This window comes from Littorina saxatilis, linkage group LG12, assembly GCF_037325665.1.
Source record: "Littorina saxatilis isolate snail1 linkage group LG12, US_GU_Lsax_2.0, whole genome shotgun sequence".
NCBI classification, from domain to species: domain Eukaryota; kingdom Metazoa; phylum Mollusca; class Gastropoda; order Littorinimorpha; family Littorinidae; genus Littorina; species Littorina saxatilis.
In genome coordinates, this window is record NC_090256.1 from 24,035,333 (window position 1) to 24,167,301 (window position 131,969).

Here is a 131,969-nt window from a genome sequence, read left to right on the forward strand (position 1 = left end):
AAATCGATTCAAAAATGATTTCATCTTATTCTTTATCATTTCCTGATTCCAAAAACAGATATAATATGTGGTATTCAGAACAAAATCAAAAAAGTCGCGTAAGGCGAAAATACAATATTTAGTCAAGTAGCTGCCATTTTTCAGCAAGACCGTATACTCGTAGCATCGTCAGTCCACCGCTCATGGCAAAGGTAGTGAAATTGACAAGAAGAGCGGGGTAGTAGTTGCGCTAAGAAGGATAGCACGCTTTTCTGTACCTCTCTTTGTTTTAACTTTCTGAGCGTGTTTTTAATCCAAACATATCATATCTATATGTTTTTGGAATCAGGAACCGACAAGGAATAAGATGAAAATGTTTTTAAATTGATTTGGACAATTTAAATTTGATAATAATTTTTATATATTTAATTTTCAGAGCTTGTTTTTAATCCAAATATAACATATTTATATGTTTTTGGAATCAGCAAATGATGGAGAATAAGATAAACGTAAATTTGGATCGTTTTATAAATTTTTATTTTTTTTTACAATTTTCAGATTTTTAATGACCAAAGTCATTAATTAATTTTTAAGCCACCAAGCTGAAATGCAATACCGAACCCCGGGCTTCGTCGAAGATTACTTGACCAAAATTTCAACCAATTTGGTTGAAAAATGAGGCCGTGACAGTGCCGCCTCAACTTTCACAAAAAGCCGGATATGACGTCATCAAAGACATTTATCAAAAAAATGAAAAAAACGTTCGGGAATTTCATACCCAGGAACTCTCATGTCAAATTTCATAAAGATCGGTCCAGTAGTTTAGTCTGAATCGCTCTACACACACACACGCACACACGCACACACGCACGCACACACGCACATACACCACGACCCTCGTTTCGATTCCCCCTCGATGTTAAAATATTTAGTCAAAACTTGACTAAATATAAAAAGTAACAAGTCGCGTAAGGCGAAAATACAATATTTAGTCAAGTAGCTGCCATTTTTCAGCAAGACCGTAACTATACTCGTAGCATCGTCAGTCCACCGCTCATGGCAAAGGCAGTGAAATTGACAAGAAGAGCGGGGTAGTAGTTGCGCTAAGAAGGATAGCACGCTTTTCTGTACCTCTCTTTGTTTTAACTTTCTGAGCGTGTTTTTAATCCAAACATATCATATCTATATGTTTTTGGAATCAGGAAACGACAAGGAATAAGATGAAAGTGTTTTTAAATTGATTTGGACAATTTAATTTTGATAATAATTTTTATATATTTAATTTTCAGAGCTTGTTTTTAATCCGAATATAACATATTTATATGTTTTTGGAATCAGCAAATGATGGAGAATAAGATAAACGTAAATTTGGATCGTTTCATAAATTTTTATTTTTTTTTACAATTTTCAGATTTTTAATGACCAAAGTCATTAATTAATTTTTAAGCCACCAAGCTGAAATGCAATACCGAAGTCCGGGCTTCGTCGAAGATTACTTGACCAAAATTTCAACCAATTTGGTTGAAAAATGAGGGCGTGACAGTGCCGCCTCAACTTTCACGAAAAGCCGGATATGACGTCATCAAAGACATGTATCAAAAAAATGAAAAAAACGTATGGGGATTTCATACCCAGGAACTCTCATGTCAAATTTCAGAAAGATCGGTCCAGTAGTTTAGTCTGAATCGCTCTACACACACACACACACACACAGACACACACACGCACACACGCACATACACCACGACCCTCGTTTCGATTCCCCCTCGATGTTAAAATATTTAGTCAAAACTTGACTAAATATAAAAAGAATACAGAAAAGCGCAATACGCTACCGCGCTGTACTGGCTAGTCAATTTCATTTCGTTCTGCACGTGACAAAGTGAGCAATATCCTTGTCGCGGGGATTGACGAAGCTGTATTGTCTTGGTGAAAAAAATGTAGTGTGGCAAGAATCAGACAGCATAGCACATCCTGCAGGCTTGTCCATACCACAGTGCTCTGAGGGACACCACCTGGCCAGAGGAGACAGCGCTACAAAAGAAGCTATACGGCCCCAAAGAGGACTTGGAGAGGACAGCACGTTTCGCCCTGCAGTCCGGACTGACGATCTAACAGCGAACGACAAGAAGAAGATTCCGTGAGTTCGACAGCTTGACTAAATAAGTGTCTCAGACTGACACTGACGGGTGCCTGGACTTAATGATTACATGTATTTAAGATAACATACCTATGATTGTACTGAATTGCAATCTTTTAAACTGCATTTTGTACATGCGTGCGTGGGTATGTGTCTGTGTTTGTTCGCCGCGTGCGTGCGTAAGTGTGCGTGTGTGTGTGTGTGTGTGTGTCCAACACACAACCCGTCCTTATCCTGGCTGACAAGCAACACACGACATAAACTCGACCAATACTCGTGTCCAATATTTTGACACAGGCCGAATACTTACAGATCCCACTATATATCATGCTTATATGAAGAAAAGCTACTTCAGCCGCGTGATGACAAATGCATGTAACGTGTTTAGGCTGACACGCTTGAACAGTCATGCATGGTCCCGGCACCCGTCAGTGTCAGTGTGAGACACTCTGGGGATATTTCTGTGCCAATAAGGAATCCAGGACAATGCTAACATAACCCACGTTACTTCCTTATATTAATACACTCTGACAGCATACGAGAAGAAAATATGTATGTCCACACAAGGTTTCTGTATGCACGGAATATACGGAAAAGCTGAGACAACCAAAGTTACTTTCTAATAGTTATACCAACTGACAGCATGCGAGAAGAACATACGTATCAACACGCAATATGTGACAGCAGACAGTCTGCGTGTGAAAAACATATTTATGGTGTCCAGATGATGAGCCCTAAGGCAAAATTACCAGAGATTCCAATGTTGCATCTCAGGCTCTCTCTCTCTCTCACTCTCTCTCTCTCTTCTCTGCCCCCAATCCCCCCTCTCTCTCTCTCTCTCTCTCGTTTTGTTTCCAATTACACGATTTTGAAACACATAACAGTGACCTGGTTTCACTCCGTGACTGACGTGACTCCGAGTGTACCTCGGCGTGAAGGGCTAAAAACTGCGCTCTTGGGTATATAAACTGGATACTTATACATTTATAAAAGACATACATGAGTGGCCTCTTGTCGGGTTAAAGAGGACAACGTGGAGAATTGTCGGGAGTGAAATAGAATGCTGCTATTTGCGAACTCAGAAAAATGTTGGAACCAGAGACCAAACCGCGCCAGGCGTCTCGAAGCCCAAGCACGGCTGTCATCACACAGCAAGCCGCAAAGAATAGCTGGGCTGAAAGACACACTCGCAGAACGGTTCCGATGACAGACAAACAATCTTGCCTCCTCTAGCAGCCATTGGAGATGCTAATGCACTAAACACACGCACACCTTCGTCTCTTCTTTTCCCCTTAATTTGCATTTCCTCGTTTTCTTCGTGAAACATGCTGTCGTGCTAATTGCAAAACATGTCAGCGTGTTCAACGTCTTACAATACACAGCAATAACGCTAACGATGACACGGCACAGACGGACAATAAGCATGCACTTGAACTTCTTCTTCTTCTTCTTCGTTCATGGGCTTAGACTCCCACGTTCACTCATGTTTTTAGCACGAGTGGATTTTTACGTGTATGACCGTTTTTACACCGCCATTCAGGCAGCATACGCCGATTTCGGAGGAGGCATGCTGGGTATTTTCGTGTGTCTATAACCCACCGAACTCTGACATGGATTACAAGATATTTTCCGTGCGCACTTGGTCTTGTGCTTGCGTGTACACACGAAGGGGGTTAAGTCACTAGCAGGTCTGCACATAACTTTGACCTTGGAGATCGGAAAAATCTCCACTCTTAACCCACCAGGCGGCAGCGACCGGGATTCGAATTCACGACCTCCCGATTAGGAGGCCGACGTCTTACCACCACGCCACTGCGCCCGTCGCACTAACTGAATCTCAACACTGCAAAAACAGCAAAAGTACAGGCAAAATACATAACGAGGAATCCCCCGAGGAGTCTTAGTTCACCGCAACGTTTTGATGGTCTGGACAGAAAGAGATACATCATGGATGCGGCTGGGAGGGGGGGGGGGGGTGTGACTGTTCCCTGATAGCGCTATGCATTACAATACTTGGATTTTTTGGCATCAGTGCGTGCACGAGTGCGACAAGCACTTTGTAATTGAACGGAGGCTCTGACCCTGACCTAGGATAGTAAAATATTAATTTGATCTATGCCAAACCCTTTTCCCGACATCACCAGAAAGTCAATTAAGTGCTTTAAAAGTGCTGAAGGATAAAAAACCAAATGTGCCTTTAATTTTCAACGTAAATGTTGCAACATGTCAGTCTGTGACCACTTGTGATTTGCGCCCACTTAACTGTTAGCAAATGCTTATTCTAAACATCTGGAACTGAATTGTTGATCATAGCAGATATAATTGTTTGGTTTTACATGACTAATATCACCATTTTGTTTCCGTTGTATGACATTTACATACATTTCTGTCCACCCTCGATGGGGTAATGTTGAACTTTAGCGTGTTTAATTCATAGCTCAGAATCCAGTGGCATTCTTTACTTATTTTTGATATAAGTCCCTGTAATCAAGCCAAAGAATATTTGCCGTGAAATTAATTGACGGATTGGGCTCAAAACTTAAGCATAATTATTTATTTTGGTTGTTTGATCGGCGGAAATGACGCGAAAATGCATACGTTGTCAACCAAGGGACATCACTTACACGACAGAGTTGCCTCCCCTGTCGGCTTACACGGCTAATTGCTTCTTTGACGCATGTAAACGAAATGCATTCCAACAGTTCATTCCGCGACTTCAAAGGTATCTAAAATGACTTGTTACGCTTACAAGTGCAGATTCTGCAAATTTGGAGGCTTAAATGCCTCTGAATAATGAGTTATGAATAAGAGCTATTCAGGTAATAATAGCATTTGTGTAAGTTGTTTTCATGATATAAGCTGGTCAATATTTTTATTTTTTATAATCATATTGGTGAGCCAAGACCATTTGCCGGCCGATTATTCTTACACAGCACAATCCTACTGAAACAAGCACTCAAGTCATTGTTGTGGCTAGTGACTCCTGCGGGACACAAGGACGCATTAAGGGAAATGACGAAATGTTACGAGTTTGAGGCAAAAACTGTCTCCATCACCTCATCAAAGATGCATCCCTCGTGCGACCTCATGTGACGGAATCAAATCCCATCTGTGTTCCCATCCTCTCAGAGTAGATCGGCTTCCCGTGTACTGTGGCCTTAGCCGCTTTACCCTGGCTTGTCATCTTGGTTGGAGCTTTGAAATATTTTGGAAAAATGCGAAAAACACAGGCTGCTAACGCACTAAAATAAAATGTTAAAAAACGAGACTAGTAAGTACATGTATTTGGAACGTTCGAAAGCACCGAAAACAGCTCGGCTCACTATTTCAAAGCTGCCAAGGCTTTTACATTGGACAGGATAATTCCTCCAATTGGACACGTAACGAAATTCAACATCCTCACTACTTCTACTGTTTCATTTCATTTCATTTATGCCTTTGACCCCGTCCGGGGCATAGGCCGCCAACAAGAGCTCGCCAGGCACTCCGATCCTGGGCCAATCTCTCCAGTTGTCTCCAGGTGTAGCCAATGTGTTTCACCTCTGCCTCCAAGTCACGACGCCAGGCGTTTACTGTAGAGTAGGAATTTTGTTATGAATTGATTTTGCAGATACTGACACAAGTTTCCGTTAAGAGAGTATGAGATCCCACAACAATTCTATTCTGCACAGAAAGCACCTAAGCTGTTGACTTTTGGCGAGTGTTCGCGCGGAGGAATGGTCTTCAAAGGCCAGGCATTGCAAGTGAAATAATTTAATCACAGTGGGTAAAGTTACTTTAAAGTGATTTTTTTAAGAATTGCTCACGATAAGGACTCAATTCAGAGTTAGAAAAATCAATAAATAAAAACTTTTTGTGTCAAATAATTTTGCATTCGGGTTCTGTTTGCGTAAACCCGCCCATGAACTACGGTGGGTACCATCAGGAATCTACTCGGATGGAAAAGGTCTGCTCTTGGAATTCTTGTTGATAAATCGGAAGACTTAGCAAGTCAGAAAAAAAGACAAATTGCAAAGGACCACCACCGTACAAATTGTTGGCTGGATAATATGGGCTGAGAAGGAGCTTTTCGTTTAATCAAGGACAAAGCAAAAGGTGGCATAGAAAGTGGACTTTTGCAAGACCATTGACACTACATGTATGCCTGACAAGAAAAACTTGGTCTGGAAAGAACTAGGGCTTCTAGAGACGTCTTGTAGCACTGTGGACACGACGGCATGGCAAGACCTGGGATCTCTTCTGATTAGTCCAAGACATTCCGAGGGACCTTGGCAGCTCAGGCCAAAGGAGAAGACGAGTGTCCAGGGAAAGTCCACGTTTTCCATTCTAATCGCACGTATTGCGGAGGATTTACCCTTGTCTCTTTCACTTGATTGGAAAGGGGCTGATGTGTCCGGAGAGTCTGGCTTTAATTAGGAAATGGACTTTTTGCAAATTGAGCTTTGCTGCTGGATACGTCTGTGGTGATTACTAGTGTGTCTGTGTGTGTATATACAAACCTGTACGTAATATGTTTATGTAGATGGTCAGATAATGCAAAAATAATTCATTTTATACCGCGATTTCAGATATTCTCCTGCACAGTTGGTGGTTTCTTTCTACCAGACTTGTCAATTTGAGTAAAATGTAGACAGTTTTTCTTGATACTCTGAGTGGTTTGAGCATATTGCTTTACCAGTGATCTCTAAATCTTTGCAAATATGTCCATGGACGGAGCTCATTTGAAGGATAATACACACATACTTCAAGTCTAACTTGAAAGTTTCACTCACGGGGATATGGATTCTTCAAGACTTTTTCAAGACTTCTTCCGGCAGACTTGAACCCATTATTATGGCTGATATTGAAACGCAGGTTTCCCAACACTCTTGCTGAGCTGGGGGAGTGACTGGCCCAGTACCGCCCATCACTTCCAGCTGATTTGAGTAAAAGGGTGTTGGCCCAGCGGGAAGAGCCTGGACGGTGCTCAAGGATCAGCTGTGATCCCTCAGTCTCACCGGCACGTGAAGCACAATGTAACTACCGGCTCTACGCGTGACTGGCGTGTCTCTCCTTGTGTTTGGACAAGCATGAATAATACTGGACTGGCTTAAAGCCACAGTCATGCCCGTGTGAACCATTCCGCTCACCATTTCAGATCTGCCCATGGGGTGAGGTCATCCCTCTACTTGGACATATCGCAAAAATCAACATCCTGGTTGCTTTCTGTACAGGGTGTTGTTGTTGTTGTTGTTGTCCGTTGTTGTTGTTGTTGTTGTCCGTTGTTGTTGTTCGTTGTTGTTCGTTGTTGTTGTTGTTGTTGTTGTTGTTGTCCGTTGTTGTTGTTCGTTGTTGTTCGTTGTTGTTGTTGTTGTCCGCTGTTGTTGTTGTTGTTGTTGTTGTTGTCCGTTGTTGTTGCTGTTGTTGTTGTTGTTGCTGTTGTTGTTGTTGTTGTTTCAAATAATGTTGTAACTGACACGAGTGTCAATCTACGAAATTAGTCTAGCACAAAATTGCCACTTTGTAGATGTTGAGCTGAGTGGTTCACGGGTAAAGGAATGTACCAATTAATTGCTGCGTATAATGAAGTGCCTTTCCGCATGGTCTGCCCCAGAAAACGAATGTGCTGGTCGCTCCATTGGCTTCACTAGAATTAATCGAACCAAAATATATAAAGCATTGGCCATATTTTATTCAAGCTGTTTCGGACGGTCTTCTCCGTCGAGCGAGTAAAAATGGGCACTATCTCTCGTGTGGAGAATTAAAAATGCATTACGATCCCAATACAAGATGTAGAGAGATAGCATGAGCTGCTTTATTCTTCTTCTTCGTTCATGGGCTGAAACTCCCACGTACATTCTTGTTTTTTGCACGAGTGGGTTTTTATGACCGTTTTTATCCGCCGATTTCGGGGGAAGCTGCCCTCTATATCCACGTTCATAATAGCCGAATTTAGTACACTAGTCAACTATTTTCCACGTTCATAATCACCGATTTTAGAACAACAGTCAACAATTTGACATCATTGTCCACTAGGTAATTCCTGCCCAACACTTAGAAGAATGTTAACTGACAATCCCCAAACCTTCGACATGGATTGTATGATTTGTCGACGAGATTGAAAGGAATTAATCGTCGCCAGTGTTGCTGGGACCCTACACACACGCACCCACACCCTCACACACACACACACACACACACACACACACACACACACACACACACACACACACACACATTATCATAGCCAACAACAGTCACTTCAGTCACGCCTGGAATAAAAATTACATTATGTCATTTCAAGTAATTAACAAGAAATAAGCATTATACGTATGCATGAATGTGTGTGTGGAGTAGGAGGAGGAGACTGTGGTGACATAAAACCCTCTCAGATATTTAAATTTCACTATCACCAGGCAACAACAACTAATAAAAGCGAGGCACTGAAAACCCAGCGTTTGCATTACTAAAGCATATTGTCATCGTATTTTGATGGGGAAAAAAACTAATTTTAAAAGTGCATCTGTTTTTCCCGTTTTCCTGTCGAGATTTACGGCCTCATAGTTTCGACAAAAAAGATGCACATTTTAATAATTGTTTTGTATTAAATTGCAGTGCTAATGAGAAGAAATTTAAACAAACACACATTTCAATAACCATTATTGGTTCGGTTTCTTTTTTTTCTATTCGCCTGCAACAGAATTTCCACACGCTATTTTTAAAGTAAAAGTCAGCAAAAACAGACAAGAAGAGTTGTGTGACATGCGACAAAAACGGAAACATGGCCGCTTGCAATCTGTACGTCAGGAATCAGTTACATCCCTTGAGAGGTAATCGCCCTGAAACTCTCTCGGGGTCAACACGACATCTGCTAGCTGACAAATGTCGCCAGCTTAATGCACAAATCGATTTCGGTTGAAACGGCCAAACATGGATTATTTATTTGTTTTGTCAAGTTTGGTAAAAGATTTCTTTTCGCATCGCGTTTTGCCCTCAGATTTAAAGCACGGGCAGGCTAATTGTCCTGTCCGTTTGTATTTGCTCTGACCGGTTCCTGTCCTTACCCATCCCCATCAGGGTGACACAAAACAGGGATTATTCTCCCCTCTACTTCTTTCCATCTGTAAACTTGAAGGAGGGTTTGTAGAGGTTACACTCCGAGTCTCAGTGGATATTAAAAACAATGGTGGAAGTTTGCGGATCATAACAAATGCGAGTTTCGTGTTTAACCTATTTTTTCCCCCTTTCCTCAGTTTTTTCAAAGAATAAAAGGTGTTTTTGTGCCACAGTTTGATCGAATCCTAATAACTCTGTCAGTCTACCTTCTCTCTCGACTCCTATTTCACTTTTGAAGATGTCATTTTTCTGGCAAGAATTCGAACCACCCTGAAAACCAACCAATGCAAAGAACCTCCGCGCTACCGGCACGGTTGGCCTAGTGGTAAGGCGTCCGCCCCGTGATCGGGAGGTCGTGGGTTCGAACCCCGGCCGGGTCATACCTAAGACTTTAAAATTGGCAATCTAGTGGCTGCGCTCCGCCTGGCGTCTGGCATTATGGGGTTAGTGCTAGGACTGGTTGGTCCGGTGTCAGAATAATGTGACTGGGTGAGACATGAAGCCTGTGCTGCGACTTCTGTCTTGTGTGTGGCGCACGTTATATGTCAAAGCAGCACCGCCCTGATATGGCCCTTCGTGGTCGGCTGGGCGTTAAGCAAACAAACAAACAAACCTCCGCGCTCATGCTGGCTCGCGTTGTTCCTGTGTTGATTGGTTGGATGGACAACACCAAAGAAATAGGATATATATTTCTTCTGGTCCGTAACAAACACACCAAGAACAAAGAGTTATGATGTAAGAGTCATGTGCCACACAGTCTTCCTTGTAATCGCTGATTGTGTTGGGTTTTTGTTTTTGCTGTGAAGTCCTTGTCTGGGCGTCGAAGACCTAAGTCACTGCTTTTACCAACAAAGTACATTAAATAAACACATTCACACACTTCCACACACACACACACACACGAGCCAGAGGAAGGAAGGCTTGGCAAGGTCAGGAGAAGACGGGGTGGGTTTGAGAGATTGTGGAGGAGGAAGGGGGGGGGGCGCAGGAGGTCGTGCAGCACAGACCCAAAACGTGATGGTGTGACCCTGTCAGGGGACCTGGCAGTTGACGGGGGAGCCGGCCGTGAAGCAAAGCGCACAGTAATGAGTGTAACGCGGCCTTTAAATCTCGAGTTTCACGTGCACTCACCACTGGTAATTGCTGCAGGTCACGAAGATGGCGAGTTGCTCATAAAGGGGAACACGAAATAGCGCGGTGACACTGTGAATTGGAGTCCTCAAAATATGTTAAGGACGTGGTAAAATCACGAATAAAGCACAAAGAAACTGGAATCAAAAACTAAACTGTGAAACATTTTGATCATTATATTTAGTCAAGTTTTGACTAATTATTTTAACATCGAGGGGGAATCGAAACGAGGGTCGTGGTGTATGTGCGTGTGTGTGTGTGTGTGTGCGTGTGTGTGTGCGTGTGTGTGTGTGTCTGTGTGTGTGTAGAGCGATTCAGACTAAACTACTGGACCGATCTTTATGAAATTTGACATGAGAGTTCCTGGATATGAAATCCCCGAACGTTTTTTTCATTTTTTTGATAAAGGTCTTTGATGACGTCATATCCGGCTTTTCGTGAAAGTTGAGGCGGCACTGTCACGCCCTCATTTTTCAACCAAATTGGTTGAAATTTTGGTCAAGTAATCTTCGACGAAGCCCGGGGTTCGGTATTGCATTTCAGCTTGGTGGCTTAAAAATTAATTAATGACTTTGGTCATTAAAAATCTGAAAATTGTAAAAAAAAATAAAAATTTATAAAACGATCCAAATTTACGTTTATCTTATTCTCCATCATTTGCTGATTCCAAAAACATATAAATATGTTATATTCGGATTAAAAACAAGCTCTGAAAATTAAATATATAAAAATTATTATCAAAATTAAATTGTCGAAATCAATTTAAAAACACTTTCATCTTATTCCTTGTCGGTTCCTGATTCCAAAAACATATAGATATGATATGTTTGGATTAAAAACACGCTCAGAAAGTTAAAACAAAGAGAGGTACAGAAAAGCGTGCTATCCTTCTTAGCGCAACTACTACCCCGCTCTTCTTGTCAATTTCACTGCCTTTGCCATGAGCGGTGGACTGACGATGCTACGAGTATACGGTCTTGCTGAAAAATGGCAGCTACTTGACTAAATATTGTATTTTCGCCTTACGCGACTTGTTCTTCCTGCTGACGAGAGGCAACGTCCGAAGGTGAATGATCATTTCGTTATCATTTGTCTGTTGTGAATTTTTTTCGTCCGAATTAAAAATCGATAGATCGAGGTTCAAGTGAAAGTTACATTTTCTCTCAAATTAAACGTGTGGTGTGTGTGTGTGTGTGTGTGTGTGTGGTAGTGTGTGTGTGTGTGTGTGTGTGTGTGTGTGGTAGTGTGTGTGTGTGTGCGTGCGTGTGTGTGTGGGTGTGTGTGTGTGTAGTGGGCGTGCGTGTGTGTGTGTGTCAGTCTGGTTGTGTGTGTGTACGCGCGTGAGTGGCAGTACGTGCGTGCGTGCGTGGGTACGCGCGTAATTGCGTGTGTGCGTGCGTGCGTGCGTGCGTGCGTGCATGGTGTTTCTGATATTGCATGCGTCTCTGTGTCTGTGTGACTTTTTTAAGTGCACGAGTTGAGTGTCTGACTTGGCTGAGTAATGAAGGGATCACCTCCAAGCTTTGCCACAAAACCCGTAATTGATGTCACGGCTCAGTGTCACTCTGTGAAAAAGTACTGATCCAAAACATTTGCTATTAGTTCGACTTTGCACCTTATTTGGCATTCATGTGGTAAGCAGATATGTCTTTTTTACACACAGAAAAATCCCTTGGTTTTTTTTTTAAACAATGTTTAATCCAATATTTGTTCAAAATGATGAAAGCTTCCAGCAGTTCACGTCAGAATTGTGATCGAGGGACAATACATTTCATGACGCGCTGCCAACATTATTATTTGTTAAAAAGCAGCTGAACACACGATGAAAGTGGACCTTAAGTCGTCAGACGCAATGAATGTCAACAGGCTGAGTCATGGGGTGGGGGGGGGGGAGAGAGAGAGTGTGGGGGGATGGGGGGGAGGAGGTGGGAGCGAGATTCTTTGAGCACGGATGGAGGGGAGCCTATAGATTCTATGGGGTGTTGGAAAGTGGCAAATTCTGGGAGTTACAGGGAAGCCAATTTTGCTGACGATAATTTGACTCCAATTTGCCACGGACATCAGTGGTCATTAGGGGCTCGGACTTCAGGCGTCAAATTATCACCGCGGCTTCGGCCATTTACCGTCTTTTTAACACTTTGGTGGCCGCAGAACTAAGGCGGTATTCCCTCGCCTGAAATAGTGGGGTGTCGGCTTTAGCTGGACAGTACCTGGTGTCATCAATATGCTGACCTTCACAACGCCAACTCAGTGGTACACAACGTACAGGGCCATGGTCTTTGAACATATTTTCGCTGACGACTAAGATTTAGATGAGCATGCATGGTATTTTCTAAGTTCTGCCCTAGGATTTCCGAGACGTACTGTCATAATTGTGTCACGGTTGTTTTGTCTTTGGTTTTGTTTTACGTACTCGTAGTTTGTTCTAAGTTTCATCAGAGACATACAGTCATATGTCTCTGGTTTCACTATGGTCACTTGGTCTGGAATGGCCGGACAGGTGGTAGAAGATGTTGTAGTGGGGTTGTTTTTGGATCCACCGTCTCTGCTGTCTCTCTTTGACCATTGTTTTTGCCTCTTTGTGGCAGACTTTATCCGTCGCGATATAACCTTCGTGGTTGAAAACGACGTTAAACACAAAATAAAGAAAGAAAAGAAAGAAGGTAAAGCAGACTTTATGGTCATTTTGTGTCACTGTCGCCTCAGGCACCACATGTTCACCAAATTCTGCAGTGGAGAATCCTCTGCATGCGAGCGTGGTGCCCTAATGATGATAGTTAAGCATTTCCATCCACCAAAAACCGAAAGCAGAATTCTGGCCTGGCTGCTGACACACCAGTGAGGGACAAGCTCTACGACCCTGTGCACACCCTTCGACGGACAGCAGCATGTGTCAGTAAGACCGGTGTGCCTGTTTGGGCGAAAGAAGAAGAAGAAGAAGGAGAAAAAGAAGTTTTGGTTTGGTTTAGTCAGGTTTATTTTGTGTGGCGGACGGTTTTTGTGTTCGCGTGAAGCAGTAATTCTTCTTTCTCCCCTGTGTAGCAAGAGACTATAGTACGGACGACTTAAAGCGTTGGCCCGTGGGGCGATCGTCCGTTCATCCTTGCCAAAAAATATGTTTCTACATGTGGCAACGCCAGATCACTTCCGTTCCCAAATCTGCACCACACGTTTATTGCGGAAGTGTCCATCTGTTGCGGGAGGCATGCGCAGATCGTTTGCACTGGGACATCGCCAGGCACTTCCGGCGCGGAGCGAGCCTCGGTGTGCCTCATTTCCGTTGCCCCGCATTAGCGAGCCCCCTAGCGGCAGGTGCAGATAACTCTGATCGATGCCTCCTGTCTCTTCGCACGGATTGTCTTCCCATGCCCGTGAAACCATAGTAACGTGTGTCCAGCAGAGTTGGCAATAGGCCTACTTTAGTGTCGTCAATCGACCTGGGTTGTGTCGTCCTAGCTTGTCTCCACAAAGGGTAGCTATTAAATCCGTGACCCTTTTTGTTTTCCTCTGGGAAACACGAAACCAAAAACACTGCAGGTTGCTTTCAGTGACTTTCATACATTTAGTTCGTGGTGGGAAAGATGCAAAATGATGTTGTCAAACTGTTCTTGCACCGATTCAATGCATTCGTTATAACAAAAAACACCAGCTGAATGTTTAAGCGCTTTTGTCATAAAGAATTGATACTAAACTCCGGACTGAGCTAGTAGAGCAAATTGATACAAGGCGCTTAAAGTGATTTCAAAACATTTAGTCAATATGTCGACCTTACAGAATGAAACAAAACACACTGTTGATTTTTCACCAAGACCACTAGTAAGTATGTGGCTAGCTGAAACCCTTCGACCGATACAGCAGGGACACACACACACACACACACACACACACACACACATACACACACACACACACACACACACACACTCAGTCACGCACACACATATCGACAGACTTCATAGGCACGACAGCAACATTCAACTGCGCAGATTGATCGTACAGTTTGGTTAGGTTTACTGACACACTCGCATTAATAAAATAATAAAAAGATAATGCCGCGCAAACACACGAAGAGAGAGAGAGAGAGAGAGAGAGAGAGAGAGAGAGAGAGAGAGAGAGAGAGAGAGAGAGAGAGAGAGAAACTGAAACTGAAACTGAACTTTATTACCAAAGGATAGAGGTTTTAGGCAAAACCTAATCTTACAACCTGTCCCTCATACAAACACTTAATACAGACGCACATAATATAGATCTATAGTAAAATTGACAAGGTTATTGTTTCTTACAGACGTACATAATGTAAATAGTAATAAGAAAAGGGTTATGGTTTTGTATACACACTCAAAAATGGGAAAAACAATATAGTGTGGAAATTGCAGCATAGTTGCAATAATGCATTGCATATAAACATCCAAAACAACAAATAACAAAAGGGAGAAAACAAATGTGGGGAGGAATTGTCCCAATCAATCGCATGTATATCATTATCAATGCATACACATAAAGAACAAATCAAAATACAAACATAACTTGACTAAATGTAAAAAGCACTAAAATATCAGACATGAAAAGTGTTCTATTTACCCATTAAGCGGGAATGAAACTGGCGCCTAAACGTTTTCACAGAAGAGGCATTTCGGAGGGGTAGGGGTATGGAATTCCAGAGAGAGAGAGAGAGAGAGAGAGAGAGTTAGTTAGTTAACTGTTGCTTAATGGGTCCAGCGGACCATTTAGGCCAAATCAGGACCCCACAAGTTCAACATTGCACAACTTTAAATTAAAACAATTTTAAAAAACAAAGTAGAGAGAGAGAGAGAGAGAGAGAGAGAGAGAGAGAGAGAGAGAGAGAGAGAGAGAGAGAGAGAGAGAGAGAGAGCAATTGTTAGTGGAACATTATTCCGTGAACGAACGATCCCAGGGAGACTATCACAAATATAAACTCTTTCTGTTGTAAGTCTCCATTACACCCCTTGCAACGTACGCTATCATCGTCGGCTATCGGAGAGGCACAACTTCCACAAGTGTAATAATAGTTTGCTGTCTCAACATTCAAGGTCACTTGCCCGAGGTATGTTATTTTAAGATCACGAACACACACACACACACACACACTTATTTTCTTATTGTGGAATAAATTAAATGATTATGCAATAGTGCTTGATGTTGACTTTTTGTGTGTTACGACTTACCAACTGTAGTTCGATGATCCCGTCTAACACCGCAATACGGATTGCCCCGTCTGTCCCTCTTTACCTGGTGTTCCGCAAAATAGAACCGAGGTAACTCATCTGCAGTCTCTTCTAAGAATTCCATGAACCTGTTATCCTCCGCCGGGTTTCAGATCGCGTTTCTCAGAATCTTATCACACTACTTCAGATCAAAATTGATGACGACAAAGAAGAAGTATTTAGGGATGAACGTGCAGGGCGGCGATGGTGCCGATTGCAGTAGTAAAGATGTGTAGCAACAAAGGTTGTTGTCGTTATTGTTGTCGTCGTTGTTGTGTTGTTTGCTTGTTTGTTTGGGCTGTGATTTTGGTTTTGATTTTTGCATTTAGTTATTTATTTGATGAGCTGTTGTTTGTTAGTTGCTTTTTTTCTTCATCTTTTTTCTTGTTAGTTTTTAGTTTGTTGTTTTGTTGTTGTTATTGTGTTCTTGGTTTTCTTGTCTTTCTTGTTTTCTTTCTTATTTGTTGGGGGGGGGGGGGGGGGGGGGGGAGGGAGTGTAAATGTGTGCTTTTGCTTTTCTACTTTCTTCTTTTTCTATTTTTTTTCCTTTTATGTGTGTGTGTGTGTGTGTTGGGGGGGGGGGGGGGTGGGGGAGCTTCTGGACGAATACTACACTACGAATAAAGAGCCACGATACTTAAAAAATAAGCGATGGCGGACGCAAGAACGTGATCAGCACAGTTTCTCGGCGAACGTACGAGCTTTGGGCTCAACGAAACTCAAAACGTAACAAACAATAAACTTCTATTTTGCTTTTTTTTTTCTCTCAAAGCAAAATCAAACTCAGACGTTCATGCCACTGACCGTCAGACTGTGTTTCGATTCATCTGCAATGATCATGTTGTTCCCTTTACGGACTTGTCATTTGAACACTAACTCATCCCACCAACTTCCCCGGCGTGGTCCACAAAGTAGAAGGGAAGTAATTCATACGAGGATCTCAAACTGCGGTTGTTTCCCGTAGACCGCTGTTTCTTCTAATCATAGTTAGGACGTTTCCAAGCCGCGTCGTGCTGATAAAAAAACCATGAGTTCTGAGAGATGGTACATTATTTTACGCACACACACACACACACACACACACACACACACACATTATTTTTGTGTGGATAGATTTGATCACAGTCCTGAAAGTGTGTAAAGTTTAATGGATCTCATTTTAAAAAATTTCAGTTTGGAAAGGAGCCTTAATTAACCTCGCTGTGACCTTGAATGTGTATGTGACTTGAACCATACATGGGAGTCATCAAACTTTGGTAGTGTGCCAAGTTTTAAAGCCTTGCTTCATAGACAACCTCAATGCTACGATTCTGTGCCCACTAATGTTTGTTGAATGATATAACGAACAAAATTCTCGTTATTTGTAAAATATTTGGGTAATGTTGCTTTTTGTTTTCATAATTGGGTTCCAGCATCTGATGTCTTAACAAAAATCTTAATATCAGTCTTATTTGTCAACTTTTATGTTTTAGCCCCTTTGTCCGCTTTTTGTGCGTACCTTTACTGCTTTAGGTAAACTTTCACCATTGACGCAAGGGAAAGAACCTGTTTCTGTCAATGATTCAAGTTCAATTACTGTCGCTCTCCTATCAAGAAGATAATTCTCGTGGTGTCAAAGTGCAGACGACATAATCAATACAGCATTGGTCACGGTGCAACATTTGTTAAACAATCAAATCGTAGACATAAAGATCCATTTTGATTTTTGTCTGTCCAGATCTAGCGTGCGTTGGCGTTTGACCTTATTCTCATCCGCATGATTCTAGTTTGAGTTTACATCTTCGTCGTTTTCTACTTTCAAGATGGAAACACGAGGGCGTTGCTGGAGACCTGCACGGCGACCTCCAATACTGACAGAAATGAGTCTCAGTTCAGAGGAAGATCTTTCGGTTCTCAGACGTCTACGTGAGAAGTATAATTACCGTAAGTTCCCGGGTAAACTTCATTCAGCTCTTCACATTTTGCTTTCGACGTACTCTTGTTGTTGATGTTTGTCACAGTGGTCTTCAGACGCTTACTTTTGATCAGCATCACAAACACAAACACAGACAGATTACCCACACTGCACGATTGTTTACATTTTCTAAGAGAGGCAGATCTAGAGCACTAATCGAAAAGAAGAAACAAAGGAAAATATAAGATTTAAGATACAATTATATTATAAGATGTAAGACATCAACAGTATGATAGTTTTATGCTGAACCAGTTTTTTCCTTTCACCTGAGAGAATAACAAGTCGCGTTAAGCGAAATTACTACATTTAGTCAACCCGTCGAACTCACACAATGAAATTAACGCACTCAATTTCCCATAAAAGCTCTTGCCACATTCACGAAAAAAGCGTACAGAAAGTGACAAGCCAGTGTAGCGCAATAGCGTATGGGCTGCTCGCAGCAGATTAAAGGACTTCACAGGAAAGCTCGGTTTTCTCTATTCTGTTTTACTTTCTGAGCTTGTTTTTAATCCAAACATAACAGATCGGTATGTTTTCGGAATCAGGAAATGATAAAGAATAAGATGAGAATTGAGATTACTTTTAATTCGATTTGCGATATTTTGATTTTAATTAGAATTTTTAGATTTTTAAATTTTATGAGCATGTTTTCAATCCAAATATAGCCTAAATTATCTACCGTTATATGTTTTTGGAATCAGGAAATACAAAAGAATAAGATTAAATTATTTTTAAATAAATTTCTAAAAATCTACTTTTAATCAGACTTTTTAGATTTTGAATGACCAAACTCATGAATTAATTTTAGCGTGATATGAAGTCACCAAAGACATTTATCCAAAAAATGAGAAAAAAAAGTCTTAGGATACCATACTCAGGAACTCTCATGTAAAGCTTTATGAAGATCGGTCCAGTAGTTTTCTCTGAATCGCTCTACACACACACACACACACACAAACACACACACATACACACACATACACACAGACAGACAGACACACATTCACCACGACCCTCGTCTCAATTCCCCGTCTATGTTAAAACATTTAGTCAAAACTTGGCTGAATAAAAAAAAAGCATTGAAATGGACTACTTGTATCCTCATTTAATCAATTTATTTGAGCTTTCTATAAGATATGACTCATTATGAGCTTTGGTTATGTCTTGACCAAAGGATTTTGGTAGGCCTACATGTTTGTCTTGATATTATGTCCACGTAGGGAAATGCTGTATGTCCTAAGGTGGGAGTAGGTGGATGGTTGGGGACGATGGTCACTCTTTAAAATACACTGCCAATATGATATTTCTCCTAGATGAGCGACCATCCAAGGTTAACGAGCCCCATCTGCCCGAAGCAGCTGGTTTTAAGGCGCCAGTGACCCGCCTGCATCCCTTCTGCTGTTAGTCGAAGACAGGGCCCGCCACGTGAAGGCCAGGAGCTGGATTTGACTGTCAGAGGTGTTTGGAGACACGAAGCCATATGGAGCATTTCTTGGGAAGTAGGCGCTTATCTCTACTTCCACCCCGGCATAACAGTCCTTGGGCCCCATAGCCTTAGTATATTCATAGAGTACCACTGTGGGCGTATGCATACTGTATAATCCAGGGCCGGACCCAGGGGGGGGGGGGTTCCAGGGGTTCCGGAACCCCACCCCTGGAAAAAGCATGTACCTTGCTTTGAGTGTTGTTGTTTTTTGGTTTTTTTTAAAAATAAATTTTGTGTGTGTCTCTAACAAATTTTATTCAATGTGAAATCCGATGAGAAAAAGGTACCCCCCCCCCCCCCCCCCCCCCACCCACAATGCTGCTCTTAACCCTCAAAACAAGGCCCAGAATGCACCAAATTGCACAGATTTTAACCGTTTTTCAAAATTTTCCAGGGGAGCATGCCCCCGGACCCCCCTAGTTCGAAGCAGGCGCGCGCTTGTGGCTTCGCCACTTCGCTGATTTTCCCCCCCAAAAAAGGAGGAACCCCCCCCTTACAACTCATTTGGTCCGGCCCTGTAATCTGTGTTATTGGTAAATGGAATAGGGAAAATCACAAAATCTTTGTAAAATATCAATAAAATCTTCACACGGTATCAATGAAAAAAGTGTGTATATAAACACCAATCCCTACAAATTTACCATAATCATTATTTACACTAGCTTTATACTTTTCATTAAGAAGTCTTTGTTTGACAATTTTTCATACAAAAACATTCAATGTTGGGACTTTGCTTTTACGTTTGTTTACTTTTTATAATGCGTTTGAAACATGGCAGCTTCTGCAGTGAGTTGTATGTGAGATACACCTTTTAAAAGGAGGAGTCCTGTTTATATGACTGCATACAGGGATCAAACTTCGCATCCGAAATGCCGTACTCAAAAAATGGTGTTCGGATGAGTTTCCGGATTTTGTAACAAACAGTCAAGTGGGCTCTTTAATGGGCCATCCCTGTGGCTTCGTGCTCGGGTTTTCTTGTCGTTTGTTCGATCTTTCAGTCGTTCTTTTATCTGTCTTACTTTCATGAGATCCCAATTTAGCTAAAACGAGTGGCGGTTAACCTGTAACAATCCTATCCCAGGTATACCAGACAACAGAAATGCTGCTGGACCAACCTCGTCGCTGAGAGCAGCGCCTGTTGTTACCGACTTCCAAGTGAAGCAAGAGCCAGTGACACCGTGTGAAAGCCCCTTTTTAATCTACAGACAAAATGTCCAGACTGGTCACATCGACGAACAAGATAATTGGACAAATATCCACGCATTAGATCAGTTAGTACAGGACAAAATAAAGAAAGAAGATTCCCTGCACAGTTTCACTCACCAGAAAGAGCACCAACAGCCAAGTACAAATGATTTTCCGAGGGAAAAGGAGAATGATGAACGTATGACTGCACAGCTGCCTACGCAAACTTCCGGGTTAAGAACGAAAAGGCATTTTCCCCTTCACGATCCAGGAGATGGCGACTCAAGTGGATCATTGATGAACCGAACGGATTTCTTAAGCCAGGGAAACCCATCCATCATATCACAAACAAGAGGAGCTCATTGCACAATGCAGACTGCACCCGCTCTGACAATGTTTATGTCAAAGCAACGTGAAACCTATGGTCCAAGACCACATGATAAATCAAGATCTTCAGACCTTAGGAATACGCTGCCAGAATTTGGTAACTGCATTGAAGGTCCCGCAGGTTATATGACATCACAGTATCATGCAGAAAATACTGACAACATGAACGTATTTCATCCCGCAGCTTTGAACCCTGAGAACAAGAGGGAGTCCGCACAGAAACCCGAAAGGGGCAGAAAAGCAGAGACCGACACAAAAGTGTCACCCTCTGGATTTGGTGAAATGTCCAACTTCCTTGATGGTCATATGTTTTCACGTGCTTGCTTTGCAGTGCAACAGTCAAATTGCACATCAAATCAAAGAAAACATGACGAAATTTGGTCAGGGTCAGAATTATCGAAACCTGAGAAATCAGTGTTTGAAACTCAAAGTACACCACAGAGATCAGATGCATCTTGGAGTTCTGCATCAGCATCTGTGAACACACAAGCAACATCGTCAGCGACAGTACCAGTTTTTCTTACCCCAAATGAACCTATTTCAAAACGACAAAAGTCATTATTAGCCTCAGCACAGGTAGCAAAAGATGTTATTCTTCAACCTCTAGCTGAAAACGCACCCAAAAGTGTATCAGCAACCACATTTAGAACCCCAGAAATGATTTTACAAACCAGAAAAGCAGCAGCATCACCATTTCAAAGATTGGAGGAACGCTCTACTGAAGAACAGACGTCAAGAAAAGGCAAAGAACGTACATCAGTAAGGAGTCCTCTGGACTACAAAGCTGCGAGAGATGGTGACAGTGACAGGATGTCGACAGCATCCAGGGAAAGCAGACAGGGGATTTCTGAAGGGGTGGAAAGAAAACAGAAGGCAGAGGAAAAACGATCCAAAACCAGCCGGGACAGGATTAAGGAAAAGTTGAAAGCCTTCCCAGAAAGAGCAAAGGTTTGCAAGCTTTTTTTTCTCAGTTTTTTTCTCCGCTTTTTTCTGCTTTTTTTTTTATTTTTTTTTAATTTTTTTTTTTTAAGTGTATAGTAGCAGATGTCATGCTGACAAGTTACCAATGGGTCGCTTGATAAATACCAAACCATGAGGCATCAATAGGCTTCTTACTTGAAGAGTTTGATAAAACAGCGTCGACAGCATTTGTAAAAACTGCACAGAACCAATGCTCAGATTGGCATGATGATAGTCTTATTTATTAAATATCAGTATGATTTCTGCTGCATTGACCCTGGTGACAAAGTTAAACAAACCTTGCAGGAAGAAAGACAGACAAGTCTTATTCAAGTCCAATAAATCTTTATTTGTCCAAATATACCTGATCGCCTCATATAAAGAGAACAGGGTTTTTTTTGCACGAGAAAGTGGAAACCAAGCGCTGTGTCAGATTGGTTGAAGTTGAGATAAGTGTGAGATTTCAACAAATTCGAACCAGTGTTTGGGATCCACTCAGTTGGACACTTCCTCGTGCATACCACCCCTGGATTCCGTTCAACAGAGTAACAGCAGTGACAAAGCTCATGTCAAGGCGGACAGGGAGGTCTCAGGCACAGAATCTGATCCTCACCCACAACATGTTCAAGACATCAGTGCACTGACAGATGAGCAGAGACAGCTCCTGGCTTCATGGCTTACAACTTGCAGAGGTACTGTCAGCCTCTTGGTGTCCTACGAAGACACGTCTACCAACACTGACTCTTCTGTGCTGAGAAGACCGAAGGTAAACAGGTGCTTTTTACATCATTGCTTCCGTCCTTGGACTTTTTAGTGCCAGAGGTCTTACCTGAGGAGTTTTATCGAATATTTCAAGAAAGACTGTCTTGTTTACGGTCTGCCATAGAGTTAAAGAAGTACGGCATTCTCCTGTGAAGACAAATCTACTAATAGCGACTCATTTTGTACTGATAAAAAAGGTGTACAGGTTTTTCTTTATATTTGTGCACGAAGCCTTTTGTCGCGTTCACGCAATTTATTGTACACTTTCAGGAGAGGGGCATATTTTTGAAATGTGACAAGGGCACATATCTTTTACCTGCACCAGAGTGCTGTGATGCGAAAGTATTCCAGTCGGCCAGGTCAGTATAACATATTTTCTAATAAGCCTAAGTTTGCTGTTGTTAAAAAAAAAATCAACAGTATCTGTTTTGAAAAATAAAATCAAAACTTTTTTTTTTAATAGTAATAGTAAATTATGTACCCATTGTTTATAAAAACGTGTTATCACCTTCTATATCAAACATCGTGCTTGTGTGTTTTATTTGCTTTGTGATTCAGGTCTGTCGTGACAGGAATAGTGAACAACAGTATTACAAATCTACGACACAGATGCAAGACATGTTTAACAATGTTGTTGTTGAAATGGTTTGTTCGTTTTTTTATCAGTTCTGTCACTTGGTTGTAGGTCTATTATTAAGGCATTGTTGGCGAACGATCGACTTTTAAAGGTGGCTGTCAACTGCAAACATTTGGTGATCACTCTGCTGAAAGAGTTTTCCTTGGGAGACAACAGAGGTAAATTAACTGCACATCAGAACTGCATGAAGTAATTGTGGGTTTGTTTGTGTGTTTTTTTTAAACCAAATTTGACTCGAACATGAAAAGTAACGGTACGTGCGAGAAAGAGCGCATGTGTGTGTGTGTGTGTGTGTGTGTGTGTGTGTGTGTGTGTGTGTGTGTGTGTGTGTGTGTGTGTGTGTGTGTTAGGGTGGGGAAGGGGGGGGGGTGTTATGTGCTTGCCTATACCTGTATGTACTTGTCTGCATGTGTTTATGTGGTTACTTCTTGGTGAATATTAAAGCAACAGCCCTTCCCGTGACAAAAAGTCGGCTTACTATCTCAGATCCGCCCTGGCTTTAAGATGGGGTAGGGTCAACCTTCCATTTAGAAACATACCAAAAGTCATCATCCTGACTGCGGCATGTGCAGCATGGGAATTTGAATTCATTCATCGAACAAATCCCACTCAGCACAAACACACTCAGAGTGTTGATTGTATGTGTCTAAGTGGAGAGTAGATCTTATTTCATACATAAGCCTTGACAAATATACGATAGTGATCTGAATCAGTTACAAAGGAAGGACTTGATGTTGTTCATAATTTGAAATAGTTTAGAAGACCAAATAAACTGAGGGAGTTGGGGAAGAGCTTAAAAAGTCCAATTTATTTTCTCTGAGAGGTACATTGGATGGCCAGGGGGGGGGGTTCCGGAACCCAGGACACCCCCCCCCCCCCCCAGATCCGGCCCTGGCTTTAACTAACGTTGTCGTCTCTCCAGGAACACTTGGGTGGCGGTTTGAGGATCCCATTATAGCTGGCTGGCTGCTGAACCCCGACTGCCCCCCGAGCACACTGCATGCACTCTGCAAGATAGCTGGGATTAATCATGTACAGGTGAATCGTCTTTATATTTATTGATTGTTCGTACTTTTCAAGCAGAAAGGGCATTTGTTGAGCATATGAGATTAGTATATTGCTTTCTCTTCAATACTGTAGATTATAATGACATCTAAAACAGATAGGAATGATTTTTTTTTTTGCATTCAAGAGAAAAGGTTAGTCAAATTTGACACGATATACATGCGGCCAACTTTTCTAAACAAATGTGTTGATAAACAACGGAAAGTGTAGGAATAAATTACTGTAGATACATACATTTGTATGGAGTATAAAATCCCACACAAATCACAGAATGTCCGGCTTCCTCCTGAATAATTGCCAATATTAAAGCAGTTTTCGCCTGTGCATATTTAATGCCAATTGTCAATGATATGGTTATTCAGACTCAAGTTATTTTTTCCGTCACAACTTCAGAATGTTAGACACAGGAACAATGAACGACAATCCACAATTTTCCTTTTACCTTCAAACAAACAAAAGTAGGCTACAGCGCATGTACATATTAATGTACAATCAGTTATGAAGAAGGACATGAAAACTGCATCAGGAAAGTATATCCTGCCCTCCACCCCCTCCACACCTCCCACATCTACCTCAAACACAGACCTGTTCCGGTTTTAGCTGGTGTTTCTGCTGCCCTGGAACAGAACTGATTTACTCTTTTAAGGACACAGGAGCACACGATGACCTTGCTTTGGCAGCGACAGTCATGGAAAGACTGCGACCACGCCTGGTGTCAGAGGGTGTGTGGTCTTTGTTTCATCATGTGGAGATGCCCCTCACGCCTCTCTTGGCCGCCATGGAGCTACAGCCCATCAGGGTCAATTCTGAGGCGTTTGTCACTTTCTCTGCTGTTCTTAAGGTAGGTGTTTTCTGGCCAAACTGAACGTTTTCAAAGGAAACAGTCAGATGGTTCGCGACAGCTTGTTTGTTTGTTTGTGTGTATATTTGCTTGTTTTTTGTTTGATTTTTGTTCTTTTGTTGTTTGTTTGTTGGTTGGTTTGTTGGCTTGTTTATTTGTTTGTTTGGCAAAAATAATAACCAAGGAAAAGGATTGGAGAGACTAAACATTGGACAGCTCTGTGTTTTATTACTTCTTTGTGATGAGACAGAAAATGAATCTTCTTTAAAGCAAGAGCTTATCTAGTTCACAGCTGGGGACAGCAATTCTATGTTTCAGATTGTTGTCCTTTTTGTTCTTGGCCTGTTAGATTTCATTATTGCTGTTTAGATTTTACTTTTCTTACCAATCTACTGACTCTTCATGACTGCTCATATATTTGCTATACTTGTCATTTAATTTCATTTAGAAAAAGTTGGAGAAGGTAGAACGCAAGGCCTACGAATTAGCAGGACACACTTTCTGTATCAACAGCACCCAGCAGCTTAGACAGGTAAGTCCAAAAAGTGTGTAACTGAGACGTTGTTTTGGGCTTAACTGTGAGAACTATACTTTGTATGTCTGCACATTCTTGTGTATTTTGTTCAGTGTATGAATATGTGTACCAACACCTTACAGTTCATGTTTGGCTCACCTGAGAAATGATTGAGTCTTAGTAATGATCAGTGGTCGTCTGTATGGACAAAAAGCATAAAGGTTGGGGTTTTCTCAGATATTTTTGAAGCTACGGTTTTTAAATTGTACACACTTCTCGGATTTCATTACCTCCAGACATAACCTAAGACTGACCGATCCTCGTCAAATTTGGTTGGTTGTGTTAGATGATGTATTCACAGCCGGAGTACTCTCGCCCTTGAATATGGTGGCCATGAAAAGTGGTGTTTTGTTTGTGCTAAGCTGTTGTATGAAGAGCTGAAGTGGAATGTGTTTGCTATGTAAGGTAATATTTTATTTGTGCTAAGCTGTTGTATGAAGAGCTGAAGTGGAATGTGTTTGCTATGTAAGGTAATGTTTTGTTTGTGCTAAGCTGTTGTATGAAGAGCTGAAGTGGAATGTGTTTGCTATGTAAGGTAATGTTTTGTTTTGCGCTAAACTGTTGATAAAGAGCTGAAGTGGAATGTGTTTGCTATAAAAGGTGATCTCTTGTTGTTGCTTAGCTGTTGTATGAAGAGTTGAAGCTGGACCAGCAGCTGCCTGGCAGCAAGAAGGTTACACTGACGGCTGCTACTCACCACAAGTCCACCTCGGAACCCATGCTGCGACAGCTGACCTCTGTCCACCCACTGCCCTCTGTCGTTCTCGAGCACAGGCATGTAAGTGGAACAGTGAAAACCAAGGAACAGTACCAAAAAGCACACACACGGAAATTGTCCTCGGTTTGGAGGAACCTCTCTTGCCATTCAATTTGGTATAAATAGTTGAACAAGTTTCAGCCAGTACAGCCCCATAGCAACATCTTGATATTTTGTTACAGTTTTAAAAACTTGTAAACCTTTGTTTGCTTCTATTTGGCCATTTTCCATTCTCATGGTTGAAAGCCTATCATTTCTGTTGCTGATTTGGAGGATATCAAGTCACGGGAATTGGTGAATCATTCATTAGATGTTGCTCTTTATTGCTTCTTGGATGATGTTTAGTATGTTTCTATGTTATATTGTTAGTTTTCGTCTGTTCTACAATATACTGATGTTTACACAACAGAACGTAACTTTGAGTTAGAAATATAAACATGGATTTACAAATGCTGGGAATGTCAGTTTGAGTCCTTACAGTTTGTACACAGTGTTGGTACACTGCTTGCATTTAAACTTTGTTAGGGTTTATGGGGAAAAATGATTTAAATGAGAGAGTGACATGCTACATTACACGGTTTTACTTCAATCTCGGGCATTCTGGGGACATGGTGAAAACAGTTGCAAATAACAACACATACAAAATATCTTCACAAACAATCAAGGTCACACCATAATAAATCTCTAACTCTAATAGTAACAAAAAAATCAGGAACAAATATAATATTTGAATGAATAACCACAGTTGCTTGAACCTGAAGTCCACATAGAAGGCATGATGAAAATAGTTGCAAATCACAACACACACAAAATATTGTCACAGACAATCAAGGTCACACCATAATAAAACTCTAACTCTAATAATAATAAAATAATTAAATTATTAATTTAACCACAGCTGGTGAAGCTGAAGTCGACGTACGTTGACGGGATGCTGGAAGCGATGGAGGGGGGAGCGTTGCACACGCACTGGGACCAGACGGCTGCGGCCACTGGTCGCCTGGCTTCCTCCCAGCCCAACCTGCAGGCCATCCCTAAAACACCCACCACCATCACACACTTTGAGAACAACTTCATTGTTGGTACGAATATGATATGTAACTTTTGAATTGCTTGTCTGAAGCACAGGTTAAAGGGTGAGTTTAGATATTTTACTGTTTTTCTTCTTTCCAGTAATGCCCACGATCTTGAGGATGATCATTCATGCATGAAAAGGGGGTGTTTTAGAATCCATTTGTGTGCTCTGGTCATTGTTATTTTCATTGTCCGTAAAACATTGCCAAAAGTCTGTATCCGTAAGGGCCTAGTTTTGTCAGGAACTGTAACTTAATTTGCGGAGGCTCGTGACACAAAAGCGTCAACTGTTGCTGCCTCTACAGTTTCACTGGGAAGGTGGTTCCAGTCCCTAACAGTCCTCTGTAGGAATGATCCACCTCTGTACTGAGTTCTGGTGTTGATGAGGCAGAAGTTGAGAACTGCTGGTCATGGGTACGGCGCTGTCGTGGTGGGGGTGGGACTAGCTTGCTCTTGATGATTGGACACTGAATTAGTCCGTGATGGATCTTGTAAAGGACCCCCAGGCGCGTGGTTCTTCTACGCTGCTCGAGAGACGGCCAGCCCAGTTGGTCGATCATCCGGCTCACACTTGACGTGTTGTGGTAGCGGTTGAGTACGAAGCGGGCGGCACGTCTCTGGACAGCTTCCAACTTCTCAATGCTCTTCTGGTTGTATGGGTCCCATACTGATGATGCATACTCGAGAAGGGGTCTCACTGTTCTTGTTCTTGTTCTTGTTGTTTTTATATTTAGTCAAGTTTTGACTAAATATTTTAACATCGAGGGGGAATCGAAACGAGGGTCGTGGTGTATGTGCGTGTGTGTGTGTGTGCGTACGTGTGTGTGTGCGTGTGTGCGTGTGTGTGTGTGTGTAGAGCGATTCAGACTAAACTACTGGACCGATCTTTATGAAATTTGACATGAGAGTTCCTGGGTATGAAATCCCCGAACGTTTTTTTCATTTTTTTGATAAATGTCTTTGATGACGTCATATCCGGCTTTTCGTGAAAGTTGAGGCGGCACTGTCACGCCCTCATTTTTCAACCAAATTGGTTGAAATTTTGGTCAAGTAATCTTCGACGAAGCCCGGGGTTCGGTATTGCATTTCAGCTTGGTGGCTTAAAAATTAATTAATGACTTTGGTCATTAAAAATCTGAAAATTGTAAAAAAAAATAAAAATTTATAAAACGATCCAAATTTACGTTTATCTTATTCTCCATCATTTGCTGATTCCAAAAACATATAAATATGTTATATTTGGATTAAAAACAAGCTCTGAAAATTAAATATATAAAAATTATTATCAAAATTAAATTGTCGAAATCAATTTAAAAACACTTTCATCTTATTCCTTGTCGGTTCCTGATTCCAAAAACATATAGATATGATATGTTTGGATTAAAAACACGCTCAGAAAGTTAAAACAAAGAGAGGTACAGAAAAGCGTGCTATCCTTCTTAGCGCAACTACTACCCCGCTCTTCTTGTCAATTTCACTGCCTTTGCCATGAGCGGTGGACTGACGATGCTACGAGTATACGGTCTTGCTGAAAAATGGCAGCTACTTGACTAAATATTGTATTTTCGCCTTACGCGACTTGTTGTTGTTTGCTGTTGCTGCTGCTGTTGCTGCTGTTGCTGCTGCTGCTGCTGCTGCTGCTTTAAATTTGGGTGGCAGTCTCTCTCAAAAGCAAACCTACAATTAAAGCACATTGATGTTATTTCTTTTCCCTTATACTTAAATCAACAGTGTGTAATATATGATACCAGGCAACAGTCCCTAATTAGAGAAACAGAAAAGGAAATGAAAGAAAGAGGTGTTCCATTCAAAAACTGAATGCCATCAGTTTTCAGTTATAAAAAATGGAATTGTGTTTTCGCCACCACACAAACTGGCAACAACTTAAAGTCTGTGATAGAAAAAAACATTCTTGCAGGTCTACAGTATAGGCCAAACTGTCACTCTTTCTGACTAATGGAATGTAAACTATTTTAGCATTAACCACAATTCATTTGAGTTTTGCCTTTTATTTTCACCCTAATGCAGAGCCAAGGCGTTACAGCAAATTATTTACTGTCCTTAATTGATTTTATAGTGACTAATACCACTTGAACTAAGTTTCACAATTTTACCTCTGTAATAAAAGTAACATTTCGTTTCCTTCGTGTAACAGACTCGGAACCCAAGAGCTATGACATCTATGCCAGGGAACCTTTCATTTGCAACGAAGGGAATGTTTTCCTTGCAGCAGGTAATTGGCTTTGTGTTCACTCTTTGAAGCTTTGCATCACAATAGACACACAATGGATGAAGCAGGTCCCAAGTGATAGCGCAGTCATGTTAACTCTTATCTTGCTTGCTAGAATTGACCATGAGGATTGGATTACATGAGTACTAATGGTACAGCTGTTGATCGTGACCCATTTTAATTGCAGTGTTGGTAATCTTTGGACGTGCTTGTTTTTCGTTTGCAACATTTGTGTTCTGATAACCAAAGGGAAGGAAGCGCTTGAAATGCATGTGTAATTGAGTGAACGAGAGTCATCCGGAATCAATCTCCTGGCACCTGAGAGAATAACAAGCATTGAAATGAACAAGCGACTTTCATCCTCAAAATAGGATGATCGCCGCAAGCTCAGATGTTCATCATTCTACAAGGCACTCTAACTAACACTTACGTACAGCTTTTATTCCTGACCGGACATAGTCCTTAGATCAAGACCGGTTTTTTGAATTGCTTGTCATCAAACAAGCAAATGTATATGTATATCATCAAACAAACACACACATTGTTACAGGGTCGCCTCGAAAGTATCTGTGTTGTTGTAAAGCTTTCCCATAAGATAAAATTGGAGCTATAATTAGAAATATTCGTTTTATACATATACTTAAGGAATCATTTGAGTGATGAATAACGAATATTCCGTGTGACGTGTTGTATGCAAATGAAGTTAAATTTAATATATTTCAGACTTTCAGCAGATAGAACTGCGTCTGCTGGCCCACCTGACAAACGATGATGGTCTGAAAGACATGTTCCGCAGTGATGACAAGTCAGCCGATGTCTTCATCAAACTCACATCTCGGTGGTATGCTACGCTACCGTAATGTCTCCTTATTATTCTAAATTTGACTGAAGAATATTATTTGTCTCAGGCATCGTGTGATTGAGTGTTGAGGGTTGGGTGTATTTTGGGTCATAGTTAAAGCCTGGTTGATTATCCATGCTTTCTTGTTTGATGTATTCTGACCGAATTAGAATTTAACAAATCCTGCTGGTTCATTTTCCTGCCTCTTATGTTTCTGTGTGTCTGTGTGTCTGTCTGTGTGTGTGTGTGTGTGTGTGCGCGCGCGTGCGTGCGTCTGTCTGTCTGTCTGTCTGTCTGTCTGTTTATTACTTACAGGCTTTTAAAAGCAAGTGCTGACATCACACATGCTGAAAGAGAGCAGACAAAGAGAGTTGTCTACTCCATTCTATATGGCGTTGGTAAGCTTTAGACTGACAGTGTGAGTGGTGCCAAAACACAAACTCAAGCTGTGTAAATGGCACTGCCCGTTAATAAGACATCCATAATTACAGCGTTTGAGTTTCCCAATGTTTAAGGGCAGAGGTGGCACGGAATTTTGATCCAAAATAGTACCATGATGTGATTTGGGTTTTCAGCATATTTAGGTACTTTGAACACCCTAGAATAACTGTATGTTGTTTATTTTGTCAATTTCATCCTCTTTTTTTCAATAAAGTGACGATTTGCAAAGTGAGTGAATGCTAAAAATCGGCAAACTTTGTGAAAAATCGATTTTTTCACGGCAGAGCAGCAGCAACATATTGATGAGTTTGTCAGATTTATTGCGTGCACCGTACTCAGCGGGAATTTCCGTTTTTTTGACGATGTCACAGTCATAAAAATAAAGTCCGTTTATACCGCTCAACGAACACAATACAGAGCTAGCAAAGGATACTTTCACAGGCAAAATGTTCCATGTTTGGAAAAGTGACCTTCACCTTTTAAAATCTATTCGCTGATTGGTCATTACCAATAACTTTTAGCCGGGAAGTCGTTCTGCGCATGCGCGCACACCATAATCAGTATCCGCATAAACACGCGAACGTTATTTCGAATCGGTTCGACGTCTCAGACAGCAATGTTTCTCTCAACTCGGCCTCTAAAGGATAAATTCGGCAGGTATCCATCATGCAAGAGGCAGAGGAAGTTACAAATTGCGGCAGATCGAGCAGCGAAGAAGAAAAAGCTAGCGGTCGGTGTGAATGTTGAGTCCGCGATGTCTGAATAACAGGTAGGACGTCACATAAACTCCACCCTGACTGTCTCAGTTACACCCTTAAGTACTGCTAATCGAACTTCGGACCCATCTTCCACTCATGTATCTAATTCTTGGTGAGACAATGCTATTTTGACTTAGATATTTGCTTCGTTGCAAAATCCAACTTTTCTCATTCAAGGAACGCAACAACTGATCGGTGCATTTTCGAGTGACTCGAATATTGGGCTAAAATCTGTCGGATTTCATCCCGAATCTATTTTACTAATAAGAACTTGATATTCTTTTCTCCCTCTAGATCATTGAATCCCTTGAACTTGTCAGGGAAGCATTCTGTCTAGAGTTTATTTTGGCATGCATAACTGCATGAGTTTTGGAAAAAATAATGCTTACTTCGAAGCAATTTCCGATCAAAGCTCGACCAGTTTTTGTGTGATGGAAACAAGAATTAGCAGAAACCAGCCTGCTCCTGCGATAAAACTGAGAACATCGAGAGTTGCAAAGAAAATTCCAAACGTCTTATTTCCAGCTGATCATAATCACTGTACTTGATGTTTCATTGAGTGTATCATTAGTATCAGTCTGATGTCCATAAGTGCAACTTTGGACTGATAGGGGATTGTGAAGAGTACTTGGAGTATGGGAAAATGTCAGTGAAAAGCACCTGAATGCACACATACTCTTGGTTTGTCAATCTGTCTTCACTGTGCGCAGCAAAACACTTCACAAACTTTCAAATGCAATTTCCTCAGAACGATGATGGACCGGCACGGTTGGCCTAGTGGTAAGGCGTCCGCCCCTTGATCGGGAGGTCGTGGGTTCGAACCCCGGCCGGGTCATACCTAAGACTTTAAAATTGGCAATCTAGTGGCTGCTCCGCCTGGCGTCTGGCATTATGGGGTTAGTGCTAGGACTGGTTGGTCCGGTGTCAGAATAATGTGACTGGGTGAGACATGAAGCCTGTGCTGCGACTTCTGTCTTGTGTGTGGCGCACGTTATTTGTCAAAGCAGCACCGCCCTGATATGGCCCTTCGTGGTCGGATGGGCGTTAAGCAAACAAACAAACAAACAAACACACGATGATGGTCTTCACTTCCCATCTACTTGTGGTAGACTACTAATTTTTTTTCCCCAATAATTTTTCTAGACTTTTACAAGGCGTTTTTGTAAAAATCCATTTATTTTTTTTATTTTTTACAGAATATAATATAAGCCTGAATGGGTATTTTGGGGGCTAAAAATGTATATTTCTCAATTTTTGCTGCTGAATTTGAACTGGGGTAATTTGGTCAAAACGGCTCTGTATAAGTCTGATACTGATATCTGGGAGTAATTTGCAAAAACTTTGAAGCCTGTGGCTTCAAAAATGTCTTTCTAATTTCATGGAGCATCGGGTGTAATTTTTGTACTTTTTGGAAGAAATTTATTGGTCTTTTTTATGAAAATATTACTTGCTTGGTCAAAAACTGGGCATGCAGGTGCTTTTTCATGCTTTCTTTCTATAAAGTACCCCAAAACTTCAAAGAAAACTTACAAATATTCATATTTCATTTTTCGTGCCACCTCTCCCCTTAACGTCATGTTCTTTTAACATGAGTAGATAGGAGATTTAAACACTTGTAATAAATCGGTTTACATAAGAAAAATGCTTTGAAAAAGTATGCATATATGGCTGCTATCTTGTTCAAAGCAACAAATGCTCTTGAACTCAAAATACTGTTCGCATCTCTGTTTTCTTTTTGTTAATTTATTCATCAATTGCTCTTCTTGTTGTTTTTTTGTTTTTTTATGTTGGTGTTGTTGTGTGTGTGCTTTGTTCGTTGATTGTTTTGTGCTTCCTTTTTTTGTTTCTTCTTTTTCATTTTTAGCATGTTTGATGTGCTCAGGAGAGTATGTTCAAGAGGAAGAAGATGGTAGGATCGTGGTAATGTTTTTATTAACAGGGAAGGAACGACTCGCAGAATATCTGAAGGTGACTTCTAGCAGAGCTTCTGACATCATGGACAGCTTCTTAGGTAACATACAGTTTCATTCATTCTTTGATCAAAAAGTAAACGCTTATGTGGCAGAAAGACGACATGTGCAAACCATGTCTGGTTGTTGTCTTTTTCATCAGTGTCTTGGTAAAATGTTAGATGGAGAAATACGTGGATGAGTTGTGAACTGTTGAGGGCTAATTCTTATACATGTCACGTCAGACTAAAAACAAAACTTGACGACTATCTTCTTTCACCCTCAGATTAAATCTTTGAATCATTTCACCATTTCAGTTACATTTCCAGCCATCCAAGTTTTCACGAAGAAGTGCATAACCTACGCCAAACAGCATGGTAAGTTCTTAATGCAGATTGATTTAAACATTGTTTTATTCAGCAATTAATTGGTACAATACAATACAATACAATACAATACAATAACTTTATTAATCTCTAAAAGAGAAATTACATTGCTGAGCGTTTGTGTCCGTAATAATAACATACATAAAACATTCAAAATAAACATTTGTTCTTTGTCCTGAGAAAATATAGCACATTGGTTATCACATTAGAAAGTATATTAAAAATAAATTAACATGCATTCACCATCAACAATGCACAAAAGAAAGTCAGCACCTTGCCGGTTATCACATATTGTCTAAGATTAAGAGAGTAGAATGCAAAACAAAATCAACAATACTGAAACAATACAGAACACTGACCCCGTGCATCAGAGCGACAACACCAGCATCTACCGCCCCACCTGAGAATTGAAGATGTGAATTGCAGATGGAATGAACGAATTTCTGTAGCGTGTGGATCTTGCGGTTGGTTGTCTGAATCTGTTGCTCCTGTCTGTCCGTCTACTGTCAAATTCCGGTCTGAGTGGGTGCGAGTCGTCAGCCAAAATCTTCTGTACCTTGTCAGTCAGTCGTCGTTCATGTGTTGATGTGAAATTGTCCTGCTTCCTCCCAACCACCCCACTTGCTTTCCTGATGAATTTATCTAATCTATCCCTGTCTTGCTTGTTGATGTTGCCACCCCAACACACGGAGCCAAAGTACAACACACTATTGCACGTTGAAGTGTAAAACATCTGAAGGATTTCTTGTCTGATGTTAAAAGACCTGAGTTTTCTCAAAAAGTACAGGCGAGAGTGGAGTTTCTTCACAAGGGCATCAGAGTTTGGTTTCCATGTCAACTTATTGTCTATAATCACCCCCAAATACATAATGAACATATTTGAACCAACAACAAGCTATGAGCTTATAATGATGAATGCAGTTTAAATCCTGTATTATATTACTGCAGATGAGTAAACACTGTGTTTGTTGATGATGTGCAATAATCAAACGTTAACCTTTCATAATGGTGAATGTCTGTATGTGGAGGAGATGGGAGTGGTGGAGGCTGGTCAGGAATGGACCGTTTTGTATTATTGTGTTTACATGTGTGCTTGTATGTGTGTTGTCTGTACTTAACACTCAAGAAAGACATTTTCCCCTGTGATCACATCTTCCTCTCACCATCACAGTGTAGTGGCATGTGATGCAAGTAATACTAGCAACAACAATATTAAAACCTTGATTTGTACGTTTGCAAACTATCCTTTATGTGACCAAGGATACACGGAAACAGTGATGGGCCGAAGACGCTGGTTCCCCAACGTGCATCACAAAGCCGCACAAGCCAGAGCTCAGGCAGAACGCCAGGCTGTTAACTTCTGCGTGCAAGGTTGGTGTATCCCATATAAATCCATTCTGTTGACGCTTTTTCTGTCTCAGTTGTTTAAACCAAGTGAGCAAATTGCTGCAGGTTGTTGAGAGCACATTCCAAAGGATTCACCACAAGTGTTATTTGTCATTATTATTACACCCCCGGTATAGGGGTGTGTATAGGTTTCGGTCGATGTGTTTGTTTGTTTGTTTGTTTGTTTGTTTGTGTTCGCATATAGATCTCAAGAATGAACGGACCGATCGTCACCAAACTTGGTGAACAGGTTCTATACATTCCTGAGACGGTCCTTACAAAAATTGGGACCAGTCAAACACACGGTTAGGGAGTTATTGGTGGATTAAAATTATACAAGGACTTATAGAGGGACATATTCATGGTCAAAGGGAAATAACCATTCTCACTGCCACCAACTGAGAAGGTTATTTCCCTTTGACGGGGGTGTTTTTCCTACCTCGGAGGAATTTCTTGTTTCTGTCAAATTTACTTCTTTCACTTTTGTTTTCTTTTGTGTGCTAAAGTATCCATGGCCGTTACATCCCAGGTTCAGCAGCAGACCTGTGTAAGAGAGCGATGCTGAGGGTGGAAGAAGCTCTGAGAGACAAGCCTCACCTGTCTGCCAGGTCACACACACACACACACACACACACACACACACACACACACACACACACACACACACACATACACACACACAAACACATACACACACACACATACACACACACACACACAAACACACACACATACACACACACACATACACACACACACACACACACACACACACACACACACACACACTCACAGTTGAGCACCACATATACGTTTTAACGAATTCTGTAGATGGCCTCGTGCAATTAGAGTTAGTGAGCGAGGTGTCTTAACATATATTTTTAGTATTGGCATTCCTCATTTGTGTTAATATACTGCCTGGTGATGTAACCAATTATCGTCAATTTCTTGAATGGCACGGCAAAATCTAAATATTAAAAAAACGTCTGATATAAAAGACATTAAAACTTCAAATTAAGTTCCTTTGATCGCATATGATATTGTTACGTTGGCGACATTTCCAAATGGTATGTGGACACAGCTTTACATACTCTCATTATAGTTTGTGTGCAAGCAGAAAGCAAGCAGCAAAATTATCTGAAAACGCAGTGTGCAGCCTGCTTACTTTCATTCACGATGCTTGAGAAGACATTATTAAAACCATTTTTCTTGTGTATTATCTTGTTTGTATGCAGGTTGCTTATTCACATTCATGATGAACTTCTTTGGGAGCTGCCACAAGATCAGCTTAAGGAAACCCGTGGTAAGTCCAGTTATGTGTGTGTATGTGTTGTTGTTGTTGTTGTTGTTGTTGTTGTTGTTGTTGTTGTTGTTGTTGTTGTTGTTGTTGTTGTTGTTGTTGTTGTTGTTGTTGTTGTTGTTGTTAAGAATCCAAGTCTGATTGACCCTTATTAAATGTCCATGTCACAGCGGTGTCGAGTCGAGCGTTTGTTTTCCTTTACTTTTGTTGCTTTGAATTACTACAGTTTTATCTTATTACCCTTTGTTCCAGAGTTGATCAAGCAAGTGATGGAAGATGATGCCCTGCTGTGCCAACCGATGCTGTCTTCTCTCAGAGTGCATGTCACAGTTTCCATCAGCACAGGCACCTCTTGGGCACACCTGACCCCTTGTGTCTGACTGGTCACTGTTGCTCGCTACACATTTTATTGCAGTCTATCTTGCATTTGTCCCGGATAGCCATATATATCTGTTGTAAGGACGACAACACACAGTAACCAACCAACCAACCGACTTTTGCAGTTTATGTCCGGAGTGCCTGTTATATTGCCCATCAGCACAGACAGGCGCTTCCTCTGCACATCTGAAGCTTTCTGTTTGAATGTCACTGTTGCATGCTCAAACCCAGTCTGTTTCATGGGTGCCTGGCATAGTGTTTACCAGCTTGAGTACACGTGATTTATCATACACACTGAGGATCAAGTTGACAGTAGAAAGTTTGGTGCAGCCTATTCTTACATAGCTGGACCGTCGCGATATAACCTTGAACGGTTAAAAACGACGTTAAACACCAAATAAAGAAAGAAAGAACATAGCTGGAAATGCTGAGCATACTTTTGTTCTGTTAACTCAGCTGCACATTTATGTTATGCGGTTTGTTCAGTAGTTTGTCCATACTGTGCTTTTCACAGTTGCATGTCTTGCATGTTATACACACATGTACACGTTTCGGTGAACTTGCGACAGTTCATGTTGATGTCAGTACTTCTTCTTCTCCTGCTTCTTATTTTGAGTTCATTGGCTGCAACTCCCACGTACGCTCGTGTTTTGCATGTTTTGCTGGTACGTGTATGACTTTTTTTTTTTACACGCAATGTAGGCAGCCATACTTTCTCTTCGGAGGATGCGGGCTGAGTATTTTCGTGTTTCTGGGTTACAGGATCTTTTCGGTGCGTATTTGGTCTTGTGCTTGCGTTGTACACACAGGTCCTGTGAAATCGGACAAATCTCCACCCTTGACCAACCGGGCGCGGCCGTGATTCGAACCCCGAACCTTCACGGAACACGGAAGGTCAACGTCTATGTTAACCACTGCGCATGTCATGTCAGTACAAATTTTGTTGGTGTTGGTGTTGTCTTGTTGGTTTGCTTGGTGTTTGTTGTTCTTATTTGCTGTTGTTGTTTGCTGTTGTTTTCTCCCTTTGATTTCCAATTCTTTTCATATTAAAAGCCAAAGTACATTTGACAACAGGTAAACACACTTACTTGGTTTGGATCAATTTCAGTGCAAACATTCTTTAATTTTTCAAGAACACACTGGTTTATGACCTTTTCACATCTTCAAATGTGATTTTTGTTTGTTGAACAGCATTCGTGAATTAAAACGCGTTTAAAACTTATTAGCATTCTTCATTTGTTCTGTACTTGTCTGTGCTTGACCAATTACGGTTTGCTAAGTCTACCCTCCCTCCTCCCCTCCCCCCCCCCCCTCTCTCTCTCTCTCTCTCTCTCTCTCTCTCTCTCTCTCTCTCTCTCTCTCTCTCTCTCTTACTATCTCCCTCAATTTGGTCATTTCACAAACCTCACTCACTATCTCCCTCACACTTTCTCTCTCTCTCTCTCTCTCTCTCTCTCTCTCTCTCTCTCTCTCTCTCTCTCTCTCTCTCTCTCTCTCTCTCTCTCACACTAATTCTCTCCCTCACACTAATTCTCTCCCTCACACTAATTCTCTCTCTCTCTCTCTATCTCCCTCCCTCCCTCTCTCTTTCTCTCTCTCTCTCTCTCTTTCTCTCGCTCAGTCCCTCCCCACATTCACCCACCTACCCGCCAGGAGACTCGGAGAGAGAGAGAGAGAATCGCGCGCGGCACGTGACGCGGAAATATTTACATTTGTTGGATATTTATCATAGGCACAGTAACCTTATGAGAACTTTCACCTCGCGAACAGAGAGATCAAGCGGTAAATCAACATTTCTGTTAGTCGCACTGCACGCATAATTATGTCTATGTTTAACGATCAGTCATATTTTGTGACGTGTAAACACCACCTTAGTCCCCGTACAAACATACTGTCTCTTTATACACTATTTTGCAGTAAATCAGTACACCATAAACAGACCATGACAGCTCCGCCGCGTAGAGTTTTGATTCCCTTTTGTTGTACTTGGCCAACTGAACCAAAACCCACAGTAAACATCGCTGATCGATAGCGGACGATTTCCACATAGTTAGAGTTGACTCCCCTTGCTTTTCTCTGGTGTACCCGAACCCGAAGTAAAAGGGCTAGTACTCTTGGCTGGCCGAGACTACAACACAGGTTGTTTACTGTGTTGCCAAGCTGTGGAGCCAACGCACTCAAGTTATTCCGCTGCAATCAGCGATCAGCGCGGGTGAAGAAATACCTGTGGCGAAACACCAGGTGAGTGCTTTTGTCTGTTCTCTGCATTGATTTATTTACTAATTTAAACCACAAAATTAATTCAATCGTGAACATTGTCACTGACACTGTTCACAGTAATCCTACAGCAAAATCAATCAATATGAGGCTTATATCGCGCGTATTCCGTGGGTACAGTTCTAAGCGCAGGGATTTATTTTTTTTTATTTTATTTTTATTTTATGCAATTTATATCGCGCACATATTCAAGGCGCAGGGATTTATTTATGCCGTGTGATATGGAATTTTTTTACACAATACATCACGCATTCACATCGGCCAGCAGATCGCAGCCATTTCGGCGCATATCCTACTTTTCACGGCCTATTATTCCAAGTCACACGGGTATTTTGGTGGACAATTTTATCTATGCCTATACAATTTTGCCAGGAAAGACCCTGTTGTCAATCGTGGGATCTTAAACGTGCATACCCCAATGTAGTGTACACGAAGGGACCTCGGTTTTTCGTCTCACCCGAAAGACTAGCACTGCAGTCTTGAACCCACCACCTAGGTTAGGAAAGGGAGGAGAAAATTGCTAACGCCCTGACCCAGGGTCGAACTCGCAACCTCTCGCTTCCGAGCGCAAGTGCGTTACCACTCGGCCACCCAAAATGTGTAATGACACACACAAACATGCTCGTCACGTGGAGCTAATTTACGCATTGGGGCGCAATTAGTGCGAGGACTGAGAGAGTACTCTTGATTGGTGTGACCGATCGTTAACGCGGAAAGATACGATTCTTTTCATTGCTGGCTTACCAAGTGCGTCAGTGTTCAACTATTGTCGGTACCAAGTCTGGCATTTCGCCTGCTGTAACTTGGTGGAATACACGACGTTAATCATTCTCGTCAACTCATACAAGAAGACACCTGAACGCTGTCTTCGATTGCAGCACGGAGGTAAACAGACTGTGCGTGTGGCTTTTATCAGTACGATTGGTTTGGTGACTTGTGCCTGGTATAGATTTTCTTTGGTGTGTCTCAGTCTGCAATAGATGGAATTACTGGACTTGAAGAAACATAAAGGCTGCTGACTAACATTACTGAGTTGGCAATATGCTAAGTATGGCTGTGTATCTCTGTGTATGTATCTGTGTGTGTGTGCTTCTGATATTCACTAAATTTGACTGTGCGTATGTTTCAAGGCAGTGAATACCCTCTCTCTCTCTCTCTCTCTCTCTCTCTCTCTCTCTCTCTCTCTCTCTCTCTCTCTGTATGTATGTAGTAGTAGTTATTATAGTAGATTTAGTCCCTCTTTGAGGCGAGGGCCAAGATTTGTCATTGTCTCTCTCTCTCTCTCTCTCTCTCTCTCTCTCTCTCTCTCTCTCTCTCTCTCTCTCTCTCTCTCTCTCTCTCTCTCTCTCTCTCTCTCTCTCTCTCTCTCTCTCTCTGTATGTATGTAGTAGTAGTTATTATAGTAGATTAAGTCCCTCTTTGGGGCGAGGGCCAGATGCAAAAAAGTATACCAATGCTTATTCTGTTTCCCTCGTAAAATAAAGAATTGTCATTGTCATTGTCATTGTCTCTCTCACACACTCACTCACATGCTCACTAACCACAACCATCACACAAATGGTGGGTGGTGGGTTTTTTTGTAATTCGATTCCGACGGAGTATGGGTACGTGAATAATTCGAGTCATAATCAATGCAGAAACCCCCACTCTTTCAAGTTTAGGTTTTTTTTCCTGTCTGACCTCGGGCGAATGAGTTATGAATCAGTGAGTTCATATGCACGCTTTGGCGGCGAAAATGTGTTGGCGGTGTTTGTGATCGGGATAAAGCACATAATAATCATTGATCACGATCTCCGATTCCGTTGGCTGTCAGACATAAATTATTCACCGCCAAACAATATTTTTTACAGTTAACTGCAAAGAAATATGCCAAACATGAAACACGGACAAAACGGCAGCTTTTGGCAAACAAAACAAACCAAAAAAAACTGCTATTTTTTCTGTCTCAACATTCTTACAAACATTAACATGCTAACTTGCTAATCTTGGAGACCAAAAAATTTGAATATATGATTTCGTGAGAAGTACGCAGATATGTTAGCTGCTGTGGCAAAAGTATTTTTTGTCTTACGGCTATCATGGGGTTTTGTTCATTGTTGTTAATTGTGTGTGTTCTTCTGGTTTGTGAGTGTGTTGGTTTATGGTGGGAGGGGGTGGGTCTTTTTTCTTTTTCTTTTTTTGTCTGCTGTGTGTGTGTGTGTGTGTGTGTGTGTGTGTGTGTGTGTGTGTGTGTGTGTGTGTGTGTGTGTGTGTGCGCGATAATGCCCGTTCCTATGGTAACGGTTACATCTGTTGCCTCCCGCATCCTTTTTTGGATGTATATGCAGGCCGTTGCACTCACTTTATGAGTTTGTTTGGGGTGGGAGTGAGGATAATTATTAATAAAGAGAGAGAGTGAGAGAGAGAATGTGTGTGTTAGAAAAAAATGACTGACAGGGAGAGGATGGGGGCAAGATAGAGAGGGAGCTGTATTGAGTGAGCAGTGACAATCAACCGAAGCATAGACTTCGCGAGTCTACTTTGGCAACCATAGGATATTGTCGCTATCTGGTCTTTGGTGATACAGACACTATCTGACCTTGCAAGACTGATCCTGTATTGACCAAGACATTAGGCGTTAACACGGGAAGTCAGATCACAGTGGGCGCAGTACCTACCTGGGTAGGTATGCACGAGACAGTGCCCAACTGGGTTGGAACTAAGTGTTGGGTCGGACAAGTAGAAATGAAGACTTGTTTGAGAATTCAATCAATCCGACCCCGTGACGGCCCTACCTAGGAGGACACTTTATCGTGCCTAAAACCCCTGGACTCTTTCCGTTCAGTGTTATGATTATGAAATATGGAGTGGGTGAGCAAAGTCATAAACCTTCATTCAGAAGTCTGTGGTCCTTTGATGAAGCAGATTTTTACCTTTGGTGAGTGGAAAGCATGAGCATTGACACTGGTCCTCGCAATGGTGAGGGTGCTGTGATGGCACTCTGGCCGGTCGGGTGTCCCGGGCTAGCTGCTCTCCATACTTTTATAGCCCTGTTTTGCCGGGGCGTTGCCTTTTGTTTTATTTGTGACAGGCATTGTGGTATGCGAGTCACTAAGAAATGTATGAACGGCTGAAGCTGAAGAATATTTTTTTGACTTTCCACACGGGTGTAGTATTGTTATAGTTGTTTTTTTCTTCTTTTCTTCCGCCTTTTTTTGTTGTTTGTTTTTATTCGCATTCTTCTGTATGAGCGATAAAATTTACTTGAGATAATACCAATGCAAAAAAATCAAATCAAATCAAATCAAATCAAATCACACACACACACACACACACACACACACACACACACACACACACACACACACACACACGTTCGCGCGCGCAAGAAAAAGAAGGGAGAGGCAGACAGGTAACATCCTGTACACAATTAGTTTGAATCCAATGTTTAAAAGTTGAAATATGCAGACCTTATTATAAACGAATACGTTCTACCACTTTAAAAGAAAAAAGCCTCCATATGTTTTCTTCATCTTATTCAGGCACCAGGGAGGGGTGTTTTCCGAGCAAGTTAGTCTGGATTGAAGTTTTGAAGAACAAGTGAGAAAAAAATGTGACGAGTGTGTAACACTTTTACTCAACTGGATTGGCCTTTGACCTCAAGAAAACTTCCCACACAATGTTCACGGCTGCTGCATTCCAATTCCGTCAGTAAGCTAATCCCTGGGCCGCACTGGATTTTAAACTCACAGTACTTCGCTTGTAAGCTTACTACAGGCTAGCATGAGAATCAAACACAGTTTTAAAGTGAAGAAAGCACAGAGTGCCAAATTGTTTACAAGGAATCTAAATGGCATTTAGCCAAGTGAAACGGAAAAGCATTCAGCCGTTTTCGTTGTGCGCCCATTGGAGAGGTTAACGCCAATAGTAAGATTTAATAACGACGACTCTCTAGTCAAGCTTCAACGGTAGCAAAAATCAAATTACCGTTTGCTGTACCGTGTGACATTGTTGCGTGACGTCTGTACAATTGGGGTGCTTTGCTCTGATAAAGTGATAGAAGAAAAAATTTCCAAACTCTTCTTACACAACTGGAAAAACTCTGTAACTTCTTTATTGGGGTCATTAATAATTTATCACGCTTGATAAGGGCCGCGAGGGTTTTAAGGCGTGTATATTAAAACTTCCGCAATGAAGCGGTTTGTTCTCACTCCTGCTTTTCCTGTTCATGAAGAACATGTGATTTTCAGAAATCGGTGCACTCATCACTTGTGTGGTTCTTTCTTACTGTAATTTTTTTTTTTTTTTTAAACACGGACATTTTGATGTGGCTGGGTATTTGTCGGCTCAAACTGGGGATGATCTACTTCGCCTGAATTTCGTTTGGCTTAAAAAAAAACATTTTGCGTTACGGAGTTTCTGTTCTTTAGCCCCAAAGTTACTGTCGCGTCGCGTTCCTGTCACTTTAATACAGTGTGTGGGTGTTGTGTGGGTGTTGTGGGTGTGTGTGTGTCGTGTGTGTGTGTGTGTGTGTGTGTGTGTGTGTGTGTGTGTGCGTGTGTGTGTATGTGTATGTCTGTCAGTCTGTCTGTCTGTCTGTCTGTATATGTCTGTCTGTCAGTCTATGGATATTACTGTGTCTGTCTACATTTAAAGTTGCTGGATTTTCAACTTTTTCTCTTTTTTCTACAGCTACCTCAGTCTTCAACCACAGACCTGATCATCTCCACCGTCTGAAACGAAGACGTCATCATGGGGTGTGGCAATTCCTCCACAGCGGCTCCTCCTCCCACGCGGCAAGACAGAACCGACGGTAACAGGAACACCAACACAAACACAAATACAAATACAAACGCAGACACCAACACAAACTACAATACAAACACAAACACCACCTCAATCCAGTATCCGGATGACAACGCCATTTACGGCTACGACCTTTACGAAGATGACAACAAAAAGAAAACCGGCGACGGTGGTAGTGGTGGTGGTGGTGAGGACACTACTGACGGTACCACCACCACCAACACCAACATCAACGAAATGCAGTATGACGATGCGGGGTATTACGGCGAAACGGACAAAGAGAAGAACGAAATGGAGCTGTTCGACGAAGGTGAAAAGGAAGAAAAAGACAACGGAGCAGGCGTCGTAGAAAAACAAGAGGAAGAAACCAACGTGGAAGAGAAGGAAGAAGAAGGGATCAACGTCGAACAAAACAGAGAGGAAAGTCAACTTGAGCCCGAGCCGACAATGGAAGAAATTGACGTCACTCCCCCGGCGCCTGTCGATGACACAAACGTCACAGAGGACAAAGGAGAACCCGAGCCGACCGCTGAAGAAGCTGACGTCATCCCACCTCCTCCGGTTGATGATGTTGTTAACGAAGGTTCGTCTTACCTTACGACTGTACTGATTCTTGGGCGTGTATGGTGGTGAGGAGTGGAGTGTTCCCAAGTGATCGTCGATAGCATATAATACATACGTGTACGCAGTATTTGCGTGTCCATGCGTGTGCTATGGTTCTGTGAGAGAGAGAGAGAGAGGGGGGGGGGGGAGAGAGTGTGTGTGTGTGTGTGTGTGTGTGTGTGTGTGTGTGTGTGTGTGTGTGTGTGTGTGTGTGTGTGTGTGTGTGTGTGTGTGTGTGTGTTTTCATGGTTCGAATCTTACGCCATTCTTCTCTTTCACATCCTTCTCTACTCAGTTGTACTGATATGTTTCCAATGCGTACTCTACCGCCCTTCTCGTCTTGCTCCTCTTTCTTCCACCTTGTCGTCACCACCCCTGCCGCCCTTTCCTGCCTTAGTTTTTCCCTTCTTCATTCCCCTTTTCTGGTTCCCTCCATCTCTCACCCCTCAGCTATATATACGAACTACTCGTATCTATAGTTCAGTGTCGTCTTTTCATTCAATTCCCTTTCTATTCTTTTCTTGTGCCAGAATGAACAGAAAGTATTCAGAATATAATTATTTGGCTAGAGAGAATCAACTATTCATTTCTTGTTTCTCCTCATGGAACTTGACAGGGGCAAACTTGAACCTTCACTATAAGCCGTTGGGCTTGTTGTTTTCATAATTACAAATGTATGTAAACTTCATGAATATGTAAACAGTAATAGAACATTGTTTAAGGCGTAAGGGTCACCCAGAATTTGGAAAAAAATCGTTTTTCAGATATACTAAATTATGATGTTGCCAAAAGCTAGAACAATATCTCTATTTTCATGTGCAGTTTACATTTTGTCTCTAGCATACATAGTTTTCTTGCAATAAGTGGTCAAAGTAGGTTGGTGGGAATTAAAAATCCCTTTAATCAAGGCCTCTGTTGAATGAAATTATCGGTTCTGATGATGAATTTGATTCCAAAAACTGCTCAGAACAGTCAGACACAGATGATGAATCAGACAGTAGCTCAAGTGAAGATAGTTTTGATTCTAATCTCTTGATGACCCCCCCATAAAGGACATAAACTGATAGATGTTGAACTTTTTGCTGTTTTATGTGGTGAAAGTTCGCGCGAAATCACAGGCAGCTGCACTGTCTGAATGAAAAACTTTTTTAAATATTCACCTATTCCATTGAAACTTTGCACATCAAATGTTCACTTGACTGGCTATTGTTTGTTCTAGAATGAAGCTGATAATCAGAAAAATAGATTTTTTTTTATTGTGTGATATATCATAATAATATAGAATTATAGTATTCTTTTGCTAATGCTACTAAAAGCAACATTTCCAACAAAACAGAAAGCTTTTAGAGCATACAGTAGGTAATGATGCCGCTAAATATGAGTGCCAATTTATTTTTCAATTGGACACATAGTTTTTCCCCAAGAGAGCATTCAAAAATGCTAAAATTAGCATTTTTGCAGGTTTATTTTGCCCATTATTTTACGAATTAAATAATTTTGTCAGTTGTTCTACTTAATGTAGGTATTCAAACTTGATGTTTTCTGAAAATATAATGATTTTTGAAGAAAACTACCAAACATCAAGCCAATTCATTGATTACAAGTGACTGAATAAAAAAAATTACAGTTTTGGTCCGACAATCTGGGTGACCCTTACGCCTTAAACCAACTTGACAGGTGGCAATGACGTGGTAAGAGAAGACACAACCGATAGAGGCACCACTGGAGGCTTCGCGCAAACATCTACAGGCCTGATGTCTCAGTTCCATGACTTCAGGGTGAGCTCAGATGACGAGGCCGGTGAGAGACGTCCGTCGGTGTCGTCTGGTGAACTGTACACGGACCCCGAGTTCGGCCTGCATGACGCCATCACTGACGCCAGCACCACACAAAACTTGGCCTGGAAACGCCCCATTGTGAGTAAATCAGTTTCAGTCAACGGCTTTTTTGTTAACCCTAACTTTGCCTGTAGGACATCAGCTGACGTCCTGGGTAGCTTGCTTTGACGGGCAACAAACCGTTTTATAAGCAACAACAAAAAAGAACAACAAATAAACAACGTGTGCGTGTGTGATATATTCATTTATACATCTAGGTCACGTTGTAAGTTGTCAATTCATGTAAATACAGGTATGCTCTGTGTACAAATATCTACAGACAGCGAACTGGTTAAAGGCACACTACTTCCCGGGTACACAGTTCGACTGACCATCGTAGATCTGGTCAAGTTTTAACATTTTGATAAGACCATCTCTCCACTTGGATACACACCATTAATCAACACCCTCACTGCTTCCTCCAATGAGCAGGAATTTTTTGTATTAATACATTTCTCTAAAAAGCCACTAGCGGCTTTTACTTAATAACTCAACAGAAAAATCACACTCTGCACACAGAGCAGCCAGGGTGATGATATTTGACAAGTGTCCAAGTTTATTTGTTTTGTTTGTTTGTTTGTTTGCTTAACGCCCAGCCGACCACGAAGGGCCATATCAGGGCGGTGCTGCTTTGACATTTAACGTGCGCCACACACAAGACAGAAGTCGCAGCACAGGCTTCATGTCTCACCCAGTCACATTATTCTGACACCGGACCAACCAGTCCTAGCACTAACCCCATAATGCCAAACGCCAGGCGGAGCAACCACTAGATTGCCAATTTTAAAGTCTTAGGTTCGAACCCACGACCTCCCGATCACGGGGCGGACGCCTTACCACTAGGCCAACCGTGCCGGTTGGATGTTCTAATGATATCCCATGTAAAAGCCTGGCCAGATCATGGTCAGTCGAACTGTGTACATTGGAGGAAGTGTGCATTTAAATGCTGTCAAGTTTGTAGAATATGACGAATACGGCTCAGAAACACGCATTGTAAACAATTAGCTTCATATGTCAGTTTATTGTCATCATGTCATGGAGATGTGCGCTGGAAATACAGTGTGTGTGTGTGTGTGTGTGTGTGTGTGTGTGTGTGTGTGTGTGTGTGGGGGTGTGTGTGTGTGCGTACGGACGTGCGTTCGTGCGTACGTGCGTGCGTGCTTGAGTGCGTGCGTGCGTGTGTGCGTGCGTGCGTGCGTGCGTGTGTATGTGTTTATTTATCATTGAGCAGTTTGCTATTGCAGGAAATCAGTTCGAATCCCAAGCTGTTCAGCGATGGCACGACGCGCTATGACATCGGACAGGGCGGGGCCGGCACGTGCTGGTTCCTGTCTACCGTGGCCAACATCTCGGAGCACAAAGCTCTGCTCAACCAGGTCAGAGATTTCTTCATCCATGGTCTAAATGTATAATGTCACCTCACAGGACTATATGAAATCTTATCCTTATCAAAATGTTGTGAAGTGCTTTTCATTTTTTTCATCTGTACGTACAGTTATAATGTGTAAAGTTTGCTCTGATAGTTCTTTCATCATATTTTGTTTTCTGATCTAGTTGACCCTATCTAGGGCGAGGGATGGATGTTAAAAAGCAAATATCCTTGCTCATCTACTATCCTCGATAATAAAGACATGATGTTGTCTTGTCTTGTCTTGTCTCTATTTATCCTGCATAACGCCGTCATACTGCCCAAGTGGCAAGATTAAAACAATAGATAAATAAAAGTACAAATAAAAACCCGACGTGGCACGCAAAACTCTCACCATGAGGTGACACTAAGAGTAAAAAGTTCAGGAACTTTACAAAAGAATCGTTGGTGCTATCAATATCTACCAGATAGTTTGTCCATGAAGACGTGTGCCCATGTTTAGATGCAGCCTCGACGACTGTCCCGTTAGCGTGTGACGTTTGTCAGATCAGGTTCTGCAGAGAAAGCAAACGTTTTCGAGAAGCTCTTTTGTTGAGACCACTTTGCGTCAAAATTCCTTGACAAAAATTTAATAGCAAAGACTTTCTTACGAACCTTCCGGTTAAAACACCGTAATTGGAAAGCACAATGATAAAGGAGCTGTGTGAGAGGGTATCGTGGGCCAACAACATTAGATTTATCATGGGGGTGGGGGTGGGGGGGTGGGGGGGGGGGGGCATCTATTAATACAGTTGAGCAGTTGATGTTCAGATCAGATGTAATGTGCATTTCAAATAACATTTTCCGTCGTTAGTTCATCTACAGGATAAAAATCAGCACTCGTTCTCTGGGCTATATCAGTGATTCCAGGCGATGCTAACAGAATATAGAAGTAACTATAACTTCGGTTAATATCTTGGGACCATAATCTGTGCTGGCAGGTGATTCCTGAAGATGCTTACATGGTGGAAACGGAAGCATACGATGGAGTTTTCCACGCACGGTTCTGGCGTTTTGGCAAGTGGGAGGACGTGTACATCGACGACTTCTTGCCAATCATCCATGACACCAAACCCTGGGGGGCTCGCTCCGCCACGGACGACAACGAGTTCTGGGTGTGCCTTCTAGAGAAAGCCTTTGCCAGGTCAGCTACACTGAGTCCAGTTTTAGTAACGCTACTTGCTTCTCGTCGTCTGTACATCTTTTTAAAAATGTTAAATCCCGAAACATTTCCTGCTAAAACTCTCATTACGTTGCCAAAATTCCGGCTTCAGTCAGTCATAGCCGCATGTACTCGCAAGCATATATGCTACACATACAGTGACATACAGACAGACAAACAGACAGACAGAAAGACACGCACATACAGAAACACACACACACACACACACACACACATGTGCACGCACGCACACACACACTAACACACACACACACACACACACACACACACACACACACACACACACACACACACACACACACTACACGGAGTGTACGTACATGTACAGCCTCGGCGGCCAACACCTTTAAAAAATAGAGTTGTTACTGAAAAGATTTACACTTGTTGTTGTAGTTGTTGTTGTCTTCATCGTCGTCGTGTTGGTGTTGTTGTTGCTGAGAGATGTAAAACCGACCAACACATAATCATGTTGCAGGTACCACGGCAGCTACAACGCGGTGTACGGGGGTCAGCCTGGAGACGCCTACTTGGCACTGACAGGGGGCGTGGCAGAGCGCATTGACTTTGAGGACAGTGACGACAAGCCTCGCAAGATCTTCTCCCGTATCCGTAACGCCGTCAACTCGGGCGCCCATGTTACCTGTGTCGTCCCGGTTTGTACTTTTGTTTGTTTGTTGTTGCTGCTTTCTTTGCTGAAGGTTTCAGAGGTTTTAGGAGAAGGGTGGTAGCAGGGCGTGTGTGCACGAGAAAGTTACCAAATTGGTGGGAGCTTTGTGGTCGGTTTGGTTGAAACCACACCCAAAAAACTCAATTTCAACTGATCCGATTCCATAGCTGGCTCCCACCCATTTGGTACCTTTCTGGTGCACATCACTCCTTATGAACGGCGTGGGAATGAATCAGGAAAGATAAAGTACCTGTGAATAATAATCGCGCCAATATACTATTTTTTTCTGTGTGAGGGTATAGATTTCGATTTCTTTGTGTTTGTTTTTAACTGCCGTTATTTTTGTGTTTGTTTTTATGTTTCATTCTAATCCTTGGAATGTTTTCCTTTCCTTTCTTTAGTCCTGTGGCGTAAGCATCAGACTCGGAAAGAGAGAGACTGAGAGAGACTGAGTAAAAGAGAGAGAGAGAGAGAGAGAGAGAGAGAGAGAGAGAGAGAGAGAGAGAGAGAGAGAGAGAGAGAGAGAGAGTAAAAGAGAGAGAGAGAGGATTTCTGTGTATAAGTTCATATTTTAACTCCATTCCGCCTTTGCTCAACAATTGAAATGCCATTACGAGATATCTGATGCCTTGTGGGGAGTCAACATGTGTTTTGTATCACCCGGCTTGTTGTTAATCAAAATTCATGAAAATGATTACCATTGTTTTATTGCAGGATGAGTTTAACAAGGTCTACGGTCTAGTCGGGGGTCATGCCTACTCCCTCACTGGAGCTGCACAGGTACACAAAAGTCAATTTTCAATTTGAGCACACTGCAGATAATTCTAGTTAAAACAAAAGGTAGCTGTTGTAAAGGAGCATGCTATCCAATGTTGTTGGGCAGAATTTAATTGTAGGGTTTATTTTGAAACTAATACAGTAATAGTGTAATGACCTTGCACCGTATACTGATCTATACTGCACATGGCAGTATCTACACGTCTCTTCTAAAAACTGTCATGGGGGCACATACATATAGTTTCAAACTTGTGCAAAATGATGCATCAGTCAAACTAAATTACAAGTGATGGCTTTCTTGAACTAGCGAACGGAAAGGAGAAAGTCGACCTAGACTAAACAAGTCCTGTTTGTAATGAGAGTATGACTGCCTAAATGGGGGCGGGGGGGGGGGGGGATCATTGCCATTCACATAAAGACTGCATGCTCGCGCAAGAAAGGAGTGCACGATGGAGTTGCAGCCCAAGAACACAGAAGAAGATCACTGAGATAAGAAGCTTTGTAAGAGTTGATATATAGATTGCTTCTTTGTCCTCGATGGAAAAGCAAAGAAGTTTGAAGCTTGGTTGCCATCACTGAACAAGCAGAGAATTGTGACTGGGAGAAAATATGACAGAGAATAAGCAACACATTACGATTTCCAGCTCGAGTTATCAACCACTGATCAAGTGTTCTTTCATGACAATACACTGTACATCACGTGTAGTAATTCCTTATTTTTTACCATCCTGAACTGAAACGCAGCGACAAGCTGTCGAAATATTGATTAAGAATGCACCCAAACCTGGTTACTGTTGTGTTTCTTTTTGTCTAAGTGTTGTCTATTATCACAGACAAAGGGCGTGTCACTTCTCCGCATACGAAATCCCTGGGGTAACACGGAATGGACAGGAGACTGGAGTGATGGGTATGTTATGTACACATTGTACACCAATAGACTTAGCAACACTGTTATTGAGACACAAACCTCTAAACTGTAAACTAATATACTTTGATATATTTGAATTTGCCATGGTGTTCAGAATTGTGTATGTGTGTATGTATTTTGTGATGAGCGTAGAACTAATGATGTATTGTAGGATTTGCGTCTTAGAGATATCCTTACTATTATGATTATCAACCCTGATCAAATGTGTAGATCCTGTAAGGCTCTCATGACTGCAAATGACAAGAAACTATTTGGACAGTGGTACCTCCAATGAAAGGAGACCCTTAATAAAGACCAACCAAAAGTGTCCCTATGTTTGGTCACGATAATAGACACAGACTGAGACAACAGAAGGTGCTCTTTATTGTGAGGTGTCCTCTCATTGGAGGGGCCTGACATGACACTGATAGCATTGTATGTCACAATCAATATATGATGATTCAAAAGTAGCAAATCTAGCCTTAGAAGACAACTGAAGACTATTCAAGCGTCACCTTAACTAACTTAGTGAACCACTGATGGACTTTTACTGCTATAGCTGAATTCTTTCTGAACTGTTTTCCACCTCTTCCCTTCTCCAGGGACCTAATATAGGTCTATGCCTTCTCTAACTCCTCTCTTTACACGGTTCAAATCTCTATTGCAGGAGCTCACAGTGGGATGGAGTGTCTAACGACGAGGTGCCGAGGGCTGTCATTGACGATGGTGAATTCTGGATTTGTCTTGATGACTTCATGACTTACTTCAGTCAGACCACGATCTGTGCACTCACTCCTGACTTCGACATGGACGGCAGCAGTGACTCTCTCAGTATGATGTGTTTTCATCCTCCACTTATTTTCTCCCTGCCTTCTGTCTTTGTCTGCCGACCCCACGCCTCATATCAGTAGATTTAGTCAAGTCAGGGACCTATCTATATATATATACGACTTGTGTCTGTGTGTCTGTGTGTGTGTCTGTGTGTCTGTGTGTGAGTTCGCGATGCACGGCCAAAGTTCTCGATGGATCTGCTTCAAATTTGGTGGGCATATTCAGGTAGACCCGGTACAGGACACAACCTGGTCGATATTTCAACACGTGCTCTCAGCGCGCAGCGCTGAACCGATTTTGGTTCCACCTCAGCTATTTTGGTTCCACCTCAGCTACCCGGGCCCCCATACCGACACACCAAAGCCAAAGTTCTCGGTGGATCTTTTTCAAATTTGGACACCGTATTCAGCTACACCCCGGACACAATATCATCGATGAGATATTTCAACACGTGCTCTCAGCGCGCAGCGCTGAACCGAATTTGGTTTTTGTGTTCATTTCACCATTATAAGTAACTCTTCCTTATCTTCTCATCTTCTCCATGTTTTCAGCGTTTACCTCCCTTCCTTCGTATGGTGCACTATAGTATGAAGGGGGCATCTTCGGATATTCCCGGCGTTCTGTTACTATTTTTAGAAGGTCACCGCAGTGTCCAGAACGTAAATTGGACCCGTAAATTATCCTCACTGTAAAAGTGCAAAGGTCGAATCAATTTATAGCCACGCGAAAAATACACTGTCATCTATCTCTCTATAGATACGGCTTCTCTGTGTTTGTGTGTGTGTGTGTGTGTGTGTGTGTGTGTGTGTGTGTCTCTATGTGAGCAACACCTGTGCATTGTTCAGTTCTGTTTGTGATGTGGTCTGGCGGCTTTTGTGTAATTTTATGTACTGGCCTTCCTTTGAGAAGCCATAACAGTTCAAAAGGGCTTAGAGATAAGCTCTAACTTGCTCAGTCCTGTTTGAGTGGAGTTCGCCTCCAAAGGTGATTAACACGGTTACATTCGTTGATAAGGATGGAACTCGATATGGTCAGGAATGGCATTATGGCCACTGAATCATTTTCGTGCTGTTCCCATTCCACGAATCTGGGAGGGACCTAAGCTTGGCGGGTCCATTGTTCGGACCCGGCGAAGCCGGCGTACGGCTCTAAGTACTTCTTCCCGGCGAAGCCGGCTACCCGGCGAAGCGGGTATTCATTCTAGTATCTAATATAGGTCTATGGTCAAGTTTAAAGGAGGTTAGTCTCGGTATGGTTCGTAAAATGTGCCAAAAGTGGATTTTTTTTGATAAATGGAAAAAAAGTTGTAGGGTCCGCGGGATAAAATAGTGTCAGTTGGGTTACCCTAAACCAACTTTTTTTTGTTGGCCTAAGATAAGGATACTTTTTTACTGGTATAGCACAAATGTTAAACAGCAGTGTTTTGGTCAGAAACATATATGTTTTTTTAAGATCTGCCTTACGTCTGCTAAAAAAAAATGGGTTAATTAGATTTGAGCAATATTTGGGTATGACATCACAGGTCCTTGACCACTACTACCTGCAAAAATGGCGTTTTCTTGACAGCAGGTTTAATTCTGAACCGTCTAAACGGCAACTAAACCTGAACGATATTTCACATTTTTACATCCGTGAGTTTCTTTAGACTTTAGGGTATACCAATTCCGTTTAAATCTGCCGCGATGTCAGGCTGATATAACATGGGAAAGAGTGCGACTGCAAGTTTGGAAAACGGCAAGAAATCCTGGTCTTTGGTGGTGTTTTTGCTGGATAGCTACACTGCTGATATGAAATAAATCCAAAACTACACGGAGAAGCCTCTCAGTCCAAATTGACACAGGACAACGACAAAGACGCTCTTCTGTATGCGTATTATTATTTAGAGCAAACAGAAACTGAGAATGGACGTTGTAACGGTTTTCCGTTAACATTTTGTAAACGTATTGTTTTTGTTGTTTGTTGTCTTATAATTAGTCTAAAATCGTTAGAGGTGGAGCAGGCCTGATGGCATAGGTTGCAATAAAGTATCATACTGCTGTTTATGCTGTGTTGACAGACTATGTGACCAACATGTACGGGGAGTGGCAAGGGGAGACAGCAGCAGGCTACAAGAACAGGCTCCTCAACCCTCGCTACCTCTTCACTGTGCCAGACACAGGTGAGTGCCTCTTACGCTGTGAAGTCAATATGTATGACACCATAGCTATATATGATCTTATTTCATTAATGTAGTTCTGATGACACTGCAGCTACATTGATGGTTTCTCTTTATTTGTAAATGCAACGGTTTTTACATTTAGTCAAGTTTTGACTAAATGTTTTAACGTAGAGGGGGGAATCGAGACGAGGGTCGTGGTGTATGTGTGTGTGTCTGTGTGTGTGTGTGTAGAGCGATTCAGAGAAAACTACTGGACCGATCTTCATGAAACTTGACATGAGAGATCCTGAGTATGGTATCTCCAGACGTTTTTTTCATTTTTTTTTTATAAATGTCTTTGATGATGTCATGCTTTTCGTGAAAGTTGAGGCGGCACTGTCACGCTCTCATTTTTCAACCAAATTGGTTGAAATTTTGGTCAAGTAATCTTCGACGAAGCCCGGACTTTGGTATTGCATTTCAGCTTGGAGGCTTAAAATTTAATTAATGAGTTTGCTCATTAAAGTTGTCATTAAAATCGATTTTTCGCAAACAGATTTAAAATTGATTGCATCGTATTCTTCATCACATTCTGAATCTAAAAATATATACATATGTCATGTTTACTCTTAAAATGTGATCACAATTAACGAAAATAGATTAATTAGTCTTACGATTAAATTTTAAGAAATCGATCCAAAAATGATTTCATCTTATTCCATATCATTTCCTGATTCCAAAAACATATAGATATGATAGGTTGTATTCAAAACAAGCTCAGAAAGTTAACAAGAATACAGAAAAGCGCGCTTTCCTGCTTAGCACAATACGCCACCGCGCTAATCTGGCGTGTCAATATCACTACGTTTTGCACGTGGAAGGTGAGCGATTTCCTTCACGCGGGGATTGACGAAGCTGTACTGTCTTGGTGAAAAAATACAGTGCGTTCAGTTTCATTCCGTGTGTTCGACAGCTTGACTAAATGTAGTAATTTCGCCTTACGCGACTTGTTGGCTCACGTAAGTGTAGCCTATGCGATCGTAACTTTGTCTGTCTGTGCGTGCGTGCGTGCGTATGTGCGTGCGTGCGTGTGTATGTCTGTGGTAGAAACTTTAACATTTCGTCATTTGAAGACGTCACATTATGGCGTAAGAGGGTTAGACGTCACGCGAAGGAATTACTGAAAGTCTCGGTCATTGTTTTTTGAGCGGGCCGAGACTAGTTGGCAGTCGTGTCGTAGATTGTTGACACTCTCTCTCTCTCTCTCTCTCTCTTTCTTTCAACTTCAGGCCCTTCAAGCGTTATTATTCTGGTTTGTTTCGTTTTGGTTTCATTTTTCATTGCTCATTTTTCTTTTTGATTTATCTCCCTTTCCCCCTTCTTTTGCGCTTGGAGGACATCATCTTCTCTGATAAGTCGTTTTGATATTTGTATTGTTGTTTTCATTTTTTTTTAACCTGTTGAAGACCATTAGGTCGAAGCGTTGTTCATTGTCATTTGTTTGTATATTTCGTTGCGAGTCCAGAATATTCGGTATTACTCTTAGTCGTGTCCCTGTAAGTAGGCTACATGCAGACAGACAGATCTAGATCTAGTGTCTCGCTTTCTTGCACAGTGTCACCTATGCTTACTGTGTGTGTGTGTGTATGTGTGACGGAGTGATTGAGTTTGTGTTACTGTTTGTCTATTTCTTACGTGAGCCTTGAAGGCTTCGCCTCTTGTTTTTCTTTTTTTGATTTGTTGTTGTTGTGGTTGTTGTTGTTGGTGGTGGTGCTGCTGCTCTTCTTCTTCTTCACTGTTCTGGTTGTATTAATTTTGTTAGTCGTTGTTGTAAATTGTTGTTGTTATTGTTGTTGTTCTTCTTCTTCCTACTAATTTGTTCTGGTTGTATCATTGTGAAATGTGAAAATATTATTATTTCGCTCACCAACCTGTGCGTGCAGAGACAGAGGCAGCTGTGGTGGTGCAGCTGATCCAGAGAAGGGAGAACCGTCAAGTGGACAACTTCCAGGTCCGATGCGATCTCTACAAGGTAATTGAGCTTGATTCGAGATGAACAGTTTGACATATACTGTCATTCAGTATCTCTTGGGGATAGATACTGGTGGTGTCAACTACTCAAAAGAGAGAGAGAGAGAAAAGAAAAAAAAATAGCTGACTCCCTCCCGAAAGTTTGCACAGCTTTGGGCTGATGAGGTCGAATTCCGGATACACAAATCTTGAGTAAGCAGCCCATTTGCAATCCTTCTTTTTCTTCTTCTGCGTTTGTGGGCTGCAACTTCCAAGTTCACTAATGGGCACAAGTGGGCTGTTACATGTGGGAAGCGCCCCCCCCCCCCCCCCCCCACCCCATTTAGGCAGTCACACTCCCTTTTCTGGGAATGCATGTTGGATGTTTTCATCTTTTTATAACCCACCATACTCTGACATGGATAACATGATCTTTTTGTGTTTGTTCACACGAACGGGGATAAGTCACTAGCAGGTCTGACCTGGGCGATTGGAAAAATGTCAACCCTTAACCCACGCTGCTGGGATTCAAACCCCGAATCTTTAATAACCACTTGGCTATTGCGCCCATCTACCTGCAATCCAATACTGTATTCTGGATGTTCTGTTACCCGAGTTGGCTGCAATAAAGTCAAACACTGCGCGAAGAAATCGTCCATTGCAACAACATAGAGGTGAGGTGCTAAAGGAAATCGACCATCACGTGGAATAATCTGTGATCATTATTCCTGCCTGTATTGCAGGTGCTTGCTGACAGCGGGGAGTCAGCGGTGCTGGAGATGATGGGTGACCACACCAACAGCTACTGCCCTGAGGCACAGTGCTCGTTCCGTCACAAGGTCACTCCGGGCACCTACGCCATCGTGCCGTCCACTGTAGACGCTGGTCAGGAGAAACCTTTCCTCATTAGGGTCTTCTCCTCGTGCTCCGTCAGTACAGTGCGGTAAGTTGATGCACCTGCGCTGCAGCCATTAATTTTAAGGGACTCGTGCTATAGAAAAGATCATCGTCGTCGTCGTTGTGGTCATCGCCGTGGTCATCATCATCATCATCATCATCATCATCATCAATCATCATCATCATCATCATTATCATCAAATGTGTTATTATTATTATTAAGTTTTCGTGCAACAGTGCTACCTGCAATGTCATACCCTTCCGATGAGAGGACACCTCCCATGAGAGGGCACCTCCTGTTGTTCATCTGTGTATTAACTTTACCAAGATGTACATGTCATAAGAGAAGACCTGCTACTTTATACTTTTTTCTGACCCCAAAGGTTTCTTCGTTGCAGCTACCACTGCACGCTTTTTATCATGCAGAGCTTCTCTGTCGGGTAACGGAAAGCAATAGAGAAATTCAACGCTTCATTTACACACGAAGATTGCATCTTCTAACTGTAAAAACTTCGGAACGCATTGCAAAGCTGAGAAGACTGAAATAATGAATCTATGAAGAGAAAGAAAAATGCCCTTTTTGTCTTTTTTACCATTTTCCTTTTGTGAAATAAATGTCTCGCATATATTCCCCTTCGTTAAACAGCATGATTACTTTATTTCCAGGGAGCTTCCAAGAAGTCACAAAGTGATGGCCTGCGAGCAGGAGACTTCATTCACCCATGATGGAGAGAACTACCCACTGAGTGAGTAAACAATCCTAAACGTACTTGTTCCCGCACAGCTATCATTTCCATTTACAGTAAATACAATAGTTTTGTTTTCATCTTTTGTATTGTATGATAAGGGTATTGTTGTTCTTACCTGCCAAAGCTAGAAAGGAACAAGTTCCTGATGGACAGACATTTGATCTAAAATAATTATGCATCAGGTGATATGTATCCTGGGGTGATGTATACGAAAGCGACGTGCAGTAGCAGCAGTGAGGATATGTTAACAAAATCGCAAGCTCTTAAACTCTGGAGCTTGTACATTTAGGCTTTAAACTTCTGAAGATGGTGTTTCTAGAAAATTCGTAACATCAAGTTACCTTGTATCATGTACCTTCATATCTGCATAAAGTGGAAGACCCTTGTTTGAAGAACCGACTACACTCCCCACGCCCAACTTTGATACCCTAGTTTTCCAGATCTTTTGCTAATAACGTCTGTACATTTTCCTCGCCCCCACCCCCCCCCCCCCCCCCCTCTCTTTTTCCAAGCTTTTGACATTTTAAAAGAGTGGTTCCACTGTACCAGTCATTTCTACGCCTACTTCCAAACAGGTTACTGCCAGTCAGTGCACGGACAGTGGAAGGCAGGGGTCAACTCAGGAGGACAGATTTCCCACAGAGACAGCCACGCCTCTAACCCTCAGATTGTCATCTCGGTCACACAGCAAAGTGAGTATTTCTCAGTAAACGCAATATGAGACAAAAATGTGATCCTCCACCACGGAATGAGTCGCATGTCACCTTTGCATGATTTTCATATTTTTACATTTTCCTAAAGAGTTCTTTATGCTCTATCCAGTGGTGAAAACCGTTTTAGAAAAGAGCAAAAACTGTTTGAGTTGTAAGCCTGTGACTAAGGTGACCCTCACACTGTTACCAGACACTCCCCGGACTTATATTAAGCCTAGCGCAGAACCGCGCGAGGTGACATGCGACTCATTTCGTGGTGGAGGGTCACAAATATGTGCAAACACCCCGTAGTAAATATTGCATTTCCAAGCTTCAACAACATATAATTAAGATTCAAATTTAGATGTAGATGATTCATGAATTAGTGCTAAGAAACAAAGGTGAGACAAATTATTCATGGCCAGAACACATCATAAACCGTTGGTTTGTCCTTCTTTGTATCTGTTATTTCTGCTCCTGCTTCTTCTTTTTTCTTGTATTTTCTTATCATACAGCATAAAAATCTTATTATACGTTATTTGTATTTTTCACCAAAATATGACATTTTACACAGATCGAGATGGTCAGTGTTCCTCCGAGGTGAACAACGACTGTCTCGATCTGTGTAAAATGTCATATTTTGGTCAAAAACACAAATAACATTTATGTATCAATCGATTCTGGTTAGAATTCCTTTTAGTTTTTATGATTGAATGCACACAAACATGCACTATTTGGTAGTCACGGCTGGCCGCCTACATATGAATTTTACAGACTCTGACGTCACATGGCTCAAAGAAGGGAAATCCAATGTTCAATCGATACATTTATCTGTATTTATTTGTATCAATTTTCTTTCTTTGTTGCTTTGGACTTCAAAAATGAAAATGAAAAATACATTCTGTAGTAAAATCAACTTTCAGTAAATCTTTTTAAACACAATTTTTGTCTTGTCCACACAGCGCCAATAGTGCTGCACGTCGTACAGGAGCAGTGTGAACCTCGCATGCCGATTGGTCTCCGCTTGTATCCGGTGAGAACATTCATATTTTGAATCTCTCATGTAAAGCAGCACACAGCCCTTATTTATTCTGTCCTGCAATGCAAGCTATCCTTACTAAATATTTCCTTCCATCAAATTCATTTATAGATCAATGATACTTACTCCCCTCCCCCCATTTTTAGTGTTAGTATTTGGACAGCTATGTATGTACTCACAAGTGGAACTGAAATTGCTTCTGTTGTCGCAGACTTATCAGACAACTTTGTTAATTAATAAGACACAAATGCTTTGCTGACAGCAAATGCATCTGCAATGAGTAGCGCCTACAGGACTCGTCTGCATTGTTTGACTGACTGTTTGCAGACTGGCAACGCCCCTCTGGACATTGACGAGATCTACGACCTGTACGATGACGCAATAAAGGACACGGACGGAGCACAGTCCAAGTTTGTTCAGTCGTGGGACGTGGATGCCAGGTACATGCTGCAACCAGGAGAGTACAACCTCACACTTCACATGGATGCGCCCGATGCCGAGAAAACCTTTGCCCTCATCGTCAAGTCATCTGCTCCGGTGGATGTCAGGTAAAGTGCATTGGTTTGCCGTGTGCTGTATGTCTAAGTGAGGTCCAGGAAAACCCGCAGAGAATCTGACTTCAGTCTTGAAATAAAATTGATTTTTGTGTGTTTCATTTAAGGACAGGAGGTGATGATATGGGCTGGGAACAAAACGGGAATGGGAAAATAACTTTCAGACAGATGATGTATGGCAGTTGATCTGGATCTGGATCTGGATGTAGTACATTGCAGTAGCCAATAATGGCTGTCGTCGCAATGGGCGAGAGAGCGCAGCGTGACGGAGTTTAAAAACTTTCTATACATGCATGCCAACTGGTGGTGTCAACTGCTGGAATTTGGGCAGTGTTTAAAAGCAGGATAAAAACACCTGGCGGTGCGCCTATGGTGGTGGGGCCCTGCCAACACCTGATGTAAATGTGTTGGCAGTTGCTGAATGTACCACGGAGTCTTGTAGGCGGTTCCATTCAGTCGGCGTCCTGACAAAAAAAGAGTTTCTATACGGTTCAGATCGGCTATCCGGAATTTTGAAGGGTCTCGAGTTGTTGTAGACTCGCTTCTCAACGGGGTTTTCTGATGTGCACCCGTAAAACTTTGTTGATATAATTTTCCGCTTGGTCTTATCTGCGGGGGTGAGGAAACTTTCTGGGGGTATAGCTGGTACTTGTCCTCCCGTTATTTTATATAGCATTGTCAGGCGGAGTTGTTTGCGCCGATCTGCAAGTGTGGGTAGGTTTAGTCGCTGTAGCATTGCTGTGATGCAGCCAGGTTCTCTGGATCTGTAGTCTTTGCAGATGAATCTGGCTGCCTTGTGCTGTACCTTCTCGATTTTGTCGATGTCCTGTTTTAGATAAGGGTCCCACACAACTGCCCCATACTCAAGGGTCGATCGGACAAGAGTGACGTACGCCATGCGTCTGCACTCTTGCGGGCAGTTGTGCAGGTTTCTTCGTAGGAATCCGAGGACGGACCCTGCCTTGTTGCAGATGTTGCAGATGTGGGGTGACCATTTCAGGTCGGAGGATATTTGGATGCCGAGATAGGTACTCTGGCTGACGTGTTTAAGGATGGTATTGTCCAGTGTGTAGAAGTACTGGGATTTGGGTTTGGTGGATAAGATGTAGCATTTCTGCGCGTTGAATCTCATGCCCCATTGTTCTGCCCAGCACTCTAGGTTCTTAAGGTCTTTTTGAAGTTCGATGTGGTCCTGGAATGAGCGTATGTCACGGTAGAGTAGGCAGTCGTCTGCGAAGAGTCGTACGTTTGCCTTCACTTGATCGGGGAGGTCGTTTATGTGCACAAGGAAGAGAAGAGGTCCAAGGACCGTTCCCTGTGGGACTCCCGAAATGACTGGGACTTCGTCGCTTGCTTCTCCTTCCAGCACCACCTTCATCTTCCGCTTTGTCAGGAAATTGGAGAGCCAGGTGTGGATGGGTCCACGGACACCGTAGTGGTCCAGCTTGCCGAGCAGCTTGTGGTGGGGGACTGTGTCGAAGGCCTTACTGAAGTCCAAAATGGCAATGTCAGTTTGCCTTCCCTGGTCGTTTGAGTGGAGGAGGTCTTGCATAGTGGTAAGCAGTTGGGTCTCGCAGGAGTGTCCGGTTCTAAATCCATGGTTTCTGCTGGTAAGGATGTTGTGTTTCTCAAGGTGAGTGTGTAGGTGGCGGCAGATGATGTGTTCCAGCAACTTACAGGCTACCGAGGTTAGGGACACGGGGCGGTAGTTTTCTGCTTTGTTCTTGTCGCCTTTCTTGAACACGGAAGAGATGTTCGCTGAGCGCCAGTCAGATGGGACTTGGCCTGTGCTGACTGAAAGATTGAAGATCAGGGTGAGGGATGGGGCAATGGAATCTGCACATATCTTTAGTACTGTGTTGGGTATGTTGTCGGGGCCAGGGGCTTTGGAGGGGTTCAGGTTTCTTAAGAGTTTTGCCACTCCGTTTTCACTAATCAAGAGTTCATTTAGACTGGGATAGGGCTGGCCTTTCATCTGGGGGGGTGGTGAGCCGTCGTTTCGGGTAAAGACAGACTGGAACTGGTTTAGGAGGATCTTGGCTTTGGAGATGCTGTCACTGTATAGGGTGCTTCCGTTTTGTAGTGGTGCCACTCCTACGTTGTCCTGGCGACGGGCTTTCACATAGCGCCAAAAGGGTTTGGTGTTGTTTCCCTTCATCCCTTCAGTTATTACACTGTTCAAGTACTCCCATTTGGCGCGGCGTATTTCACGTCTACATTCTTTCTTGAAGAAGTTGTAGTTGTCCCAGTGTCTGGTCCGTTTGGCTTGTTTGTACAGTCTCCGTTTCTTCTTTAGGAGTTTCTTTATCTTCCTGTTGATCCAGGGTAGGCTGTTGTTTTTCCTTCGTAGGGTGGAGGGGACGTGCTTCTGCACAGCTGACGTGACTGAGTTCTTAAAAGTCATCCAGAGTGTTTCGATGTCAGCGTTGATTGGGTGCTAGATGGAGAGAAAAAAAGAAGATATGAGTTAGTGGAGAACCTCAGATGTCAAGAGGAAGAGAAGGCCGGGTGGCAGGGGGGGGGGGGGGGGGGGGAGATAAGTGGAGAGAACAGGCCTAGAAATGATGGCAAGGAGAGCTTACCACCAAAGATTACATAGATAATTAAGAACAAACTGATAAGAAACAGAATTTTGCATAATTTTCTTTTTTGCTGGGTTGCTGTTTTACAGTTTAATTGTCTTTTATTAGAGTCAATGCATTCCTTCAAACTGTATCTTGCCAAGAATGTATGGGCTACATTTGTAATGTTATATTTGTCTTGCCATTGCAGAGGGTACCAGACAGGACTCTGAAGGACAGAAAGCACAATTAAATGCACACAACACTACTTATGCATCCATCAACTTTTCTGTTTTTGCTGCAAAATATTGTTGATTGTATATTCTGGATTGTTTTAGATCTGCATGTTTACTTTTTGTGTTCAAAATCTCACCTTTGTGCATACTGCTGTTCCAGTAAACGTTGTTACCGGTGAACGTTGTTACTGGTAGTATTGAACCTGGAAGAATTCTGTGGAACTTATTTATGCTGGTCTTTTCCCCTTGAAAGCATACCTGCGATACCTTGTACACTAAAAATCAATGACAGTTCAGCATTAAATGGTTGCTTTCCTTGATCTACTGTGCCTTCCTTGAACTCTCAATCAATTTCACCAAACTGTGGTTTGGGTGAATACTCCTCATGTTGACTCTAAAATTGGTCATTGGGATAAGCTTTTATTGTGATGTAATGAGCTTTGGTAGTATATAGTGCTGTGCAATTTGTTTAACAACTTGGCAATACCTTGAAGTATACTTTTTGTCAAAACACTAAAACTACAAGAAAGCTTTAAACGTACTAAACTGAAACTAATACATTGCGGTTCAAGATGAAACTGTCGTTCAACTGTGACTTAGAATTTAGTGTGATCTTTTTGTTTTCAAAGAGCAACTTGACATTTGAAGAAAACAACTGTTGTTCAGTTTGGCTTGATTGCATGAATTTAATTTACATATTTGCAGATATGAGCATTCAGCACATGCTGAATTCATCAAATATCTCACATTAGTAACTGTACATTTCTTCTCAATGTTACACTGATGCAACTTCACTTTTTTTGCAATACATGTATAGAGATGCATGCTGTTTTCTGTTTTTAACAAGTTATACATTTTAGTTTGAAATATCCTCTGATTGAGGATTATATCTATTAAAACCTTTGTGTTTCTAATGATCTTCAAGTTTACTTCCACATTATCTTTTTGTGGATTTTTGCCACTCTAACTAAGGGGAACGACTGTACTGCACAACCGTTTTTTACATAGTCGTTTCAAGTTTTAAATAAGGTTACGTGTATGTTGTTTTGTTACAATATTTTAAAAAAAAGTTGTTTCTGTGATATGTATATACTGTACATGTATCATAAAGAATAAATGGCAGCAGAGTCAAACTGTGGTTCTTCCTGTCATACAGATCAGCTGTACTCTAAAACAGATGGATATCTGTGTCCAAAAAACTTGTACTCCTGTTTTCTCAAAGAAATGCTTGTACATGTATATTTGGTTGTGTGTGTGTACATGCATTTTTGCCATGGAATGGTGTCAACCTCCACACCCTCCACACTCTTGCCTTATTTTTTATGTGCAAACAGTCTGATTCTCACATGCTTGGTTTTTTTTTTGCAAACAAAGTCTTTTTTCTATTTCATGTTTTTACAGTTTATTGTGAATCATTAATCTAACAAGAAGTTAACTTATTGTACCAATGCACAGTAATGTTTTCCCCATTATTTAGTACCAATGCACTAACCCTTCTCGATGTACATACACAGACAATTTAGGGTGAAGTTCACTTCCACCATTGAGAAACATGCCTTCGTGAGCAAGTATAAAATCAAACATTCATATAATCTGGTTGTGTGTGTGTGTGTGTGTGTGTGTGAGAGAGAAAGAGAGAAATCCCAGACACTTACACTGCATTCAAACTTTTATAACCGACACACTAAATGCAGAGACACAAAACATTGGTGCAGTTATATCTTCTCTTAGTTTTGTGTTTGACAGTAATCTTTTATGAATTACAACAATGCCAAACAATCTTAACAGAAATATTCTGCATTATGTTATGTCAATGATAATATCAGTCCATATCTTCAAGTTATCCAACCACAGCATCTCATCACTCACTCTGCCTGTAAAGTCTAGCACTGTCTCACACATGAATATATGGTGCACACATGCACAAACATACCCCCACAAACAAACAAATGTCCAAGCCAAAAAATGTTCATCCTATCACATGCAAACACACATGTATGTGCTCTTACATGCACGACCATACCAACACAAAAACACACACACCAAAGAAAAGAAACGTTATCCTATCACACGCAAGCACCCATGTATATGCTCATACTTTCGCTAACACACCCACATGAAAACACACATACAGACACATACCAAAGACAAGAAATGTTATCCTATCAGTATCACATACATGCACACCCACAAGAAAACACACACACTGTGTGACACACCAAAGCCAAGAAATGAAATCCTATCACATGAGATCCGTGTAAAGCCGCCGAATCCCATGGCCGTTGAGGGAGGAACTCTGGAACTGGAAAGATCCAATCTGTTCCTCCAGCACAAAATACATGGGGACATAGGACACTCTGCCACTGGACCACACCTGCCAGACAAACAAAACGTCACCATTACAGTGGAACCCCCCTTTTAAGACCCCCCAAATTAAGACTTCCTCCTGTTTAAGGCCTTCATTCTTCACATTTACTGTTCATAACATGTTAATTTATCCCCATTTTAAGACTCCCTTCCTTTTTAAGACCTGATTTTTTTCAGATCTGTGTAGATGAAGATCTTAAAAGGGGTGTTCCACTGTAGTTGTACTCTTTATGTCACTTATAAATAGAAGGCTTATCGATCCGTTTGGATAGGACGATTGGATGAAAGAAAGATCACAAACACGGTGCAACCAGTCTGGAAGCATCCAATACGGACCATCCATATGCTTCAAACATGACAGTTTACCTCGCCTGGAGGTTTCTATATCCGTGAAAGAGAGAGAAAAAAATGTGACAGCCCTCAAAACATAACTTTCTTATTTCACTTTATTGTTTAACTGCAAAAGAAGAAAAAAACGAGAAGCGTGAACACTGACCGCTGTGAGCAAAGCCCCCTTGTCAAAGCTGGGTTGGAACGAGATGTGATGCGGTACTTCCCCAGCATGGCCCTTCACAAAACCACTGCAACACAACCAGCAACAGATAAGCAAAAGATGTCACTGCCATTACATGCTATAATCTTATCCTCAGATATATTTGTTTGTTTGTTGATAAATGATCCAAGATTATAAAAAAAGAGGTCAGCCGTTAGTACATGACTCAAAAAGGTTGATTGGAACCAATCTCCTTACATTCTGGAAACATTGGGTTGAAAACTCTACAGCGAATTGCTGATGTAACAACCTAAAATGTATCTCCCTTGAGATTCATTGTACTTGGACTCCACTGTAATAATATACCTTGGCAAGACTTGAACCAACGGGTGGACAGTTGTCTTGAAGATGGCCACATATGGTGAAATTCTGTTGTCTGTACCTGAAATGATAAGCTCAAGTCTAGCAAAGGGCACAGTTGTGACAGTTCAATGTTCAATGAAAACCACATGCACAAAAGAAAGATTGTAAATCGAACAGCAGAAAGAGCTACGCTTCCAATAACATGTTTGAGCAAGTTTTGTTCAAGTTACGACTTTATCACTTAGGGTTCGTACGACAATCTGTACTCTCTTGTTTTTATCTTTCTACAATTTGAAATTGCACTCCATACCACAGTCTGTGGAGGAGGTCCATGTATATGTTCTTATAGGTTAGAAACATTTGAGGCACTACCTTTGAACAGGACAGCAAGGCGCTCACTGGTACGATTCCAGACCATCTGGTGAACAAAGCCGCCAACCCTGCAACACAAAGCAATATCTGCAGTTGCAATCTAATATACGTCATTTTACAACAGCGAACGACAAATTTTAAAATACCCTTTAGTCTCATGTACGTCATCATCACTGTAAGTGCAACACAAGTAATAAGTACAGCTGTCATGTATGATCTGAGTACTAGCAGATTCCAAGCATATATACTATGCTGTTTGGGCAGACATTTAAAACTGTACACACACACACACACACACACACACACACACCAACACACGCATGTACGCATACACATACGCACACACACCACACACATATGTGAACATGTTTGCCAGTCTAATGCATGCCATGTTGGGTTTTTTTTCAATTAAAATGCATCAGCATTTAATTTCATTTTCCATCGAGAGTTTCCTAACTCTTACCAGTTCGCTCCCGATGCCCCCCCCCCTGTAGTTTTCCACTGACCAATTATCTAATTATCAAAAAAAAAAAATTATTTTACATTGGATGGGTCGGACAGTGGATAGACTCATATGTTAGACACACTTTATGACAGAAACAAGCTGGGTTTATGTTATAAGTTAGTTATAGGAATGCATTATTAGGCAACAAACAAAAAAAAAGTCTGTTAACGGTAACATAGGCCAATAAAATAGGGTCAGTAGGTCGGGACTTTTTTTTTTTTTTCTTCCCCCCCCCCCCCCCCCCCCCCCCCAAAAAACATATTTTTAAGTTATTTTGCCAAAAAACAAAGACCTTTTTTTTTCTTTTTTTTACCTTTTTTTTTCTTTTCAAAAAACCATATTTCTTTCGAATACATCACCTCAATTTAACTAATAGGAGTTACCTTACTTACGAGTGCTAGACTGAGAAGCGTCCTATGTTACCAGTACTAGACTGTAAACAAGGTCGCTAACTCTAGATTTCCGTCGGTATACCATTTAGGGGAGTAGTCTCCCCTTGTCGGTAGTACCTCTCTGCGCATGTGCCAATGCCAATACATATTTTTAAGTTATTTTGCCATTTCTTTTTATTTTATTATTTTTTTTCTTCCCCAAATGCCAAAAAAAAGTCTAGGGTTGCGTGAAAAAATAGGGTCGGTCGGGATACCGTAAACAGACTATTTTTTTTTTGTGCCTTAGGCATGCGTATGTCATGAAACGTCCGACGGGCGCTGTGGCGGGGTGGTAAGAGGTCGGCCTCTTAATCGGAAGGTCGAGGGTTCGAATCCCGGCCGCGGCCGCCTGGTGGGTTAAGTGTGGAGATTTTTCCGATCTCCCAGGTCAATTTATGTGCAGACCTGCTAGTGGCTTATCCCCCTTCGTGTGTACACGCAAGCACAAGACCAAGCGCGCACGGAAAAGATCCTGTAATCCATGTCAGAGTTCGGTGGGTTATAGAAACACGAAAATACCCAGCATGCTTCCTCCGAAAGCGGCGTATGGCTGCCTTAATGGCGGAGTAAAAACGGCCATACACGTACAATTCCACTCGTGCAAGAACACGAGTGTATGTGGGAGTTTCAGCAGAAGAAGATGAAACGTCCAACTTTGAAATTTGGGTGGGGGTATTCAGGTGACAATAACTTTTTTGTTTATCAGCAAAACTCAATAAAACTTTGCTATGTTATGTAAAATGAATGCCAAAACAGACTAGTTACCAGCATATCTAAAATAAACTGAACACCAAAAAAATGTCTTCTTTGTGTTTGTCATGTGTTCCAAAAAATGGGCGTACAAATTTCAACAAAAATCATGTTGTCACCCCCATAACATTTTTTTACCTTTAAAGATAGCACAATTCTCTTTGCAAATATGAAAAGCTTATTCATTTTCCTTTCATTTGATATATAACTTTCTATATTTCATTTAGAATATGACCCCAGATAGCCACTCAGCAAGTATGCACCAACAGCACTGTAAAATATGCCCTAAAACCCCCGAACTGGTAAGAGCTAAGCCACCACATTTCTGCTGATCAAATCGCGCCATAAAAACGACATCTTACTTGACACCCTCGCCATCCTGTGAAGTCAAGACCACTTCAGACAGGTCAGCGACAACATTAGCGGTGCTGGCACCACTGCTGCCCTCTGGTGGCAAAGTTGCTGGAGCAAAGCCAGCTTCCACTGACGCCTGGTGGTGAGTGTTGAACTTGACTGCATGCAGCACAGATTCTTCCTCCATTGAGAATAGTAACACCTCCCCGTCATGGCTCCAGCATGCTGACTGAATTGGGTAGACAACATAATTGAAATGCATATCTGTTGAAATGTATTCTCCTTTTTATATTTAGTCAAGTTTTGACTAAATATTTTAACATCGAGGGGGAATCAAAACGAGGACCGTGGTGTATGTGCGTGTGTGCGTGTGTGTGCGTGTGTGTGTGTGTGTGTGTAGAGCGATTCAGACTAAACTACTGGACCGATCTTTATGAAATTTGACATGAGAGTTCCTGGGTATGAAATCCCCATACGTTTTTTTCATTTTTTTGATAAATGTCTTTGATGACGTCATATCCGGCTTTTCGTGAAAGTTGAGGCGGCACTGTCACGCCCTCATTTTTCAACCAAATTGGTTGAAATTTTGGTTGGGTAATGTTCGACGAAGCCCGGACTTCGGTATTGCATTTCAGCTTGGTGGCTTAAAAATTAATTAATGACTTTGGTCATTAAAAATCTGAAAATTGTAAAAAAAAAATTTTTATAAAACGATCCAAATTTACGTTTATCTTATTCTCCATCATTTTCTGATTCCAAAAACATATAAATATGTTATATTCGGATTAAAAACAAGCTCTGAAAATTAAATATATAAAAATTATTATCACAATTAAATTTTCCAAATCAATTTAAAAACACTTTCATCTTATTCCTTGTCGGTTCCTGATTCCAAAAACATATAGATATGATATGTTTGGATTAAAAACACGGTCAGAAAGTTAAAACAAAGAGAGGTACAGAAAAGCGTGCTATCTTTCTTAGCGCAACTACTACCCCGCTCTTCTTGTCAATTTCACTGCCTTTGCCATGAGCGGTGGACTGACGATGCTACAAGTATACGGTCTTGCTGAAAAATGGCATTGCGTTCACTTTCATTCTGTGAGTTCGACAGCTACTTGACTAAATATTGTATTTTCGCCTTATGCGACTTGTTCTTCTTCTTCTGCGTTCCCAGCCGAAATGTATACATCTGTGGAATGCATACATCAGTGGAATGTGCAAAGTAGTCTGCACTTACAGACAAAAATGTCCCCAAACAAACAACAAGGCAAATAACATACTAGTTTTAAAAAAGCAATAACCAATACAGAATAAGTGTTGCAGTTCTAGCCCTACATTTATGCGGTCACTGCTGCATCTTCTGTTTCTTCTTCTTCTTCTGCGTTCGTGGGCTGAAACTCCCACGTACACTCGTGTTTTTTGCACGAGTGGAATTTTACGTGTATGACCGTTTTTTACCCCGCCATTTAGGCAGCCATACGCCGTTTTCGGAAAAGCATGCTGGGTATTTTCGTGTTTCTATAACCCACCAAACTCTGACATGGATTACAGGATCTTTTTCGTGCGCACTTGGTCTTGTGCTTGCGTGTACACACGGGGGTGTTCGGACACCGAGGAGAGTCTGCACACAAAGTTGACTCTGAGAAATAAATCTCTCGCCGAACGTGGGGACGAACTCACGCTGACAGCGGCCAACTGGATACAAATCCAGCGCGCTACCGACTGAGCTACATCCCCGCCACGCATCTTCTGCTAAAAGATCATACAACACTAACTATATTTCAAGTTAATTCCCTTTGAATATGTGAAGGTAATCTTGCAAGGTTAACACAAATAAAATTACTTACACTGGAGACATTGCCACCTGCAAGCAGTACTAATTTTTTTTCATCTACAAAGAGTACGTACAGTGTTCATATCAAGCTCCCCCCAATTAAAAAAAAAAGGTTGACTCACAGTACATCGTCCAGACAGCTGTGACCAGACTTCACAGTTCCAGCTGACTGTCTCCCACACCCTGTAAAGAAACCAGCACAAGGTGTTATATCTAATCTACAACAGCTTACACGGTCTGATGGAAACAGGTGCATCAATTTCACAACATCAGCAGATAAACATTCTGATCAACTACACTGGAACCTCTCCTCTCCAGCGTTAAGACCTCCTCCCTTTTTAACCTTTAGCACTCCAGATTCCAGCCAGCATCACTTCCCCTTTAGCACTCCAGATTCCAGCCAGCATCACTTCCCCTTTAGCACTCCAGATTCCAGCCAGCATTACTTCCCCTGCAGCCACACTTTTAACACTTACAACTTCTTTGAAAATGCACTATAAGCATGAAACTTTGTGGTTGTGATGGGGTTATATTTAACATTAAAATATTTTGTTTGCATGCATCATTTATTTTCTTAGCAATAAATACAAATAAAAACAAGTCGCGTAAGGCGAAAATACAATATTTAGTCAAGTAGCTGTCGAACTCACAGAATGAAACTGAACGCAATGCCATTTTTCAGCAAGACCGTATACTCGTAGCATCGTCAGTCCACCGCTCATGGCAAAGGCAGTGAAATTGACAAGAAGAGCGGGGTAGTAGTTGCGCTAAGAAGGATAGCACGCTTTTCTGTACCTCTCTTTGTTTTAACTTTCTGAGCGTGTTTTTAATCCAAACATATCATATCTATATGTTTTTGGAATCAGGAACCGACAAGGAATAAGATGAAAGTGTTTTTAAATTGATTTGGACAATTTAATTTTGATAATAATTTTTATATATTTAATTTTCAGAGCTTGTTTTTAATCCGAATATAACATATTTATATGTTTTTGGAATCAGCAAATGATGGAGAATAAGATAAACGTAAATTTGGATCGTTTTAAAAATTTTTATTTTTTTTTACAATTTTCCGATTTTTAATGACCAAAGTCATCAATTAATTTTTAAGCCACCAAGCTGAAATGCAATACCGAAGTCCGGGCTTCGTCGAAGATTACTTGACCAAAATTTCAACCAATTTGGTTGAAAAATGAGGGCGTGACAGTGCCGCCTCAACTTTCACGAAAAGCCGGATATGACGTCATCAAAGACATTTATCAAAAAAATGAAAAAAACGTTCGGGGATTTCATACCCAGGAACTCTCATGTCAAATTTCATAAAGATCGGTCCAGTAGTTTAGTCTGAATCGCTCTACACACACACACAGACAGACAGACAGACACACACACACACGCACATACACCACGACCCTCGTTTCGATTCCCCCTCGATGTTAAAATATTTAGTCAAAACTTGACTAAATATAATGAAAAGGGGTCATGTTGGCTAGTCCGTGGAATTTTGTGAAACTAACCAGTCTATGCCTGGTTAAACTCCTTTGATCAGGTAATCATGTTGACCATCCAACTTCCTAATCCTGGTTTCTAAATAAGTAGATGTGTGGACCAGTGCATGTCATAGGACGATTGTTTTACTAGTTCGGTTAGCAACAACAAGCAGAGAAAAGCTTTTATCTCCACTAGATCCACAGGTCGCCATTTCCGAACACGCGAACTTTTTACGTCTTGTCGCTGGCTTGCTTTGAGCTGAATTTGAGTCAGTTTCTACTCAGTGTCTCTTCGACAAGCTAGTCGAGCATTTGCTATGCAAAAAAACGCAGAAGAAAGTATCCAACATCAGTCAGATTATCGGTAATGTTTGCTGCTCCTGTCATTTCACTAAACTGGACCAGCCACTGTTTGTATCCATCTGCACTTTCGTAAATTCCGTTTCGTAACCGTCACTATCACTTGACGAACTGTCATTTTTTTCTCCGCGATACACAGTTCATTGCGAAGATCTTCCTCAGTAATTCGTTCCGATTCTGCATACAATTTGTTGTCAAGAAACAAATCAAAAGAAAGTTTCAAACTCATCATCCTCCATCTTGCTTGTCAAAGCACTACAGTATTTTATCAATGCAAAAACAAAGCAGAAAACTTCGACGAAACTGACTCAAATTCAGAGCACACGACACGACGAGATAACGGAAGGAAGTGAGCCTCGCTCTGGCTCAAGTGCCGTTAAAAATACCGTTATTCTCGTATGCAAATACGAACGAGAAGTTGGTCATACGAACAAGCCTAGCGCTGGCGACGCAAGTCGCTGCTGGCTGGCAAAGGGGGGGAAATGGCTGGGCGACGAAAGTCGCCGCTGGCGTGCTAAAGGTACCCTGCTTTTTCATATTTTCTGTTAATAAAATCTGTAAATTAACCTCCATTTTAACCTTTGCCGTGCTTCCTGGGTTCACCTGTACCCAGAGACACACTAAAATCATTGTAACTCTGGAACCATTAAAGGTATCGTTTTGAAATTTTAAGTATCTCTCACACACCTAATTTGCTCTCTGTCTGCAAATTTTTAGTGTGTACATGACAAAACATTAAAATTAATTGATTATGATAATTTACATAAACACTACCGATGGCGCGGGTTCACACAAACCCATACTTTTAAAGAGTAGTAGTGATTGTAACTATCCCTCTGCCGACGGCGCGGGTTCTGCTACACCCATAAATACCAAAGCGGCGGAACAGTGTCTGTCTGCCTGTTTGTCTCCAAGAGACTGTCTGTCTCTCTGTCTGTCTGTCCATATCTCTCTGTCTGTATGTCTGTTGTCAGTTGCTCTGTCTGTCTGTCTATCTGTCTATCTGTCTATCCGTCTTTCTGACTGTCTGTCTATCTGACTGTCTGTCTCTGTCTCTCTCTCTGTCTCTCTCTCTCTGTCATTCTCTCTCTGTCTCTCTGTCTCTGTCTCTGTCTCTCTCTCTTAGTCTCTCTCTCTCTCTTTCTTAGTCTCTCTCTCTCTCTCTTTCTTAGTCTCTCTCTCTCTCTCTTTCTTAGTCTCTCTCTCTCTCTCTTTCTTAGTCTCTCTCTCTCTTTCTTAGTCTCTCTCTCTCTTTCTTAGTCTCTTTCTCTCTCTCTCTTTCTTAGTCTCTCTCTCTCTCTCTCTCGTTCTTAGTCTCTCTCTCTCTCGTTCTTAGTCTCTCTCTCTCTCTCTCTTTCTTAGTCTCTCTCTCTCTCTTTCTTAGTCTCTCTCTCTCTTTCTTAGTCTCTCTCTCTCTTTCTTAGTCTCTCTCTCTCTCTTTCTTAGTCTCTCTCTCTCTCTCTTTCTTAGTCTCTCTATCTCTTTCTTAGTCTCTCTCTCTCTCTTTCTTAGTCTCTCTCTCTTTTTTGGTCTCTCTCTCTCTCTCTTTCTTAGTCTCTCTCTCTCTCTCTTTCTTAGTCTCTCTCTCTCTCTTTCTTAGTCTCTCTCTCTCTCTTTCTTAGTCTCTCTCTCTCTCTTTCTTAGTCTCTCTCTCTCTTTCTTAGTCTCTCTCTCTCTCTCTATCTTAGTCTCTCTCTCTCTCTTTCTTAGTCTCTCTCTCTCTCTCTTTCTTAGTCTCACTCTCTCTCTCTTTCTTAGTCTCTCTCTCTCTCTTTGTTTGTCTCTCTCTCTCTCTCTTTCTTAGTCTCTCTCTCTCTCTTTCTTAGTCTCTCTCTCTCTCTTTCTTAGTCTCTCTCTCTCTCTCTTTCTTAGTCTCCCTCTCTCTCTTTCTCTCTCTCTTTCTTAGTCTCTCTCTCTCTCTCTTAGTCTCTCTCTCTCTCTCTCTCTTTCTTAGTGGGGGGGGGGGGGGGGGGATCCTATCTTATTCTGCGTACTTTTATTGTGGTTCCGATAGCTCTTAGAGTTTCATAGTTCTCACCATGTCTGTATAGTGTATGTATTAGTTACTGTGATACCAAATTGTCTTACCCATGTATGTATGATGCTATGCACCAGTGATGTATGAATGCTATTTATTTTTGTTTTTATCACACAGCAAGCTGCTTTCCTTGTGTATTTTTTATGTTCATTCATGTATTGTACACTTGGCAATAAATTATCTATCTCTCTCTCTCTTACTTAGTCTCTCTCTCTCTTTCTTAGTCTCTCTCTCTCTCTTTCTTAGTCTCTCTCTCTCTCTTTCTTAGTCTCTCTCTCTCTTTCTTAGTCTCTCTCTCTTTCTTAGTCTCTCTCTCTCTTTCTTAGTCTCTCTCTCTCTTTTTCTCTCTCTCTTTCTTAGTCTCTCTCTCTCTTTCTTAGTCTCTCTCTCTCTTTCTTAGTCTCTCTTTCTCTCTCTTTCTTAGTCTCTCTCTCTCTCTTTCTTAGTCTCTCAGTCTCTCTCAGTCTCTCCCTCCCCTCTCTCCCTCCCCCTCTCCCTCCCCCCTGCAAGAAGTCGGTGAAGGGAAAAACTCGATGCACCCACTGAAGTAGCGCTGTGGGTTTCCCTGAACCCACCCCGTCGTTAGAGAAATAAACGGTAAAAACCCTCTTTCAAATGTATGGGTTCAGACAAACCCGCATCGTCGTTAGAGAAATAAACGGTAAAAACCCTCTTTCAAATGTATGGGTTCAGACAAACCCGCATCGTCGGGCGTGTGTAGTCAAAAGCGGCATCCGGCAAAGGTTAAGATTTTAATTTATTACATTTGATGAAATCTTAACGAGAGAAGGGGGGGGGGGGGGGGGGGTTGTCCTGACATGATGACCAAAGAAGTCACGATCCTATCAACGTATCATTATTTTTTTTTTATTAAAAAAAAAAAAGGAGGAAGAAAGGACTCTAAAAAAATAGATGACTGCTATTGTTCCAAATTACAAAATAAAAAAACAAGAAAGGGAAGTATTTAGCACATTTAATGTTTGACAAAACAAGACAAACCCAGGAGGACCGAAGAGAAAAGAAAACCAATGTCCTCTGTCCTGTCACTCATTTGTGCTATTATCAGCACTATCAGTGTGAAGACAGTACCTGAAGATGGTCGATGGTGCAGCGGCCATGACTCTATCGCCGTCAGGAGACCAGGCCAGAAGAGTGAAACCCCCCCCACCAATGTAACGGAGAGGGGTACAGCTTTCACTGGGAACATTCCATGCCTGTTCAAAATGGAATCAAGCAAAAAACACTTTGTTTGTTTGTTTGTTTGTTTAACGCCCAGCCGACCACGAAGGGCCATATCAGGGCGGTGCTGCTTTGACATATATATAACACACAAGACAGAAGTCGCAGCACAGGCTTCATGTCTCACCCAGTCACATTATTCTGACACCGGACCAACCAGTCCTAGCACTAACCCCATAATGCCAGACACCAGGCGGAGCAGCCACTAGATTGCCAATTTTAAAGTCTTAGGTATGACCCGGCCGGGGTTCGAACCCACGACCTCCCGATCACGGGGCGGACGCCTTACCACTAGGCCAACCGTGCCGGTCAGCAAAAAACACTACCAATCAGGCTCGAGAAAGCATCACCAACTCAACTCAACTCAACTCAACTCAACTCAAATTTATTAATCCATATGGAAATTATGTTGTAACAATACTCATTTCCAATCAAAAGAATAAGAATGCATACCAAAAAAAAAAATGATCACAGTCTCACTAACGCAAACAGTCATCCGTCAAGTCAAGTCTGCCAACACACAACTCACTCACACAACAACAACAGCAACAGCAGGGGAAAACTTTTTATACTTCAAGTACATGCACATTTTTTCAAATGTCAATATTGAAATTCCAGTAGTCAAGAGGTACTTTGCAAGGCTTTAGTTACATGCATACAAGGAGCTGACCATACAACGATTGCCGATACTGAAAAAATTAAAAGAAAAATCTTTCCCTGTAACACTATTCAACAGTGAGTGACGGTAACTTATTTTTCAAATAAAGGGACAATGCTGAACAATCTTTTTATTCCACTTTGGAATGTTCATAATAGATCCCAGAAACACACTAATCATGTCAAGTAATTAATTGACCAAAACAATTTCAGTTTCAATGTAGAATGTTCATAATCATAAAAGGTCCTTGAACCAAGATCAACATTTTCAAGTAAGGCGAAAATGCTGTAAGAATCATTTTTTCATTTTGGAAATCTTTAATTCATTTTTCCCCAGAGCGCCCAGTACTGCCCGCTGTACACAATGCTACCTATGACACATATCTGTTTTCACTTCTGTTTGTGTCCTGTAATGTTTGAGCATTTACAATTTTGTTTGCAAAACTCACAGAAGTTACTTTGCTTTGATTTTCTTCAAGTTTGAAATTGACAGAGTTACAAGACTCACAATTTTACTGTCCTTACAAAAACAAGGAAAATTGCCATGCAGTGTCAGGCGATTACAGACATAAAATAAATCACATTTACTACTTTCCCTGCCACAGGAGAAACGTGTTAACTGACCATGATAGCGGTGTCAGTGGAGGAGGCGGACAGCAAGAGTTTTCCGGCAGGGTCCCAGGCCAGGTGAGTCACTGGACAGTGGCCACGATGCTGCAACACCTGCACCGAACTTGTGGATGGTCTGCACAGCACAGGCAAGGAAAGATGGATGGTTTATTCAATAAAGATCATAGCCCCGTATGAAGGGTTGTGAACAAGAAGAGGAAAATTATGGATATGTATATATATCCATGTCATTGTGGAATTTTAGCATAACTCGATTGTTGTCGATTTTGATGTTTTTGAGCTTTAGACTAAGTAAATCATTCTCCATAAAAAAATATTCATGATTTAACATTCTTTTATCTTTCTATCCATACCAGGAACAAATATACTAATAATACAAATAATGGGTTTTGTCCTTCTCCTCAAAAGCTGTTTAAAACCAGTTTTATAAAGAGTGGTGAGGAAAATAAAAGCCAGTACCTTGCAGCCAGGGACGTGGGTTCTATGTGCCAGATGAGGACGGCTGACTGACAGGCCACCGCCAGAACCGATGCAGACAGAGGTCTGAAATCAACAAACAAGTTTACAATGTTGTGTGGATCCTGCAATATCCCAAAAGACAATCAAAAAGTCAACAATGCAAAACAAATAAAATCAAAGCACATCTATGAAGTACAATTATAACAACAAAAATAAAATTAAATTTTTGTTTTACCTGTTTTGGGTTTAAACAGTGTTTTATCAATCATCTACCGTAAAATCCCTAGCAAACGCCCAGTATCCAGCAAACGCTCACCCCCCACTTTTGGCCAAAAGTTGTGCAGAGGGGTCACTACCTAGGAAACGCCCACCCCCCCCTTTTTTTTTTTTAATTTGTTTTAAGACATTCGGCCTCCTTTATTTACGATTTGTACACACTGTTCGATGATTCGCCGGTTTTTTCTTATTTTTTTCTATCACAGAACGTTGATCTTTATTTGTGTAAACAAACGGTGTGCTTATTTTTCATTAAAATTGCATAAATCACATGTTGGATCACTTTTTATTTCTTGTGAAAATGTGATGACACTTTATCTTGCAAAGGGGTGTATACCTAGCAAACGCCCACCCCTTACTTGTACCCGAAATCTGTGCAGAGGGGGGGGTGGGCGTTTGCTAGGGATTTTACGGTAATGGTGCAATACTAGACAAACATTTCATAATCAGCAACAAGCTATATAAGCTTACAGCATACTTGCTTTTGATGTCTGTTTGAGGCTATTTGTTTCAGTTTGCAAGTTTAGAGACCGTTGCTTTACTTGTCTTAGCATCACAGTTGTATTTTTGTACTTTAAAATAAATCATTTTTCATTTTCATTTTCATTACTTTATTGTCCCATCGCTGGGAAATTCGGGTCGCTTCCTCCCAGTGGAAAGCTAGCAGCAACGGAGTCACGCTAACCAGGTGTCTGCGTGTTAAGGTGTATTCAGCCACCTGCACTTATGGCAGAATGACCAAGGTTTTTTACGTGCCATTGTGGTGACACTGGGGTGGGACATGGCTTACGTCTCTGGGTCTGCACATAAAGTTGACTCGTGTCTGTCACGGCCCGAATTCGAACCGGCCACCTTCCGATCACAAGTCCAGTGCTCTACCAACTGAGCTACCAGGCCCCCATCATAATGGCATCATTACAAATGTAACTGACTATAAAAGGCAACAATCAATGCATTGTGTTTAACTGTTCTTCGCTATTCAAAACGTGTGCTTTCAGCCACTTTAAAGTTAATAAAATGTTAAGTATAACAAGCACAGCACTACTGCAAAAGGTAAAAGATAAAAACAAAAACACTTCAGAGTGCAGTGTACAGCAAGCACGACATCTACACTTGCTATCTTGTTAATTCAGATGACAAGGAAAATAGATACAATTTTCTTTGAAAAAAAAGTCTAAACTAAACTATCAGAATGTACTTACTGCCAAGCTAAATGAGCAACACATTTCTGAAACTTGTGTTTGAGAACCGGTGTCAGTGTGCTTCCAGCATAGTGCACATGGACTGAGTCATCTTGCAAGGCCAAGGCAAACTTGGTTGTGTGGGGATGCCAAGCAAAGGCATGCACTGGACTTTCATCCCTGGAAAGAAAAAGCGCAACACAAAAACTGTCCTGGTGAGTTAGCAAATTCATTGAATATACAGAAACACATCACACAGACACACATCACATTAAATACAGGAATAACATGTCATAATGCATGTACGATTTTAAAATCACGACATTGGAATAATGGAAATAATTTCTTCTGTCAGGAATTCTTAAAAACAGCGCACAATTTCAAAGCAGACCATGCACACACAAATTTAAAGAAAGTAATATTGGACAAAAATAATACAGCACAAATATATAATAAAGAGGTTATAATGTTACCAACAATAACCAATCTACTTACCAACCAGCAACTTCTGCATACTTTATCACAAGTTCTTCATTTGACAGCTGTACAATGACAACAAAAAGCACACTTTTTGTTTAAAGACATCATTGAAAAGATTGAAACTGATAAATGACAAATACTAAATTTTCTTTCAGGACAACATTTTTTAAAAGGGTTTATTTCATAAATCTTTAAAATAAATGTAAGATGTCCACAAAAACAATCTGAACAGGTCATTTGCCCATACACAGCGACAGAACAGGAAAAAAGTCTCTCATTTACCTGAGTGTGTACAGAAACAGAAGTAATTCCACCTGCTGAGTGTAAGTATGAGTCTATGAGTCACATTCAAGGTACCTTTTTTCTCATGTAACCCATTATCAGTGTCAACCATAATTTTTCATTTCATTTTCATAACTTGATTGTCCCATCCCTGGGAAATTCGGGTTGCTTACTCCCAGTGGAAAGCTAGCAGCAACAGTTACGCTACCCAGGTGTGTGCGTGTTTAGGTGTAATCAGCCACCTGCACTTATGGCAGAATGACCGAGGTCTTTTACGTGCCACAGTGGTGACATGGGGGTGGAACACGAATAACGTCTCTGAGTCTGCACAAAAAGTTGACCAATGTCCGTCCCGGCCTCAAACCCGTTACCCCAGGATCACAGGTCCAGTGCATCACAGATTAAGTACAATGATAGTTTGCTTGACCTGTGATTTCTGTTGGAAACATACATGTATTACCAAACTATAATCTGAACAGAGTGGACATTGATGTAAAATTATGTACACTGATAGTTTGTTTGATGTGTTAATTGTGCTCAAGCCATATTTTCAAACTGATATCTGGACATAGGGGACATTAATGTAAGATTAAGTACAATGATAGCTTGCTTGACTTGGGGATTCAGCCTGAACCATGTTATCAACAGATATCAGGACAGATCTGGACATTAGTGTAAGATGCAGTACAATGATAGCTTGCTTGACTTGGGGATTCAGCCTGAACCATGTTATCAACAGATATCAGGACAGATCTGGACATTAATGTAAGATTAAGTACAATGATAGCTTGCTTGACTTGGGGATTCAGCCTGAACCATGTTATCAACAGATATCAGGACAGATCTGGACATTAGTGTAAGATGCAGTACAATGATAGCTTGCTTGACCTGTGATTTCCATTTGAGCCATGTTATCAATTAATGGATAATCTGGAAGTGGAAGGAGTGTACATTAAAATTATGATTAATGTAAGATACAGCACAATGATAGTTTGCTTCATTTGTTAATTCCATTTGAGCCACTTAAGCAAATGGACATCTGGACAGAGTGGATATTAATTTTTATTTAAGATACAGAACAATGATAGTTAGCACAATGATAGTTTGCTTCATTTGTTAATTCCATTTGAGCCACTTAAGCAAATGGACATCTGGACAGAGTGGATATTAATTTTTATTTAAGATACAGAACAATGATAGAAAAAATAGAGCAGAGGGCACACATACACCCCACCCCTGGAGAGCAAGAGAGAGAGAGAGGGAGAGGGAGAGGGAGAGAGAAACACACACACTCTTGGGCACTTTAACATCGAACTTTGAGGGGATTGGTAGTGGGAGGAGAAATGATGAAAGGGTAGAAGACATTTTGGGATGGGGGATGTTTTCAAAGTGGGGTGGGGTTCAGCTGCAGGATGTAGGGGACATCAAAGGTGGGTCCTCTGGGGATACTTTGATATTTTAGATTTTACCCCGGGGGACTGATTGATGATGCCAGGGAAAACTCCCAACTTCCAGGTTGGGGACAGAACATGGAGTTACCCTGGGTTTCTGGTGGAAAAGGAGAAAACAACTCTCAACAGAGCATGCTTTATTATCTACAAAAAAACGTGGCCCCTTTTTATATTTAGTCAAGTTTTGACTAAATATTTTAACATCGAGGGGGAATCGAAACGAGGGTCGTGGTGTATGTGCGTGCGTGTGTGTGTGTGTGTCTGTGTGTGTGTGTAGAGCGATTCAGACTAAACTACTGGACCGATCTTTATGAAATTTGACATGAGAGTTCCTGGGTATGAAATCCCCGAACGTTTTTTTCATTTTTTTGATAAATGTCTTTGATGACGTCATATCCGGCTTTTCGTGAAAGTTGAGGCGGCACTGTCACGCCCTCATTTTTCAACCAAATTGGTTGAAATTTTGGTCAAGTAATCTTCGACGAAGCCCGGACTTCGGTATTGCATTTCAGCTTGGTGGCTTAAAAATTAATTAATGACTTTGGTCATTAAAAATCTGAAAATTGTAAAAAAAAATAAAAATTTATAAAACGATCCAAATTTACGTTCATCTTATTCTCCATCATTTTCTGATTCCAAAAACATATAAATATGTTATATTTGGATTAAAAACAAGCTCTGAAAATTAAATATATAAAAATTATTATCAAAATTAAATTGTCGAAATCAATTTAAAAACACTTTCATCTTATTCCTTGTCGGTTCCTGATTCCAAAAACATATAGATATGATATGTTTGGATTATAAACACGCTCAGAAAGTTAAAACAAAGAGAGGTACAGAAAAGCGTGCTATCCTTCTTAGCGCAACTACTACCCCGCTCTTCTCGTCAATTTCACTGCCTTTGCCATGAGCGGTGGACTGACGATGCTACGAGTATACGGTCTTGCTGAAAAATGGCATTGCGTTCAGTTTCATTCTGTGAGTTCGACAGCTACTTGACTAAATATTTTATTTTCGCCTTACGCGACTTGTTATTCCTCCAGGGTCCAAGCATTCCCTTGCGAATTTAGCCAAATTTGCAATGTAGTGGAACACGATAAAGTGGAAGTCCCCTGTAAGTGTTCAAGTGTACGGATGCTTCTATTCCGCATAAAAGCCTTGGCAGATCTGTGGACCTGATCTTTCAGAGGAGAAGAGAAAGGCATCTTTTTAAGGCCATACACTAACTTACCGACATGTGTGGAAAGAGCGACCCACTGAGAGAGTTGCAAGTCCGGAGCAAGCGCAGCAAGGCAGATGCTCCAGAGGCTGCTACTGGATGAACTAGAAAAACATTACAGAGTGAAGATACAGCCATCAAATTTAAAATGCAGGAACAAAATTAGTTGAGCTATATCATGAACAATGCATACACAGACAACATTTTAGGAGGCAAGAAAACATTAAAACTGCATTCAAAAGTGAGAAGGGAAAAATGTGTGCAACTCGTTAAGGCTGCTACAATTTATAAAATATGTGTACACAACTCTATGAAAGTGGTCTGTATGGAAGTACTTACTTCATACTTTGTATCGTTATTCTTAGGAGTGAACGTTCTGGGTCTTTTTTTAAAAAAACTTTCAACTGTAGAATCATATTGATCTAAATAATAACATCAATTCTCAAAGCTAACATACCTTGTCACTGTTCCTCTTACCTTCATCTTTACTGTTGACAATTTCTTCAAAAGCCTCTGGCAATCCATGTTCTTGCCTGCACAGATAAACATGTCTTCTGTCACTATTAATTGTCCATGTTGTAATTGCTATCATGCACTCTCAAACTGAATATTAGTCAGCCTATAAAAGAAAGTGGATTTGATTCCTCAGAAGGACAATACATGTACTGCATACATTTCTTATCAAGTCAAGTCAAGTCAAGTCAAGTCAAGTATTTTATTGTTTTGGGCCCAGAGGGCTTTGAAACAAAGATATAATTTTAACAAAAAAAGGTAACAAATCAGACAGTTAATAAATGTATACAAATTGAGCGGACAAATACAACAATACTATACAACCAAACAAAATAAATTGGCAATATACACTTCCATACATACAAACAAAAATAAAAGAAAAATAGGTTTAACAAAATCAGGTAAGAGATCAGACAGATAATATATATAGCGGACAACGATAATATACAGCCGAAATAAATTAGCAATACCATTATGCCATGCATCTTTTGTAAAAAAACACAAAACAAAACAAAAGCATATATTACATACATATACATACCAATAAAGAAACTAGATATAACGCTAACATACTAAAATCATAACGTGGGCTACAAATCTTGCTAGCTTCATTAGTTTTATCTTAGATTTACATTTCTTATCAAAGGTCACACGAAAGCTGAGTGCCACACACAAAAACAAGTGCAAGGTTTGAATCAGACAAAATTGTGGAAACGTATCTGAAAGATCTTCTTCTTCTGCGTTCGTGGGCTGAAACTCCCACGTACACTACCTGTTTTTTGCACGAGTGGAATTTTACGTGTATGACCCTTTTTACCCCGCCATTTAGGCAGCCATACGCCGCTTTCGGGGGAAATCTGAAAGATTTAAGCGATAGAAAAATACAGAGAGATAAATGCGCCCAGAGTAGTTTTGACTCACAACTTAGTGAACCTGTTTTCATTTGTTTAATCACCCATAACATCTACTTTCTTGACGAGAAGATTTTCCTCACCAAACAAAACTAAAGCCTGCAAAAGTCTGAGAATATCAGCTAGGTTGTAAAAATGATGAAGTTATACAAATGGAGGTAAACTCACAAACCTTATTCACAGAAAATCTGGAAAACTAGGGTCTCAAACAGGGGGGGTCTTAAAACACAGTGCCTAAAAAGTGGGGGGGTTCCAATGTACAAGGAAAGTTACCATGCAAGTAAAGCCCTTTGCCACACAGTTCTGTCAGCTGGGATGAAGGCAGACTTGATGTTTTCACGTTGTGAAGTAGCACGAGTGTGATCCCTGCTCACTAAAACCTCTGGGTACTTCTCAATCTGAAAGAGAAAACAAACACACACAGTCAAAATCATTCAAGGAACGATTCTGCATTTTTCGTTTAAACACTGCAAAGGATTGAGGAAAATTATATCAGTGAAAACATTATTGTAACACTAGCTAATAGTAATACAATAAAACCTCCCACTAACGACCTTGAAAATGTCCAGACAAATCGGCCGTAAAAAGGAGGGGTCTTTATTGGGAGTTTGGGAGGTCTAATTTTTTTCACAGGGGTGGCAACTGTTGGGCAGTTCAGTCGTAAAAGTTGTGTCCGTTATCCTATTTTTGTTCCCATTTGATGTGCATATATGGATAAGCATGATGTACGTGCATACACCAGCGCACAGACGAGCAGACATAACACAAACACACACACACATATACACACGCACGCGCGTGCGGTCTCATAGATCTCAGTGATTGACCTCGGCTAAGAAAGTCAGTGTCTGCATGTAACCTGGGACAGGAAGAGTTTCCTCTCAAACATCAAAGGATACCGTCCCAGAGGGTAAAACTTGCTCATTGGCAAGTATGGGTCATTGACCCGAGGTCTCAGTTGGTGAGCACACACTCACAGAATAGGTACACAGCAATTCATTGAGTTGTCGTTCTAACAACCCTTACCCAACCCCGCCTACCCCCCCCCCCCCCCCTTACTTCGAGGGCAGTCCTTCAATTGTGACAGCAATAGGTGAGAAGATCAATCAATCAATGAGGCTTATATCGCGCATATTCCGTGGGTACAGTTCTAGGCGCTCTGCAGTGATGCCGTGTGAGATGAAATTTTATACGGCCAGTAGATTGCAGCCATTTCGGCGCATATTTACCTTTCGCGGCCTATTATTCCAAGTCACACGGGTATAGGTAGACAATTATTAACTGTGCCTAAGCAATTTTGCCAGGAAAGACCCTTTTGTCAATCGTGGGATCTTTAACGTGCACACCCAATGTAGTGTACACGGGGGGAGGGTTCGGACACCGAAGAGAGTCTGCACACAAAGTTGACTCTGAAATAAATTTCCGCCGAACCTGGGATCGAACTCACGCTGACAGCGGCCAACTGAATACAAATCCAGCGCGCTACCAACTGAGCTATATCCCCGCCATGGGCCACTGGACTTGCACGCACTACTCACTACAGACTACCACCCCTGATTTTTGATGCGTGACTAATGGCGTGCGTGTTCCGCGTGTGCTGGGTAATTACGAACTTTAACACTCACTGGTTAAAAGGTCAAAGTCTTTATTGACCCAATGCTGGTAGGTCGGTCGTCGGAAAAAGGAGGGCGTCGTTCTTGGGAGGTTAGTTACAGTGTGAAAAGCATCCGTGCCGAGAAATTCGGTTGGCAAAAGGAGGGGGGCGTTCTTGGAAGAGGTCGTTACGGGAGGTTCCACTGTACTATTAAGTGAATACTATTACTAATAATCTTACTGTTGAACTGCAGATACATATAGTATACAGCCATACATATATTATATATCTATATAAATTACATAAATATGATATATATTATATATATATCGCCCTGGCTATATGCACTCGGAGTGTATACAGAAGTCAGAATCTTGTATACACTCCGGCGTTAACTCCATTCGACACCGCTTTGCGATAGAAACGCAGAGCAGTTGATTATAAGAGTACAAAGAAACGAAAACAATCTGATCCTGCACAGCCTTTGCTGTAACGTAGATAACATTTTCGGGGTGTACTTAAAAGACCAGCTCTTAACCGCATCAACACTCGAAGCCATTTTGCAAAGGTATGCTTCACTTTCGATTCATGGTATCAAAGTACGCTGGGAACAAACACAAGACAAAAAAAAACACACACACGAAACTGATGCTTCACGGCAGTTTATTGTCAGAGTATGGAACACATTTGGATTGTGTATCGACCTAGAAACGATTGTATACTATGTGAATGTACATTATTTGCCAACCCTCAACACTCCGAAAAAGAGATAGCGGAAGTGCATACGTCAGACCGATTTTTCATTGGCTACTTCCTAACTACTTGTTAGGGGGCATTTCATTGGCTACAGATTTGTAACAGAGTTCATCGTCGGAGCGTATACAGACTCTTCGATCCTGTATACACTCGGAGTGCGTATAGCTTTTGCCTAGTATTAATGCAATGTTATTGTTAACACTAACAGTCAACAACTTACACTGAGAGAGGAAATATGCCATACATAAATGTGAAAGTAATTATGATTAACATATTAACAATAAAACTAAAACAAAACTTTAAAAACTGACCGACACAAACTCTGAGTCTGATTTTGATTCAACAAATTTCATCTCTCCATCCTTCTCCATAACAGAGACACAGTCCGCAGGTGGCGGTGGCTGGCACATGTCCATCAGACTTGACATTTTGGTCTGAAACAATGCACTTCATGTAAATAAGCCGCTATGTCACAGAATAAATAAGAATGGGGATGTGTTGTGACAGTATACACTAATACAGCATCTAACAGTAACAAGACATCATACAATTAGAAGTGGCAGAGGTGAAGTGGTCATAAGTATGTAAACGTTAAAATGTGTTATCAAAATCACTGCACAATAAGGGGCTTGTTATGCTTTCTTTCTGAACTAAGGGGCTTGTTATTCTTTCTTTCTGAACGAAGGGGTCTGTTCAAATTATTGCAGTCACCACTCTATACTGCTGAAAATGTAGTAGACGTGAGAGTTTCTTCTGCCAGTAGCCACATATGATCATGTCCCGCTTTACTGTCCTTTTTCTACAGGTTCTCGTAATCTGACAGAGCAGAAGAAAAATAAATCCATACATTTAAGCCGTCAAATGTAACAAGTTACGAGTCTTCGGAAGAGCCTGGTGCAGTGCCAGTGGTGGCGGTGCTCTTCTGTCTTCAATCTGCTTCAGTGCTTGCACACTGTCAAGAATGATCTCTGAATTATCCACACAAAAACAGATCAAACCGCCTTTTGCCTAACTTGCTGAGAACAAGAAATTCGGGGAAAAGTCGAACACCTTCGTTCCTGTAAACGTACAACTACAAGAAACGTGTTACCTAAACTGTTTAAAATTTCGAATCCGATCCAGAAGTGCAAGAAGCAAAGCCAAAGTTCAGCAGAGTGACTTCCCCTGACGACTGGTTTGTAGTAAAAAAGACGTACTTGGCTGTACTATCGAAAGTTGGCCTGATAGCGCAGTGGATACGATGTCACACTGTTGGAGTACTTGCGTGCCTGCTTGTCTCAGCTTGTGTGTGTGTGTGTGTGTGTGTGTGTGTGTGTGTGTGTGTGTGTGTGTGTGTATGTGTGTGTGTGTGTGTGTGTCGGTGTGTGTATAATGATGATAATAATAATAAATAACTTTTCTATGTCCCATGAATTGGCCGGCTCCAGGAGCTTTACAAATTCATTCTAACAACTTTCTTTATCTTTCTTTATTTGGTGTTTAACGTCGTTTTCAACCACGAAGGTTATATTGCGACGGGGAAAGGGGGAGACGTGATAGAGCCACTTGTCAATTGTTTCTTGTTCACAAAAGCACTAATCAAAAATTGCTCAGACGGTCAGTCCACCGCTGAGGGGCTTGCCGCGCACGTAGTACAATATATGACCTTACTGGGAGAATGCTAGTTTCCAGTACAAAGGACTTAACATTTCTTACATACTGCTTGACTAAAATCTTTACAAAAATTGACTATATTCTATTCAAGAAACACTTAACAAGGGTAAAAGGAGAAACAGAATCCGTTAGTCGCCTCTTACGACATGCTGGGGAGCATCGGGTAAATTCTTCCCCCTAACCCGCGGGGGGTTCATTCTAACAAACATTTTTAACCCCCCCCCCCCCCACACACACACACTGACACACTGACACCGACACACACGCAGTGCACACGGCACACTGACGCACGCACGCGGCGCGCGCACACTCACACACACACACACACACAACGCACACACACACACACACACACACACACACACACACACACATATCAAAATGGTTTCTTAATTGGCGTATAAGCGGGACTGATTGCCTACGTGAGAAATCTTGTATTCAATTATAGTAATCACTGAAAGACATAAAACTTAGTTCAGAAGCGAATCCTAGAAACCCCTAAATAATGGAAAATGTGTTGGCTAAACAATTCATTGTTTACGTAAATAATGAATGGTTTACGTAAACAAAAAATTATTTAGAATTGTTTTACATTGTTTATAAACAATTACTTATCCCCGAGTACAAGGGTCCAGCAGACTTTAATTGTGTGTCTGTCTGTCTGTCTGTCTGTCTGTCTGTCTGTCTGTGTGTCTCGACTTAACAGCTTATTGCTGGGAAACTACTGGGCGCAGTTCGTTCAAAAGTTGATACACTAACTTGATAATAGGTCCGATTGATCGTATTAAAACTTCATAATGTTACCTGGGACCTAAATGCGAAATAAACCACAAACAAGAAAACAAGAGGCGAAGCCTTCAAGGCTCACGTAAGAAATCGACAAACAGTAACACAAACTCAATCACTCCGTCACACATACACACACACACACACACACACACACACACACACACACACACACACACACACACACACACACACACACACACACACACACACAGTAAGCATCTAGGTGAAACTATGCAAGAAAGCGAGACCCTGGATCTGCCAAGAAGTCTCGGCCCGCTCACAATAACAATGACCGAGACTTTCAGTAATTCCTTTGCGTGACGTCTAACCCTCTTACGTCATAATGTGACGTCTTCAAATAGTTTCTATCACACACGTCGAACACTTTTGACCGAGACTGACGTAATCCATAGACTCGGAAATGTTAAAGTTTCTACCACAGACATACACACATACATACATACATACATACGCACGCACGCACAGACAGACAAAGTTTATCATCGCATAGGCTACACTTACGTGAGCCAAAAAACCGACTTGGCGGTGGGAGGAATTCGCGGTGCAACAGCCAGCCAGGCAGTCTGATAGAACGGTGCAAGGTCTCGGCAAACCAAGACTATGCCATACTCGTAGCAAAGCCGCCGAATGGTACCGTAAACCAAGAATAGTGACGTAAGAAAATAGAATGTCGTCTTTTGATTTGGAACGTGACGTGTTTTAGAATGGAGATGTGGTAGTGTGTGTGTGTGTGTGTGTGTGTTTTTGTGTGTGTGTGTGTGTCTGTCCGAGTCTGTGTGTGTGTGTGGTGTGTGTGTGTGCCGTGTCAGTGTGTGTGTATGAGAGAGAGAGAGAGGGAGAGAGAGAAGGAGTGAGGGAGAGAGAGTGTGTGTGTGTGTGTGTGTGTGTGTGTGTGTGTGTGTGTGTGTGTGTGTGTCTGAAGAGTACTCGGGTCCAGCGCGAGCGTTTTTTATTTTAGCACATGAGCTTCTAAATAATGAATATGTAGCTAAAACTGGTGAAAAAAACATGAAAAAGTATCCAAATAATTATTTGACAAATGGAATGCCATAACTACTACAACTATGACTCCGTGTTGGCAGGTCAGCAGGCTAAGCTTGTCGAATAAAATAAACATGTGTTTAATCACGCAAAGCATCCACACACTTCTCCAGCACACAACAAAGTCGGAAAAATCCGAAGGTACCATTTGTCTACTTTGCGCTGCCGGGATTCGAACCCCTAACTTAAAAATCCCCAGCCGCAGCTGTACTACAACCACTACGCATATTATATTATACGCCGCTCAATCTGGGGAACAGAACAAGCTACCGTTGCAAAACAAATACAAGTAAACCTATATCATGTAAAATGATGAAAGAAAACTAAAAGGAAACGGATAGCGCCAGGAGGTTCAGTGCACATGTATGTTCAAACCCGTTGGTTTTGATAAACGAAGTACCCCCACGGCAAAGCCGTTCCCGCTGGGCTGGCGAGACTTCTAACACTATAAACTTTCTTCCCTCTTGTGCAATACAGCGTGCTATTTTTAACACATGATGATGCCATGGGAACAGATACAGGTTCGAGTTCTCTTTTCCTGGCGTGAAAGGATCGATGACGGGGCGGGTTGTCTGCCCTCAAGTAGGCTCTCTCTCTCTCTCTCTCTCTCTCTCTCTCTCTCTCTGGGTGTTTGTCTGCGTGTCTCAGTGTCTGTATGTCTCTGTCTCTCTCTCAATCTCGCGAACACACACGGCGCATATGACGCCGGCGCGCACACACACACACACACACACACATGCACACATACACACACATACACACACACAGAGCCACACACACACAGCCACACACACACTGACACACACACACACACACACACACACACACACACACACACAGGTAACTTGACTGTGCTGAACATGTTTACTTTGAGTCAATGGGAGCATTCCGCACGAGCTAGAATCGGTTAAACTGCTAGACGGTATATATTATGCAATTCAATGCGTAAAACGAAAATAACAATGTCTTGACCGTGGCAGGCAAACCATTAAATCAAGAGCGATACTTTAAACAAAGACAAACATTCAAACGTCGTGTCAATCAATCGTAAGATATCTTCCTTTTGGTTCACTCTTTACTGTGGCAGGCAAAACATTAACAATCAACGACAATACGCAGTTGAACAAAGACAAACATTCAAAATAATGGTTTCACTCTACCCGTACCAATTGTGGTTCAGGGCGGACCCCCCCCCCCTCCCCCCCCCCCTAAAAAAAGCAACCCACACCATTGCTAATAACTTCTATATCTATTGACGGAATTAATTTATATTTGGGGTACATTAGCTTCACCCTATATGCATGACATTTCCACAAAGTTACAATTTTTAGAGCAATTAGTCTTAGTTTTGTGCAATTTCAAAAAACGTTGCCAAATTCGGGGATCGACTCAACAGTACGATGTTTGAAATTGAGCAGTCGCCAAACTTACCCGATTTAAGCCCACGGGAGTGTTACCTTTGGGGTAACTCGAATGACATAGTATACCTTAATCAAAATGAGACAATCAGTGACTTGAATACAGCAATTACAGGCAGGATCAGGGCATTTCCCATGCATGAATGCGTTCATGTCGTGGATGAATTTTGCGCGACATTGCGCAAGTGTAACTTTACAATGAAGGGGTTAATTTTGTCCAGTCATTTGAGTCTATCAAATATTTTCAAAGTTGTTGTGCATGAACTTCGGTTTGTCCACGACCATTCTACAAAGTTTCGAGTCTGTAGATAAAATGGTCCGACATTTATTTTTTCTCCAAAATGTATTCCAAATTACACCGAAATTGTCAATGGCACAAAAGCTTTCCTGTTTAGGGATTGCCCTGAACCTAGCTGTAACCACTTTCTTCAGGTAACCGATGATCTTGGCGGTGAGGGGGTGTTTGTGTATACTCAGACATTCAGATAATCCAAAAGTCTGGAGGGTTTATCGTAGGTAAGTAATGCTACCGCTCAATGTCAAACCTTGTTCGGTCGAGTCAATCGCCGAATTTGGAAACTGTTTTTGAAATTGAACAAAAGTCAGACCCTTCAATCTTTATTTGGTGTTTAACGTCGTTTTCAACCGTTCAAGGTTATATCGCGACGGGGAAAGGGCGGGGGGGATGGGATAGAGCCACTTGTTAATTGTTTCTTGTTCACAAAAGCACTAATCAAAAAATTGCTCCAGGGGCTTGCAACGTAGTACAATATATGACCTTACTGGGAGAATGCAAGTTTCCAGTACAAAGGACTTAACATTTCTTACATACTGCTTGACTAAAATCTTTACAAACATTGACTATATTCTATACAAGAAACACTTAACAAGGGTAAAAGGAGAAACAGAATCCGTTAGTCGCCTCTTACGACATGCTGGGGAGCATCGGGTAAATTCTTCCCCCTAACCCGCGGGGGGTTCATTCAATCTACAACATTGCCACTTTGTGGAAGGGTCATGCAAAGGCTGACGTTTATGTCCCCCAAATATATCAACAGATGTAGAAGTTATTGACGAGCCGCAGGAGCGGCGAGTCATATGGTCTCGGCTCGGGAGCTGTCTGTGGAGGCTGCGTGCTATAATTAGCTGACCTGCTGCGCGAGCAGTCACTGCAGAGTTTTGATATAACTTTGTAACACGTTTTATTTTATGCTCCTCAAGAATACAACTTTGGGCAACGTGCCACGTAAAACTACACGCAACAAGGATTCAGTAGGTACCAAACATGCCTTGGTCAGAAGTAGAATGTAAATGAATCTTTATAAAGAAGTAGGCTACTTCAAACGACAGCCACAGCCACGGTTGGGTTCACGGCATCAAACCGATGCGACTCTTCGTCATATCATACACGTAATCAATCACATAGATGACTAATAAACATGTAAACTACATGTATACGTCTATGGTCGGACATAAGAAAGGAGAGCTTCCCCCGGGCCTGTGCATGTGTTGTTCGTTGTGCGTGTGTAAAATGTACACAACAAACTGACCACAAAACTGAGACAGACCTCTTTCGCTTCAGTCTTGCAGAATTTAAGGACGAATACAGGTAGAGCGTGCATTATACTAACTGTTTGGTAAAAGTATAAAACGTTTCTTTTTATAAATAAGTGGCAGGCTTACAGGAATTACTTTGCTTTCAACTTTTGACTCGAACAGCAGACGATGAATACCTGCGCATTGCGTACACAATCATAAGAGACATTTCGAAATAACATTATTTTCACATTTATTCCTGTTTTGTGTTTTTTTTTTTCTTTCCCATCATTCCTTTGGTCTTAAAATAATACATAACAACTACCACAATTTTCAACAAAAGCAGATTGCAACAACATTCCTATTTTAAGCTCAACCACACGCCGACATGGAAGTTCAATGGTACTTTCAAACTTTTTCTTCTCTTCGTCGTATTTGATTTCTTTCTATTTCATAAGTCGAGTGCATATGATTTCGGCTCGTGTTCATCGTGAGATGGACTTAGTTTCTTTTTAGTATTGTTGAGGGTTGCATTTGTTTTGGGTCACCCTGTATAAGGACCATTTTGGACAAATACTAATTCAAGATAATTATCTCCCTTTTCGTACGAACGAGTATTTTAATATACTATCAGTACCACCACAGAACTGGCCAGGCTTTTACATGGAATAAGAGCATCTTTTTACCGGGACACATACCCAAACAACACATCGCAGCATTCTTTGCAGATCCAGAGTGGGATGTTTTTAATGAATTAATTTATCAGATTGACAGAGGCGCCACATACGAAAATAATTCAACACCAATTTCTCACTCTGCACTAAAAGCAGCCATGCTGTTGATTATTGGTACGTGTCCCCATAAGCGCTTTCACGAGAAAGAATGCACCTGCTGTGAGGTCAACTGAGACGCCACTAACTCATTTGTCCCATCTATACGCCTCTATAAGTCCATTTCTCTCTACGTGGTGCAAGGAAGCTACATTTTTCGTATCATCATGTGACACATGTTGTATTATGGGACTGTGTAGAATCGTGCAGTCTACTGCTATTCTAAAAGGGCCTTTCGGCCAGCCAACGCTTGATTCTGAAGATCTGCAATGATTTTTCAACGTGTTGTGTATCAATCAATCGGCCCATATTGCAGATCGTGTGAATTAATGTGTCAAGTGATTATCAATACGTCTTTGTCTCTGCGCCAGTACAGACCCTTACCTTCAGGGCTCGCCACATAGCAACAAAATAGATGAAAACGTGTTTCAGACAAAAATATGTCCGTTTCTGTTTCACACATGGCTGACGCTACATCGCACATTGCTACAACGCACCAACTCATGACAATTTGTTTGTTTGTTTGTTTATTTGGTGTTTTACGTCGTTTTCAACCACGAAGGTTATATCGCGACGGCTCATGGCAATTAACTGTCTGCATTATTATACATTAGAATATTCAAATCAGTGCACTTCTAGTGTAAGAATACAAGCTCATAGAGATCGAGTAATCATGTGACTCAAAATATGATTAGTCATTGGCTTTGCCGTTTCGTTCGTTGAGGGACGTGGGTAAAATCTGGCCCCGACAAAGCGCTGCATCGTATGACCCGCCCTGAGTGCCATAAGTGCGTGGAGACAATTGTTCAAAGAGCCGGGTCATGTGACTCAACGTGTCATGTAGCCATTGGCTGCACTGTAGGGACGTTGGCGACGATGGTGACGACGATGAGAAGGATGCTGGTGATGACCGTTTTGTTGCGGCTCTGGCTCGTCGGCTTGTGGAGGAAATTCTTGCATTGGTATGCCAGGCCTGCGTATCGGTAAAACGTCAAAGTCAACAGCCATTCCATATACTACTTCGGACATGATATTACACACAAAGTCTGTCTTTGTCTCTATTTATCTCAGTCTCACACACACACACACACACACACACACACACACACAGTGACACACACACACACACACACACACACGCACGCACACATACACACGCGCACGCAACCCCTCCCCAAAACACACACACTCACACTTTGCTGCCGGCTACAACACGATTCCAGTAACTTTAATCAATGTGAACGTCTTAACAATAAACTCTGCAAGTAAATAAACGACCTGAAAATGAAGCTTCACGCTGCCAAAAGGATAACTCATGGTGTGTGCAAATCTCTACGACTGTGACTAAAGACACATAATTTTCTACGCCTCGCTCATAGCGTCCCACAATGCTTAAAATGATACGGGAAATCTCTTGATAAGTCATTTATTTGAGTAAAGTTACGCACCCCAGAAATGCGTCATCGTCGTCTTCCAGCGGATAGTCGGGAGGCATCCCGTACGGAGGAGGAGGGGGCGGAGGGGGTGGAGTCTCCTGCAGGTGTGCTGACTCTCTGTTCCTGTGTCTGGAAAATGCACACACGATAAGTCATGATTTGTCACGGCAAAGCTGGTATAAGCCGTTTCTGTAGGAAAGGCCTTTGGGATAATTTGTTTGTTTGTTTGCTTTGATCAGGGCGGTGCTGCTTTGACATATAACGTGCGCCACACACAAGACAGAAGTCGCAGCACAGGCTTCATGTCTCACCCAGTCACATTATTCTGACACCGGACCAACCAGTCCTAGCACTCACACCATAATGCAAGACGCCAGGCGGAGCAGCCACTAAAAGACAATTTTAAAGTCTTAGGTATGACCCGGCCGGGGTTCGAACCCACGACCTCCCAATCACGGGGCGGAGGCCTTACCACAGGCCAATCGTGCCGGTTTTGGGATAATAAAAGGCCCCTACTTGGACACGTACCCCAAATCAACATCCGGATTGCTGCCTTCCTGTGCAGATTGATCCTTTTCTGAAAGAAGACTTTCTGTTAAGAACCTAGTTCATGACAAATATTCCAACTTTGACAAGAAAACAAAGGCTTTAAGAAGAAAATTTTCCATTTTAATGCAACATTTTAATGGAAAATAAAGTGTTGTTATTGTTATTGTCATTGTTTAATGCCTCTTTTTGTTTTATTCAAAAAGAAATTGCAGATCAGAAATATTTATTTTTGATCAAAAAGTTTTGTTTTGTTTTTATGTTTGTTTTGTTTTTACATTTAGTCAAGTTTTTGACTAACTGTTTTAACATAGAGGGGGAATCGAGACGAGGGTCATGGTGTATGTGTGTGTGTGTCTGTGTCTGTGTCTGTGTCTGTCTGTGTCTCTGTCTGTGCGTGTGTGTGTGTAGAGCGATTCAGAGTAAACTACTGGACCGATCTTTATGAAATTTTACATGAGAGTTCCTGGGTATGATATCCCCAGTTATTTTTCGTTAAAGGTCTTTTATGACGTCATATCCGGCTTTTTGTAAAAGTTGAGGCAGCACTGTCACACCCTCATTTTCCAATGAAATTGATTGAAATTTTGGACAAGCAATCTTCGACGAAGGCCGGAATTAGGTATTGCATTTCAGCATGGAGGCTTACAAATTAATTAATGACTTTGGTCATTAAAAATCTGAAAATTGTAATTAAAATTATTTTTTTATAAAACGATCTAAAATTACTTTTATTTTATTCTTCATCATGTTCTGATTCCAAAAACATATAAATATGTTATATTTGGATTAAAAACAAGCTCTGAAAATTAAAAATATAAAAACTATGATTAAACCTAAATTTCCAAAATCGTTTCAAAAACTATTTCATCTTATTCCTTGTCGGTTCCTGATTCCAAAAACATATAGATATGATATGTTTGGATTACAAACACGCTCAGAAAGTTAAAACGAAGAGAGGTACAGTAAAGCGTGCTATGAAGCACAGCGCAACCGCTACCGCGCCAAACAGGCTCGTCACTTTCACTGCCTTTTGCACTAGCGGCGGACTACGTTCAGTTTCATTCTGTGAGTTCCACAGCTTGACTAAATGTAGTAATTTCGCCTTACGCGACTTGTTTCAGTTTAAGAAACGGAACCAAAGTTACACCTAGATGTATCAAGTGAATGTCATGTTGTGTTGGTTTTTGTGTATATAATCATATTCATCCAAAACACATATTTCAACAGCATACACACATGTCTATTTATAACAGATTAATTTTAAGGAGATGCTGTACATGAGAATTGTTCTGTCCATCGTTAGGATCACACATATTTGAATGAAATGTGCAGATATTGGTGGGGGGGGGGGGGGTGAACTGCACAGAAAGCTCCCGGGCTATGAATGTTTAATTATGTCCAAGTCAGTGGAGAGATGGATTATCCAATGTAAAAACCTCTCTAGAGATGGATTATCCCATGTAAAAACCTCTCTAGAGATGGATTAACCCATGTAAAAACCTCTCGAGAGATGGATTATCCCATGTAAAAAACCTCTCTAGAGATGGATTATCCCATGTAAAAACCTCTCTAGGTCTACAACAGTGAGTCGAATGGTTTAAGACTATAAAAGACGGGGTAAAAATAGTCATACACGTAAATATCCACTCGTGCTAAAAACATGGGTGAACGTGGGAGTCTAAGCCCACAAACGAAGAAGAAGAAGAAGAAGTTTAAGACTATATCCTTGATTGAGGCCGAAGTGGACTTCGCGAAGACTTAGCGAAGTCCTTTTTACCAACAGATCCAGTACCATAGCTTCGTGCAGCGAGGTTCGTGAATTTGAGTTCGAGAAGTCGACTTCTCCCGATTTTTACACCCCCGGTATAGGGGTGTGTATAGGATTCGGTCGATGTGTTTGTTTGTTTGTTTGTGTTCGCATATAGATCTCAAGAATGAACGGACCGATCGTCACCAAACTTGGTGAACAGGTTCTATACATTCCTGAGACGGTCCTTACAATGACAGACCAGCTTTTTTATATTTAGTCAAGTTTTGACTAAATATTTTAACATCGAGGGGGAATCGAAACGAGGGTCGTGGTGTATGTGTGTGTGTGTGTGTGTGTGTGTGTGTGTGTGTCTGTCTGTCTGTGTGTGTGTGTAGAGCGATTCAGACTAAACTACTGGACCGATCTTTATGAAATTTGACATGAGAGTTCCTGGGTATGAAATCCCCGAACGTTTTTTTTCATTTTTTTGATAAATGTCTTTGATGACGTCATATCCGGCTTTTCGTGAAAGTTGAGGCGGCACTGTCACGCCCTCATTTTTCAACCAAATTGGTTCAAATTTTGGTCAAGTAATCTTCGACGAAGCCCGGGGTTTGGTATTGCATTTCAGCTTGGTGGCTTAAAAATTAATTAATGACTTTGGTCATTAAAAATCGGAAAATTGTAAAAAAAAAATAAAAATTTATAAAACGATTCAAATTTACGTTTATCTTATTCTCCATCATTTGCTGATTCCAAAAACATATAAATATGTTATATTTGGATTAAAAACAAGCTCTGAAAATTAAATATATAAAAATTATTATCAAAATTAAATTGTCCAAATCAATTTAAAAACACTTTCAGCTTATTCCTTGTCGGTTCCTGATTCCAAAAACATATAGATATGATATGTTTGGATTAAAAACACGCTCAGAAAGTTAAAACAAAGAGAGGTACAGAAAAGCGTGCTATCCTTCTTAGCGCAACTACTACCCCGCTCTTCTTGTCAATTTCACTGCCTTTGCCATGAGCGGTGGACTGACGATGCTACGAGTATACGGTCTTGCTGAAAAATGGCAGCTACTTGACTAAATATTGTATTTTCGCCTTACGCGACTTGTTGTTGGTCCAAGGGGACCATATCGTCTTTTGTTTCATCTTTATCGACCAAGGCCGAAGGCCGCGGTTGATAAATATGAGACAAAAGGCGATATGCTCCCCGAGGACCAACAACAAAATGCTGGTCTGACAACAAGCCACCAAACATCGTTTTTGTCATCATTTTGGTTGTGCAACAAAATGCACAATAACCCACAGGGAGACGAATTTTTAGAATCCAACACTGGGCCACAAAGCATCGTCACAGTAGCTCTTTTCTTTCTTTGTTTGGTGTTTAACGTCGTTTTCAACCACGAAGGTTATATCGCGACGGGGTCACAGTAGCTCGAGATAACACGTCAAACTTGTCGGTGACGTCACACTTACCTTGTTGACGCTTTTCTTCCAGTCTGAAAATGTACAGAGCTGCATGCGATCTGACTGTGAGTTCAGTAAGTGTTGAGCATATTTATTTTCTTTTAAGTGTTTTATGACTTTTTGTTGTGGCTTTTGCGATTACTGAGATAAGTTGCAAATTGACCATGAGTCGCCGCGGTAATTATCAACATTGATTGGGTCTTTGAGAGTGAATGCTTACAATCGTTGTCCTCGGAAACACAAATCGAAAGCCGCGATGGTTCCACACATCAAACAATCAGCCTGATTGGCTTTTACTTTGACAATCCACGTTTCACCTGAAAGCTCTGACGGGCGCTGTGGCGGGGTGGTAAGACGTCGGCCTCTTAATCGGAAGGTCGAGGGGTCGAATCCCGGCCGCGGCCGCCTGGTGGGTTAAGTGTGGAGATTTTTCCGATCTCCCAGGTCAACTTATGTGCAGACCTGCTGGCGGCTTATCCCCCTTCGTGTGTACACGCAAGCACAAGACCAAGTGCGCACGGAAAAGATCCTGTAATCCATGTCAGAGTTCGGTGGGTTACAGAAACACGAACATACCCAGCATGCTTCCTCCGAAAGCGGCGTATGGCTGCCTTAATGGCGGGGTAAAAACAGTCATACACGTAAAATTCCACTCGTGTAAAAACACGTGTACGTGAGAGTTTCAGCCCACGAACGCAGAAGAAGAACCTGAAAGCTCAAACCCATTCACCACCTCGATTTATTGCATGGGGAACATGAGATTTATATCCCAGGTGTTTGTGAATGAAATTGAAAACTCGTGAAAATGATGACAATAGATTTTATTACGACCACGTGCAGTACACTGGAATGTTGCTTGGACTTAGCAGAACTAAGTACCACATAAAGAAAACCTGTGTTACATAAAAACTGTGTTACATAAAAACTGTGTTCAAAAGTGGAACACTTCAATTTACAGTGTACCTTTAAGAAAAACGTCATTACCTTTGCAGGGTGCCCGGGGCCGAGTGGCACGAATCCCGGGGTCTGAACCCCCGACGCCTGTGGTCGTTGCGGACCAGACTCATCGACCCGCTGCGACTGTCCAGCAAGGGCGTGGTGGCACCGTGCGACATGCGTCGTACACCGGCTGACGCACGACGTATGGCTTCGTACATCGCCAACTGCTCCTCACTGGGGATATAGTGTAATCGTGTATTTTTATTTATTTAACATTTTTGTGAGTGTTAATAATTTGTGACAGTCTCTGATTGTCTGTCTGTCTGTGTGTGTAAGTCTCTGCCCGTCTGTCTTTTCACCTGCCCGCATGTTTTTACATTTAGTCAAGTTTTGACTAAATGTTTTAACATAGAGGGGGAATCGAGACGAGGGTCGTGGTGTATGTGTGTCTGTGTGTGTGTGTGTGTAGAGCGATTGAGAGTAAACTACTGGACCGATCTTTATGAACTTTGACATGAGAGTTACTGGGTATGATATCCCGGGACGTTTTTTTCATTTTTTCAATAAATACCTTTGATGACGTCATATCCGGCTTTTTGTAAAAGTTGAGGCGGTACTGTCACACCCTCATTTTTCAATCAAATTGATTGAAATTTTGGCAAAGCAATCTTCGACAAAGGCCGGACTTTGGTATTGCATTTCAGCTTGGTAGCTTAAAAACTAATGAATGAGTTTGGTCATTAAAAATCGGAAAATTGTAATTAAAATTATTCTTTTATAAAACGATTCAAAATTACGTTTATTGTATTCTTCATTATCTTCTGATTCGAAAAACATATAAATATGTTATATTCGGATTAAAAACAATCTCTGAAAATATAAAAATTATGATTAAAATTAAATTTCCGAAATCGATTTAAAAACAATTTCATCTTATTCCTTGTCCGTTCCTGATTCCAAAAACATATAGATATGATATGTTTGGATTAAAAACACGTTCAGAAAGTTAAAAAGAATAGAGATATAGAAAAGCGTGCTATCCTCCTCAGCGCAACCGCTACCGCGCTTTTCTGGATTGTTAATTTCACTGCCTTTGCCACGAGCGGTGGACAGACGATGCTACGAGAGTACAGTCTTGCTGAAAAAATGCAATGCGTTCAGTTTCATTCTGTGAGTTCGACTGAGCTTGACTAAATGTATTTTCGCCTTACGCGACTTGTTCTGTCTGTATATCTGTCTGTCTGACCGTCTTTTCCGCTGCTTGACTGTTTGAACGATTGTCAGAGTGTTTGATGCTCTCTCTCTCTCTCTCTCTCTCTCTCTCTCTCTCTCTCTCTCTCTCTCTCTCTCTCTCTCTCTCTCTCTCTCTCTCTCTCTCTCTCTCTCTCTCTCTCTCTAACTCTCTCTCTCACCCTCCCTCACGGGGCGGGGATGTAGGTCAGTCGGTAGCGCGATGGATTTGTATCCAGTTGGCCGCTGTCAGCGTGAGTTCGTCCCCACGTTCGGCGAGAGATTTATTTCTCAGAGTCAACTTTGTGTGCAGACTCTCCTCGGTGTCCGAACACCCCCGTGTGTACACGCAAGCACAAGACCAAGTGCGCACGAAAAAGATCCTGTATCAATGTCAGAGTTCGGTGGGTTATAGAAACACGAAAATACCCAGCATGCTTCCTCCGAAAGCGGCGTATGTCTGCCTAAATGGCGGGGTTGAAACGGTCATACACGTAAAAGCCGTGGGAGTTTCAGCCCATGAACGAACAAACAAACCCTCCCTCACTCTCCTTCTCTCTGTCACTCTGAGACAAACACACACACACGCACGCACACACGTACACCCACGCACTGTCATACATCTCTCGATTTTCTCTCTCTCTCTCTCTCTCTCTCTCTCTCTCTCTCTCTCTCTCTCTCTCTCTCTCTCTCTCTCTCTCTCTCTCTCTTAAACATAAACAAATCTGCTCACCTTTCCGCAACAGGCTTTCTCCTCCTGAAACATGTAAAAGGATGGTCATTTTGATGGTGGACACGGCCTAAACTGCTCTTCCTTCATGACTATGAGAATTAAGCACCAAACGATCCTTTTAATTCACCCTCTCAGACCATCGCTCTATTTCTTCCTTTGTGAAATGTAGAGTGACTTTGAGTCTGCATCTGAACAATAAACTTAGACAAAGTTTTGACTAGGAAAAGAGTAAAAATCACGGGGGTGGGGGGGGGGGGGGAACTGGAAGAGAAAATGTTGCGAAAATGTTAGTATTTTTTTTCCAACCCCTATAATACATACAAACTGGACGAGAAATTCTACAAAAACATTTATTCAAAAACCCATTAGAAAACCGAAGAGGCTTCAAAGGAGAAGCAACAGACCATCCATTCTGACCGTTCGATCTTTAACCTTTTGACCTTGACCTTTTGAACTTCTGACCTTTTGACACAGCAGCAGACGAGGAGCGAGAAGAGGATGACGTGAATGACGAGCAGCAGCACCGCCGCAGGGACAACGACGATGTAGATGAACTCGGGGAAGGAGTCGCGACACCTCTGGACACCGCATTCACTGGGAGGGTCGAAGGACCGGTCAAAGGCCAGTAGCAAGTCCCTGTCGCTTATCTCCGGCTCCATGTTCAGTTCAGTCATCACGGGATTGGCCGTCACTGTGCTTGAACGGTCAGCACGAGCTTGTACTGACTCAGTCTGAGTCTTTCTACCTGTGCGTGAGAAAGAGTCGGGATCGTGTCGTGGTATGTTCAACATATACATTCGATGCCGTTTGAAAATTCACTTTATATATATCTATATATATATACGACTTGTGTCTGTGTGTCTGTGTGTGTGTCTGTGTGTCTGTGTGTGAGTTCGCGATGCACGGCCAAAGTTCTCGATGGATCTGCTTCAAATTTGGTGGGCATATTCAGGTAGACCCGGTACAGGACACAACCTGGTCGATATTTCAACACGTGCTCTCAGCGCGCAGCGCTGAACCGATTTTGGTTCCACCTCAGCTATTTTGGTTCCACCTCAGCTACCCGGGCCCCCATACCGACACACCAAAGCCAAAGTTCTCGGTGGATCTTTTTCAAATTTGGACACCGTATTCAGCTACACCCCGGACACAATATCATCGATGAGATATTTCAACACGTGCTCTCAGCGCGCAGCGCTGAACCGAATTTGGTTTTTGTGTTCATTTCACCATTATAAGTAACTCTTCCTTATCTTCTCATCTTCTCCATGTTTTCAGCGTTTACCTCCCTTCCTTCGTATGGTGCACTATAGTATGAAGGGGGCATCTTCGGATATTCCCGGCGTTCTGTTACTATTTTTAGAAGGTCACCGCAGTGTCCAGAACGTAAATTGGACCCGTAAATTATCCTCACTGTAAAAGTGCAAAGGTCGAATCAATTTATAGCCACGCGAAAAATACACTGTCATCTATCTCTCTATAGATACGGCTTCTCTGTGTTTGTGTGTGTGTATGTGTGTGTGTGTGTGTGTGTGTGTGTGTGTGTGTGTGTGTCTCTATGTGAGCAACACCTGTGCATTGTTCAGTTCTGTTTGTGATGTGGTCTGGCGGCTTTTGTGTAATTTTATGGACAAACACTCAAGTCCTTAATGGCTCAAAACCGTAGGACTTTTAATATTAATTTTAACGTAATTTTATGTACTGGCCTTCCTTTGAGAAGCCATAACAGTTCAAAAGGGCTTAGAGATAAGCTCTAACTTGCTCAGTCCTGTTTGAGTGGAGTTCGCCTCCAAAGGTGATTAACACGGTTACATTCGTCGACAAGGATGGGACTCGATATGGTCAGGAATGGCATTATGGCCACTGAATCATTTTCGTGCTGTTCCCATTCCACGAATCTGGGAGGGACCTAAGCTTGGCGGGTCCATTGTTCGGACCCGGCGAAGCCGGCGTACGGCTCTAAGTACTTCTTCCCGGCGAAGCCGGGTACCTGGCGAAGCAGGTATTCATTCTAGTAATTATTATACGACTTGTGTCTGTGTGTGTGTGTTCGCGATGCACGGCCAAAGTTCTCGATGGATCTGCTTCAAATTTGGTGGGCATATTCAGGTAGACCCCGGACACAACCTGGTCGATGAAAATTTTCAACACGTGCTCTCAGCGCGCAGCGCTGAACCGATTTTGGTTTTTCTGTTCATCTTCCCAGATCCATTCCCAGTAACTCTTCCTTATCTTCTCCAGTGTTTTGCGTTTATCTCCCTTCCTTCGTGTGGCGTCAATCCATATTCCCGTTACTACGTTACTATTTTTAGAATGTCACTGCACTGTCCAGAACGCTTTCCTTGCACCCGTAAGTTGTCCTCACTGTAAAAGTGCAAAGGTCGAATCAATTTATAGCCACGCGAAAAATACACTGTCATCTATCTCTATATAGAGATAGATATACATATATATATACGGCTTCTCTGTGTGTGTGTGTGTGTGTGTGTGTGTGTGTGTGTGTGTGTGTGTGTGTGTGTGTGTGTGTGTGTGTGTGTGTGTGGGCAACACCTGTGGATTGTAGAGTTCTGTTTGTGATGTGGTCTGGCGGCTTTGGTGTGTCTGTTTGAGTGGACTTTGCCTTCAAAGGTGATTGTGGTGTTTCGGCACTCGGTTACATTTGGCGTGGTCGACAGGGATGGGACTCGACATGAAATGTTCAGGCCACCGAATCATTTTCGTGCTGTTCCCATTCCACCAACCTGGGAGGGACCTAAGCTGGCGGGTCCATGGTTCGGAAATTTGGGGACAAAGTTCATTCAAAGGGGGTCGAGTGTGACAAGGAGACTACCGTCGCCCTTCACAGCAGACTCTGCAGAGTTGTTCGCCTTAGAAGTTGTGGGCTTTCCTTGCATGTACCCGTAAGTTGTCCTCACTGTAAAAGTGCAAAGGTCGAATCTATTTATCGAAAAATCCACTGTCATCTATCTCTATATATTTATATAGATAGATAGATATATACGGCTTCTGTGTGTGTGTGTGTGTGTGTGTGTGTGTGTGTGTGTGTGTGTGTGTGTGTGTGTGTGTGTGTGTGTGTGTGTGTGTGTGTGTGTGTGTGGAGGCAACACCTGTGGATTGTAGAGTTCTGTTTGTGATGGGGTCTGGTTGCTTTTGTCTGTCTGTCTGTATGTTCTGGCCTTTGAGAAACCATAACAGTTAATATAGGGCTTAGAAATAAGCTCTAAAATTCTCAATCCCGTTTGAGAGGACTTCGCCTTCAAAGGTGATTGTGGTGAACCGCCACGCTGTCTGTCTCTGTCTCGCGATTCACCCGGCAAAGCCGGGTATTCCTCTAGTCAAACATATGTGTACTGGTGATTACACGGAGTAAGAATGTTCTTCCACTTCAACACATACCAAACATCAACTGTGTGACTACGTTCTGTACAGAGAATTAGTGTGTGTGTGTGTGCGTGTGAGTTCCTTTCACTGAATTAATATCTCATTTTGACAGTGCTGTCAGTCAGTTACAACATTGATAAGAGTCAACAACAAAATCACATTCTGCACAGAATGTAGCAAGCTGGTAATTATTCCTTAGGAAGGATGCTCTGAATCTCAAGTAACAGCCTGGCAAGGTTTGTGTTGGCTGGCATGATTGATTACATGAGAAGGATTGTACCTTTCACATGATAAAAATGAATTCGCCAACACAATGCAACTTGTTGGTCACTATGGATGTGTCATATCAGTATGGGCAAGGCTGAAAGAGCGGGGGTGTTGGGTTTGGGATATTGACAGTAGAGGGGTGCGACAAGCCATTCGGGTCAGAACGGCTTGTAAAGAGGAGCCTCCAATTCAGAGCGTCTGAGCCTTGCGAAGTCACAGTAGTTTCCTCCTCCCTGTGGGCTGGACGAAGAGGGGTCAGAAACTCTGATGATATCCACCTGCTGGTTAATAAACAATACTGTCTGTCTCAGTATATGTGGGGTATTAACAATACTGTCTGTCTCAGTGTATGGAGTATTAACAATACTGTCTGTCTCAGTGTATGTCAGTGTATGTGGTATTAACAATACTGTCTGAGCTGTCTCAGTGTATGTGGTACTAACAATAGGCTTACTGTCTGTCTCAGTGTATGTGGTATTAACAATACTGTCTGTCTCAGTGTATGTGGTACACCGGCTGGTTAATTAACAATAGTCATATAATGTCTGTCTCAGTGTATGTGGTATTAACAATACTGTCTGTCTCAGTGTATGTGGTATCAATCAATATCAATATGAGGCTTATATCGCGCGTATTCCGTGGGTACAGTTCTAAGCGCAGGGATTTTTTTAATATTTTTTTTTTATGCAATTTATATCGCGCACATATTCAAGGCGCAGGGATTTATTTATGCCGTGTGAGATGGATTTTTTTTTTTACACAATACATCACGCATTCACATCGGCCAGCAGATCGCAGCCATTTCGGCGCATATCCTACTTTTCACGGCCTATTATTCCAAGTCACACGGGTATTTTGGTGGACATTTTTATCTATGCCTATAAATTTTGCCAGGAAAGACCCTTTTGTCAATCCTGGGATCTTTAACGAGCACACCCCAATGTAGTGTACACGAAGGGACCTCGGTTTTTCGTCTCATCCGAAAGACTAGCACTTGAACCCACCACCTAGTACCTAGGTTAGGAAAGGGGGGAGAAAATTGCTAACGCCCTCACCCAGGGTCGAACTCGCAACCTTTCGCTTCCGAGAGCAAGTGCGTTACCACTCGGCCACCCAGTCCTATTAACAATACTGTCTGTCTCAGTGTATGTGGTATTAACAATAGGCTTACTGTCTGTCTCAGTGTATGTGGTACACCGGCTGGTTAATTAACAATACTGTCTGTCTCAGTGTATGTGGTATTAACAATAATGTCTGTCTCAGTGTAAGTGGTATTAACACTAATATTTGTCTCAGTGTAATCAATCAATCAATGAGGCTTATATCGCGCATATTCCGTGGGTACAGTTCTAGGCGCTCTGCAGTGATGCCGTGTGAGATGAAATTTTATACGGCCAGTAGATTGCAGCCATGTCGGCGCATATTTACCTTTCACGGCCTTATTCCAAGTCACACGGGTATGGTAGACAATTATTAACTGTGCCTAAGCAATTTTGCCAGCAAAGACCCTTTTGTCAATCGTGGGATCTTTAACGTGCACACCCAATGTAGTATACACGGGGGGTGGTTCGGACACCGAAGAGAGTCTGCACACAAAGTTGACTCTGTGAAATAAATTTCCGCCGAACCTGGGATCGAACTCGCGCTGACAGCGGCCAACTGAATATCCAGCGCGCTACCAACTGAGCTATCTCCCCGCCCAGTGTAAGTGGTATTAACAATACTGTCTGTCTCAGTGTATGTGGTATTAACAATACTGTCTGTCTCAGTGTATGTGGTATTAACAATACTGTCTGTCTCAGTGTATGTGGTATTAACAATACTGTCTGTCCCAGTGTAAGTGGTATTAACAATACTGTCTGTCTCAGTGTATGTGGTATTAACAATACTGTCTGTCTCAGTGTATGTGGTATTAACAATACTGTCTGTCTCAGTGTATGTGATACACCGGCTGAATAATGGAGTTTTGTGAATTAAAAAAAGGTTCATTGCGTAGCGTCAGAGGAATGTTAAGATTAGGTGAATAATTGGCATGACTGTGCACGAGGTTGTCCAAGGACGTCTGAGTATCGGTACTTGTGCACGTGCACAACACCACACAGCCATAGAATACGTCAGTGACCGACTCCAGTTGCACGAGCAGTGCTAGCCAGCATAACACACCCACAGAGATACAGTCTTTATCTCTGTCAACATACCATTTATCTGGTATCAGTACAGCAGCGCCGGAGACTGTAAATATACATTATGTACATGTTAACGTACCTACGTTCGGCGGTACAGTATCTGAAAGCCGCTGAACTGAGCACCTGTAACTGACTTATTCTTCTGCCGGGAGCTGGCACTGAGCCCCTACTAATGGAACCTTGTAACACTCTGCTGATGGACTGTTTAACTTGGCTGGTTTTAGATGACCTATGATCAGAGACATACATACATCTATGTCTCTGCTATGATAACGCGCAGAACCCACCGAAACTGGCTGGATCACTACTATACACTGACCAGCGAAGGCACATAGCCTACGTAAATGAACGATGGAAGTGTACCGGTAATCACTGCAGCAGTAGAAGAACTTTGTATGACGGCTTACTAGTGCCAAAACCTGGGGTTACCCATTATCACGTGATAATTAATAATTAACGCTGTCAGTTACTGTTTTTACTCGTTAGTTACTCATTTTCACGGGATAATTAGTTATTTTCACGGGAAAATGACTAATTTTTAGTTTTGGCACTAGCAATCCGTCAGGAAGTGAGCCAAAACTAAAAATTAGTAATTAACAGGTGAAAGTTAGTAATTTTCCCGGGAAAATTAGTAATTAACACGTGAAAATGGTAATTATGAAGCGAAAATTACTAATTTTCCCTTGATAATTACAATTATGAGGTTTTGGCACTAGTAAGCCCTAAGACGGCTTACTAGTGCCAAAACCTGGGGTTACCCATTATCACGTGATAATTACTAATTAACGCTGTCAGTTACTGTTTTCACGTGTTAGTTACTCATTTTCACGGGAAAATGACTAACTCTTAGTTTTGGCACTAGCAATCCGGCCGTCAGGAAGTGAGCCAAAACTAAAAATTAGTAATTAACAGGTGAAAGTTAGTAATTATTCCGGGAAAATTAGACATTTTGCCGGGAAAATTAGTAATAAACACGTGAAAATGGTAATTATCAAGGGAAAATTACTAATTACAGTTATGAGGTTTTGGCACTAGTAAGCCGTCATATCTTTGGTTACTGCACGTTCCGAGGCCGACAGAGATCTTTTAGAACTCATTTCCTCAAGCCGGTCATTACGACGACTGCCCAACCGCACAGGTGAAAATCAGCAAGATAATCGGTAAAGCTCTTTCTCGGTATGCCAAGTTGCTCCTTGCTGAAGCCTGGAAGTCGATTACCAAACGTGTAGCAGATGATCTAAACAGCGCCTTCGTGCATGCTATGCGCGCTCTTGAGCCCTCCGGTGGGAGCAAGCAGTTTCTGCTACCTCTGTACTACGGCTTTCATTCATGAAACTACCCGGCATCTCCGTACAAGAGTCATTATGCTAGACTATAATGGTGATTGCTGGTGAATCTGGTCTATACCACGGACCACTCTCACAGCCTGCGTGTATCAAAAGATGTGTGAATATGATATTTAGGAAATGGAACTCACCAATGGAAGCAAATGTCAGTGGAAGCATCCAAGACTGAAGTTTTCTCTGCAGACAGAACTTTGTTGTGGAGTTGGTGCGGGCTGGGAGCACACGGCTGATGGAGCGGTACCCTTCCCCTCGTTCCGCCAAACAGGCGCCCGAAAACAATCCCCAAACAGCTTTCAGTGCTTTTGTCTAAAGTATAGGGCGTGTGTGTGTGTGCGTGTGTGTGTGTGTGTGTGTGTGTGTCTCTCTCTCTCTCTCTCTCTCTCTCTCTCTCTCTCTCTCTCTGTCTCTCTCTGTCTCTCTGTCTCTCTGTCTCTCTCTCTCTCTCTCTTTCTCTCTCTCTCATATGACGGCTACCACTGACCACAGCAATAACGACAACAAACACATATCATCTCATAAGACTAAGAGCTTCACTGGCCACAATAACAACGACAGTTGACACACACAAATCATAAGAGCTACAACTGGACATATAGCATCAACGACAACAAACACAAATCATATATAGGAGCTTCCACTGGCCATAGCAACAACAACAACAAACACAAATCATGAGAGCTGTTCCAAGCCCGGCATCTACCACTTCCACCGCCACAACAACAACTACAGCAACAAAAAGAAATCCTACAGCTATTCCGAGCACGGCGGCAAGTCAGTCAGTGCATGTATAATACAGAAGCCAGACATTAGCGGCCGACCCGGACCCGAACCGCCCGGACGGTGCCAGATTCCATCCCAGAGCTTTGCCAGAGCACGGGAAGACGAGACACCTGCGCACAAAGAAGTTCAGCGAAAGGCAGAGGTCGAACTCCTCGATATAGCTCCGCTCTCCTCTCCACTCAGTTTCTTTCTTCGTTTCACGGCCGACAACGAGAACTATTTTGAAAGTGACGTCATGGTGCTGGCTCCGTTTCAAGGAGCCTCGACTGGGGGAGATCCACGAGGGGGGCGCGGCGGAGCAGACTATAAAGACTTTGATCAAAGCCCATTTTTCAGTCTAATCATTTCTCCTCAACCATCCTCCACCACTGCATGCAGTGCGCTTTATACGTGCGATTTTACACTTTCTTCTTGTGAGGTAAGTCTGTCAGTGAGTGTGAAACCTGCATGTTGTTTTTACTGTTGGCCTTCACGTTTCCGAGTCATCATTGAAGGCATTTTGGTGGTGCAGTAGGAAGAAAGAGAATCAGCTGATTTGGATGCCGCGTGAGTTCAATGTGGGCTGGATTTGTGTCAGTGTAACACAATGTGTGTGACTGGGGGGGTTTTGTCGTTCTGTCTGTCTGTCTATCTCAGTGTCTGTCTGTTCTTTTCGTAATTGAAGGCATATGGTGGTGCAATAGGAAGAATGCGAATCAGCCGCTGATGTACGTGGATGACACCCCGTAAGCCCAATGTGGGCTAGATTTGTGTCAGTGTGACATGATGTTTGTGTGTGTGTGTGTGTGTGTGTGTGTGTGTGTGTGTGTGTGTGTGTGTGTGTGTGTGTGTGAGTGTTTGTGTGTCTGTGTGTGTGTGAGTGTGTGTGTGTGTGTGTGTGTGTGTGTGTGTGTGTGTGAATACAAATACGAATATTCTTTATTGTCATAAAACGTTTTGCTTATAAGACACGCGAAGAAATAGAACAAAATGAATTCATGGTTTCTTTTTTGGGAAACAATTCCCCCAATATAGTTTGTAGAGTGTCTACTTGCAAAAGTTGACTTTGGTACATCATATGACTATACAGGTTGATTTATTTCAGTCATGAGAGGTGTTCGAAGTTGTTTGTTTACTATGCATTTATCTAGAAAGGGTATTCATCTTCTACTAGCCTACTCACATTTTTCACATAATCTGTTTTCCTTAGGTGTATTGTTATATCTACCAGTTTCAATTTTCAGGTGTGTGTGTGTGTGTGTGTCTGTGTCTTCATCATAAGTTGCCAGACTACCGTGTCATCGTATGTGTCATCCTATGTGTCATCGAGTGTGTCATCGTGATGTAACTGACGTAGACAAGTCTGTAACTCGTTACACCTCAGTGCAGCTAGATTGATATGTGGAACAAATAACCGTTTACTGTTAAATTTGAAGTGAACCCATTGTTGTTGTTGTTGTTGTTGTTGTTGTTGTTGTTGTTGTTGTTGTTGTTGTTGTTGGAGGAGGAGGAGCCCCGGGAAGGGGAAAATGATGTCAGTCTTCGGATTCAGTGTTTAAGTTATGAAAATAGCCATTTATCATCAGATAGAATAATGTCTTTGTAAATTCGGTTGTGGCAGCCTAGTCAGTCAGGATTTATCTCAAAGAACACACAACGATCAGCCTAATAACCTAGAACCCAATTAAAAACAAGATCACCAGTGGCGTTCCTTTCCTCAATTAGCAGGAAACTGCGTGCCAGCCTTTCCGGAATTCCAGAGCAGGTCTAGAAAGTGGGTTTTCTTTGTTCTCAGAGCTGCCGTGTTTTGTAAACAGAAACACGTGGCTGGAAGCCAACATCCAGCTAAACTTAGAAACTTTTGTCAGAGACCGCCCCGCTTCCTCTTCAAACACAGGCACTTGAGATAAAAAGTTCATACTTTTTTTTATCACAAACATTGCTACACATCTTGTAGAAAGATATTCCAAAACAGACGTGGAGGTCCGTTTCGAGTGCCTCTCCGTCTTCGCAGTTGGCACTGTTTCAGTAAAGTCACGCGCTTCTTAGAGACTTTGAGAAAAGCGAAGGAATGCACGAAAGAACTACTCGAAGAGCGCTGTTTTCGCTGCGAACGAGCCCCTCTTATCAGCTGTGCACGTGATGTAGGAATAGGAACTATTTTACCTACTTACCTCTCTGCTAGCCTTGCTGCTGTTGCTGCGTCACACATGCGGGGCGTGTTCTTTTTAGCCTCTTGTTGTCGGTGCTGCTGTTCCAGTTTGCACCGAGAAAGTTTTGCTCACACATTGTCACGGTACCCGAGAACTTATAGCGAAGATGTAGGACACCTTTTTTGGAACATCTTCTTGGTTTTGCACTCTGTAGTACACACGTGTTATTCAATGTCAATAGTAAATACACCCAGAGATAATATTCACATTTGTGAATATCTTTGGCATACCAGAAAGTTTCAAATTTATCATCTTTGTCCCTTTTCGTCCATTTTCAATTTTATTTGTTCTGGTAATACCGAGTTTGTTTACATTTGTTTTTTCAAACACGATAGTCGTATCCATGATGTTATTCTCTCTTATGTGTGTTTCTTTACGCGGTCTTTGCCTGTCACTACTCGGACCGCAGTAAAGGCGGACAGGTCTTCGTTGTTTCCTGTTTTGCTGCGATTGTCCAGTCTTTATTTTTGTTGTACTTGTTTTGTGATAACAGACGATGTTCGGAAATAACTCTGTCAGGTTTTATTGCTTTTATTGAGGCCGCAAACTTCACTGACTGCTCCCACGCGGCATTATAGGCCAGTTACGAGCAAGGTGTGTATCTGAAACACGTGGACAAGGAGCACGTACGGAAACGGCTGAGCCTTTTGCCCCACTTTAAGCAAAAGTATTCACTCTTTTACAGTCCATACAAACAGAACCGACAGAGTTATTTTCGGAGTTCGTTTATTCTTGCTGGACATGTTTGAGTCACTGTGGAGTGACGCCGAAAAGTTATGAAAACCATGCATCTCTTCCTTTGCAATGTGTCATTCTTTCTGTCTCTTTCTTTGCCTATCGTCTGCTAATGTTTATTACTGACCTGTCACTTCTGTATAAAGGGGGTAACAATTTTGCCCCAGACACCGCTTCAAGGGGGGGAAAAAATTCCAAGCTAAGCGAGCGTGTGTTCGTGCAGGTCTGGCATGCTCCCTTCTGCCCTGACGTCATTCCCTAGGCCCACCGGTACCACGGTGGCATCGAACGGATTTGGGGAGCGACGCTGCTTCGGGATGTCAAACGCCGTGCCAGGATCCCCTAGTCCCCCCGCCCCAGGATGCGCCACCTCCCCATCCTCCTTCCGGGTGGGCAGCCCCGGGGGTGGGGGCTACGCCCTGGCCTCCAGCCCGGGTGGCAGCGGCATCAGCGGCGTAGGAAGCGGCAGTTTTGGGTGCGGGTACGGGCTGGGCACTGCCCCCACCACCATCGCGCCCGACCCCCACGCCCAGAAAGCTGTGCTGGAGCAGCTCTTGGAACGCTCGCTGTCGGAGGGCGACTTCTGGTACGTGGTGGTGGCCGAGTGGTTGGAGCACCTGAAGAAGTACCTGGGCATCGCCAGCACGCGCAAGTACTACCAGAAGCGCGTGACGACGCTACCGGGGCCCATCATGACGCGGCGAGACTTTGCCCACACGGTGGACGTGGTGCACGAGGACGCGTGGCGCATGCTGATCCAGTGGTACGGGCTGGCCGAGGGCCACAAGCCCATGAAGCTCGTCGTCTACCGCTACGCGCGGGGCCCGGAAATCGAGCACAACGTCAACACCTTCAAGCTGATGCTGACCACCTCGCCCACCGAGGACTTCCACAACGTGCGCTTCAGCAAGATGGAGAAGGTGGGCCACATCGAGTGGCGCGTCAGGCAGCTGTACGGCGTGCCCCAGCACCAGGAGTCACGCCTGTGGGCGCGGGCCGACGCGGACAGCGAGTGGAGGCCGGTGACGGCGCGAGACAAGGCCGTGGGCCGCGCGCTGGACATGGACTCGGACTTCACACGGCCCGTGTTGGCCCTCGAGCTGCTGGAGGACGACAACGTGTGGAACCACCCGCCAGAGGGCGCCCTGGACTCGCTGCTCGACCTGCAAACCCTGCACGGAGAGGCAGACCCGTCGTCCTCTCTTCCTCAGGACTACCCCGCAGGGCCGCTCTACGAGCACAGCCTCTTCGACGACATCACCAGCGCCTGGGAGGTGGACATCCACGAGCAGATCGAGCACATGGGCAAGGGCTTCCTGGAGCGGCTGCACAGCAACTTCGCCGTGTTCGTGCAGCGTGCTCGGGACTACGTCGCGGACCGCGAGGCCCACCTGAGGGAGCGGGAACGTCAGATCAGCGCCAGGGAGGCCGTCACGGAGAGGCTGGCATCCAGGCTGGAGGAGAAGGAGCTCCGTCTCACCGCTGAGCTCACTGCCTGTGAGGACAAGATCAAGGTTAGTGAGTTGAAGGTCGAGTGTGTCAAAAATGTGTACAAGTACGAGAAAGATTTGTCAAGTAAACAAAGTATCTATGTGTACCCTACTGAATGTGAACGCAGCCTTAAATTGTAGACTGGAGTAAGTGTATCTCAATATTACCATGAGAATTGGCAAATAAGCTAGCTACCGGGTACTTGAGTTCGCAAATAATATTGTTATTATAACTGGATGTCTCGATCCTTTCACTCATTCTATTTCTTTATCGTAAATCAAGGCCATGATCTATTATAAGAGAGAGAGAGAGAGAGAGAGAGAGAGAGAGAGAGAGAGAGAGAGAGAGAGAGAGAGAGAGAGAGAGAGAGAGAGAGAGAGAGAGAGAGAGAGAGAGAGAGAGGGGAGGAGGAAGATTTGTGAAGAGAGAGAGAGAGGGAGACTGGTTTTGGTGCAGTTCCAAGCAACAAGGAATTAGCCAAGGATTCACCCCATATCTATGTTCTTCCTCGTGACTAGTTCAGAGAAAAAGAGGGATGGATTATTATTCTTGATGGTATGCAACAGGCTTGTTCCGAAGATAAGAAAAGCAACAAACTTTGTTTTCCATTAAAATACAATAACAAACATCTCTTTTCTGCTCTAAACATCACGAAACGCTTCACCCAGCCCACGTAGTTAGCGAAATACCAAAATAAAGGCTTTGCAGCGAGCTTCGTGAAGCAGGTTACAGTGTAAATATAACCTGGCACATCCTGATCTGTTTGTGCCAGAAGCACAACGGATGTCAGCTATTAATTACACCAAATGTTTGTTGCTCTGCCAGATACTGTATTAATGCGTGCAGTTGATAACCATTTTTATGTGTCTGGATCCACTTGAATGTTGCCAAGAAGATTCCGATGAAAGGTGTATGTACTATGTCACGAAATGTACAAAACGTGTCACAGAAATGTGTTCAATGTATGTTGTGTGTCCGTGCAGGCAGTCTCAATGAGGGTCCCAAAGGGTTTAAAATCGTGATTGGTGTTTTTTGACCTTTCTGTGACCGTGATTGCCGAAATTTCCATTTCTGTGATCGTGATGGGACTTTGCCCGTGATCCGTGATGACAAAAAAATCAAGTCTCGTGATCGTGATCGTCATTTGTTTTCGTGATCGTGATGGGCATTATTGCAAAGCATTTTATTTTTTAACGTACATTTTTCACAGCTGTATCACTCTATGATCCTCTATTCGTCAAGGTGTTTGTGATCGTGAAAACAAAAATCAAGGTAACTGTGATCGTGAAAGCTAACATTTCCCTTCCCGTGATCGTGATGATACCCCCCCTTTGGGGCCCTCCTCTATGAGTGTTTGAAAACTTGTCACTGAAATGTGTTCATATGTGTTCCATTCTGGTTAGAGTGTCCCCTTGCAGGCAGTCTCAACACTGAAATGTGTTCAAATTGTGTTCAATGTATGTTGTGTGTCCGTGCAGGCAGTCTCAATGATGAGTGTTTGAAAACTTGTCACTGAAATGTGTTCATATGTGTTCCATTCTGGTTAGAGTGTCCCCTTGCAGGCAGTCTCAACACTGAAATGTGTTCAAATTGTGATCAATGTATGTTGTGTCTCCGTGCAGGCAGTCTCAAGGAGTGTTCATACCTTGTCACTAAAATGTGTTCAAAATGTGATCAATGTATGTTGTGTCTCCGTGCAGGCAGTGTCAAGGAGTGTTCAAAACTTGTCACTGAAATGTGTTCAAAATGTGTTGAATTCTGTTTAGAGGCAGTGTCAAGGAGTGTTCAAACTTGAAACAATAATGAGTTTAAAATGTGTTTAATTCTGTTGAGAGTGTATATTGTGTCTCCGTGCAGGAGTACGATCGCAGGAAACTGGTACCGCATAGCTTGACTCTCACCTACTCTATTAGGCCAAAAAAAAAATAGGTCTGTTTACGGTAACCCGACCGACCCTAGTTTTTAGGCCCGACCCTAATCTTTTTTTTGGATCGTCTGAAAAAAACCAAAAAAAACACGCATCCAAAATAGAGCTGTTTGCGCTCAAACAGCAGACGACAGAAGGGAGGTAAGCTCAAAGTACTGTTTATAGTTATGTTGGGCAAAAACAGGGATTGATGAGAAGAAATGAACTGTGAAACATCATAGAGAGGGGAGAAAAAAAAATGAAAAAAAAATTGAAAAAACAAAAAGCCGACCTACCGACCCTATTTTTTCACCCTATGTTACCGTAAACAGACCTATTTTTTTTTTGGCCTAACACATGTCGCACTTACTTCCCTTTGTTGATCAGATCTGTTCAGAGCGTGTGTTGTGTGTCCGTGCAGGAGTACGAGCGCAGGAGACTGGAGCTGGAGAAGGAGATGTCGGAGCGCAAGGAGACGGCGGACAAGGAGCTCCAGAGAGAGCGGGAGGCTCTTCAGCTGGAGAAACGCGTCCTGGAGAACGACAAGGAGAAGCTCAGCCAGGAAATCAAGGTCTGGATTGTAGTGTCCATGGCTGTGCTTGTTAAGGTCGCAGTCCTCCCCGAGTAGACGATCGAGTCGGCCCACCATTGTTAAGGTCGCAGTCCTCCCCGAGCAGACGATCGAGTCGGCCCACCATTTCCGATCTGACCAGGTCTTTTACGTGTGATAAATGTATCCATTCACATGGATATACACCAAAAATCAACGCTCTGATTTAGATCAAGAATGGTAAGTTCTTGGAACGTTTAATTTATGACAAAACAAAACATCCACAAGTAGGTCGACCCATTGGTCTTTAACGTGGACAGACAGACAAACACTTATGGTAGAGATACTAATCTTAGCTTCGAAGGCGTTGCTCATACTCAGTCTCTGAGGAGAATGATGGCTAGCAACGTTCCATTAACTTGCCATTCTTGTTTGTTTATTTTGAATTTCGGATTGTTACTGTTAGCAGTTTACCTGGGTGCTTTTTTTATGTCAACGCTTTGATTGGTTTGCTGAGTTAATCCCATGAGGGGCACCTATGTCGATCTGCGATATTGATTATCAACATATCCCCACACGGAACAGGAAGCGGTCAGGATGTGCATTTTGGGAATGTGCCAAAGGAAAATAATGTTCTTATCCCATGCTAAGACTTTACCTTTAACATTTTGTGGATGGAAACATTCGCCTTTATTCCTGCGTGATTCAGAGAGCCTGGGTGGAAGGGGAGCAGGGAGGATGGATGGGGAGGGGAGAAATAGAGACAGAGAAATAGAGAGAGAGAGAGAGAGAAATAGAGAGAGAGAGAAATAGAGAGAGAGAAATAGAGAAAGAGAGAAATACAGAGAGAGAGAGAGAAATAGAGAGAGAGAGAAAGAAATAGAGACAGAGAAATAGAGACAGAGAAATAGAGAGAGAGAAATAGAGAGAGAGCGAAATAGAGAGAGAGAGAAATAGAGAGAGAGAAATAGAGAGAGAGAGAAATAGAGAGAGAGAGAAATAGAGAGAGAGAGAAATAGAGAGAGAGAGAAATAGAGAGAGAGAGAAATAGAGAGAGAGAAATAGAGAGAGAGAAAGAAACTGAGAGAGTGAGAGAAATATATATATAGAGAGAGATATAAATAGAGAGAAAGAGAGAGAGAAATAGAGAGAGAAAAATAGAGAGAGAGAGAAATAGAGAGAGAGAGAGAAATAGAGAGAGAGAAAAAGAGAGAGAGAGAGAAATAAAGAGAGAGAGAGAGAAATAGAGACAGAGAAATAGAGACAGAGAAATAGAGAAAGAGAGGGAGAAATAGAGAGAAAGAGAGAGAGAGAGAAATATAGAGAGAGAGAAATAGAGAGAGAGAAATAGAGAGAGAGAGAGAAATAGAGATAGAGAGAGATAGAGAGAGAGACAGAGAGAGAAATAGAGAGAGAGAGAAAGAGAGAGAGAGAGAGGCACACATCCACACAAACACTTCCACACACACACACACAAACACAAATACACACACACACACAAACACTCACAAACATACGCACACACACAGTGAGATAGAGAGCAATAGAGAGAGAGAGAGACACACATACATACACACACATACACACACACACACGCACACACACACACACACACACACACACACACACACACACACACACACACACACACACACACATACACACACACACACTGGGGGCGAAAGAAACAGAGAGGGAGAGAGACAAACAGACAGACATAAACCGCAAGCATGTTTCTGCTTTGAGAGACTAGTTAGCTATATTTGAATTTATGCATCCTGAACTCATGTCAAATATGAGTTACTTCCCTTCGGGTCTCATTCTATCCCTGACACGATGGCTTGGTTTTCCTTCTCTGGAGAGGAAATCGATATTTTACATATTTAGATCTTTTCGTAATGTGTTATGGATATAAGCAGATTCGTGATCGTCGATAATGATTTCTCATGGTGTTATGTAATGTTTAAATTACAAAGGAATTGATATGTAAGACAGTTTCAAGCGAGCTATCTTTCGCGGATGTATATACTGTGCAAACAACTCTAAAGTGTCACGTGATAATCAACTTTGGCTTCGGTGCGCGCCGGTGCAGACGATTTTTTCTGTAACCAGTTGAGAGTGATGCAACCATATATCACGGTCTCCTTCCGACAGCAGTCTCAAAATTTCGACTTGTTTTGACCTTAGAACGATGTCTTCATCATAACTGTGAAGAACAGAACGGAGATCACTGTCGAAGTCGGCCAATCTGCAATCATTTTCGTCTCGCGAACACTGATCTCAAATTTAGATCAGTGCTCGCGAAAAACATATGGGAGATAACTCTGCATTCTTGTTTTGATAGATTCGCGCAATAATTTAGCATGCTGTCAGAGAGAAACTGGCGATAGCCGTGGAGCGATGATTATCAGAATGAGAATTTATGGTGAAAGGTGTGGAACGTGACGTGACGACTATGTCTATGTCAATGTGCTTGAGGCCTATGTAGTTGTCTGTGTTTTTAAGGAGCGGAGACGGGGGTGGAGCAGGAAGGGGAAAAGGAGACACACAAAGGATGCATGAGTGTGGGAATGTTATTGAGTGTGTTTGTGTGTGCTTGCGCACTGTGTCACTTTGTGTCAAGTGGACTCAGTTGTGGATATATTAAGTCTATTAGATATAATTAGTCTATTTTAACTAAGGCCCTATACCTATCTCTGGGTCAGCATTCCGCAGTCCTTTTATTCCCTGAATATAATATGCGCCTTTTAAGTGTTCATTTTCTAAATTGCATTCGTTTCACCTCCTCCCACAGAAAATGGCCGAACTGCACGAGGTCCAGGAAGGACGAGTAAAACTGGACATTGGAGGTCACCAGTTCACCACCTCCGTCCTCACCCTCACCAAGGAAACAGACTCCATGTTGGCCGCCATGTTCAGTGGACGTCACGTGCTCAAAACGGAAGCAGACGGCAGCTTTTTCATCGACCGTGACGGCACGCACTTCCGCTACGTTCTGAACTACTTGCGGGACGGATGTATAAAAGAGGGTACTCTCCCTTGCAACGAAACTACTTTGAGGGAACTACTAACTGAGGCGGAGTACTTTCAACTTTCGGGACTGACCGATATTCTTGCCGCCATGTTGTTTAAATGTTATAGCAAAGAAGGTGATACTTTCGTGTAAATTGTTGTTTGTTTCGTTTTTGTTCATGGGAAAACTATATATAGTAAGATTGTATGTTTCGAATATAACAGATGTTCGTACGTTCATCATTGAGATACTACAGATTTTCGTATTTACGTTTTGTAAAAGCTTTGCGGGAATCTCTTGTGCTTGTATATTTAAAAGGCACAGTCCTTGCTGCAAAAAAAGTTCGGGCAACCATCTGAGATCTGCTTAGGCTTTCACGTGGGATATGAACATCCCTCTATACTTGAATACAGGGATTGCGTTGACGCATGATTTTTAAGTATTCGACCCATTTGGAAACTCGCTAACGCGTTGGGGTTTTTCTCAATCGCGGGGCGTAAGATATGACTCTTTTTCTCCAATGCTTATCATGCTTGAAAATAATGCATAATAATATTTGCATCTTTTACAACAGGTTTTTCTGACGTGGATAAAGCCAATAGGAAAAACTATTGCTTCGAGACCCATGTTTCCTCGTCGTTGTGTACGCGTTAGGCGGTAGGGTGGGGTGGGTTTTTTTCAGTTAATGCGATCCCTGACCAAAAATCAACATCATGACAGAGTCCTCCGCAGAGTAAGAAATCAATTTTTTATTAATTAATTTTCACAGATTGCCACTAGTGCTGTTAATTCATCAACAAATTCAGACCCTGCACAAGACACACACCGGTGTAACACGAAAAAATTACTCCCACGAGATTTTTACTCCGGAGTAAACATTTCGTACGAAAAAGTTACTCCCTTTACGAAAAAAGCACTCCCCCATTTCACGAGAAAATTACTCCCCAAGACAGTTCCGAGTAAACATTTCGTACAAAAATGTTACTCCCATGTCGAATAAATAACGAATAAATTACTTCACCCAAACACAAGCAATTTAACTTCCCATGCCAGGTGTACGAAATTTTTACTCCCTTGTCCCCTGTTAGTCTTGGTGGTGGAAGGGGTGGAAGGAGGGTAGCGCGACATTCGTGTGCGCGAGATCACTTATTGGCATTATCCCTTCGCCCGCATCCCATTTTTGCGTACGAGATTTTTACTGGAAGTAAAAACAAGTCGCGTAAGGCGAAAATACAATATTTAGTCAAGTAGCTGTCGAACTCACAGAATGAAACTGAACGCAATGCCATTTTACTCGTAGCATCGTCAGTCCACCGCTCATGGCAAAGGCAGTGAAATTGACAAGAAGAGCGGGGTAGTAGTTGCGCTAAGAAGGATAGCACGCTTTTCTGTACCTCTCTTTGTTTTAACTTTCTGAGCGTGTTTTTAATCCAAACATATCATATCTATATGTTTTTGGAATCAGGAACCGACAAGGAATAAGATGAAAGTGTTTTTAAATTGATTTGGACAATTTAATTTTGATAATAATTTTTATATATTTAATTTTCAGAGCTTGTTTTTAATCCGAATATAACATATTTATATGTTTTTGGAATCAGCAAATGATGGAGAATAAGATAAACGTAAATTTGGATCGTTTTATAAATTTTTATTTTTTTTTACAATTTTCCGATTTTTAATGACCAAAGTCATTAATTAATTTTTAAGCCACCACGCTGAAATGCAATACCGAAGTCCGGGCTTCGTCGAAGATTACTTGACCAAAATTTGAACCAATTTGGTTGAAAAATGAGGGCGTGACAGTGCCGCCTCAACTTTCACGAAAAGCCGGATATGACGTCATCAAAGACATTTATCAAAAAAATGAAAAAAACGTTCGGGGATTTCATACCCAGGAACTCTCATGTCAAATTTCATAAAGATCGGTCCAGTAGTTTAGTCTGAATCGCTCTACACACACACACACACACACACACACACGCACACACGCACACACGCACACACGCACATACACCACGACCCTCGTTTCGATTCCCCCTCGATGTTAAAATATTTAGTCAAAACTTGACTAAATATAAAAATGGGGAGTAAAAATTTCGTGGAGGGAGTAATTTGTTCGTGCCTTGGGGAGTTCTTTTCTCGTACGAAAAGTGTACTCGGAGTAAGAATTTCGTACCAAATGTTTACTCCGGAGTAAAAATCTCGTGGGAGTAATTTTCTCGTGTTACACCGGCAGTTAATGTTTGGTATGTGTCCGAGTGGAATGTAGGTTTAATTCCATGTGAAAAGCCTGGGTACATTTGAGATTGTGGGTCGAATCGTTTACACGGGGAGGACTGTGGTTTTTTTTAATTGAACACTGGTTCGTCTACATTCGAATCGCAAGGGACTTTTTGTAAATAGTGTTCAAAGATGACGTGCATGTTCATGTAAGTTACGTGCAGTTAGCAGAGATTCATTTCGCTGACTTCAGATAATACGCATCTGTAAAAGTTGATAGAAATGATGAAGCTTACCGACATTTAAAAAAATATTTTTACTAAGACTGTCATTGCATGAACTATTATGTCCGTCCAGACCGCTCCATCTGTTGGGGTTCATATCACTGGCTCCTCGTCATGGTTTGAGGAGCAAATAAATAATGCTTGTGTTTGCAGCTAACAATGTTGCGAAAAAAATTACTTGCCTTGTCGTGTATAATCTTTGCTTTTTTGGCAGAACAAAAAGTGTGCCTTGGCAATCTATCAGCCAGTTTTATGCATTTCTTTATGTCTATCTGTACAGGATAGTTTATTGAATATTCAGTCGCATCTACCTGCACAATTACAAGCATACATGTGCACTCATGCACACACACACACACACACACACACACACACACACACACACACACACACACACAAATACACACACACACACACCATTTATTGCCCATTCATACACTCTCGCGCTGTGAATAAGAAGTCATTCAGGCATCAGTGCATGCTTGGGTTATCGCCCTTATTCCACTGAACACACCGTCAGAAACACAATGCAAACGACATCTATACAAAACCATCGCACCATATTTCACAACTATAAATGTTCATTGTGGGTATGAGTCTTTGTACTGTGAACGATTAATGCTTTTTTTGTATTATTGACATTTGTAACAACGATTAATGTTGTTTTCCTATAATTGTTATTTTTAAATAATGTACTTTTAAGCACAACGGAACACATTCAGAGTGCGCAAGCGTACACTTTTTTTCATTCTTTTTTTTTTAAAGGCAGAGTAAGCCTCCTGTAAACCATCACAGATACGGTCAGGCTTTTACACACAGTACAAACACCATTTCATTTAAACACTCACCAATTGAGAACATCCTAGGTGCCCTCCGTAAAGAGCGAACAATTTTCAAAGAATTTATTTTTGCGTGGTTTATCTTACCCCTGAGCCATCGTGAACCCGTGTGATCCAGTTTTCCCTTTTCACAATGCAGTCGTCATAGTTAGTCATTTGAATGCGACTCGACGTGAGCTTATCTACAATAGCACGTTTTTTTTATGCACGAAACAACGGCTGTGGTTCACAAGAACTCTAGCGATGGCTTTTGACTGTTGAGAGGAACGGCGATTTGCACTGATAAACCGGCCGTCGTCTGCTACGACCCTTGCGTGACCCTGCTTCCGGGCTTTTCTTTTTTTAAACTTTCACAACTTCGAATTGTTCTGATCTTGTCTTGATGAAAAACGAATTCTTTTATGATTAAAGAATGTTTGTGTAACAAGCTGTCAATTTATTATTTAGATTTTAAAAGTTAGGTCTAGCGCAAAAACGAGGCGCCGTTGTTGTTAACGGAACAAGTCTACGAAAATAAATTCTTTGAAAATGTCTCACGCTCGACAGAAAGCAGCCAGGATGTTCCCGTTCGGTGAGCGTTCAAATGGAAGTATGCTTGTACTGTATTTAGACGCTCGGGGAGCTCTGTGATGGTTTACGGGAGGCTTACTGTGCCTTTAAATGCTGTACAAGAATTGAAATATGATCGTGTTTTGCTCTCTGACGAGGAACGCAACAATGACAGTTCGTCGCATCCGGCAGTAATAACATTAGAAAGGAAAATTAAACCTACATCGACTGTCGTGGGGTTTACTGTATGGGCCGAGCTGTTGCCCTGAGAGGAAACAGGGAGGCATTAGCGGTAGTGGGTTTTCATGTGATGATAGTGATCTCGTTTGCACGCCAGCGCAGACGACCTATCTGCCTTGGACACGTCATGCAAATTACGCAAGACCACGTGGCAGTATTAAGCCCTGGGATTGGAGGAAGCGAACAAGTGTCGTGCAATAGAGAACACCTGATGCAGTTTCACTTCGTTTTGTATGTGTATGAGTAGTTGGGGGGATTAGGTTCTACGGTAGATTCCCTTTTCATAATTCTGGATTGATTCTTTCAAATCTCGGTGCAGGGTCAAAAAGTTAAAAACTGCACTCTTGTAATCCGCGAATTAAAATGTGAAATATGGGAAGGGGAGAGAACACCACGTAGATGATTCGTGTAACCCCCTCCCCCACTCTGGCTGCCTTCGGTCTATCGGTCTGTCTGTCTGTCTTTCAGTCTCTCTCTCTCTCTCTCTCTCTCTCTCTCTCTCTCTCTCTCTCTCTCTCTCTCTCTCTCTCTCTCTCTCTCTCTCTCTCTCTCTCTCTCTGTACGTCTAACCGTGAAGGATAAATCCGTCCATTAATTCAAACTGTTAGATATTGAACGAGTAAACGTGGTTGACAATTCTTGAAACGCTATCAATAATACTCCTTCTTGCCGTCTCAGTTTGCATGAAATATTTCTGCTTTATAATTTTTATGTGAAAATTGGGCTCCCATAATGATGACTTAATAAAACACTCTCAATCGTACATTGCTGAAACCATTATTGCATTTGAGCTTGATGATAAAAGTGCCTGTGCTTTCTTGTCCGATTTCGTTGATCATATCATTGGTACTGAGACGGATGCCGTAATTACGAGCAAGATAATATATTTTGTGATAGAAACTATGGAAAATACATCATAATGGAAATGAACATGTTTTCTTGTCACTGTGTTTATAAGTGTGTGCGACAGACAGAGAGAGATAGAGAGAATATGTTTTTTGTCTGTCTGTTGGCCTGTCATTGCGCGTGCATATTTGTGTTGTGTCTGTTCACGTGTACGCTTCTTGCTTTGTGTGGTTACCGTTTTCCTGCGTGTGCACACACACACACACACACACACACACACACACACACACACACACACACGTATACAAACACATACACACTCACACACTTTTAAACACAAGCACATATATACACACACATGCACACACACACACACACACACACACACACACACACACACACACACTTGCACACGTGTAAGGGAGACTTCACGTAGACAAGCTCAAAATTGTCTACCGATACGGTATCGTTTTTAATCAGAGGTAACAACAAGGCATGCATCCAGGAGACATGTTCGCTTATCTGTGGCTGGCAACACGTTGTCGTCTCGTGTCCTCCAGGCTATTGTGGCAACAGACTGATGAAGGCCCGAGAGTGCTAGACCAACCGCCTACTATTGTATCGTATGACAGACTATGGTTCTACTCTATTCGCATCAACTCGCACGGTGCGTTTTGTGGGGTTGTGATCACGGACGTGGAACAGAAGATGACTTTGCGCTTTGATGCAAATATGTACAACGAAATTAGCATTCGATTTGAGAATGAATTCGATGAATTATTGGTTGTGGGAATAAGAATCGTTTTGTTTAACTATTATTCCGACGCCTCTATCTTTGGATATCTTTTCTAGGGGTTACTTTGATCGCACCATAGAGAGTGTCACAGTACTGCACAATAAACACAGACTGATGAAGAATTTTAAGTACTTTGAAGACGAATGGGTCAACGTACTGGAAATGTAACTTTTTGTTTGTTAATTATTAAACGTTCCAATAACCTACAATTCTTCTTTTTTTGATTATGTACAATAAGCGCGATGCAATTTAGTTTAAACTAAACTGTCGACACTATATAAAAAGCAGTCACGCTGCGTGAATTTGTCCCACGCCGTTGATTACGTGGGCCAGCATTATCACCCCAAATATTCAAGGCTATACCATAGACCGAGCGTGCGCCGCCGTACCGCCAAGCGATTGTTGGCTTGGGTGTGTTCATGCTGTGTGGTTTCCAACGCGCGGAGGCAATTTTGTTCCTACTCAGACGTTGCGGCGGTGCGCTACCAAACAGTTTTGATAGCTTTATTTATTTTTGAATTTTTGCATAATACAGAGTGTTTTGAATGGGGATACTTCACACTACGCAAGACACATCAATGAACATAATAGTTTGGCTTAGTTTCAGAAAGTGTTCGAATAAAAAAGCATTTGAAAAGTGAAAAGAAAAGTAATGGAGAAAGAAATAAGTGAAGGTGGGTTGAAAATGTTAAATGTGCACATTATGCAAGAGTATTTTTTATTTACAATGGGTTGGACGTTTGTATGAAAAGAAGGGAGAAAATTGGACGTTTATACGACTATGGTTTCTGGGACATGTTGTTTCAGGGTATGGTTGTTTTGATTTGAATGTTAAACCGAGTAAGGAATTGAATCAGTTTGACAATGATTGGAAGCCCATTTTGGCAGAGGGTAGTGTGGACACATTTGAGTTACAAGCTTAGGATGGAACATGATAAGATTGATGTAAACAATTTTTACAAACAGATTTTGTGGAGTAATGATTTGATTCGGTATAAAGGGAAAATGTTGTTTTATTTTTATTGGAAAAATGCTGGGATTGAAAGAGTAAGTGATTTGTTTATAGTGGAAGAAAAGAGATTGAAGTCAGCAGCAGAGGTATATATACAAATTGGAAAGAATAATGCAAATATTTTATTGGATTATTGGGCATTAATAAACGCATTACCCAAAGTATGGATTAATTGGATTGAAAATAAACATATTATTGTCCAGATGGATAAGCAATTGTTTGATGGTAGCCTGTATATGATAAAAATAAGCCAAATACGAAAAATGATAGAAAAGAAAAGTGTAGATACTGCTGTAGAAAAACCTTGTGTATATAATTTTTGGTTGAGGAAGTTTGGTGTACAAGTAGATAAGGAAATTTGGACCCTTGCCTATGTTTCCAAAGAAGTGAGGTTAAGAGAATTGCAATGGAAAATGTTACATAACATAATATCCAACAAATATTTTATTATGCAAAATGCAAGTCTGGGAGAATAACAGATGTTGTATATGTTGTACGGAAGTTGATTTTGTTGAACATTTTTTTATGAGTGCATACCGGTAAAGTTGTTTTGGACGAAGAAAGAAAACTGGATAGAGGAAAAGGCTGGATTAAGGGTTAAGTTTAAGATGCAGGATATAATATTTGGCTATCAAGACACAAGTTGTTGTAAAGAGATGAGAAATTTGGTAAATCACGTAATATTAATTGGGAAAATGTGTGTTAGTATTTTTAGAAAGACAACTTGTCGGGGATCAGTGTTTGTAATTTTTCAGTTTCAAATATTAAGTAGAAAATTTGATTTGTAAATATAAGGAATATTTCCAGTGTAAAGAGAAAATGTCCATGTCTCGTGAGTTGGAGCCAGTTAAAAAGTAGAAAAAAGACCAATGAAGAAGGATGCTCACCGCCTATTTACAAGAAGAAAAAAAACAGAAAAAAGGGAAAAAAAAGGAATGAAAAAAGAGAGAAGAAAACAAGGAAGGGTTGAAGCAGCCTGCATGCAACTGAGGTCAAAAAACAAAAAAACAAAAAAAAGTTTGGCTTGTCAGTCCCTTTATCGAAAAAGAAGCGTTTAGGATGGGATGAAAGTGGGCGAATATGCTTGAGTGAGGACAGATCTACAGCAAATCGGTTCGTATGTTTGTTTAGGTGTATAATTCTCGTTGAAAACCCCACGTGTACAAGATGCAAGCCTTACTCCTTTCCACAACTATAATTGTAAGCTGTACGTGAATTCAAAGTCACACATTTTGTTTTTAATGGGGGACACTTGCCGTGAAGTTCAAGTGGCGGCAACGCTTTGTTTACACCTGGCGTCAGCGCGCTCTCGGTATAGCCACATATACGGCGAGATTATGCGTGTATTTGCAGTAAAATCGAGTTTTTGAGTAGGCAAGCTGTCTGCCGCGGCTTCGCTTCTAACAGATACGGAACATGACACCGACAATGAAAAGAAACTGATTTTTTCTCCCCGTTCCATTTCATTATCCTATTTGCAACCCAAAACCACCTGTTATCAACCTATTTCCCGTCATCAATAAACTCATCTAATGCGTGATATCTATAGTTTATTGAACGATGTTACGCATCTTTGATTTTCTAGAATACATTAACTTTGAAAATGTTACAAAAAGATGGTTTTTCGCTGCTCGTAACGGGAACTTTGTTTTATTTTGACCTGTTTTCGTTAAATCTAACACCTAAACAAGCAGACCAAAAAAATACATTAACAAAAGCAATTAAGTAAGCATACTGTGGCACGAGCATATATTTATAAAAACACCGATTTATGTTTCTTAAACAACTTATCATACTGATATTTTCGAGAAGGGTTTTGAACACACACACACACACACACACACACACACACACACACACACAAACCCCAAAACTTGACAAACATGGTGAGACCAGAGTCACGGTCACAGCGCCACCTATATGCTGAGGATGAAGAATGAAAAAAGGACCGTTACTAACACTTCCAACATCGTTCTCTCCAATGGGGGTAAACTAACAGAGGTTATGAACAGAATATGTGAGAAAACAGGGTCTCAAAAGGGAGGGAGTCTTACATTGGGGGGGGGGGGGGGTCTTAAATAGGGGGTTCCACTGTAAACCACATGCTAGGCTCTACTCAACACCATGCGTTCTGTCACCAGCAGACACTTCGTCTCAAGTGCTACAAGTAAGTCTCAGGTCATCGATACTGTAACACCCTGTAGCGACAGGTAGCAGGGCCACAGGGGCGAGGGCGGGGAGACGACAGTCGGAGGCTGAGGACTGCGACTGCGACTGACTGAAAAAAATAATGTGGATCGAAGCTTGCTTGCAGTGAAAGTGCCAGTAGATGAGGACAGAGAGAAAGAGAGAGAGAGAGTGAGGGGGGGGGGGAGAGAGAGAGAGACTGAGAAAGAGAGAGATATAGATAGAGAGAGTGAGGGGGCGGGAGAGAGAGAGGTCCTGAGAGAGAGCGAGAAAGAGAGAGAGAGAGAGAGAGACAAAGAGAGAGAGAAAGAGAGAGAGAGAGAGAATCTACACGTTGGCATCACTGATTGGGTGGCGGGCGGGGGAATGAAGGGAGGATTGGGGACGGTCTCGGCGGACTGAGTCACGGCAGCAGCGCAGGGTGAGACGGGAGGGATCGAACAGGATTGGGGAAGGTTTGTCACAGCCGTCAGCTGGACAATAGCACGACGCTTTCAATAAACCGCGGATGTAGATTTGTAGTTCATTTTATGTCACTTGCTGCGTTTTGTACTTTCCCCTCGGTAATTCACTCCCTCCCTCCTGCCCACATTCACTCACTCACACTCTATTACTGACACCCCCTCTCTCTCTCTAGTGCATCGTCACAGCAGCACACGTACGTACACGACCAGGCAAAGCATGCAACAGGTTCTGTCGCCGGGGACAATGTACAAAGTGGCAACATGTGCGAGCGACACCGACGTGGGATGGTTTGAAACCCATCTCATTGTTATAGCATGGTGCAGCAACTGTCGCTCTCTCCGCCGTGCTGCTGTTGGTGCTGCGAGTTTTGCTGTTCTACTCTCTGAGCCCTTGTATTGTCCACAACTCAATGACAAGTTAGTTCACTGGCAATCAGCATGCAGCCGATTGGAGAGATGATGGCGATAGGGAGAGATAGAGACACGTGGACTAAAGCTGTCACCGGGCGCTGGACTCATCACTGCAACCATTAACTGCTATGACACCGGTCACAGTCGGCCGGCCGCTTCGCCTTCTTTCATTGGCCACATCAGTGTCCGGCAGATACTGTATTAGAAAGTACACATTACTGACTCGATTAATCGAATGTGATCTTCACAGTTGTGCAACACTTCGCCAAAACTGAATTGTTTTCTGCCATTTATTTTCCCAATCACTTCTGAGATCTATAGTGCAAGAGACGATTAATGTTGCCATGTGTTTCCTCCCAATGACCGGTCGGCGTAAGAGCTTTCTGAATAACTACTTGTCAAAACCAGTTTTAGCGACGTGGCTGCGCCGGTAAGCATCATCATCGCGACTAACAGGTGCCGATTCTCTCTGATGACTCTTTCTTTTGTGGCTTCACTCTGCCATGGGGGGAGATAAAAGACAACGACAACGACAAACATGCAAGGCACTGGGTCATTCACAGATCACTGGACATTCGATGCGGACATGGAAAGAAGCAGAGTTTCATCCACAGATAGATGGAGCTTCGACGCTAACATGAAAAGAAGCAGAACTTCACTCGTAGATACTGAAATAGAGCTTCGATGCGGACATAGAAGGAAGCAGAATCACAGATACTGATAGAGTTTCAACGCTGACATAGACAGAAGCAGAGCTTAACTCACAGATACTAAAACGCAGCTTCGATGCGGACGTGGACAGAGGAAGAACTGTCCGAAGAACTCATTTCAACGTCGTCTGTCAAAGTCAGTAAAAATAGTTACAGACAAAACGCTCAGTTACGGGAAACCCGAATGTGAAGCATCTTTGACGGAGCTGCAGAAGACAAGCATGTAAGAAGCTCAAGACCTGCTGCCAAACAGCATGATGTTACATATCTCACGGCAACACGTGGGACAGGCAGCCGGTTCAGCGTTCCATGCACTGACTTTGTTCTCTGTAAAACGCCTGCCGACACTCGTTAAAGTCCGAAGCAAAAAGCAAGTCATGGCACATAGGCTATTACACCTGCGCTGCACAGTATCGAAGATTTTATTGTAGCTCGGCTACACAATGTGGTCATGACTGAAAAAGTACATTGCCTGTTGATCGCGTGCCCGTAAAAAACTTACGAAACCAATAGAAAAGAGAAAGAAAAAACAAAACTTGACTAAATGTAAAAACAAAGACATTACCCTTTCTCCGTAGCTGACTTCATGAAAAAGACCATGCAGAAAGCGCCCAACATGCTGCCGAATTCTGAGACCACTAACTGCATCCGTGAAGGTAAGTGTGTCCATGATTAATTTGTACGAACGTTCTTGTTAAACAAGTGACCTTTTCTTTTCTGTCTTTTCTTTCCATTTCTCTTGTGTTTCCATGATATGTGGAAGCCTTCATCCTTTTAGAATACTGCGACGACAGGCTGGTTCTTTAAGCTGGGTTTTTTTTCTTCTCAAATTTTTTAAGTTAATTGCGTCATTATTTATTACCTGATGGATAAATATTCTCCAACCTAAACGGGAACCCAAAATCGTGTCACCGTTTTACGTTTATGGATCTATACTTTGTAACAACACAGCGGAATGTGATTGTACTTCACTGTCGTTGGAAAATGTATCACCTGGACAGATCTAATAAAACAAAAATTGTAAACACTCACCACATGTTTGCTTTGTTCTCGCCGGTACACTGTTTCCATCCCCTTACTTTTCATTTTCAGTACTGTGGTATCCCCCTTTTAAAACCTACACAAAATCAGGTCTTAAAAAAGAGGGAGTCGTAAAATGGGGGTAAGATTACGGGTCTTAAAAGGGTCTTAAATTGGGGGGGGGGGGGGGGTGTCCACTGTTTCACAGTTTAGAAGAGTCTGCAGTTTTTATGGCATTTCTAGCTAGTGTAGTTTGAGTGGGCGCAGTCGTACTTTTTTTTTTACTGGCATACAAGGTTTATTGGTTGATTTTTACTTTTCACGCCAAACTCTGTTCTCTCTCTCTCTCTCAGCTGAGTGTCTATGCGGCCATTAAACATTTTGTGAAGCTTCAACCATTTATATATGAGTTCAGTCTTATTGCATGGTCTTCGGTCTAGTCTTTGAATATCATTGTTCAAAATTGAACTTGAGTTGAACATGCAGTCTTAAAAAGCAAGGACATGTAGAATGATATACCCGTGATGAAACCGTGTTACTGTTAGTCTTGAATGTGGACCATGTTTTGAAAGAAAAGGGTTGAAGTTATTACTTGTTCGCCATGTCTTGTTATCAGAATGTGTATTGATTATCAGTTTTAGAACGTGTCCATAAGCAGTCTGCTTGTTAACGTTCTTAATGTTGTTACTGTTTAAAACGTGTATAGGCCCTACAAGAAAATTAATAAAAACACGCTTAAACCAATGTGGACCTGGTTTCTTTTTTACATTCTTTTCAAGCTCGGTATTAGATTTTTTCTAAGCAAGGAATACATCAATGACTGAGAGACCCCTAACTTAAATGTGACAAGTTAACTACACTTTCTGAAGGCTTTGAAGCCAATATAGACAAACATTAGCATTTGCTTTTAAATTAAAAACGCATATCCTCTACCAACAATCTGTATCAAATCGCTTCAAACGTTACCGTGTCCAGCGTTTGGCTTTGAATAACTGGACCGTATCAACCTATAAAT

General features: G+C 42.0%; 5 protein-coding genes across 9 annotated transcripts; 3 read left to right on the plus strand and 2 right to left on the minus strand.

The window, feature by feature from the left end:
- The first annotated feature begins 17,205 nt into the window (after positions 1-17,205).
- Positions 17,206-38,151, plus strand: LOC138981572 (DNA polymerase nu-like). Its single transcript, XM_070354531.1, has 19 exons — positions 17,206-17,493; positions 20,092-21,530; positions 22,087-22,308; positions 22,575-22,663; positions 22,990-23,099; positions 23,864-23,979; positions 24,653-24,847; positions 25,296-25,379; positions 26,044-26,199; positions 27,077-27,260; positions 29,408-29,485; positions 30,206-30,323; positions 30,639-30,721; positions 33,462-33,533; positions 33,789-33,848; positions 35,118-35,228; positions 35,773-35,851; positions 36,479-36,546; positions 36,796-38,151. The coding sequence occupies exons 1-19, from the start codon at positions 17,373-17,375 to the stop codon at positions 36,921-36,923; spliced, it is 3,513 nt and encodes a 1,170-aa protein (XP_070210632.1). The 5' UTR covers positions 17,206-17,372; the 3' UTR covers positions 36,924-38,151.
- An 873-nt stretch (positions 38,152-39,024) lies between these two features.
- On the plus strand, positions 39,025-64,703 carry LOC138981573 (calpain-1 catalytic subunit-like). Of its 3 annotated transcripts, none has more exons than XM_070354532.1 (17): positions 39,025-39,162; positions 43,870-44,566; positions 46,264-46,502; positions 47,708-47,839; positions 48,813-49,015; positions 49,530-49,707; positions 50,436-50,501; positions 51,332-51,405; positions 52,073-52,236; positions 54,293-54,394; positions 56,317-56,405; positions 57,127-57,326; positions 57,947-58,026; positions 58,605-58,721; positions 59,684-59,754; positions 60,088-60,308; positions 63,087-64,703. In XM_070354532.1, exons 2-17 carry the CDS (start codon positions 43,930-43,932, stop codon positions 63,106-63,108), a joined length of 2,595 nt encoding a protein of 864 aa, XP_070210633.1. In that variant the 5' UTR covers positions 39,025-39,162; positions 43,870-43,929; the 3' UTR covers positions 63,109-64,703. The 3 variants fall into 3 exon arrangements, with proteins under 3 accessions (XP_070210633.1, XP_070210636.1, XP_070210634.1); XM_070354535.1 differs by having other exon boundaries at positions 39,026-39,162; positions 43,870-43,990; XM_070354533.1 differs by lacking the exon at positions 39,025-39,162 and adding an exon at positions 39,888-40,083.
- Positions 64,704-64,819: 116 nt separating this feature from the next.
- On the minus strand, positions 64,820-87,287 carry LOC138981574 (aladin-like). 2 transcript variants are annotated; one of them, XM_070354536.1, is made up of 16 exons: positions 87,213-87,287; positions 86,434-86,556; positions 84,046-84,170; positions 82,826-82,881; positions 82,361-82,452; positions 79,409-79,455; positions 78,935-79,093; positions 77,457-77,540; positions 76,992-77,112; positions 75,561-75,685; positions 70,706-70,766; positions 68,755-68,975; positions 66,707-66,774; positions 66,338-66,413; positions 65,975-66,059; positions 64,820-65,485 (listed from the first exon to the last, which is right to left on the minus strand). In XM_070354536.1, the coding sequence occupies exons 2-16, from the start codon at positions 86,548-86,550 to the stop codon at positions 65,354-65,356; spliced, it is 1,569 nt and encodes a 522-aa protein (XP_070210637.1). In that variant the 5' UTR covers positions 86,551-86,556; positions 87,213-87,287; the 3' UTR covers positions 64,820-65,353. The 2 variants fall into 2 exon arrangements, with proteins under 2 accessions (XP_070210637.1, XP_070210638.1); XM_070354537.1 differs by lacking the exon at positions 87,213-87,287 and adding an exon at positions 86,970-87,204.
- A 12,317-nt stretch (positions 87,288-99,604) lies between these two features.
- Positions 99,605-102,266, minus strand: LOC138983048 (uncharacterized). Its single transcript, XM_070356451.1, has 3 exons — positions 101,989-102,266; positions 101,527-101,550; positions 99,605-99,809 (listed from the first exon to the last, which is right to left on the minus strand). Exons 1-3 carry the CDS (start codon positions 102,198-102,200, stop codon positions 99,605-99,607), a joined length of 441 nt encoding a protein of 146 aa, XP_070212552.1. The 5' UTR covers positions 102,201-102,266.
- A 7,308-nt stretch (positions 102,267-109,574) lies between these two features.
- LOC138981576 (uncharacterized) lies at positions 109,575-119,657 on the plus strand. Of its 2 annotated transcripts, XR_011460661.1 has the most exons (5): positions 109,575-109,904; positions 112,637-113,927; positions 116,232-116,417; positions 116,467-116,600; positions 119,155-119,293. XR_011460661.1 is itself a non-coding variant. In XM_070354539.1 (4 exons), exons 2-4 carry the CDS (start codon positions 112,644-112,646, stop codon positions 119,524-119,526), a joined length of 1,806 nt encoding a protein of 601 aa, XP_070210640.1. In that variant the 5' UTR covers positions 109,592-109,904; positions 112,637-112,643; the 3' UTR covers positions 119,527-119,657. The 2 variants fall into 2 exon arrangements, 1 of the variants encoding a protein (XP_070210640.1); XM_070354539.1 differs by lacking the exon at positions 116,467-116,600 and having other exon boundaries at positions 109,592-109,904; positions 116,232-116,381; positions 119,155-119,657.
- The last annotated feature ends 12,312 nt before the right edge of the window (positions 119,658-131,969 follow it).

Excerpts from the sequence above, each read along its gene's own strand:
- LOC138981572 (XM_070354531.1), top strand. The coding sequence starts at position 17,373 with ATGGAAACACGAGGGCGTTGCTGGAGACCTGCACGGCGACCTCCAATA. Across the intron at positions 24,848-25,295 it reads CTTTCTCTGCTGTTCTTAAG|AAAAAGTTGGAGAAGGTAGA; the intron begins GTAGGTGTTTTC and ends AATTTCATTTAG. Across the intron at positions 25,380-26,043 it reads GCACCCAGCAGCTTAGACAG|CTGTTGTATGAAGAGTTGAA; the intron begins GTAAGTCCAAAA and ends GTTGTTGCTTAG.
- LOC138981574 (XM_070354536.1), bottom strand. The coding sequence starts at position 86,550 with ATGTCAAGTCTGATGGACATGTGCCAGCCACCGCCACCTGCGGACTGT. Across the intron at positions 82,882-84,045 it reads CAAAGGGCTTTACTTGCATG|GCAAGAACATGGATTGCCAG; the intron begins GTAACTTTCCTT and ends TTATCTGTGCAG. Across the intron at positions 79,094-79,408 it reads TATGCAGAAGTTGCTGGTTG|GGATGAAAGTCCAGTGCATG; the intron begins GTAAGTAGATTG and ends TTTTCTTTCCAG.
- LOC138981576 (XM_070354539.1), top strand. The coding sequence starts at position 112,644 with ATGCTCCCTTCTGCCCTGACGTCATTCCCTAGGCCCACCGGTACCACG. Across the intron at positions 113,928-116,231 it reads CCTGTGAGGACAAGATCAAG|GAGTACGAGCGCAGGAGACT; the intron begins GTTAGTGAGTTG and ends GTGTCCGTGCAG. Across the intron at positions 116,382-119,154 it reads AGCTCAGCCAGGAAATCAAG|AAAATGGCCGAACTGCACGA; the intron begins GTCTGGATTGTA and ends CTCCTCCCACAG.
- LOC138983048 (XM_070356451.1), bottom strand. The coding sequence starts at position 102,200 with ATGACTGAACTGAACATGGAGCCGGAGATAAGCGACAGGGACTTGCTA. Across the intron at positions 101,551-101,988 it reads GTCTGCTGCTGTGTCAAAAG|GAGGAGAAAGCCTGTTGCGG; the intron begins GTCAGAAGTTCA and ends TACATGTTTCAG. Across the intron at positions 99,810-101,526 it reads AGAAAGCCTGTTGCGGAAAG|CTATATCCCCAGTGAGGAGC; the intron begins GTGAGCAGATTT and ends TACACGATTACA.
- LOC138981573 (XM_070354532.1), top strand. The coding sequence starts at position 43,930 with ATGGGGTGTGGCAATTCCTCCACAGCGGCTCCTCCTCCCACGCGGCAA. Across the intron at positions 54,395-56,316 it reads CTTCACTGTGCCAGACACAG|AGACAGAGGCAGCTGTGGTG; the intron begins GTGAGTGCCTCT and ends CTGTGCGTGCAG. Across the intron at positions 58,722-59,683 it reads CATCTCGGTCACACAGCAAA|CGCCAATAGTGCTGCACGTC; the intron begins GTGAGTATTTCT and ends TTGTCCACACAG.